The sequence below is a fragment of the Spermophilus citellus genome (assembly GCF_964194105.1).
Source record: "Spermophilus citellus genome assembly, chromosome: 12".
NCBI lineage: Eukaryota > Metazoa > Chordata > Mammalia > Rodentia > Sciuridae > Spermophilus > Spermophilus citellus.
The window spans coordinates 28,330,756-28,474,934 of NC_138198.1; positions in this window are offsets into that span (position 1 = coordinate 28,330,756).

Genomic DNA, 144,179 nt, shown 5'->3' on the forward strand with positions numbered 1-144,179 from the left:
ACAGTTTTAATTTTTAGGTTTCACTCTGTTTTCTCCTATAGGGATACATGTATTTGGAACTCTAAATCAAACACGGTTTGTGCTAGCTCTTTGAAACTTGACACAATAAAGTAGTTCCATGTTCTATCTCTATGGTTTGTTTCCTATTGATGTAGCCCTAAGCAGAGACTGGCGCAAATCACTTTCATGGAAAGGGGTTGCCCAGCATCCAAAAAACTTCGAGTTTCCTGAAATCTCAGCACACATTTTTTCACCCAATCTTGATGACACTTTCAGGTAATGATCAGTACGCCAATTCCACTTGGATCACCAAATTTCGTTCTTCTATGTTAAACTGTTCGTTGGCAGTAAGAATTTTAATTTTATGTTTCACTCTGTTTTCTCCTATATGGATACATGTAGTTGGAACTCAAAATCAAACACGGTTTGTGCTAGCTCTTTGAAACTTGACACAACAAAGTACTTCCAAGTTCTATCTCTATGGTTTGTTTCCTATTGATGAGGCCTAAACAGAGACTGGCGCAAATCACTTTAATGGAATGGGGTTCCAAGCTTCCAAAAAACTACGAGTTTCCTAAAATTTCAGCACACATTTTTTCACCCAATCTTGATGACACTTTCAGGTAATGATCAGTACCCCAATCCCATTTGGTTCACCAAATTTCATTCTTCTAGATTAAACCGTTCGTTGGCAGTAACACTTTTAATTTTTAGGTTTCACTCTGTTTTGTCCTCTATGGATACTGTAGTTGGAACTCTAAATCAATCACGGTTTGTGCTAGATCTTTGAAACTTGACAAAATAAAGTAGTTCCAAGTTCTATCTCTATGGTTTGTTTCCTATTGATGTAGCCCTAAGCAGAGACTGGTGCAAATCACGTTCATGGAAAAGGTGTGCCTAGCTTCCAAAAAACTACGAGTTTCCTGAAATCTCAGCACACAATTTTTCACCCAATCTTGATGACACTTTCAGGTAATGATCAGTACCCCAATCCCACTTGGCTCACCAAATTTCGTTCTTCTTGGTTAAACCGTTCATTTTCAGTAACAATTTTAATTTTTAGGTTTCACTCTCTTTTCTCCTATAGGGATACATGTAGTTGGAACTCTAAATCAAACATGGTTTGTGCTAGCTCTTTGAAACTTGACACAATAAAGTAGTTCCTAGTTGTATCTCTAAGGTTTGTTTCCTGTTGATGAGGCCTAAGCAGAGACTGGCGCAAATCACTTTAATTGAAAGGGGTTGCCCAGCTTCCAAAAAACTATGAGTTTCCTGAAATCTCAGCACACATTTTTTCACCCAATCTTGATGACACTTTCAGGTAATGATCAGTACCCCAATCCCACTTGGCTCACCAAATTTCGTTCTTCTAGGTTAAACCGTTCGTTGGCAGTACAGTTTTAATTTTTAGGTTTCACTCTGTTTTCTCCTGTATGGATACATGTAGTTGGAACTCTAAATCAAACATGGTTTGTGCTAGCTCTTTGAAACTTGACACAATAAAGAAGTTCCAAGTTCAAACTCTATGGTTTGTTTCCTATTGATGTAGCCCCAAGCAGAGACTGGCACAAATCACTTTCATGGAAAGGGGTTGTCAAGCTTCCAAAAAACTACGAGTTTCCTGAAATCTCAGCACACATTTTTTCACCCAATCTTGATGACACTTTCAGGTAATGATCAGTACCCCAGTCCAACTTGGCTCACCAAATTTCGTTCTTCTTGGTTAAACCGTTCGTTGGCAGTAACAGTTTTAAATTTTAGGTTTCACTCTGTTTTCTCCTATAGGGATACATGTATTTGGAACTCTAAATCAAACACGCTTTGTGCTAGCTTTTTGAAACTTGACACAATAAAGTAGTTCCATGTTCTATCTCTATGGTTTGTTTCCTATTGATGTAGCCCTAAGCAGAGACTGGCGCAAATCACTTTCATGGAAAGGGGTTGCCCAGCATCCAAAAAACTACGAGTTTCCTGAAATGTCAGCACACATTTTTTCACCCAATCTTGATGACACTTTCAGGTAATGATCAGTACGCCAATTCCACTTGGATCACCAAATTTCGTTCTTCTATGTTAAACTGTTCGTTGGCAGTAACTATTTTAATTTTATGTTTCACTCTGTTTTCTCCTATATGGATACATGTAGTTGGAACTCTAAATCAAACACGGTTTGTGCTAGCTCATTGAAACTTGACACAAAAGTACTTCCAAGTTCTATCTCTATGTTTTTTTTCCTATTGATGAGGCCTAAACAGAGACTGGCGCAAATCACTTTCATGGAATGGGGTTCCAAGCTTCCAAAAAACTACGAGTTTCCTGAAATTTCAGCACACATTTTTTCACCCAATCTTGATGACACTTTCAGGTAATGATCAGTACCCCAATCCCACTTGGCTCACCAAATTCGTTCTTCTTGGTTAAACCGTTCATTGGTAGTAACAGTTTTAATTTTTAGGTTTCACTCTCTTTTCTCCTATAGGGATACATGTAGTTGGAACTCTAAATCAAACACGGTTTGTGCTAGCTCTTTGAAACTTGACACAATAAAGTAGTTCCAAGTTGTATCTCTAAGGTTTGTTTCCTATTGATGAGGCCTAAGCAGAGACTGGCGCAAATCACTTTAATTGAAAGGGGTTGCCAAGCTTCCAAAAAACTATGAGTTTCCTGATATCTCAGCACACATTTTTTCACCCAATCTTGATGACACTTTCAGGTAATGATCAGTACGCCAATCCCACTTGGCTCACCAAATTTCATTCTTCTAGGTTAAACCGTTCATTGGCACTAACAGTTTTAATTTTTAGTTTTCACTCTGTTTTCTCCTGTATGGATACATGTAGTTGGAACTCTAAATCAAACATGGTTTGTGCTAGCTCTTTGAAACTTGACACAATAAAGTAGTTCCAAGTTCAATCTCTATGGTTTGTTTCCTATTGAAGTAGCCCCACGTAGAGACTGGCACAAATCACTTTAATGGAAAGGGGTTGTCAAGCTTCCAAAAAACTACTAGTTTCCTGAAATCTCAGCACACATTTTTTCAACCAATCTTGATGACACTTTCAGGTAATGATCAGTACCCCAGTCCAACTTGGCTCACCAAATTTCATTCTTCTTGGTTAAACCGTTCGTTGGCAGTAACAGTTTTAAATTTAGGTTTCACTCTGTTTTCTCCTATAGGGATACATGTATTTGGAACTCTAATTCAAACACGGTTTGTTCTAGATCTTTGAAACTTGACACAATAAAGTAGTTCCAAGTTCTATCTCTATGGTTTGTTTCCTATTGATGTAGCCCTAAGCAGAGACTGGCGCAAATCACTTTCATGGAAAGGAGTTGCCCAGCATTCAAAAACTACGAGTTTCCTGAAATCTCAGCACACATTTTGTCACCCAATCTTGATGACACTCTCAGGTAATGATCAGTAACCCAATTCCACTTGGATCACCAAATTTCGTTCTTCTAGGTTAAACTGTTTGTTTGCAGTAACAATTTTAATTTTATGTTTCACTCTGTTTTCTCCTATAGGGATACATGTAGTTGGAACTCTAAATCAAACACGGTTTGTGCTAGCTCTTTGAAACTTGACACAATAAAGTAGTTCCAAGTTGTATCTCTAAGGTTTGTTTCCTATTGATGAGGCCTAAACAGAGACTGGCGCAAATCACTTTCATGGAATGGGGTTCCAAGATTCCAAAAAACTACGAGTTTCCTGAAATTTCAGCACACATTTTTTCACCCAATCTTGATGACACTTTCAGGTAATGATCAGTACCCCAATCCCATTTAGCTCACCAAATTTCGTTTTTCTAGATTAAACCATTCGTTGGGAGTAACACTTTTAATTTTTAGGTTTCACTCTGTTTTCTCCTATAGGAATACATTAGTTGGAACTCTAAATCAATCACGGTTTGTGCTAGCTCTTTGAAACTTGACACAATAAAGTAGTTCCAAGTTCTGTCTCTATGGTTTGTTTCCTATTGATGTAGCCCTAAGCAGAGACTGGTGCAAATCACTTTCATGGAAAAGGTTTGCCTAGCTTCCAAAAAACTACGAGTTTCCTGAAATCTCAGCACACAATTTTTCACCCAATCTTGATGACACTTTCAGGTAATGATCAGTACCCCAATCCCACTTGGCTCACCAAATTTGGTTCTTCTTGTTTAAACCGTACATTGGCAATAACAGTTTTAATTTTTAGGTTTCACTCTCTTTTCTCCTATAGGGATACATGTAGTTGGAACTCTAAATCAAACACGGTTTGTGCTAGCTCTTTGAAACTTGACACAATAAAGTAGTTCCAAGTTGTATCTCTAAGGTTTGTTTCCTATTGATGAGGCCTAAGCAGAGACTGGCGCAAATCACTTTAATTGAAAGGGGTTGCCAAGCTTCCAAAAAACTATGAGTTTCCTGAAATCTCAGCACACATTTTTTCACCCAATCTTGATGACACTTTCAGGTAATGATCAGTACCCCAATCCCACTTGGCTCACCAAATTTCCTTCTTCTAGGTTAAACCGTTCGTTGGCAGTAACAGTTTTAATTTTTAGGTTTCACTCTGTTTTCTCCTGTATGGATACATGTAGTTGGAACTCTAAATCAAACATGGTTTGTGCTAGCTCTTTGAAACTTGACACAATAAAGTAGTTCCAAGTTCTATCTCTATGGTTTGTTTCCTATTGATGAGGCCTAAGCAGAGACTGGCGCAAATCACTTTCATGGAATAGGGTTCCAAGCTTCCAAAAAACTACGAGTTTCCTGAAATCTCAGCACACATTTTGTCACCCAATCTTGATGACACTGTCAGGTAATGATCAGTACCCCAATTCCACGTGGATCACCAAATTTCGTTCTTCTAGGTTAAACTGTTCGTTGGCAGTAACAATTTTAATTTTATGTTTCACTCTGTTTTCTCCTATATGGATACATGTAGTTGGAACTCTAAATCAAACATGGTTTGTGCTAGCTCTTTGAAACTTGAGACAATAAAGTAGTTCCAAGTTCTATCTCTATGGTTTGTTTCCTATTGATGAGGCCTAAACAGAGACTGGCGCAAATCACTTTCATGGAATGGGGTTCCAAGCTTCCAAAAAACTACGAGTTTCCTGAAATTTCAGCACACATTTTTTCACCCAATCTTGATGACACTTTCAGGTAATGATCAGTACCCCAATCCCATTTGGCTCACCAAATTCGTCTTCTAGAATAAACCGTTCGTTGGCAGTAACAGTTTTAATTTTTAGGTTTCACTCTCTTTTCTCCTATAGGGATACATGTAGTTGGAACTCTAAATCAAACACGGATTGTGCTAGCTCTTTGAAACTTGACACAATAAAGTAGTTCCAAGTTGTATCTTAAGGTTTGTTTCCTATTGATGAGGCCTAAGCAGAGACTGGCGCAAATCACTTTAATTGAAAGGGGTTGCCAAGCTTCCAAAAAACTATGAGTTTCCTGAAATCTCAGCACACATTTTTTCACCCAATCTTGATGACACTTTCAGGTAATGATCAGTACCCCAATCCCACTTGGCTCACCAAATTTCGTTCTTCAAGGTTAAACCGTTTGTTGGCAGTAACAGTTTTAATTTTTAGGTTTCACTCTATTTTCTCCTGTATGGATACATGTAGTTGGAACACTAAATCAAACATTGTTTGTGCTAGCTCTTTGAAACTTGACACAATAAAGTAGTTCCAAGTTCAATCTCTATGGTTTGTTTCCTATTGATGTAGCCCCAAGCAGAGACTGGCACAAATCACTTTCATGGAAAGGGGTTGTCAAGCTTCCAAAAAACTACGAGTTTCCTGAAATCTCAGCACACATTTTTTCACCCAATCTTGATGACACTTTCAGGTAATGATCAGTACCCCAGTCCAACTTGGCTCACCAAATTTCGTTCTTCTTGGTTAAACCGTTCGTTGGCAATAACAGTTTTAATTTTTAGGTTTCACTCTGTTTTCTCCTATAGGGGTACATGTAGTTGGAACTCTAAAACAAACACGGTTTGTGCTAGCTCTTTGAAACTTAACACAATAAAGTAGTTCCAAGTTCTATCTCTATGGTTTGTTTCCTATTGATGAGGCCTAAACAGAGACTGGCGCAAATCACTTTAATGGAATGGGGTTCCAAGCTTCCAAAAAACTACGAGTTTCCTGCAATTTCAGCACACATTTTTTCACCCAATCTTGATGACACTTTCAGGTAATGATCAGTACCCCAATCCCATTTGGCTCACCAAATTTCGTTCTTCTAGATTAAACCGTTCGTTGGCAGTAACAGTTTTAATTTTTAGGTTTCACTCTGTTTTCTCCTATATGGATACATGTATTTGGAACTCTAAATCAATCATGGTTTGTGCTAGCTCTTTGAAACTTGACACAATAAAGTAGTTCCAACTTCTATCTTTATGGTTTGTTTCCTATTGATGTAGCCCTAAGCAGAGACTGGTGCAAATCACTTTCATGGAAAAGGTTAGCCTAGCTTCCAAAGAACTACGAGTTTCCTGAAATCTCAGCACACAATTTTTCACCCAATCTTGATGACACTTTCAGGTAATGATCAGTACCCCAATCCCACTTGGCTCACCAAATTTCGTTCTTCTTGGTTAAACTGTTCATTGGCAGTAACAGTTTGAATTTTTAGGTTTCACTCTCTTTTCTCCTATAGGGATACATGTAGTAGGAACTCTAAATCAAACACGGTTTGTGCTAGCTCTTTGAAACTTGACACAATAAAGTAGTTCCAAGTTCTATCTCTATGGTTTGTTTCCTATTGATGTAGCCCTAAGCAGAGACTGGTGCAAATCACTTTCATGGAAAGGGTTTGCCTAGCTTCAAAAAAACTACGAGTTTCCTGAAATCTCAGCACACCTTTTTTCACCCAATCTTGATGACACTTTCAGGTAATGATCAATACCCCAATCCCACTTGGCTCACCAAATTTCGTTCTTCTTGGTTAAACCGTTCGTTGGCAGTAACAGTTTGAATTTTTAGGTTTCACTCTGTTTTCTCCTATAGGGATACATGTAGTTGGAACTCTAAATCAAACACGGTTTGTGCTAGCTCTTTGAAACTTAACACAATAAAGTAGTTCCAAGTTCTATCTCTATGGTTTGTTTCCTATTGATGACGCCTAAGCAGAGACTGGCGCAAATCACTTTCATGGAATGGGGTTCCAAGCTTCCAAAAAACTACGAGTTTCCTGAAATTTCAGCACACATTTTTTCACCCAATCTTGATCACACTTTCAGGTAATGATCAGTACCCCAATCCCACTTGGCTCACCAAATTTCTTTCTTCTAGGTAAAACCGTTCGTTGGCAGTAACAGTTTTAATTTTAAGGTTTCACTCTGTTTTCTCCTATATGGATATATGTAGTTGGAACTCTAAATCAAACACGGTTTGTGCTAGCTCTTTGAACCTTGACACAATAAAGTAGTTCCAAGTTCTATCTCTATGGATTTTTCCTATTGATGTAGCCCTAAGAAGAGACTGGCGCAAATCACTTTCATGGAAAGGGGTTGCCTAGCTTCCAAAAAACTACGATTTTCCTGAAATCTCAGCACACATTTTTTCACCCAATCTTGATGACAGTTTCAGGTAATGAGAGTACCCCAGTCCCACTTGGCTCACCAAATTTCGTTCTTCTAGGTTAAACCGTTCGTTGGCAGTAACAGTTTAAATTTTTAGGTTTCACTCTGTTTTCTCCTACAGGGATACATGTAGTTGGAACTCTAAATCAAACACGGTTTGTGCTAGCTCTTTGAAACTTGACACAATAAAGTAGTTCCAAATTGTATCTCTAAGGTTTGTTTCCTATTGATGAGGCCTAAGCAGAGACTGGCGCAAATCACTTTCATGGAAAGGGGTTGTCAAGCTTCCAAAAAAGTATGAGTTTCCTTGAATCTCAGCACATATTTTTTCACCCAATCTTGATGACACTTTCAGGTAATGATCAGTACGCCAATCCCACTTGGCTCACCAAATTTCGTTCTTCTAGGTTAAACTGTTCGTTGGCAGTAACATTTTTAATTTTTAGGTTTCACTCTATTTTCTCCTACAGCTATACATGTAGTTGGAACTCTAAATCAAAAACGGTTTGTGCTAGCTCTTTGAAACTTGACACAATAAAGTAGTTCCAAGTTCTATCTCTATGGTTTGTTTCCTATTGATGAGGCCTAAGCAGAGACTGGCGCAAATCACTTTCATGGAATGGGGTTCCAAGTTACCAAAAAACTACGAGTTTCCTGAAATCTCAGCACACATTTTTTCACCCAATCTTGATGACACTTTCAGGTAATGATCAGTACCCCAATCCCACTTGGCTCACCAAATTTCGTTCTTCGAGTTTAAACCGTTCGTTGGCAGTAACAGTTTTAATTTTTAGGTTTCACTCTGTTTTCTCATATATGGATACATGTAGTTGGAACTCTAAATCAATCACGGTTTGTGCTAGCTCTTTGAAACTTGACACAATAAAGTAGTTCCATGTTCTATCTCTATGGATTGTTTCCTATTGATGAGGCCTAAGCAGAGAATGGCACAAATCACTTTCATGAAAAAGCATTGCCAATCTTCCAAAAAACTACGAGTTTCCTGAAAGCTCAGCACACTTTTTTTCACCCAATCTTGATGACACTTTCAGGTAATGATCAGTACGCCAATCCCACTTGGCTCACCAAATTTCGTTCTTCTAGGTTAAACCCTTAGTTGGCAGTAACAGTTTTAATTTTTAGGTTTCACTCTGTTTTCTCCTATCGGGATACATGTAGTTGGAACTCTAAATCAAACACGGTTTGTGCTAGCTCTTTGAAACTTGACACAATAAAGTAGTTCCGAATTCTATCTCTATGGTTTGTTTCCTATTGATGTAGCCCTAAGCAGAGACTGGCGCAAATCACTTTCATGGAAAGGGGTTGGCAAGCTTCCAAAAAACTATGGGTTTCCTGAAATCTCAGCACACATTTTTTCACCCAATCTTGATGACACTTTCAGGTAATGATCAGTACACCAATCCCACTTGGCTCACCAAATTTCGTTCTTCTAGGTTAAACCGCTCGTTGGCAGTAACAGTTTATATTTTTAGGTTTCACTCTGTTTTCTCCTATAGGGATACATGTAGTTGGAACTCTAAATCAAACACGGTTTGTGCTAGCTCTTTGAAACTTAACACAATATAATAGTTCCAAGTTCTATCTCTATGGTTTGTTTCCTATTGATGAGGCCTAAGCAGAGACTGGCGCAAATCACTTTCATGGAAAGGGGTTGCCAATCTTCCAAAAAACTACGAGTTTCCTGAAATATCAGCACACATTTTTTCACACAATCGTGATGACACTTTCAGGTAATGATCAGTACCCCAATCCCTCTTGGTTCACAAAATTCGTTCTTCTAGGTTAAAATGTTCGTTGGCAGTAACAGTTTTAATTTTTAGGTTTCACGCTGTTTTCTCCTATGTGGATACATGTAGTTGGAACTCTAAATCGAACACGGCGTGTGCTAGCTCTTTGAAACATGACACAATAAAGTAGTTCCAAGTTCTATCTCTATGGTTTTTTTCCTATTGATGTAGCCCTAAGCAGAGACTGATACAAGTCACTTTCATGGAAAGGGGTTGCCCTGAATCCAAAAAACTACGAGTTTCCTGAAATCTCAGCACACACTTTTTCACCCAATCTTGATGACACTTTCAGGTAATGATCAGTACCCCAATCCCACTTGGCTCACCAAATTTCGTTCTTCTAGGTTAAACCATTCCTTGGCAGTAACAGTTTAAAATTTTAGGTTTCACTCTCTTTTATCCTATAGGGATACATGTATTTGGAACTCTAAATCTAACACGGTTTGTGCTAGCTCTTTGAAACTTGACACAATAAAGTAGTTCCAAGTTCTATCTCTATGGTTTCTTGCCTATTGATGAGGCCTAAGCAGAGACTGGCACAAATCACTTTCATGGAAAGGGGTTGCCCAGCTTCCAAAAAACTACGAGTTTCCTGAAATCTCAGCACACATTTTTTCACCCAATCTTGATGACACTTTCAGGTAATGATCAGTACCCCAATCCCACTTGGCTCTCCAAATTTCTTTCTTCTTGGTTAAACCGTTCGTTGGCAGTAACAGTTTTAATTTGTAGGTTTCACTCTGTTTTCTCCTATAGGGATACATGTATTTGGAACTAAATCAAACACGGTTTGTGCTAGCTCTTTAAAACTTGACACATTAAAGTCGTTTCAAGTTCTATCTCTATGGTTTGTTTCCTATTGATGAGGCCTAAACAGAGACTTGCCAAATCACTTTCAAGTAATGGGGTTCCAAGCGTCCCAAAAACTACGAGTTTCCTGAAATCTCAGCACACATTTTTTCACCCAATCTTGATGACACTTTCAGGTAATGATCAGTACCCCAATTCCTCTTGGCTCACCAAATTTCATTCTTCTAGGTTAAACCGTTCGTTGGCAGTAACAGTTTTAATTTTTAGGTTTCACTCTCTTTTCTCCTATAGGGATACATGTATTTGGAACTCTAAATCAAACACGGTTTGTGCTAGCTCTTTGAAACTTGACACAATAAAGTAGTTTCAGGATCTCTCCCTATGGTTTGTTTCCTGTTGATGTAGCCCTAAGCAGAGACTGGCACAAATCACTTTCATGGAAAGGGGTGGCCAAGCTTCCAAAAAACTACGAGTTTCCTGAAATCTCAGCACACATTTTTTCACCCAATCTTGATGACACTTTCTTGTAATGATCAGTACCCAATCCCACTTGACTCACCAAATTTCGTTCTTCTGGGTTAAACCGTTCGTTTCCACGAACAGATTTAATTTTTAGGTTTCACTCTGGTTTCTCCTATATGGATACATGTACTTGGAACTCTAAATCAAACCCGGTTCGTGCAAGCTCTTTGAATCTTGACACAATAAATTAGTTCCAAGATGTATCTCTATGCTTTGTTTCTTATTGAAGTAGCCCTAAGCAGAGACTGGAGCAAATCACTTTCATGGAAAGGGATTGCCAAGCTTCCAAAAACTACGAGTTTCCTGAAATCTCAGCACACAATTTTTTTTTTCCCAAACTTGATGACACTTTCATGTAATGATCAGTACCCCAATCCCACTTGGCTCACCAAATTTCGTTCTTCTACGTTAAACCGTTCATTGGCAGTAATAGTTCTAATTTTTAGGTTTTACACTGTTTTCTCCCAAATGGATACATTTATTTGGAACTCTATATCAAACACGGTTTGTGCTAGCTCTTTGAAACTTGACACAATAAAGTAGTTCCAAGTTCTATCTCTATGGTTTGTTTCCTATTGATGTAGCCCTAAGCAGAGACTGGCGCAAATCACTTTCATGGAAAAGGTTTGCCTAGCTTCCAAAAAACTACGAGTTTCCTGAAATCTCAGCACACATTTTTTCACCCAATCTTGATGACACTTTCAGGTAATGATCAGTACCCCAATCCCACTTGGCTCACCAAATTTCGTTCTTCTAGGTTAAACCGTTCGTTGGCAGTAACTGTTTTAATTTTTAGGTTTCACTCTGTTTTCTCCTACAGGAATACATGTAGTTGGAACTCTAAATCAATCACGGTTTGTGATAGCTCTTTGAAACTTGACACAATAAAGTAGTTCCAACTTCTATCTCTATGGTTTGTTTCCTATTGATGAGGCCTAAGCAGAGACTGGCGCAAATCCCTTAATGGAATGGGGTTGCCAAGCTTCCAAAAAACTATGAGTTTCCTGAAATCTCAGCACACATTTTTTCAGCCAATCTTGATGACACTTTCAGGTAATCATCAGTACCATATTCCCACTTGGTTCACCAAATTTCGTTCTTCTTTGTTAAACCGTGCGTTGGCAGTAACAGTTTTAATTTTACTTTTCACTCTGTTTTCTCCTATATGGATACATGTATTTGGAACTCTAAATCAAACACGGTTTGTGCTAGTAGCTCTTTGAAACTTTACCCAACAAAGTAGTTCAAAGTTCTATTTCTATGGTTTGTTTCCTCTTGATGAGGCCTAAGCAGAGACTGGCGCAAATCACTTTCATGGAAAGGTGTTGCCAAGCTTCCAAAAAACTACGAGGATCCTGAAATATCAGCATACATATTTTCACCCAATCTTGATGACACTTTCAGGTAATGGTCAGTACAATAATCCCACTTGGCTCAACAAATTTCGTTCTTCTGGTTAAACCGTTCGTTGGCAGTAACAGTTTTAATTTTTAGGTTTCACTCTGTTTTCTCCTATATGGATACATGTAGTTGGAACTCTAAATCAAACACGGTTTGTGCTAGGTCTTTGAAACTTGACACAATAAAGTAGTTCCAAGTTCTATCTCTATGGTTTGTTTCCTATTGTTGTAGCCCTAAGCAGAGACTGGCGCAAATCACTTTCATGGAAAGGGGTTGCCAATCTTCCAAAAATCTACGAGTTTCCTGAAACCTCAGCACATAATTTTTCACCCAATCTTGAAGACACTTTCAGGTAATGATCAGTACCCCAATCCCAGTTGCCTCACCAAATTTCGTTCTTCCAGGTTAAACCGTTCGTTGGCAGTAACAGTTTTAATTTTTAGGTTTCACTCTGTTTTCTCCTATAGGGATACATGTAGTTGGAACTCTAAATCAAACACGGTTTGTGCTAGCTCTTTGAAACTTGACACAATAAAGTAGTTCCAAGATCTATCTCTATGGTTTGTTTCCTATTTATGTCGCCCTAAGCAGATACTGGCACAAATAACTTTCATGGAAAGGGGTTGCCAAGCTTCCAAAATACTACGAGTTTCCTGAATTATCAGCACACATTTTTTCACCCAAGCTTGATGACACTTTCAGGTAATGATCAGTACCCCAGTCTTACTTGGCTCACCAAATTACATTCTTCTTTTAAACCGTTCGATGGCAGTAACTGTTTTAATTTTTATGTTTCACTCTGTTTTCTCCTATAGGGATACATGTAGTTGGAAATCTAAATCAAACACGGTTTGTGCTAGCTCTTTGAAACTTGACACAATAAAGTAGTTCCAAGTTCTATCTCTGTGGTTTGTTTCCTATTGATGTAGAGCTATGCACAGACTGGCGCACATCACTTTAATGGAAAGGGGTTGCCAAGCTTCCAAAAAACTACGAGTTTCCTGAAATTGCAGCACACATTTTTCAAAAAATCGTGATGACACTTTCTGGTATTTATCAGTACCCCAATCCCACTTGGCTCACCAAATTTCGTTCTTCTAGGTTAAACCGTTCGTTGGCAGTAACAGTTTAATTTTTAGGTTTCACTCTGTTTTCTCCTATATGGATACATGTAGTTTCAACTCTAAATCAAACACGGTTTGTGCTAGCTCTTTGAACCTTGACACAATAAACTAGTTCCAAGTTCTATCTCTATGGTTTGCTTCCTATTGATGTAGCCCTAAGCAGAGACTGGTGCAAATCACTTTCATGGAAAGGGGTTGCCAACCTTCCACTTGGCTTACCAAATTTCGTTCATCTAGGTTAAACCGTTCGTTTGCAATAACAGTTTTAATTTTTAGGTTTCACTCTGTTTTTTCCTATCTGAATTCATGTATTTGGAACTCTAAATCAAACAAGGTTTGTGCTACCTCTTTGAATCTTGACACAATAAAGTAGTTCCAAGTTCTATCTCTATGGTTTGTTTCCTATTGATGTAGCCCTGAGCAGAGACTGGAGCAAATCACTTTCATGGAAAGAGGTTGGCAAGCTTCGAAAAAACTACGAGTTTCCTGAAATCTCAGCACACATTTTTTCACCCAATCTTGATGACACTTTCATGTAATGATCAGTACCCCAATCCCACTTGGCTTACAAAATTTCGTTCTTCTAGTTTAAACTGTTCGTTTGCAGTAACACTTTTAATTTTTAGGTTTCACTCTGTTTTCTCCTATATGGATACATGTAGTTGGAACTCTAAATCAAAAACGGTTTGTGCTAGCTCTTTGAAACTTGACCAACTAAAGTAGTTCCATGTTCTATCTCTATGGTTTGTTTCCTATTGATGTAGCCCTAAGCAGTGACTGGAGCAAATCAATTTCATGGAAAGGGGTTGCCAAGCTGCAAAAAACTACGAGTTTCCTGAAATCTCAGCACACATTTTTTCACCCAATCTTGATGACACTTTTAGGTAATCATCAGTACGCCAATCCCACTTGGCTCACCAAATTTCATTCTTCTAGGTTAAACCGTTCGTTAGCAGTAGCTGTTTTAATTTTTAGCGTTCACTCTGTTTTCTCCTATAGGGATATATGTAGTTGAACTCTAAATCAAACACGGTTTGTGCTAGCTCTTTTAAACTTGACACAATAAAGTAGTTCCAAGTTCTATCTCTATGGTTTGTTTCCTATTGATGTAGCCCTAAGCAGAGACTGGCGTGAATCAGTTTCATGGAAAAGAGGTGACAAGCTTCCGAAAAACTACGAGTTTCGTGACATCTCAGCACACATTTTTTCACCCAATATTGATGACACTTTCACGTAATGATCAATACCCCATTCCCAGTTGGCTGAACAAATTTCATTCTTCTACGACAAAACGTTCCTTGGGAGTAACAGTTTTAATTTTTAGGTTTCTCTCTGTTTTCTCCTATATGGATACATGTAGTTGGAACTCTAAATGAAACACGGTTTGTGCTAGCTCTTTGAAACATGACATAATAAAGTAGTTCCAAGTTCTATCTCTATGGTTTGTTTCCTACTGATGTAGCCCTAAGCAGAGACTGGCACAAATCACTTTCATTGTAAGGGGTTGCCAAGCTTCCAAAAAACTACGAGTTTCCTGAAATCTCAGCACACATTTTTTCACCCAATCTTGATGACACATTCAGGTAATGATCAGTACCCCAATCCCACATGACTCACCAAATTTTGCTTCAAAAAAACTACGAGTTTCCTGAAATCTCAGCACATATTTTTTCACACAATCTTGATGACACTTTCAGATAATGATCAGTACCCCAATCCCACTTGACTCACCAAATTTTGTTCTTCTAGTTTAAACAGTTAGTTGGCAGTAACAGTTTTAATTTTTAGGTTTCACTCTGTTTTCTCCTATATGGATACATGTAGTTGGAACTCTAAATGAAACGGGGTTTGTGCTAGCTCTTTGAAACTTGACACAATAAAGTAGTTCCAAGTTCTATCTCTATGGTTTGTTTCCTATTGATGTAGCCCTAAGCAGAGACTGGTGCAAATCACTTTCATGGAAAGGGGTTTCCAAGCTTCCAAAAAACTACGTGATTCCTGAAATCTCAGCACACATTCTTTCACCCAGTCTTGATGACACTTTCAGGTAATGATCAGTACCCCAATCAAACTTGGCTCACCAAATTTAGTTCTTCTAGGTTAAACCGTTCGTTTGCAGTTACAGTTTTAATTTTTAGGATTCGCTTTGTTTTCTCCTATATGGATACATGTAGTTGGAACTCTAAATCAAAGACGGTTTGTGCTAGCTCTTTGAAACTTGACACAATAAAGTAGTTCCAAGTTCTATCTGTATGGTTTGTTTCCTATTGATGTAGCCCTAAGCAGAGACTGACGTAAATCTCTTTCATGGAAAGGAGTTGCAAAGCTTCCAAAAAACTACGAGTTTCCTGAAATCTCAGCACACATTTTTTCACCCAATCTTGATGACACTTTCATGTAATGATCAGTACTTCATTCCCACTTGGCTCACCATATTTCATCCTTCTATGTTAATCCGTTCGTTGGCAGTAACAGTTTTAATTTTTAGGTTTCACTCTGTTTTCTCCTATATGGATACATGTAGTTGGAACTCTAAATCAAACACGGTTTGTGCTAGCTCTTTGAAACTTGACACAATAAAGTAGTTCCAAATTCTATCTCCATGGTTTGTTTCCTATTGATATAGCCCTAAGCAGAGACTGGCACAAATCACTTTCATGGAAAGGGGTTGCCAAGCTTCCAAAAAACTACGAGATTTCTGAAATCTCAGCACACATTCTTTAAACAATCTTGATGACACTTTCAGGGAATGATCAGTACCCCAATCCCACTTGGCTCACCAAATTTCGTTCTTCTATGTTAAACCGTTCTTTGGCGGTAACACTTTTAATTTTTAGGTTTCACTCTGTTTTCTCCTATAAGGATACATGTAGTTGGAACTCTAAATCAAACATAGTTTGTGCTAGCTCTTTGAAACTCGACACAATAAGGTACTTTCAAGTTCTATCTCTATGGTTTTTTCCTACTGATGTATCCCTAAGCAGAGGCTGGCGCAAATCACTTTCATGGAAAGGGGTTGCCAAGCTTCCAAAAAACTACAAGATTTCTGAAATCTCAGCACACTTTTTTTCACCCAATCTTGATGCCACTTTCAGGTAATGATCAGGACCTCAATCCCACTTGGCTCACCAAATTTCGTTCTTCTATGTTAAACCGTTCATTTGCAGTAAAAGTTTAAATTTTAAGTTTTGCTCTGTTTTTTCCTATATGGATACATGTAGTTGGAACTCTAAATCAAACACGGTTTGTGCTAGCTCTTTGAAACTTGACACAATAAAGTAGTTCCAAGTTCTGTCTCTATGGTTTGTTTCCTTTTGATGTAGCCCTAAGCAGAGACTGGCGCACATCACATTCATGGAAAGGGGTTGCCAAGCTTCCAAAAAACTACGAGATTCCTGAAATCTCAGCACACATTTTTTCACCCAATCTTGATGACACATTCAGGTAATGATCAGGACCCCAATCCCACTTGGCTCACCAAATTTCGTTCTTCTATGTTAAACCGTTCGTTGGCAGTAACAGTTTTAATTTTTAGGTTTCACTCTGTTTTCTCCTATAAGGATACATGTAGTTGGAACTCTAAATCAAACATGGTTTGTGCTAGCTCTTTGAAACTCGACACAATAAGGTACATTCAAGTTCTATCTCTCTGGTTTGTTTCCTATTGATGTAGCCCTAAGCAGAGACTGGTGTAAATCACTTTCATGAAAAGGGGTTGCCAAGCTTCCAAAAAACTAGAGTTTCCTGAAATCTCAGCACACATTCTTTCACCCAATCTTGATGACAATTTCAGGTAATGATCAGTACCCCAATCTCACTTGGCTCACCACATTTTGTTCTTGTAGGTTAAACGGTTCATTCGCAGTAACTGTTTTAATTTTTAGGTTTCACTCTGTTTTCTCCTATAAGGATACATGTAGTTGGAATTCTAAATCAAACACGGTTTGTGCTAGCTCTTTGAAACATGAGACAATGAAGTACTTCCAAGGTCTCTATCATTTGTTTCCTATTGATGTAGCCCTAAGCATAGACAGGCACAAATCACTTACATGGAAAGGTGTTGCCAAGCTTCCAAAAAACTACGAGTTTACTGAAATCTCAGCACACAATTTTTCACCCAATCTTGATGACACTTTCAGGTAATGATCAGTACCCCAATCCCACTTGGCTCACCAAATTTCGTTCTTCTAGGTTAAACCGTTCATTGGCAGTAAGAGTTTTAATTTTTAGTTTTCGCTCTGTTTTCACCTCTTTGGATACATGTATTTGGAACTCTATATCAAACACGATTTGTGCTAGCTATTTGAAAATTGAAACAATAAAGTAGTTCCAAGTTCTATCTCTATGGTTTGTTTCCTATTGAGGTAGCCCTAAGCAGAGACTGGCGCAAATCACTTACATGGAAATGGGTTGCCAAGCTTCTAAAAAACTACGAGTTTCCTGAAATCTCTGCACACATTTTTTCACCCAATCTTGATGACACTTTCAGGTAGTCTCAGTACCCCAATCCCACTTGGCTCACCAAAATATCCTTCTTCTAGTGTTAAACCGTTCGTTGGCAGTAACAGTTTTAATTTTTAGGTTTCACTCTGTTTTCTCCTATATGGATACATGCAGTTGGAACTCTAAATCAAACATGGTTTGTGCTAGCTCTTTGAAACTTGACACAATATAGTAATTCCAAGTTCTATCTCTACGGTTTGTTTCCTATTGATATAGCCCTAAGAAGAGACTGGCACAAATCACTTTCATGCAAAGGGGTTGCCAAGCTTCCAAAAAACAACGAGCCCTTTGCAATCTCAGCACACATTTTTTCACCCAATCTTAATGACACATTCAGGTAATGATCAGTACCCCAATCCCACTTGGCTCACAAATTTCCTTCTTCTAGGTTAAACCGTTCATTGGCAGTAACATTTTTAATTTTTAGGTTTCACTCTGTTTTCTCCTATAAGGATACATGTAGTTGGAACTCTAAATCAAACACGGTTTGTGCTAGCTCTTTGAAACTTGACACAATAAGGTAATTCCAAGTTCTATCACTATGGTTTGTTTCCTATTGATGTAGCCCTCAGCAGAGACTGGCGCAAATCACTATCATGGAAAGGGGTTGCCAAGCTTCCATAGAAATACGAGATTCCTGAAATCTCAGCACACATTTTTTCACCCAATCTTGATTACACTTTCAGATAATGATCAGTACCCTAATCCCACTTGGCTCACCAAATTTCGTTCTTCTAGGTTAAACCGTTCGTTTGCAGTTACAGTTTAAATTTTTAGGTTTCACTCTGTTTTCTCCAATATGGATACATGTAGTTGGAACTCTAAATCAAACACGGTTTGTACTAGCTCTTTGAAACTTGACACAATAAAGTAGTTCCAAGTTCTATCTCTATGGTTTGTTTCCTATTGATGTAGCCCTAATCAGAGACTGGCACAAATCACTCTCATGGAAAGGAGTTCTGAAGCTTCTAAAAAACTACGAGTTTCCTGAAATATCAGCACACATTTTTTCACCCAATATTGATGCCACTTTAATGTAATGATCAGTACCCCATTCCCACTTGGCTCACCAAATTTCGTCCTTCTACGTTAAACCGTTGGTTTGCAGTAACAGTTTAAATTTTTAGGTTTCACTCTGTTTTCTCCTATATGGATACATGTAGTTGGAACTCTAAACCAAACACGGTTTGTGCTAGCTCTTTGAAACTTGACACAATAAGGTAGTTCCATGTTCTATCTCTATGGTTTGTTTCCTATATATGTAGCCCTAAGCAGAGACTGGCACAAATCACTTTCATGGAAAGGGCTTGCCAAGCTTCCAAAAAACTATGAGTTTCCTGAAATCTCAGCACACATTTTTTAACCCTATCTTGATGACACTTTCAGGTAATGATCAGTACCCCAATCCCACTTGGCTCACCAAAATATCCTTTTTCTAGGTTAAACCATTCGTTGGCAGTAACAGTTTTAATTTTTAGGTTTCACTCTCTTTTCTCCTATATGGATACATGTAGTTGGAACTCTAAATCAAACATGGTTTGTGCTAGCTCTTTGAAACTGGACACAATAAAGTAGTTCCAAGTTCTATCTCTATGGTTTGTTTCCTATTGATGTAGCCCTAAGCAGAGACTGGCACAAATCACTTTCATGGAAAGGGGTTGCCAAGCTTCCAAAAAACTGCGAGTTTCCTGAAATCTCAGCACAAATTCTTTCACCCAATCTTGATGACACTTTCAGGTAATGATCAGTACCCCAATCCCACTTGGCTCACCAAATTTCGTTCCTCTAGGTTAAAACGTTCGTTGGCAGTAACAGTTTTAATTTTTAGATTTCACTCTGGTTTCTCCTATATGGATACATGTAGTTGGAACTCTAAATCGAACACGGTTTGTGCTAGATCTTTGAAACTTGACACAACAAAGTAGTTCCAAGTTCTATCTCTATGGATTGTTTCCTATTGATGTAGCCCTAAGCAGAGACTGGCGCAAATCACTTTAATGGAAAGGGGTTACCAAGCTTCCAAAAAAATACGAGTTTCCTGTAATCTCAGCACACATTTTTTCACCCAATCTTGATGACACTTTCATGTAATGAATAGAACCGCAATTCCACTTGGCTCACCAAATTCCATTCTTCTAGGTTAAACCGTTCGTTGGCAGTAACACTTTTAATTTTTAGGTTTCACTCTCTTTAATCCTATATGGATACATGTAGTTGTAACTCTAAATCAAACATGTTTTGTGCTAGCTCTTTGAAACTTGACACAATGAAGTAGTTCCAAGTTCTATCTCTATGGTTTGTTTCCTATTGATGTAGCCCTAAGCAGAGACTGGCGCAAATCACTTTCATGGAAAGGGATGCCAAGCTTCCAAAAACTACGAGTCTCCTGAAATCTCTGCATACATTTTATCACCCAATCTTGATGACACTTTCAGGTAATGATCAGTACCCCAATCCCACTTGGCTCACCAAATTTCGTTCTTCTAGGTTAAACTGTTCCTTAGCATTAACAGTTTAAATTTTTAGGTTTCACTCTGTTTTTTTCTATATGGATACATGTAGTTGGAACTCTAAATCAAACACAGTTTGTGCTAGCTCTTTGAAACTTGACACAATAAGGTAGTTCCAAGTTCTATCTCTATGGTTTGTTTCCTATTGATGTAGCCCTAAGCAGAGCCTGGCGCAAATCACTTTCATAGAAAAGGGTTGCCAAGCTTCCAAAAACTATGTGTTTCCTGAAATCTCAGCACACATTTTTTCACCCAATCTTGATGCCACTTTCAGGTAATGATCAGTACCCCAATCCCACTTGGCTCACCAAATTTCGTTCTTCTAGTTTAAACCGTTCGTTGGCAGTAACAGTTTTACTTTTTAGGTTTCACTCTGTTTTCTCCTATACGGATACATGTAGTTGGAACTCTAAATCAAACACGGTTTGTGCAAGCTCTTTGAAACTTGACACAATGAAGTAGTTCCAAGTTCTATCTCTATGGTTTGTTTCCTATTGATATAGCCCTAAGCAGAGACTGGCACAAATCACTTTCATGGAAAGGGGTTGCCAATCTTCCAAAAAACTACGAGTTTCCTGAAATCTCAGCACATATTCTTTCACCCAATCTTGATGACACTTTCAGGTAATGATCAGTACCCTAATCCCACTTGGCTCACCAAATTTCGTTCTTCTAGGTTAAACCGTTCGTTTGCAGTTACAGTTTAAATTTTTAGGTTTCACTCTGTTTTCTCCAATATGGATACATGTAGTTGGAACTCTAAATCAAACACGGTTTGTACTAGCTCTTTGAAACTTGACACAATAAAGTAGTTCCAAGTTCTATCTCTATGGTTTGTTTCCTATTGATGTAGCCCTAATCAGAGACTGGCACAAATCACTCTCATGGAAAGGAGTTCTGAAGCTTCTAAAAAACTACGAGTTTCCTGAAATATCAGCACACATTTTTTCACCCAATATTGATGCCACTTTAATGTAATGATCAGTACCCCATTCCCACTTGGCTCACCAAATTTCGTCCTTCTACGTTAAACCGTTGGTTTGCAGTAACAGTTTAAATTTTTAGGTTTCACTCTGGTTTCTCCTATATGGATACATGTAGTTGGAACTCTAAACCAAACACGGTTTGTGCTAGCTCTTTGAAACTTGACACAATAAGGTAGTTCCATGTTCTATCTATGGTTTGTTTCCTATTGATGTAGCCCTAAGCAGAGACTGGCACAAATCACTTTCATGGAAAGGGCTTGCCAAGCTTCCAAAAAACTATGAGTTTCCTGAAATCTCAGCACACATTTCTTAACCCTATCTTGATGACACTTTCAGGTAATGATCAGTACCCCAATCCCACTTGGCTCACCAAAATATCCTTTTTCTAGGTTAAACCATTCGTTGGCAGTAACAGTTTTAATTTTTAGGTTTCACTCTCTTTTCTCCTATATGGATACATGTAGTTGGAACTCTAAATCAAACACGCTTTGTGCTAGCTCTTTGAAACTGGACACAATAAAGTAGTTCCAAGTTCTATCTCTATGGTTTGTTTCCTATTGATGTAGCCCTAAGCAGAGACTGGCACAAATCACTTTCATGGAAAGGGGTTGCCAAGCTTCCAAAAAACTGCGAGTTTCCTGAAATCTCAGCACAAATTCTTTCACCCAATCTTGATGACACTTTCAGGTAATGATCAGTACCCCAATCCCACTTGGCTCACCAAATTTTGTTCCTCTAGGTTAAAACGTTCGTTGGCAGTAACAGTTTTAATTTTTAGATTTCACTCTGGTTTCTCCTATATGGATACATGTAGTTGGAACTCTAAATCGAACACGGTTTGTGCTAGCTCTTTGAAACTTGACACAATAAAGTAGTTCCAAGTTCTATCTCTATGGATTGTTTCCTATTGATGTAGCCCTAAGCAGAGACTGGCGCAAATCACTTTCATGGAAAGGGGTTGCCAAGCTTCCAAAAAAATACGAGTTTCCTGTAATCTCAGCACACATTTTTCACCCAATCTTGATGACACTTTCATGTAATGAATAGAACCGCAATTCCACTTGGCTCACCAAATTCCATTCTTCTAGGTTAAACCGTTCGTTGGCAGTAACAGTTTTAATTTTTAGGTTTCACTCTCTTTAATCCTATATGGATACATGTAGTTGTAACTCTAAATCAAACATGTTTTGTGCTAGCTCTTTGAAACTTGACACAATGAAGTAGTTCAAAGTTCTATCTCTATGGTTTGTTTCCTATTGATGTAGCCCTAAGCAGAGACTGGCGCAAATCACTTTCATGGAAAGGGATGCCAAGCTTCCAAAAACTACGAGTCTCCTGAAATCTCTGCATACATTTTATCACCCAATCTTGATGACACTTTCAGGTAATGATCAGTACCCCAATCCCACTTGGCTCACCAAATTTCGTTCTTCTAGGTTAAACCGTTCGTTAGCATTAACAGTTTAAATTTTTAGGTTTCACTCTGTTTTTTTCTATATGGATACATGTAGTTGGAACTCTAAATCAAACACGGTTTGTGCTAGCTCTTTGAAACTTGACACAATAAGGTAGTTCCAAGTTCTATCTCTATGGTTTGTTTCCTATTGATGTAGCCCTAAGCAGAGCCTGGCGCAAATCACTTTCATAGAAAAGGGTTGCCAAGCTTCCAAAAAACTGCGAGTTTCCTGAAATCTCAGCACAAATTCTTTCACCCAATCTTGATGACACTTTCAGGTAATGATCAGTACCCCAATCCCACTTGGCTCACCAAATTTTGTTCCTCTAGGTTAAAACGTTCGTTGGCAGTAACAGTTTTAATTTTTAGATTTCACTCTGGTTTCTCCTATATGGATACATGTAGTTGGAACTCTAAATCAAACACGGTTTGTGCTAGCTCATTGAAACTTGACACAATAAGGTAGTTCCAAGTTCTCTCTCTATGGTTTGTTTCCTATTGATGTAGCCCTAAGCAGAGACTGGCGCAAATCACTTTCATGGAAAGGGATTGCCAAGGTTCCAAAAACTACAAAATTCCTGAAATCTCAGCACACATTCTTTCACCCAATCTTGATGACACTTTCAGGTAATGATCAGAACCCCAATCCCACTTGGCTCACCAAATTTCGTTCTTCTAGTTTAAACCGTTCGTTGGCAGTAACAGTTTTACTTTTTAGGTTTCACTCTGTTTTCTCCTATATGGATACATGTAGTTGGAACTCTAAATCAAACACGGTTTGTGCAAGCTCTTTGAAACGTGACACAATGAAGTAGTTCCAAGTTCTATCTCTATGGTTTGTTTCCAATTGATGTAGCCCAAAGCAGAGACTGGCACAAATCACTTTCATGGAAAGGGGTTGCCAATCTTCCAAAAAACTACGAGTTTCCTGAAATCTCAGCACATATTCTTTCACCCAATCTTGATGACACTTTCAGGTAATGATCAGTACCCCTATCCCACTTGGCTCACCAAATTTCGTTCTTCTAAGTTAAACCATTCGTTGGCAGTAACAGTTTTAAGTTTTAGGTTTCACTCTGTTTTCTCCTATATGGATACATGTAGTTGGAACTCTAAATCTAACACGGTTTGTGCTAGCTCATTGAAACTTGACACAATAAAGTAGTTCCAAGTTCTCTCTCTATGGTTTGTTTCCTATTGATGTAGCCATAAGCAGAGACTGGCGCAAATCACTTTCATGGAAAGGGATTGCCAAGGTTCCAAAAACTACGAAATTCCTGAAATCTCAGCACACATTCTTTCACCCAATCTTGATGATACTTTCAGGTAATGATCAGTACCCCAATCCCACTTGGCTCACCAAATTTCGTTCTTCTAGGTTAAACCGTTCGTTGGCCGTAACAGTTTTAATTTTTAGGTTTCACTCTGTTTTCTCCTATATGGATACATGTAGTTGGAACTCTAAATCGAACATGGTTTGTGCTAGCTCTTTGAAACTTCACACAACAAAGTAGTTCCAAGTTCTATCTCTATGGATTGTTTCCTATTGATGTAGCCCTAAGCAAGACTGGCGCAAATCACTTTCATGGAAAGGGGTTGCCAAGCTTCCAAAAAACTACGAGTTTCGTGAAATCTCAGCACACATTTTTTCACTCAATCTTGATGACACTTTCATGTAATGATCAGTACCAAAATCCCACTTGGCTCACCAAATTCCATTCTTCTAGGTTAAAACGTTCATTGGCAGTAACAGTTTTAATTTTTAGGTTTCAATCTCTATAATCCTATATGGATACATGTAGTTGGAACTCTAAATCAAACACGGTTTGTGCTAGCTCTTTGAAACTTGACACAATGAAGTATTTCCAAGTTCTATCTCTATGGTTCGTTTCCTATTGATGTAGCCCAAAGCAGAGACTGGTGGGAATCACTTTCACGGAAAGGGGTTGCCAAGCTTCCAAAAAACTACGAGTTTCCTGAAATCTCAGCACACATTTTTTCACCCAAACTTGATGACACATTCAGGTAATGATCAGTACCCCATTCCCACTTGGCTCACCAAATTTCGTTCTTCTAGGTTAAACCGTTCGTTTGCAGTAACAGTTTTAATTTTTAGGTTTCACTCTGTTTTCTCCTATATGGATACATGTAGTTGGAACTCTAAATCAAACACGGTTTGTGCTAGCTCTTTGAAACTTGACACAATAAAGTAGTTACAAGTTCTATCTCTATGGTTTCTTTCCTATTGATGTAGCCCTAAGCAGAGACTGGCGCAAATCACTTTCATGGAAAGGGGTTGCCAAGGTTCCAAAAACTACGAAATTCCTGAAATCTCAGCACACATTATTTCACCCAATCTTGATGACACTTTCAGGTAATGATCAGTACCCCATTCCCACTTGGCTCACCAAATTTTGTTCTTCTAGGTTAAACCGTTCGTTAGCATTAACAGTTTAAATTTTTAGGTTTCACTCTGTTTTTTCATATATGGATACATGTAGTTGGAACTCTAAATCAAACACGGTTTGTGCTAGCTCTTTGAAACTGGACACAATGAAGCAGTACCAAGTTCTATCTCTATGGTTTGTTTCCTATTGATGTAGCCCTAAGCAGAGAGTCTCACAAATCACTTTCATGGAAAGCGGTTCCAACCTTCCAAAAAACTACGAGTTTCCTGAAATCTCAGCACACATTCTTTCACCCAATCTTGATGACACTTTCAGGTAATGATCAGTACCCCAATCCCACTTGGCTCACCAAATTTCGTTCTTCTAAGTTAAACCATTCGTTGGCTGTAACTGTTTTACTTTTTAGGTTTCACTCTGTTTTCTCCTATATGGATACATGTAATTGGAACTCTAAATCAAACATGGTTTGTGCTAGCTCTTTGAAACTTGACACAATAAAGTAGTTCCAAGTTCTCTCTCTATGGTTTGTTTCCTATTGATGTAGCCCTAAGCAGAGACTGGCGCAAATCACTTTCATGGAAAGGGATTGCCAAGGTCAAAAACTACGAAATTCCTGAAATCTCAGCACACATTATTTCATCCAATATTGATGACACTTTCAGGTAATGATCAGTACCCCAATCCCACTTGGCTCACCAAATTTCGTTCTTCTAGGTTAAACCTTTCGTTAGCATTAACAGTTTAAATTTTTAGGTTTCACTCTGTTTTTTCCTATATGGATACATGTAGTTGGAACTCTAAATCAAACACGGTTTGTGCTAGCTCTTTGAAACATGACAAAATAAAGTAGTTCCAAGTTGTATCTCTAAGGTTTGTTTCCTATTGATGAGGCCTATGCACAGACTGGCGCAAATCACTTTAATTGAAAGGGGTTGCCAAGCTTCCAAAAAACTATGAGTTTCCTTAAATCTTAGCACACATTTTTTCACCCAATCTTGATGACACTTTCAGGTAATAATCAGTACCCCAATCCCACTTGGCTCACCAAATTTCGTTCTTCTAAGTTACACCGTTCGTTGGCAGTAACAGTTTAAATTTTTAGGTTTCACTCTGTTTTCTCCTATATGGATACGTGTAGTTGGAACTCTAAATCAAACACGGTTTGTGCTAGCTCTTTGAAACTTGACACAATAAAGTAGTTCCAAGTTCCATCTCTATGGTTTGTTTCCTATTGATGTAGCCCTAAGCAGAGACTGGCACAAATCACTTTCATGGAAAGGGGTTGCCAAGCTTCCAAAAAACTACGAGTTTCATGAAATCTCAGCACATATTCTTTCACCCAATCTTGATGACACTTTCAGGTAATGATCAGTACCCCAAACCCACTTGGCTCACCAAATTTCGTTCTTGTAGGTTAAACCGTTCGTTGGCAGTGACAGTTTTAATTTTTAGGTTTCACTCTGTTTTCTCCTAAATGGATACATGTAATTGGAACTCTAAATCAAACACGGTTTGTGCTAGCTCTTTGAACATTGACACAATAAAATAGTTCCAAGTTCTATCTCTATGGTTTTTTTCCTATTGATATAGCCCTAAGCAGAGACTGGCGCACATCACTTTCATGGAAAGGGGTTTCCAAGCCTCCAAAATGTACGAGTTTCCTGAAATCTCAGCGAACTTTTTTTCACCCAATCTTGATGACACTGTCAAGTAACGACCAGTACCCCAATTCAACTTGGCTCACCCTATTTCGTTCTTCTATGTTCAACCGTTCGTTGGCAGTAACAGTTTTAGTTTTTAGGTTTCACTCTGTTTTCTCCTATATGGATACATGTAGTTGGAACTCTAAATCAAACACGGTTTGTGCTAGCTCTTTGAAACTTGACACAATAAAGTAGTTCCAAGTTCAATCTCTATGGTTTGTTTCCTATTGATGTAGCCCTAAGCAAAGACTGGCACAAATCACTTTTATGGAAAGGGGTTGCCAAGCTTCCAAAAAACTACGAGTTTCCTGAAATCTCAGCACATATTCTTTCACCCAATCTTGATGACACTTTCAGGTAATGATCAGTACCTCTATCCCACTTGGCTCACCAAATTTCGTTCTTCTAGTTAAACCATTCGTTGGCAGTAACAGTTTTAATTTTTAGGTTTCACTCTGTTTTCTCCTATATGGATACATGTAGTTGGAACTCTAAATCAAACACGGATTGTGCTAGCTCTTTGAAACTTGACACAATAAGGTAGTTCCAAGTTCTATCTCTATGGTTGTTTTTTATTGATGTAGCCCTAAGCAGAGACTGGGACAAATAACTTTCATGGAAAGTGGTTGCCAAGCTTCCAAAAATCTGTGATTTTCCTGAAATCTAGGCACACATTTTTCACCCAATCTTGATGACACTTTCAGGTAATGATCAATACCCCAATTCCGCTTGGCTCACCAAATTCCGTTCTTCTAGGTTAAATCGTTCGTTGGCAGTAACAGATTAAATTTTTAGGTTTCACTCTGGTTTCTCCTATATGGATACATATAGTTGGAACTCTAAATCGAACAAGGTTTGTGCTAGGTCTTTGAAACTTGACACAACAATGTAGTTCCAAGTTATATCTCTATGGATTGTTTCCTATTGATGTAGCTCTAAGCAGAGACATTCGCAAATCACTTTCATGGAAAGGGGTTGCTAAGGTTCCAAAAAACTACGAGTTTCCTGAAATTCCTGCATACTTTTTATCACCCAATCTTGATGACACTTTCAGGTAAAGATCAGTACCCCAAACCCACTTGGCTCACCAAATTTCGTTCTTCTAGGTTAAACCGTTCGTTGGCAGTGACAGTTTTAATTTTTAGGTTTCACTCTGTTTTCTCCTAAATGGATACATGTAGTTGGAACTCTAAATCAAACACGGTTTGTGCTAGCTCTTTGAACATTGACACAATAAAATAGTTCCAAGTTCTATCTCTATGGTTTTTTTCCTATTGATGTAGCCCTAAGCAGAGACTGGCGCACATCACTTTCATGGAAAGGGGTTTCCAAGCCTCCAAAATGTACGAGTTTCCTGAAATCTCAGCGAACTTTTTTTCACCCAATCTTGATGACACTGTCAAGTAATGACCAGTACCCCAATTCAACTTGGCTCACCATATTTCGTTCTTCTATGTTCAACCGTTCGTTGGCAGTAACAGTTTTAATTTTTAGGTTTCACTCTGTTTTCTCCTATATGGATACATGTAGTTGGAACTCTAAATCAAACACGGATTGTGCTAGCTCTTTGAAACTTGACACAATAAGGTAGTTCCAAGTTCTATCTCTATGGTTGTTTTTTATTGATGTAGCCCTAAGCAGAGACTGGGACAAATCACTTTCATGGAAAGTGGTTGCCAAGCTTCCAAAAAACTGCGATTTTCCTGAAATCTAGGCACACATTTTTTCACCCAATCTTGATGACACTTTCAGGTAATGATCAGTACCCCAATCCCACTTGGCTCACCAAATTTCGTTCTTCTAGGTTAAACCGTTCTTTGGCAGTAACAGTTTTAATTTTTAGGTATCACTCTGTTTTCTTCTCTAGGGATACATATAGTTGGAACTCTAAATCAAAAACGGTTTGTGCTAGCTCTTTGAAACTTGACATATTAATGTAGTTCCAAGTTCTCTCTCTATGGTTTGTTTCCTATTGATGAGGCCTAAGCAGAGACTGGCGCAAATCACTTTCATGGAAAGAAGTTGCCAAGATTCCAAAAAGCTACGAGTTTCCTGAAATCTCAGCACACATTTTTTCACCCAAACTTGATGACACTTTCAGGTAATGATCAGTACCCCAATCCCACTTCTCTCAAAAAATTTCATTCTTCCTGGTTAAACCGTTCGTTGGCAGTAACACTTTGAATTTTTAAGTATCACTCTGTTTTCTTCTATAGGGATACATATAATTGGAACTCTAAATCAAACACGGTTTGTGCTAGCTCTTTGAAACTTGACACATTAATGTAGTTCCAAGATCTTTCTCTATGGTTCATTTCCTATTGGTGAGGCCTAAGCAGAGACTGGAGCAAATCACTTTCATGGAAAGAAGTTGCCAAACTTCCAAAAAACTACGAGTTTCCTGAAATCTCAGCACACATTTTTTCACCCAAACTTGATGACACTTTCAGGTAATGATCAGTACCCCAATCCATTTGGATCACAAAATTTCATTCTTCTAAGTTAAACTGTTTGTTGGCAGTAACAGTTTTAATTTTTAGTTTTCACTGTATTTTCTCCTCTATGGATACATGTATTTGGAACTCTAAATCAAACACGGTTTGTGCTAGCTCTTTGAAACTTGACACAATAATGTAGTTCCATGTTCTATCCCTATGGTTTGTTTCCTATTGATGTAGCCCTAAGCAGAGACTCGCGCACATCACTTTCATGTAAAGGGGTAGCCAAGCTTCCCAAAACTGCAAAATTCCTGAAATCTCAGCACACATTCTTTCACCCAATCTTGATGACACTTTCAGGTAATGATCAGTACCCCAATCCCACTTGGCTTACCAAGTTTCGTTCTTCTAGGTTAAACCGTTCGTTAGCAGTAACAGTTTAAATTTTAAGGTTACACTCTGTTTTTTCCTATATGGATACATGTAGTTGGAACTCTAAATCAAACACGGTTTCTGCTAGCTCTTTGAAACTTGACACAATTAGGTACTTCCAAGTTCTATCTCTATGGTTTGTTTCCTATTGATGTAGCCCTAAGCAGAGACTGGCACAAATCACTTTCATGGAAAGGGGTTGCCAAGCTTTCAAAAAACTATGAGTTTCCTGAAATCTCAGCACATATTCTTTCAACCAATCTTGATGACACTTTCAGATAATGATCAGTACCCCAGTCCCACTTGGCTCACCAAGTTTCGTTCTTCTAATTTAAATCATTCGTTGGCAGTAACAGTTTTAATGTTTAGGTTTCACTCTCTTTTCTCCTATATGGATACATGTAGTTGGACTCTAAATCAAACACAGTTTGTGCTAGCTCTTTGAAACCTGACACAATAAACTAGTTCCAAGTTCTTTCTCAATCGATTTTTTTCTATTGATGTAGCCCTAAGCAGAGACTGGTGCAAATCACTTTCATGGTAAGGGGTTGCCAAGCTTCCAAAAAACCACAAGTTTCCTGAAATCTCAGCACACAATCCTTCACCCAAACTTGATTACACTTTTGGGTAATGACCAGTACCCCAATCCCACTTGGCTCACCAAATTTCGTTCTTTTAGTTTAAATCGTTCGTTGGCAGTAACAGTTTTAATTTTAAGGTTTCACTCTGTTTTCTCCTATATGGATTCATGTAGTTGGAACTCTAAATCAAACACGGTTTGTGCTTCCTCTTTGAAACTTGACACAATAAAGTAGTTCCAAGTTCTATCTCTATGGTGTGTTTCCTATTGATGTAGCCCTAAGCAGAGACTGGCCTAAATCACTTTCATATAAAGGGGTTCCCAAGCTTCCAAAAAACTACGAGTTTCCTGAAATTCCAATACACATTTCTTCACAGAATTTTGATGACACTTTCAGGTAATGATCAGTACTCCATTCCCACTTGGCTCACCAAATTTCGTTCTTCTAGGTTAAACCGTTCCTTGGCAGTAACAGTTTAAATTTTTAGGTTTCACTCTGTTTTCTCCTATATGGATACATGTAGTTGGAACTCTAAATCAAACACGGTTTGTGCTAGCTCTTTGAAACTTGACACAATAAAGTAGTTCCAAGTTCTATCTCTATGGTTTGTTTCCTATTGGGTAGCCCTATGCAGAGACTGGTGCAAATCACTTTCATGGATAGGGGTTGCCACGCTTCCAAAAAACTACGAGTTTCCTGAATACTCAGCACACATTTTTCACCCAATCATGATGACTCTTTCAGGTAATGATCAGTACCCCAATACCACTTGGCTCACCAAATTTCGTTCTTCTAGGTTAAACCGTTCCTTGGCAGTAACAGTTTTAATTTTTAGGTTTCACTCTGTTTTCTCCTATTTGGATACATGTAGTTGGAACTCTAAATCAAACACGGTTTGTGCTACCTCTTTGAAAGTTGACACAATAAAGTAGTTCCAAGTTCTATCTCTATGGTTTATTTCATATTGATATAGCCCTAAGCAGAGTCTGGCGCAAATCACTTTCATGGAAAAAAGTTGCCAAGCTTCCAAAAAACAACTTGTTTCCCGAAATCTCAGCACACATTTTTCACCCAATCCTGATGACACTTTCAGGTAATGATCAGTACCCCAATCCCACTTGGCTCACCAAATTTCGTTCTTCTAGGTCAAACCGTTCGTTGGCAGTAACACTTTTAATTTTTAGGTTTCACTCTGTTTTCTCCTATATGGATACATGTAGTTGGAACTCTAAATCAAAAACCGTTTGTGCTAGCTCTTTGAAACTTGACACAATAAAGTAGTTCCAAGTTCTATCTCTATGGTTTGTTTCCTATTGATATAGCCCTAAGCAGAGACTGGCACAAATCACTTTCAAGGAAAGGGGTTGCCAAGCTTCCAAAAATCTACGAGTTTCCTGAAATCTCAGCACACATTTTTCACCCAATCGTGATGACACTTTCAGGTAATGATCAGTACCCCAATCCCACTTGGCTCACCAAATTTCATTCTTCTAGGTTAAACCGTTCGTTGGCAGTAAAAGTTTTAATTTTTAGCTTTCACTCTGTTTTCTCCTATATGGATACATGTAGTTGGAACTCTAAATCAAACACGGTTTGTGCTAGCTCTTTGAAAGTTGACACAATAAAGTAGTTCCAAGTTCTACCTCTATGGTTTGTTTCCTATTGATGTAGCCCTAAGCAGAGACTGGCGCAAATCACTTTCATGGAAAGGGGTTGCCAAGCTTCCTAAAAACTACGAGTTTCCTGAAATCTCAGCACACATTTTTCACCCAAACTTGATGACACTTTCAGGTAATGATCAGTACCCCAATCCCAGTTGGCTCACCAAATTTCTTTCTTCTAGGTTAAACCGTTCGTTGGCAGTAACAGTTTTAATTTTTTGGTATCACTCTGTTTTCTCCTATATGGATACATGTAGTTGGAACTCTAAATCCAACACGGTTTGTGCTAGGTCTTTGAAACCTGACACAATAAACTAGTTCCAAGTTCTTTCTCAATCGATTTTTTTCTATTGATGTAGCCCTAAGCAGAGACTGGTGCCAATCACCTTAATGGTAAGGGGTTGCCAAGCTTCCAAAAAACTATGAGTTTCCTGAAATCTCAGCACAAATTCTTTCACCCAATTTGATGACACTTTCAGGTAATGATCAGTACCCCAATCCCTCTTGGCTCACCAAATTTCGTTCTTCTAGATTAAACCGTTCGTTGGCAGTAACAGTTTTAAATTTGAGGTTTCACTCTGGTTTCTCCTATATGGATACATGTATTTGGAACTCTAAATCAAACACGGTTTGTGCTAGCTCTTTGAAACTTGACACAATAAGTTAGTTCCAAGTTCTATCTCTATGGTTTGTTTCCTATTGATGTATCCCTAAGCAGAGACTGGCACAAATCACTTTCATGGAAAGGGGTTGCCAAGCTTCCAAAAAACAATGAGTTTCCTGAAATCTCAGCACAAATTCTTTCACCCATTCTTGATGACACTTTCAGGTAATGATCTGTACCACAATCCCACTTGGCTAACCAAATTACATTCTTCTAGTTTAAACCGTTCGTTTGCAGTAACAGTTTTAATTTTTTTTTCACTCTGTTTTCTCCTATATGGATACATGTATTTGGAACTCTAAATCAAACACGGTTTGTGCTTGCTCTTTGAAACTTGACACAATAAAGTAGTTCCAAGATCTCTCTATATGGTTTGTTTCCTATTGATGTAGCCCTAAGCAGAGACTGGCGCAAATCACTTACATGGAAAGGGGTTGCCAATCTTCCAAAAACTTCGAGATTCCTGAAATCTCAGCACACATTCTTTCACCCAATCTTGATGACACTTTCAGGTAATCATCACTACCCCAGTCCCACTTGGCTCACCAAATTTCGTTCTTCTAGATTAAACCTTTCATTGGCAGTAACACTTTTAATTTTTGGGTTTCACTCTGTTTTCTCCTATATGAATACATGTAGTTGGAACTCTAAATCAAACACTGTTTGTGCTAGCTCTTTGAAACTTGACACAATAAAGTAGTTCCAAGTTGTATCTCTATGGTTTGTTTCCTATTGATGTAGCCCTAAGCAGAGACTGGCGCAAATCACTTGCATGGAAAGGGGTTGCCAGGCATCCAAAAAACTACGAGTTTCCTGAAATCCCAGCACTCATTTTTTCACCCAATCTTGATGACACTTTCAGGTAATGATCAGTACCCCAATCCCACTTGGCTCACAAAATTTCATTCTTCTAGGTTAAACCGTTCGTTTGCAGTAAGAGTTTTAATGTTTAGGTTTCATTCTGTTTTCTACTATATGAATACATGTAGTTGGAACTCTAAATCAAACACGGTTTCTGCTAGCTCTTCGAAACTTGACACAATGAAGTAGTTCCAAGTTCTATCTCTATGGTTTGTTTCCTATTGATTAGACCTAAGCAGAGACTTTCGCAAATCACTTACATGGAAAGGGGGTTGCCAAGCTTCCCAAAAACTACGAGTTTCGTGAAATCTCAGCACATATTTTTTCACCCAATCTTGATGACACTTTCAGGTAATGATCAGTACCCCAATCCCACTTGGCTCAACAAATTTTATTCTTCTAGGTAAAACCGATCGTTGGCAGTAACAGTTTTAATTTTTAGGTTTCACTCTCTTTTCTCCAATATGGATACATGTAGTTGGAATTCTAAATCAAACACGATTTGTGCTAGCTCTTTGAAACTTGACACAATAAAGAAGTTCCAAGTTCTATCTCTATGGTTTGTTTCCTATTGATGTAGCCCTAAGCAGAGACTGGTGCACATCACTTTCATGAAAGGGGTTGCCAAGCTTCCAAAAACTACGAAATTCCTGAAATCTCAGCACACATTTTTTCACCCAATCTTGATGACACTTTCAGGTAATGATCAGTACCCCAATCCCACTTGGCTCAGCAAATTTCGTTATTCTAGGTTAAACCGTTGGTTGGCAGTAACAGTTTTAATTTTTAGGTTTCACTCTGGTTTCTCCTATATGGATAAATGTAGTTGGAACTCTAATTAAAACACGGTTTGTGCTAGCTCTTTGAAACTTGACACAACAAACTAGTTCCAAGTTCTATCTCTATGGATTGTTTCCTATCGATGTAGCCCAAAGCAGAGACTGGCACAAATTACTTTAATGGAAACGGGTTGCCAAGCTTCCAAAAAACTATGAATATCCTGAAATCTCAGCACACATTTTTTCACCCAAACTTGATGACAATTTCAGGTAATGATCAGTACCCCAATCCCACTTGGCTCACCAAATTTCGTTCTTCTAGGTTAAACCGTTCATTGGCAGTAACACTTTTAATTTTTGGGTTTCACTCTGTTTTCTCCTATATGAATACATGTAGTTGGAACTCTAAATCAAACACGGATTGTGCTAGCTCTTTGAAACTTGACACAATAAAGTAGTTCCAAGTTCTATCTCTATGGTTTGTTTCCTATTTATTAGACCTAAGCAGAGACTGGGGCAAATCACTTACTTGGAAAGGGGGTTGCCAATCTTCCCAAAAACTACGAGTTTCGTGAAATCTCAGCACATATTTTTTCACCCAAAATGATGACACTTTCAGGTAATGACAGGACCCCAATCCCACTTGGCTCACCAAATTTCGTTCTTCTAGGTAAAACCAGTCGTTGGTAGTAACAGTTTTAATTTTTAGGTTTCACTCAGTTTTCTCCTATATGGATACATGTAGTTGGAACTCTAAATCAAACACGGATTGTGCTAGCTCTTTGAAACTTGGCACAATAAAGTAGTTCCAAGTTCTATCTCTATGGTTTGTTTCCTATTGATGTAGCCCTAAGGAGACACTGGCGCAAATCTCTTTCATGGAAAGGGGTTGCCAAGCTTCCAAAAAACTACGAGTTTCCTGAAATCTCAGCACACATTTTTTCACCCAAACTTGATGACACTTTCAGGTAATGATCAGTACCCCAATCCCACTTGGCTCACCAAATTTTGTTCTTCTAGGTTAAACAGTTCGTTGGCAGTAACAGTTTTATTTTTTAGGTTTCACTCTGTTTACTCCTAAATGGATACATGTAGTTGGAACTATAAATCAAACACCGTTTGTGCTAGCTCTTCGAAACTTGACACAATGAAGTAGTTCCAATTTCTATCTCTATGGTTTGTTTCCTATTGATTAGGCCTAAGCAAAGACTGGCGCAAATCACTTTCATGGAAAGGGGTTGCCAAGCTTCCAAAAAACTACGAGTTTCGTGAAATCTCAGCACATATTTTTTCACCCAATCTTGATGACACTTTCAGGTAATGATCAGTACCCAAATCCCACTTGGCTAACCAAATTTCGTTCTTCTAAGTTAAACAGTTCGTTGGCAATAACAGTTTTAATTTTTAGGTTTCACTCTGTTTTCTCCTATATGGATACATGTAGTTGGAACTCTAAATCAAACACGGTTTGTGCTAGCTCTTTGAAACTTGACACAATGAAGTAGTTCCAAGTTCTATCTCTATGGTTTGTTTCCTATTGATGTATCCCTAAGCAGACACTGGCGCAAATCTCTTTCATGGAAAGGGGTTGCCAAGCTTCCAAAATACTACGAGTTTCCTGAAATCTCAGCACAAATTCTTTCACCCAATTTGATGTCACTTTCAGGTAATGATCAGTACCCCAATCCCTCTTGGCTCACCAAATTTCGTTCTTCTAGGTTAAACCGTTCATTGGCAGTAACACTTTTAATTTTTGGGTTTCACTCTGTTTTCTCCTATATGGATACATGTATTTGGAACTCTAAATCAAACACAGTTTGTGCTAGCTCTTTGAAACTTGACACAGTAAGGTAGTTCCAAGTTCTATCTCTATGTAGCCCTAAGCAGAGACTGGCGCAAATCACTTTCATGGAAAGGGCATTCCAAGCTTCCAAAAAACTACGAGTTTCCTGAAATCTCAGCACACATTGTTTCACCCAAACTTGATGACACTTTCAGGTAATGATCAGTACCCCAATCCCTCTTGGCTCACCAAATTTCGTTCTTCTAGGTTAAACCGTTCATTGGCAGTAACAGTTTTCATTTTTAGGTTTCACTCTGGTTTCTCCTATATGGATACATGTAGTTGGAACTTTAAATCAAACACGGTTTGTGCTAGCTCTTTGAAACTTGACACAATAAAGTAGTTCCAAGTTCTATCACTATGGTTTGTTTCCTATTGATGTAGCCCTAAGCAGATACCGGCGGAAATCACTTTCATTGAAAGGGGTTGCCAAGCTTCCAAAAAACTACGAGTTTCCTGAAATCTCAGCACATATTTTTTCACCCAATCTTGATGACACTTTCAGGTAATGATCAGTACCACAATCCCACTTGGCTCTCCAAATTTTGTTCTTCTAGATTAAACCGTTCATTGGCAGTGATAGTTTTAATTTTTAGGTTTCGCTCTGTTTTTTCCTATATGGATACATGTAGTTGGAACTTTAAATCAAACACGGTTTGTGCTAGCTCTTTGAAACTTGAAACAATAAAGCAGTTCCAAGTTCTATCTCTATGGTTTGTTTCCTATTAATGTAGCCCTACGAGGAGACTGGCGTAAATCACTTTCATGGAAAGGAGTTGCAAAGCTTCAAGAAAATACGAGTTTCCTGAAATATCCGCACACATTTTTTCACCCAATCTTGATGACACTTTCAGGTAATGATCAGTACACCATTCCAACTCGGCTCACCAAATTTCTATCTTCTACGTTAAACCCTTCGTTGGCAGTAACATTTTTAATTTTTAGGTTTCACTCTGTTTTCTCCTATATGGATACATGTAGTTGGAACTCTAAATCAAACACGGTTTGTGCTAGCTCTTTGAAACTTGACACAATAAAGTAGTTCCAAGTTCTATCTCTATTGTTTGTTTCCTATTGATTTAGCCCTAAGCAGAGACTGGCACAAATCACTTTCATGGAAAGGGGTTGCCAAGCTTCCAAAAAACGACAAGATTCCTGAAATCTCAGCACACATTTTTTCACCCAATCTTGAAGACACTTTCAGGTAATGATCAGTACCTCAATCCCACTTGGCTCACTACATTTCGTTCTTCTAGGATAAACTGTTCGTTGGCAGTAACAGTTTTAATTTTTAGGTTTCACTCTGTTTTCAATTATATGGATACATGTAGTTGGAACTCTAAATCAAACACGGTTTGTGCTAGCTCTTTGAAACTTGACACAATAAGGTAGTTCCAAGTTCTATCTCTATGTTTGTTTCCTATTGTTGTAGCACTAAGCAGAGACTGGCGCAAATCACTTTCATGGAAAGGGGTTGCCAAGCTTCTAAAAAACTTCGAGTTTCCTGAAGTCTCAGCACACATTCTTTCACCCAATCTTGATGACACTTTCAGGTAATGATCAGTACCCCAATCCTACTTGGCTCACCAAATTCCGTTCTTCTAGATTAAACCGTTCGTTTGCAGTAACAGTTTAAATTCTTAGGTTTCGCTCTGTTTTCTCCTATATGGATACATGTAGTTGGAATTCTAAAACAAACACGGTTTGTGCTAGCTCTTTGAAACTTGACACAATAATGTAGTTCCAAGATCTGTCTCTATGGTTTGTTTCCTATTAATGTAGCCATATGCAGAGACTGGCCTAAATATCTTTCATGGAAAGGGGTTGCTAAGCTTCCAAAAAACTACGAGTTTTCTGAAATCTCAGCACACATTTTTTCACCCAATCTTGATGACACTTTCAGGTAATGATCAGTACCCCAATCCCACTTGGCTCACCAAATTTCGTTCTTCTAGATTAAGCCGTTCGTTTGCAGTAACAGTTTTAATTTTTAGGTTTCACTCTCGTTTCTCCTATATGGATACATATAGTTGGAACTCTAAATCAAACACGGTTTGTGCTAGCTCTTTGAAACTTGACACAATCAGGTAGTTCCAAGTTCTATCTCTATTGTTTTTCCTATTGATGTAGCCCTAAGCAGAGACTGTCCCAAATCACTTACATGGAAAGGGGTTGCCAAGCTTCCAAAAACTACGAGATTCCTGAAATTTCAGCACACATTCTTTAACCCAATCTTGATGACACTTTCAGGTAATGATCAGTACCCCAATCCCACTTGGCTAACAAAATTTCGTTCTCTAGGTTAAACCGTTCATTGGCAGTAACACTTTTAATTTTTGGGTTTCACTCTGTTTTCGCCTATATGGATACATGTATTTGGAACTCTAAACCAACCACGGTTTGTGCTAGCACTTTGCAACTTGACACAATAAGGTAGTTCCAAGTTCTATCTCTATGTAGCCCTAAGCAGATACTGGCGCAAATCACTTTCATGGAAAGGGCTTTCCAAGCTTCCAAAAAACTACGAGATTCCTGAAATCTCAGCACACATTTTTTCACCCAATCTTGATGACACTTTCAGGTAATGATCAGTACCCCAATCCCACTTGGCTCACCAAATTTTTTACTTCCAGGTTAAACCGTTCGTTAGCAGTAACTGTTTTAATTTTTAGGTTTCACTATGTTTTCTCCTATAGGGATACATGTAGTTGGAACACTAAATCAAACAGGGTTTGTGCTAGCTCTTTGAAACTTGACACAATAAAGAAGTTCCAAGTTCTAGCTCTATGGTTTTTCCTATTGATGTAGTCCTAAGCAGAGAATGGCGCAAATCACTTTCATTGAAAGGGGTTACCAAGCTTCAAAATAATTACGAGTTTCCTGAAATCTAAGCACATATTTTTTCAACCAATCTTGATGACACCTTCAGGTAATGATCAGTACCCCAATCCCACTTCGCTCACCAAATTTGTTCTTCTATGTTAAACCGTTCTTTGGCAGTAACAGTTTTAATTTTTAGTTTTCACTCTGTTTTCTCCTTTATGGATACATGTAGTTGGAACTCTAAATAAAACATGGTTTGTGCTAGCTCTTTGAAACTTGACACAATAAAGTAGTTCCAAGTTCTATCTCTGTGGTTTGTTTTCTATTGATGTAGCCCTAAGCAGAGACTGGCGCAAATCACTTTCATGGAAAGGGTTTGCCAAGCTTCCAAAAAACTACGAGTTTCCTGAAATCTCAGCACACATTTTTTTCACCCAATCTTGATGACACTTTCATGCAAAGATCAGTACCCGAATCCCACTTAGCTCACCAAATTTCGTTCTTCTAGCTTAAACCGTTCGTTGGCATTAACAGTTTTAATTTTTAGGTTTCATTCTGTTTTCTCCTATATGGATACATGTTTTTGGAACTCTAAATCAAACACGGTTTGTGCTAGCTCATTGAAACTTGACACAATGAAGTAGCTCCAAGTTCTATCTCTATGGTATGTTTCCTATTGATGTAGCCATTAACAGAGACTGGTGAAAATCACTTTCATGGAAAGGGGTTGCCAAGCTTCCAAAAAACTACGAGTTTCCTGAAATCTCAGCACACATTTTTTCTCCCAAACTTGATGACATTTTCAGGTAATGATCAGTACCCCTATCCCTTTGGCTCACCAAATTTCGTTCTTCTAGGTTAAATCGTTCGTTGGCAGTAACAGTTTTCATTTTTACCTTTCACTCTGGTTTGTCCTATATGGACACATGTTGTTGGAACTCTAAATCAAACACGGTTTGTGCTAGCTCTTTGAAACTTGACACAATAAGATAGTTCCAAGTTCTATCTCTATGGTTTGTTTCCTATTGATATAGCCCTAAACAGAGACTGGCACAAATCACTTTCATTGAAAGGGGTTGCCAAGCTTTCAAAAAAATACGAGTTTCCAGAAATCTCAGCACACATTCTTTCACCCAATCTTGATGACACTTTCAGGTAATGATCAGTACCCCAATCCCACTTGGCTCACAAAATTTCGTTCTCTAGGTTAAACCGTTCATTGGCAGTAACACTTTTAATTTTTTGGTTTCACTCTGTTTTCTCCTATATGGATACATGTAGTTGGAACACTAAATCAAACACGGTTTGTGCTAGCTCTTTGAAACTTGACACAATAAGTTAGTTCCAAGTTCTATCTCTATGGTTTTTTTCCTATTGATGTAGCCCTAAGCAGATACCGGCGGAAATCACTTTCATTGAAAGGGGTTGCCAAGCTTCCAAAAAACTACGAGTTTCCTGAAATCTCAGCACATATTTTTTCACCCAATCTTGATGACACTTTCAGGTAATGATCAGTACCACAATCCCACTTGGCTCTCCAAATTTCGTTCTTCTAGATTAAACCGTTCATTGGCAGTGATAGTTTTAATTTTTAGGTTTCGCTCTGTTTTTTCCTATATGGATACATGTAGTTGGAACTTTAAATCAAACACGGTTTGTGCTAGCTCTTTGAAACTTGAAACAATAAAGCAGTTCCAAGTTCTATCTCTATGGTTTGTTTCCTATTAATGTAGCCCTACGAGGAGACTGGCGTAAATCACTTTCATGGAAAGGAGTTGCAAAGCTTCAAGAAAATACGAGTTTCCTGAAATATCCGCACACATTTTTTCACCCAATCTTGATGACACTTTCAGGTAATGATCAGTACCCAAATCCCACTTGGCTAACCAAATTTCGTTCTTCTAAGTTAAACAGTTCGTTGGCAGTAACAGTTTTAATTTTTAGGTTTCACTCTGTTTTCTCCTAAATGGATACATGTAGTTGGAACTCTAAATCAAACATGGTTTGTGCTAGATCTTTGAAGCTTGACACAATGAAGTAGTTCCAAGTTCTATCTCTATGGTTTGTTTCCAATTGCTGTAGCCCTAAGCAGAGACTGGCGCAAATCACTTTCATTGAAAGGGGTTGCCAAGCTTCCAAAATACTACGAGTTTCCTGAAATCTCAGCACAAATTCTTTCACCCAATATTGATGACACTTTCAGGTAATGATCAGTACCCCAATCCCACTTGGCTCAACAAATTTCGTTCTTCTAGGTTAAACCGTTCGTTGGCAGTAACAGTTTGAAATTTTAGGTTTCACTCTCTTTTCTCCTATATGGATACAGGTAGTTGGAACACTAAAGCGAACACGGTTTGTGCTAGCTCTTTGAATCTTGACACAACAAAGTAGTTCCAAGTTCTACATCTATGGTTTGTTTCCTATTCATGTAGCCCTAAGCAGAGACTGGCGCAAATCACTTTCATGGAAAGGGGTTGCCAAGCTTCCAAAATACTACGAGTTTCCAGAAATCTCAGCACAAATTCTTTCACCCAATCTTGATGACACTCAGGTAATGATCAGTACCCCAATCCCTATTGGCTCACCAAATTTCGTTCTTCTAGGTTAAACCGTTCGTTGGCAGTAACAGTTATAATTTTTAGGTTTCACTCTGGTTTCTCCTATATGGATACATGTAGTTGGAACTCTAAATCAAACACGGTTTGTGCTAGCTCTTTGAAACTTGACACAATAAGATAGTTCCAAGTTCTATCTCTATGGTTTGTTTCCTATTGATGTAGCCCTAAGCAGAGTTTGGCAGAAATCACTTTCATTGAAAGGGGTTGCCAAGCTTCCAAAAAACTACAAGTTTCCTGAAATCTCATCACACATTCTTTCACCCAATCTTGATGACACTTTCAGGTAATGATCAGTACCCCAATCCCACTTGGCTCAGCAAATTTCGTTATTCTAGGTTAAACCGTTGGTTGGCAGTAACAGTTTTAATTTTTAGGTTTCACTCTGGTTTCTCCTATATGGATACATGTAGTTGGAACTCTAATTAAAACACGGTTTGTGCTAGCTCTTTGAAACTTGACACAACAAACTAGTTCCAAGTTCTATCTCTATGGATTGTTTCCTATTGATGTAGCCCAAAGCAGAGACTGGCACAAATTACTTTAATAGAAACGGGTTGCCAAGCTTCCAAAAAACTATGAATATCCTGAAATCTCAGCACACATTTTTTCACCCAAACTTGATGACAATTTCAGGTAATGATCAGTACCCCAATCCCACTTGGCTCACCAAATTTCGTTCTTCTAGGTTAAACCGTTCATTGGCAGTAACACTTTTAATTTTTGGGTTTCACTCTGTTTTCTCCTATATGAATACATGTAGTTGGAACTCTAAATCAAACACGGATTGTGCTAGCTCTTTGAAACTTGACACAATAAAGTAGTTCCAAGTTCTATCTCTAAGGTTTGTTTCCTATTGATTAGACCTAAGCAGAGACTGGGGCAAATCACTTACTTGGAAAGGGGGTTGCCAAGCTTCCCAAAAACTACGAGTTTCGTGAAATCTCAGCACATATTTTTTCACCCAATCTTGATGACACTTTCAGGTAATGATCAGTACCCCAATCCCACTTGGCTCACCAAATTTCGTTCTTCTAGGTAAAACCAGTCGTTGGTAGTAACAGTTTTAATTTTTAGGTTTCACTCAGTTTTCTCCTATATGGATACATGTAGTTGGAACTCTAAATCAAACACGGATTGTGCTAGCTCTTTGAAACTTGGCACAATAAAGTAGTTCCAAGTTCTATCTCTATGGTTTGTTTCCTATTGATGTAGCCCTAAGGAGACACTGGCGCAAATCTCTTTCATGGAAAGGGGTTGCCAAGCTTCCAAAAAACTACGAGTTTCCTGAAATCTCAGCACACATTTTTTCACCCAAACTTGATGACACTTTCAGGTAATGATCAGTACCCCAATCCCACTTGGCTCACCAAATTTCGTTCTTCTAGGTTAAACAGTTCGTTGACAGTAACAGTTTTATTTTTTAGGTTTCACTCTGTTTACTCCTAAATGGATACATGTAGTTGGAACTCTAAATCAAACACCGTTTGTGCTAGCTCTTCGAAACTTGACAAAATGAAGTAGTTCCAATTTCTATCTCTATGGTTTGTTTCCTATTGATTAGGCCTAAGCAAAGACTGGCGCAAATCACTTTCATGGAAAGGGTTTGCCAAGCTTCCAAAAAACTACGAGTTTCGTGAAATCTCAGCACATATTTTTTCACCCAATCTTGATGACACTTTCAGGTAATGATCAGTACCCAAATCCCACTTGGCTAACCAAATTTCGTTCTTCTAAGTTAAACAGTTCGTTGGCAGTAACAGTTTTAATTTTTAGGTTTCACTCTGTTTTCTCCTATATGGATACATGTAGTGGGAACTCTAAATCAAACACGGTTTGTGCTAGCTCTTTGAAACTTGACACAATGAAGTAGTTCCAAGTTCTATCTCTATGGTTTGTTTCCTATTGATGTATCCCTAAGCAGACACTGGCGCAAATCTCTTTCATGGAAAGGGGTTGCCAAGCTTCCAAAATACTACGATTTTGCTGAAATCTCAGCACAAATTCTTTCACCCAATTTGATGTCACTTTCAGGTAATGATCAGTACCCCAATCCCTCTTGGCTCACCAAATTTCGTTCTTCTAGGTTAAACCGTTCGTTGGCAGTATCAGTTTTAATTTTTAGGTTTCACTCTGTTTTCTCCTATATGGATACATGTAGTAGGAACTCTAAATCAAACACGGTTTGTGCTACCTCTTGGAAAGTTGACACAATAAAGTAGTTCCAAATTCTATCTCTGTGGTTTGTTGTCTATTGGTGTATCCGTAAGCAGAGACTGGTGCAAATCACTTTCATGGAAAGGGATTGCCAAGCTTCCAAAAAACTACGAGTTTCCTGAAATCTCAGCACACATTTTTTAACCCAATCTTGATGACACTTTCAGGTAATGATCAGTACCCCAATCCCACTTGGCTAACCAAATTTTGTTCTTTAGGTTAAACTGTTCGTTGGCAGTAACAGTTTTAATTTTTAGGTTTCACTCTGTTATCTCCTATAGGGATACATGTAGTTGGAACACTAAATCAAACACGGTTTGTGCTAGCTCTTTCAAACGTGACAATATAAAGTAGTTCCAAGTTCTATCTCTATGGTTTGTTTCATATTGATGTAGTCCGAATCAGCGACTGGCGCAAATCACTTTCATGGAAAGGGGTTGCCAAGCTTCCAAAAAACTACGAGTTTCCTGTAATCTCAGCACACATTTTCTCACCCAATCTTGATGACACTTTCATGTAATGATCAGTACCGCAATCCCACTTGGCTCATCAAATTCCGTTCTTCTAGGTTAAACCTTTCGTTGGCAGTAACAGTTTCCTTTTTAAGTTTTGCTCTCTTTTCTCCTATATGTATACATGTATTTGGAACTCTAAATCAAACACGGTTTATGCTAGCTCTTTGAAACTTGACACAATAAAGTAGTTCCAAGTTCTATCTCTATGGTTTGTTTCCTATTGATGTAGCCCTAAGCAGAGACTGGCCCAAATCACTTTCATGGAAAGGGGTTGCCAAGCTTCCAAAAAACTCGAGTTTCCTGAAATCTCAGCACACATTTTTTCACCCAATTTGATGACACATTCAGGTAATGATCAGTACCCCAATCCCACTTGGCTCACCAAATTTCATTCTTCTAGGTTAAAACGTTCGTTGGCTGTAACTGTTTTAATTTTTAGATTTCACTCTGTTTTGTCCTATAGGGATACATGTAGTTGCAACTCTCAATCAAACACGCTTTGTGGTAGCTCTTTGAAACTTGACAGAATAAAGTAGTTCCAAGTTCTATCTCTATGGTTTGTTTCCTATTGATGTAGCCCTAAGCAGAGACTGGCGCAAATCACTTTCATGGAAAGGGGTTGCCAAGCTTCCAAAAAACTACTAGATTATTGAAATCTCAGCACATACTCTTTCACCCAATCTTGATGACACTTTCAGGTAATGATCAATACCCCAATCCCACTTGGCTCACCAAATTTCGTTCTTCTAGTTTCACCCGTTTGTTGGCATTAACAGTTTTAATTTTAGGTTTCACTCTGTTTTCTCCTATGTGGATACATGTAGTTGGATCTCTAAATCAAACACGGTTTGTGCTAGCTCCGAAACACGACACAATAAGGTAGTTCCAATTTCTATCTCTATGCTTTGTTTCCTATTGATGTAGCCCTAAGCAGAGACTGGCGCAAATCACTTTCATGGATAGGGGTTGCCAATCTTCCAAAAAACTATGAGTTTCCTGAAATCTCAGCACACATTTTTTCAACCCATCTTAATGACACTTTCAGGTAATGATCAGTACCTCAATTTCACTTTGCTCACCAAATTTCGTTCTTCTAGGTTAAACCGTTCGTTAGCAGTAACAATTTTAATTTTGGGTTTTCACTCCGTTTTCTCCTATATGGATACATGTAGTTGGAACTCTAAATCAAACAGGGTTTGTGCTAGCTCTTTGAAACTTGACACAATGAATTAGTTCCAAGTTCGATCTCTATGGTTTGTTTCCTATTGATGTAGCCCTAGGCAGAAACTGGCACAAATAAATTTCATGGAAAGGGGTTGCCAAGCTTCCAAAAAACTACGAGTTTCCTGAAATCTCAGCACACATTTTTTCACCCAATCTTGATGACACTTTCATGTAATGATCAGTACCCTAATCCCACTTGGCTAACCAAATTTTGTTCTTCTAGGTTAAACTGTTCGTTTTCAGTTACAGTTTTAATTTTTAGGTTTCACTCTGTTATCACCTATAGTTATAAATGTAGATGGAACTCCAACTCAAACACGGTTTGTGCTAGCTCTTTGAAACTTGACACAATAAAATAGTTCCTATTTCTATCTCTATGGTTTGTTTCCTATTGATGAGGCCTAAGCAGAGACTGGTGCAAATCACTTTCATAAAAAAGGTTGCCAAGCTTCCAAAAAACTACGAGTTTCCTGAAATCTCAGCACACATTTTTTCACACAATCTTGAAGACACATTCATGTAATGATCAGTACCCCAATCCCACTTGGCTCACCAAATTTCGTTCTTCTAGCTTAAACAGTTTGTTGGCAGTAACAGTTTTAATTTTTAGGTTTCACTCTCTTTTCTCCTATATGGACACATGTAGTTGGAACTCTAAATCAAACACAGTTTGTGCTACCTCTTTGAAACTTGACACAATGAATTAGTTCCAAGTTCTATCTCTATGGTTTGTTTCCTATTGATGTAGCCCTAAGCAGAGACTGGCACAAATTACTTTCATGGAAAGGGGTTGCCAAGCTTCCAAAAAACTACGAGTTTCCTGAAATCTCAGCACACATTTTTTCAGCCAATCTTGATGACACTTTCAGGTAATGATCAGTACCCCAATCCCACTTGGCTCACCATATTTTGTTCTTCTAGGTTAAACCGTTCGTTGGCAGTAACAGTTTTAAATTTTAGGTTTCACTCTGTTTTCTCCTATATGGATACATGTAGTTGAAACTCTAAATCAAACACGGTTTGTGCTAGCTCTTTGAAATTTGACACAACAATGTAGTTCCAAGTTCTATCTCTATGGTTTGTTTCCTATTGATGTAGCCCTATGCAGAGACTGGCGCATATCACTTTCATGTAAAGGGGTTGCCAACCTTCCAAAAAGTATGAGTTTCCTGAAATCTCAGCACACTATTTTTTCTCCCAATCTTGATGACACTTTCAGGTAATGATCAGTACCCCAATCCCTCTAGGCTCACCAAATTTCGTTCTTCTAGGTTAAATCGTTCGTTCGCAATAACAGTTTTAATTTTTAGGTTTCACTCTCTTTCTCCTATATGGATACATGTAGTTGGACTCTAAATCAAACACGGTTTGTGCAAGCTCTTTGAAACCTGACACAATAAACTAGTTCCAAGTTTTTTCTCAATCGATTTTTTTCTATTGATGTAGCCTTAAGCAGAGGCTGGCCAAATCCCTTTCATGGTAAGGGGTTGCCAAGCTTCCAAAAAATGATGAGTTTCCTTCAATCTGAGCACATATTTTTTCACCCAATCTTGATGATACTTTCAGGTAATGATCAGTACCGCAATCCCAATTGTCCCACCAAATTACATTCTTCTAGTTTAAACCGTTCGTTTGCAGTAACAGTTTTAATTTTTGGTTTCACTCTGTTTTCTCCTATATGGATACATTAGTTGGAACTCTAAATCAAACACGGTTTGTGCGAGTTTTTTAAAAATTGATACAATAAAGTAGTTCCAAGTTCTATCTCTACGGTATGTTTCCAATTGATGTAGTCCTAAGCAGCGACTGGCGTATTTCACTTTCATGGAAAGTGTTTGCCAAGCTTCCAAAAAACTACGAGTTTCCTGAAATTTCAGCACACATTTTTTCACCTAATCTTGATGACGTTTTCAGGTAATGATCAGTACCCCAATCCCACTGGGCTAACCAAATTTCGTTCTTCTAGGTTAAACCGTTAATTGGCAGTAACAGTTTTAATTTTTAGGTTTCACTCTGTTTTCTCCTATATGGATACATGTAGTTGAAACTCTAAATCAAACACCATTTGTGCTAGCTCTTTGAAACTTGACACAATAAAGTAGTTCCAAGTTCTATCTCAATGGTTTGTTTCCTATTGATGTAGCCCTAAAAAGAGGCTGGCGCAAATCACTTAAATGAAAACGGGTTGCCAAGCTTCCAAAAAACTACGAGTTTCCTGAAATCTCAGTACACATTTTTCACCCAATCGTGATGACAATTTCTGGTAATGATCAGTTCCCCAATCCCACTTGGCTCACCAAATTTCGTTCTTCTAGGTTTAAGCGTTCATTGGAGGTAACAGTAGTAATATTTAGGTTTCACTCTGTTTTCTCCTATATGGATACATGTAGTTGGAACTCTAAATCAAACACAGTTTGTGCTAGCTCTTTGAAACCTGACACAATAAACTAGTACCAGGTTCTTTCTCAATCGATTTTTTTCTATTGATGTAGCCCTAAGCAGAGACTGGTACAAATCACTTTCATGGTAAGGGGTTGCCAAGCTTCCAAAAAACTACAAGTTTCCTGAAATCTCAGCACACATTCTTTCACCCAAACTTGATTACACTTTTGGGTAATGACCAGTACCCCAATCCCACTTGGCTCACCAAATTTCGTTCTTTTAGGTTAAATCGTTCGTTGGCAGTAACAGTTTTAATTTTAAGGTTTCACTCTGTTTTCTCCTATATGGATTCATGTAGTTGGAACTCTAAATCAAACACGGTTTGTGCTTCCTCTTTGAAACTTGACACAATAAAGTAGTTCCAAGTTCTATCTCTATGGTTTCTTTCCTATTGATGTAGCCCTAAGCAGAGACTGGCCTAAATCACTTTCATATAAAGGGGTTGCCAAGCTTCCAAAAAACTACGAGTTTCCTGAAATTTCAATACACATTTCTTCACAGAATCTTGATGACACTTTCAGGTAATGATCAGTACCCCATTCCCACTTGGCTCACCAAATTTCGTTCTTCTAGGTTAAACAGTTCGTTGGCAGTAACAGTTTTAATTTTTAGGTTTCATTCTGTTTTCTCCTATATGGATACATGTAGTTGGAACTCTAAATCAAACACGGTTTGTGCTAGCTCTTTGAAACTTGACACAATAAAGTAGTTCCAAGTTCAATCTCTATGGTTTGTTTCCTATTGATGTAGCCCTAAGCAGAGACTGGCGCAAATCACTTTCATGGAAAGGGGTTGCCAAGCTTCCTAAAAACTACGAGTTTCCTGAAATCTCAGCACACATTTTTCACCCAGTCGTGATGACACTTTCAGGTAATGATCAGTACCCCAATCCCAGTTGGCTCACCAAATTTCTTTCTTCTAGGTTAAACCGTGCGTTGGCAGTAACAGTTTTAATTTTTTGGTTTCACTCTGTTTTCTCCTATATGGATACATGTAGTTGGAACTCTAAATCAAACAAGGTTTGTGCTAGCTCTTTGAAACTTGACAAAATAAAGTAGTTCCAAGTTCTATCTCTATGGTTTGTTTCCTATTGATGTAGCCCTAAGCAGAGACTGGCGCAAATCACTTTCATGGAAAGGAGTTGCCAAGCTTCCAAAAAACTACGAGTTTCCTGAAATCTCAGCACACATTTTTCACCCAATCGTGATGACACTTTCAGGTAATGATCATTACCCCAATTCCACTTGGCTCACCAAATTTTGTTCTTCTAGGTCAAACCATTCGTTGGCAGTAACAGTTTTAATTTTGGGGTTTCACTCTCTTTTCTCCTATATAGATACATGTAGTTGGACTCTAAATCAAACACAGTTTGTGCTAGCTCTTTGAAACCTGACACAATAAACTAGTTCCAAGTTCTTTCTCAATTGATTTTTTTCTATTGATGTAGCCCTAAGCAGAGACTGGTGCAAATCACTTTCATGGTAAGGGGTTGCCAAGCTTCCAAAAAACTACGAGTTTCCTGAAATCTCAGCACACATTCTTCCACCCAAATTTGATTACACTGTCGGTAATGACCAGTACCCCAATCCCACTTGGCTCACCAAATTTCGTTCTTTTAGGTTAAATCGTTCGTTGGCAGTAACAGTTTTAATTTTAAGGTTTCACTCTGTTTTCTCCTAAATGGATACATGTATTTGGAACTCTAAATCAAACACGGTTTGTGCTAGATCTTTCAAGCTTGACACAATGAAGTAGATCCAAGTTCTATCTCTATGGTTTGTTTCCTATTGATGTTGCCCTAAGCAGAGACTGGCGCAAATCACTTTCATGGAAAGGGGTTGCCAAGATTCCAAAAAACTACGAGTTTCCTGAAATCACAGCACACATTTTTTCAACCAATCTTGATGACACTTTCAGGTAATGATCAGTACCCCAATCCCATTTGGATCACCAAATTTCGTTCTTCTAGGTTAAACCGTTCGTTTGTAGTAACAGTATTAATTTTTAGGTTTCACTCTGTTTTCTCCTATATGGATACATGTAGTTGGAACTCTAAATCAAACACGGTTTGTGCTAGCTCTTTGAAACTTGACACAATAAAGTAGTTCCAAGCTCTATATCTATTGTTTGTTTCCTATTGATGTAGCCCGAAGCAGAGACTGGCGCAAATCACTTTCATGGAAAGGTGTTGCCAAGCTTCCAAAAAACTACGAGTTTCCTGTTTCCTCAAATCTCAGCACACATTTTTCCACCCAATCTTGATGACACTTTCAGGTAATGATCAGTACACCAATACCACTTGGCTCACCAAATTTCGTTCTTCTACATTAAACCGTTCGTTTGCCGTAACAGTTTAAATTTTTAGGTTTCACTCTGTTTTCTCCTATATGGATACATGTAGTTGGAACTCTAAATCAAACACGGTTTGTGCTAGCTCTTTGAAACTTGAAACTATGAAGTAGTTCCAAGTTCTATCTCTATGGTTTGTTTCCTATTGATGTAGCCCTAAGCAGAGACTGGCATAAATCAGTGTCATGGAAAGGGGTTGCCAAGCTTCCGAAAATCTACGAGTTTCCTGAAATCTCAGCACACATTTATTTTCCCAAACTTGATGACACTTTCAGGTAATGATCAGTACCCCATTCCCACTTGGCTCACCAAATTTCGTTCTTTTAGGTTAAACCGTTCGTTTGCAGTAACAGTTTTAATTTTTACGTTTCCCTCTGTGTTCTCCTATATGGATACATGTAGTTGGAACACTAAATCAAACACGGTTTGTGCTAGCTCTTTAAAACTTGACACAATAAAGTAGTTCCGAGTTATATCACTATGGTTTGTTTCCTATTGTTGTAGCCCTAAGCAGAGACTGGCGCAAATTACTTTCATGGAAAGGGGTTGCCAAGCTTGCAAAAAAATACAAATTTCCTGAAATCTCAGCACACATTTTTTCACCCAATCTTGATGACACTTTCAGGTAATGATTAGTACCCCAATCCCACTTGGCTCACCGAATTTCGTTCTTCTAGGTTAAAACATTCGTTGGCAGTAACAGTTTTAATTTTTAGGTTTCACTCTGTTTTCTCCTATATGTTTACATGTAGTTGGAACTCTAAATCAAACACGGTTTGTGCTAGATCTTTTAACCTTGACACAATGAAGTAGTTTCAAGTTCTATCTCTATAGTTTGTTTCCAATTGATGTAGACCTAAGCAGAGACTGGCGCAAATCACTTTCATGGAAAGGGGTTGCCAAGCTTCCAAAAAACTACCAGTTTCCTGAAATCTCAGCACACATTTTTTCACCCAATCTTGATGACACTTTCAGGTAATGATCAGTACCCCAATCCCACTTGGCTCACCAAATTTTGTTCTTCTAGATTAAACCGTTCGTTTACAGTAACAGTTTTAATTTTTAGGTTTCACTGTCTTTTCTCCAATATGGATACATGTAGTTGGAACTAAAAATCGCACACGGTTTGTGCTAGCTCTTTGAAACTTGACACAATAAAGTAGTTACAAGTTCTATCTCTATGGTTTGTTTCCTATTGATGTAGCCCTAAGCAGAGACTGGTGTAAATCACTTTCATGGAAGGGGTTTGCCAAGCTTCCAAAAATCTACTAGATTCCTGGAATCTCAGCACACATTTTTTCACCCAATCTTGATGACACTTTCAGGTAATGATCAGTACCCCAATACCACTTGTCTCACCAAATTTCGTTCTTCTACATTAAACCGTTCGTTTGCAATAACTGTTTTAATTTTTAGGTTTCCCTCTGTTTTCTCCTATTTGGATACATGTATTTGGAAGTCTAAATCAAACACGGTTTGTGCTACCTCTTTGAAACTTGACACAATAAAGTAGTTCCAAGTTCTATCTCTATGGTTTGTTTCCTATTGATTTAGCCCTAAGCAGAGACTGGCGCAAATCACTTTCATGGAGAGGGGTTGCCAAGTTCCAAAAACTATGATATTCCTGAAATCTCAGCACACATTCTTTCACCCAATCTTGATGACACTTTCAGGTAATGATCAGTACCCCAATCCCACTTGGCTCACCAAATTTTGTTCTTCTAGATTAAACCGTTCGTTTGCAGTAACAGTATTAATTTTTAGGTTTCACTCTGTTTTCTCCTATATGGATACATGTAGTTGGAACTCTAAATCAAACACCGTTTGTGCTAGCTCTTTGAAACTTGACACAATGAAGTAGTTCCAAGTTCTATCTCTATGGTTTGTTGCCTATTGATGTAGCCCTAAGCAGAGACTGGCGCAAATCACTTTCATGGAAAGGGGTTGGCAAGCTTCCAAAAAACTACGAGTTTCCTGAAATCTCAGCACACATTTTTTTCACCCAATATTGATGACACACTCAGGTAATGATCAGTACCCCAATCCCACTTGGCTCACCAAATTTCGTTCTTCTACGTTGAACCGTTCATTTGCAGTAACAGTTTTAATTTTTCAGTTTCCCTCCGTTTTCTCCATTATGGATACATGTAGTTGGAACTCTAAATCAAACACGGTTTGTGCTAGCTCTTTGAAACTTGAAACAATGAAGTAGTTCCAAGTTCTATCTCTATGGTTTGTTTCCTATTGATGTAGCCCTAAGCAGAGAGTGGCGCAAATCGCTTCCATGGAAAGGGGTTGCCAAGCTTCAAAAAACTACGAGTTTCCTGAAATATCAGCACACATTCTTTCACCCAATCTTGATGACACTTTCAGGTAATGATCAGTACCCCAATCCCACTTGGCTCACCAAATTTTGTTCTTCTAGATTAAACCGTTCATTTGCAGTAAGATTTTTAATTTTTAGGTTTCGCTCTGTTTTATCCTATATGGATACATGTAGTTGGAACTCAAGATCACACACGGTTTGTGCTAGCTCTTTGAAACTTGACACAATAAAGTAGTTACAAGGTCTATCTCTATGGTTTGTTTCCTATTGATGAGGCCTAAGCAGAGACTGGCGCAAATCACTTTCATGGAAAGGGGTTGCCAATCTTCCAAAAAACTACGAGTTTCCTGAAATCTCAGCACACATTTTTTCACCCAATCGTGATGACACTTTCAGGTAATGATCAGTACCCCAATCCCACTTGGTTCACAAAATTCGTTCTTCTAGGTTAAAACGTTCGTTGGCAGTAACAGTTTTAATTTTTAGGTTTCATGCTCTTTTCTCCTATGTGCATACATGTAGTTGAAACTCTAAATCAAACACAGTGTGTGCTAGCTCTTTGAAACTTGACACAATAAAGTAATTCCAAGTTCTATCTCTATGGTTTTTTTCCTATTGATGTAGCCCTAAGCAGAGACTGACACAAATCACTTTCATGGAAAGGGGTTGCCCTGAATCCAAAAAACTACGAGTTTCCTGAAATCTCAGCACACACTTTTTCACCCAATCTTGATGACACTTTCAGGTAATGATCAATACCCCAATCCCACTTGGCTCACCAAATTTCGTTCTTCTAGGTTAAACCGTTCCTTGGCAGTAACAGTTTAAATTTTTAGGTTTCACTCTCTTTTATCCTATAGGGATACATGTATTTGGAACTCTAAATCACACACGGTTTGTGCTAGCTCTATGAAACTTGACACAATAAAGTAGTTCCAAGTTCTATCTCTATGGTTTGTTTCCTATTGATGAGGCCTAAGCAGAGACTGGCGCAAATCACTTTCATGGAAAGGGGTTGCCCAGCTTCCAAAAAACTACGAGTTTCCTGAAATCTCAGCACACATTTTTTCACCCAATCTTGATGACACTTTCAGGTAATGATCAGTACCCCAATCCCACTTGGCTCTCCAAATTTCATTCTTCTTGGTTAAACCGTTCGTTGGCAGTAACAGTTTTAATTTGTAGGTTTCACTCTGTTTTCTCCTATACGGTTACATGTAGTTGGAACTCTAAATCAAACACGGTTTGTGCTAGATCTTTGAAACTTGACACATTAAAGTAGTTCCAAGTTCTATCTCTATGGTTTGTTTCCTATTGATGAGGCCTAAGCAGAGACTAGCCAAATCACTTTCAAGTAATGGGGTTCCAAGCGTCCCAAAACTACGAGTTTCCTGAAATCTCAGCACACATTTTTTCACCCAATCTTGATGACACTTTCAGGTAATGATCAGTACCCCAATTCCACTTGGCTCACCAAATTTCATTCTTCTAGGTTAAACCGTTCGTTGGCAGTAACAGTTTTAATTTTTAGGTTTCACTCTCTTTTCTCCTATAGGGATACATGTATTTGGAACTCTAAATCAAACACGGTTTGTGCTAGCTCTTTGAAACTTGACACAATAGAGTAGTTCCAATTTCTATCTCTATGGTTTGCTTCCTATTGATGTAGCCCTAAGCAGAGACTGGTGCAAATCACTTTCATGGAAAGGGTTTGCCTTGCTTCCAAAAAACTACGAGTTTCCTGTAATCTCAGCACACATTTTTTCACCCAATCTTGATGACACTTTAAAGGTAATGATCAGTACCCCAATTCCACTTGGCTCACCAAATTTTGTTCTTCTTGGTTAAACCGTTCGTTGGCAGTAACAGTTTTAATTTTTAGGTTTCATTCTGTTTTCTCCTATATGGATACATGTAGTTGGAACTCTAAATCACACACGGTTTGTGCAAGCTCTTTGAAACTTGACACAATAAAGTAGTTCCAAGTTCTATCTCTATGGTTTGTTTCCTATTGATGAGGCCTAAGCAGAGACTGGTGCAAATCACTTTCATGGAAAGTGGTTCCCAGCTTCCAAAAAACTACATGTTTCCTGAAATCTCAGCACACATTTTTTCACCCAATCTTGATGACACTTTCAGGTAATGATCAGTACCCCAATCCCACTTGGCTCACCAAATTTCGTTCTTCTAGGTTAAACCGTTTGTTGGCAGTAACAGTTTAAATTTTTAGCTTTCACTTTGTTTTCTCCTATAGGGATACATGTAGTTGGAACTCTAAATCAAACACGGTTTGTGCTAGCTCTTTGAAACTTGACACAATAAAGTAGTTCCAAGTTCTATCTCTATGGTTTGTTTCCTATTGATGAGGCCTAAGCAGAGACTGGTGCAAATCACTTTCATGGAAAGTGTTTGCCTAGATTCCAAAAAACTACGAGTTTCCTGAAATCTCAGCACACATTTTTTCACCCAAACTTGATGACACTTTCAGGTAATGATCAGTACCCCAATCTCACTTGGCTCACCACATTTTCTTCTTGTAGGTTAAACCGTTCATTGCCAGTAACTGTTTTAAATTTTAGGTATCACTCTGTTTTCACCTATATGGATACATGTAGTTGGAACTCTAAATCAAACACGGTGTGTGCTAGCTCTTGGAAACTTGACACAATAAAGTAGTTCCAAGTTCTATCTCTATGGTTTTTTTCCTATTGATGTAGCCCTAAGCAGAGACTGACACAAATCACTTTCATGGAAAGGGGTTGCCCTGAATCCAAAAAACTACGAGTTTCCTGAAATCTCAGCACACACTTTTTCACCCAATCTTGATGACACTTTCAGGTAATGATCAGTACCCCAATCCCACTTGGTTCACAAAATTCGTTCTTCTAGGTTAAAACGTTCGTTGGCAGTAACAGTTTTAATTTTTAGGTTTCACTTTGTTTTCTCCTATGTGGATACATGTAGTTGGAACTCTAAATCAAACACAGTGTGTGCTAGCTCTTTGAAACTTGACACAATAAAGTAGTTCCAAGTTCTATCTCTATGGTTTCTTTCCTATTGATGTAGCCCTAAGCAGAGACTGACACAAAACACTTTCATGGAAAGGGGTTGCCCTGAATCCAAAAAACTACGAGTTTCCTGAAATCTCAGCACACACTTTTTCACCCAATCTTGATGACACTTTCAGGTAATGATCAGTACCCCAATCCCACTTGGCTCACCAAATTTCGTTCTTCTAGGTTAAACCGTTCCTTGGCAGTAACAGGTTAAATTTTTGGTTTCACTCTCTTTTATCCTATAGGGATACATGTATTTGGAACTCTAAATCACACACGGTTTGTGCTAGCTCTTTGAAACTTGACACAATAAAGTAGTTCCAAGTTCTATCTCTATGGTTTGTTGCCTATTGATGAGGCCTAAGCAGAGACTGGCGCAAATCACTTTCATCGAAAGGGGTTGCCCAGCTTCCAAAAAACTACGAGTTTCCTGAAATCTCAGCACACATTTTTTCACCCAATCTTGATGACACTTTCAGGTAATGATCAGTACCCCAATCCCACTTGGCTCTCCAAATTTCATTCTTCTTGGTTAAACCGTTCGTTGGCAGTAACAGTTTTAATTTGTAGGTTTCACTCTGTTTTCTCCTATACGGTTACATGTAGTTGGAACTCTAAATCAAACACGGTTTGTGCTAGATCTTTGAAACTTGACACATTAAAGTAGTTCCAAGTTCTATCTCTATGGTTTGTTTCCTATTGATGAGGCCTAAGCAGAGACTGGCCAAATCACTTTCATGGAAAGGGGTTGCCCTGAATCCAAAAAACTACGAGTTTCCTGAAATCTCAGCACACACTTTTTCACCCAAACTTGATGACACTTTCAGGTAATGATCAGTACCCCAATCCCACTTGGCTCACCAAATTTCGTTCTTCTAGGTTAAACCATTCCTTGGCAGTAACAGGTTAAATTTTTGGTTTCACTCTCTTTTATCCAATAGGGATACATGTATTTCGAACTGTAAATCACACACGGTTTGTGCTAGCTCTTTGAAACTTGACACAATAAAGTAGTTCCAAGTTCTATCTCTATGGTTTGTTTCCTATTGATGAGGCCTAAGCAGAGACTGGCCAAATCACTTTCAAGTAATGGGGTTCCAAGCGTCCCAAAAACTACGAGTTTCCTGAAATCTCAGCACACATTTTTTCACCCAATCTTGATGACACTTTCAGGTAATGATCAGTACCCCAATTTCACTTGGCTCACCAAATTTCATTCTTCTAGGTTAAACCGTTCGTTGGCAGTAACAGTTTAAATTTTTAGGTTTCACTCTGTTTCCTCCTATATGGATACACGTAGTTGGAACTCTAAATCACACACGGTTTGTGCTAGCTCTTTGAAACTTGACACAATAAAGTAGTTCCAAGTTCTATCTCTATGGTTTGTTTCCTATTTATGAGGCCTAAGCAGAGACTGGCCAAATCACTTTCAAGTAATGGGGTTCCAAGCGTCCCAAAAACTACGAGATTCCTGAAACTCAGCACACATTTTTTCACCCAATCTGGATGACACTTTCAGGTAATGATCAGTACCCCAATCCCACTTGGCTCACCAAATTTCGTTCTTCTAGGTTAAACCTTTCATTGGCAGTAACAGTTTTAATTTTTAGGTTTCACTCTCTTTTCTCCTATAGGGATACATGTATTTGGAACTCTAAATCAAACACGGTTTGTGCTAGCTCTTTGAAACTTGACACAATAGAGAAGTTCCAATTTCTATCTCTATGGTTTGCTTCCTATTGATGTAGCCCTAAGCAGAGACTGGTGCAAATCACTTTCATGGAAAGGGTTTGCCTTGCTTCCAAAAAACTACGAGTTTCCTGAAATCTCAGCACACATTTTTTCACCCAATCTTGACACTTCCAGGTAATGATCAGTACCCCAATTCCACTTGGCTCACCAAATTTCGTTCTTCTTGTTTAAAAAGATCGTTGGCAGTAACAGTTTTCATTTTTAGGTTTCACTTTGTTTTCTCCTATAGGGATACATGTAGTTGGAACTCTAAATCAAACACGGTTTGTGCTAGCTCTGTGAAACTTGACACAATAAAGTAGTTCCAAGTTCTATCTCTATGGTTTGTTTCCTATTGATGAGGCCTAAGCAGAGACTGGTGCAAATCACTTTCATGGAAAGGGTTTGCCTAGATTCCAAAAAACTACGAGTTTCCTGAAATCTCAGCACACATTTTTTCACCCAAACTTGATGACACTTTCAGGTAATGATCAGTACCCCAATCTCACTTGGCTCACCACATTTTCTTCTTGTAGGTTAAACCGTTCATTGCCAGTAACTGTTTTAAATTTTAGGTATCACTCTGTTTTCACCTATATGGATACATGTAGTTGGAACTCTAAATCAAACACGGTGTGTGCTAGCTCTTTGAAACTTGACACAATAAAGTAGTTCCAAGTTCTATCTCTATGGTTTTTTTCCTATTGATGTAGCCCTAAGCAGAGACTGGTGCGAATCACTTTCATGGAAAGGGGTTGCCCTCAATCCAAAAAACTACGTGTTTCCTGAAATCTCAGCACACACTTTTCATCCAAACTTGATGACACTTTCAGGTAATGATCAGTACCCCAATCCCACTTGGCTCACCAAATTTCGTTCTTCTAGGTTAAACCGTTCCTTGGCAGTAACAGTTTAAATTTTTAGGTTTCACTCTCTTTTATCCTATAGGGATACATGTATTTGGAACTCTAAATCAAACACGGTTTGTGCTAGCTCTTTGAAACTTGACACAATAAAGTAGTTCCAAGTTCTAACTCTATGGTTTGTTGCCTATTGATGAGGCCTAAGCAGAGACTGGCGCAAATCACTTTCATGGAAAGGGTTGCCCAGCTTCCAAAAAACTACGAGTTTCCTGAAATCAGAGCACACATTTTTTCACCCAATCTTGATGACACTTTCAGGTAAAGATCAGTACCCCAATCCCACTTGGCTCACCCAATTTTGTTATTCTTGGTTAAACCGTTCGTTGGCAGTAACAGTTTTAATTTTTAGGTTTCACTCTGTTTTCTCCTATAGGGATACATGTAGTTGGAACTCTAAATCAAACACGGTTTGTGCTAGCTCTTTGAAACTTGACACAATAGAGTAGTTCCAATTTCTATCTCTATGGTTTGCTTCCTATTGATGTAGCCCTAAGCAGAGACTGGTGCAAATCACTTTCATGGAAAGGGTTTGCCTTGCTTCCAAAAAACTGCGAGTTTCCTGAAATCTCAGCACACATTTTTTCACCCAATCTTGATGACACTTCTAGGTAATGATCAGTACCCCAATTCCACTCGGCTCACCAAATTTCGTTCTTCTTGGTTAAACCGTTCGTTGGCAGTAACAGTTTTAATTTTTAGGTTTCACTCTGTTTTCTCCTATAGGGATACATGTAGTTGGAACTCTAAATCAAACACGGTTTGTGCAAGCTCTTTGAAACTTGACACAATAAAGTAGTTCCAAGTTCTATCTCTATGGTTTGTTTCCTATTGATGAGTCCTAAGCAGAGACTGGTGCAAATCACTTTCATTGAAAGTGGTTGCCCAGCTTCCAAAAAACTACAAGTTTCCTGAAATCTCAGCACACATTTTTTCACCCAATCTTGATGACACTTTCAGGTAATGATCAGTACCCCAATCCCACTTGGCTCAACAAATTTCGTTCTTCTAGGTTAAACCGTTTGTTGGCAGTAACAGTTTAAATTTTTAGGTTTCACTTTGTTTTCTCCTATAGGGATACATGTAGTTGGAACTCTAAATCAAACACGGTTTGTGCTAGCTCTGTGAAACTTGACACAATAAAGTAGTTCCAAGTTCTATCTCTATGGTTTGTTTCCTATTGATGAGGCCTAAGCAGAGACTGGTGCAAATCACTTTCATGGAAAGGGTTTGCCTAGATTCCAAAAAACTACGAGTTTCCTGAAATCTCAGCACACATTTTTTCACCCAAACTTGATGACACTTTCAGGTAATGATCAGTACCCCAATCTCACTTGGCTCACCACATTTTCTTCTTGTAGGTTAAACCGTTCATTGCCAGTAACTGTTTTAAATTTTAGGTATCACTCTGTTTTCACCTATATGGATACATGTAGTTGGAACTCTAAATCAAACACGGTGTGTGCTAGCTCTTTGAAACTTGACACAATAAAATAGTTCCAAGTTCTATCTCTATGTTTTTTTTCCTATTGATGTAGCCCTAAGCAGAGACTGACAGAAATCACTTTCATGGAAAGGGGTTGCCCTGAATCCAAAAAACTACGAGTTTCCTGAAATCTCAGCACACACTTTTTCACCCAATCTTGATGACACTTTCAGGTAATGATCAGTACCCCAATCCCACTTGGCTCACCAAATTTCGTTCTTCTAGGTTAAACCGTTTGTTGGCAGTAACAGTTTAAATTTTTAGGTTTCACTTTGTTTTCTCCTATAGGGATACATGTAGTTGGAACTCTAAATCAAACACGGTTTGTGCTAGCTCTTTGAAACTTGACACAATAAAGTAGTTCCAAGTTCTATCTCTATGGTTTGTTTCCTATTGATGAGGCCTAAGCAGAGACTGGTGCAAATCACTTTAATGGAAAGGGTTTGCCTAGATTCCAAAAAACTACGAGTTTCCTGAAATCTCAGCACACATTTTTTCACCCAAACTTGATGACACTTTCAGGTAATGATCAGTACCCCAATCTCACGTGGCTCACCACATTTTGTTCTTGTAGGTTAAACCGTTCATTGCCAGTAACTGTTTTAATTTTTAGGTTTCACTCTGTTTTCTCCTATATGGATACATGTAGTTGGAACTCTAAATCAAACAGGGTTTGTGCTAGATCTTTGAAACTTGACACAATATAGTAGTTCCACGTTCTCTCTCTATGGTTTGTTTCCTATTGATGAGACCTAAGCAGAGACTGGCACAAATCACTTTCATGGAAAGGCGTTGCCAATCTTCCAAAAAACTACGAGTTTCCTAAAATCTCAGCACACATTTTTTCACCCAATCTTGATGACACTTTCAGGTAATGATCAGTTCCCCAATCCCAATTGGCTCACCAAATTTCGTTCTTCTAGGTTAAACCGTTTGTTGGCAGTAACAGTTTTAATTTTTAGGTTTCACTCTGTTTTCTCCTATATGGATACATGTATTTGGAACTCTAAAACAAACACAGTTTGTGCTAGCTCTTTGAAAATTGACACAATAACGTAGTTCCAACTTCTATGTCTATGGTTTTTTTCCTATTGATGTAGCCCTAAGCAGAGACTGACACAAATCACTTTCATGGAAAGGGGTTTCCCAGAATCCAAAAAACTACGTGTTTCCTGAAATCTCAGCACACATTTTTTCACCCAATCTTGATGACACTTTCAGGTAATGGTCAGTTCCCCAATTCCACTTGGCTCACCAAATTTCGTTCTTCTAGGTTAAACCATTTGATGGCAGTAACAGTTTTAATTTTTAGGTTTCACTCTCTTTTCTCCTATAGGGATACATGTATTTGGAACTCTAAATCAAACACGGTTTGTGCTAGCTCTTTGAAACTTCACACAATAAAGTAGTTCCAAGTTCTATCTCTATGGTTTGTTTCCTATTGATGAGGCCTAAGCAGAGACTGGCACAAATCACTTTCATGTAAAAAGGTTGCCCATCTTCCAAAAAACTACGAGTTTCCTGAAATCTCAGCACACATTTTTTTCACCCAGTCTTGATGACACTTTCAGGTAATGATCAGTACCCCAGTCCCACTTGGCTCAACAAATTTCGATCTTCTAGTTTAAACCGTTCGTTGGCAGTAACAGTTTTAATTTTTAGGTTTCACTCTGTTTTCTCATATATAGATACATGTTGTTGGAACTCTAAATCAACCACGGTTTGTGCTAGCTCTTTGAAACTTGACACAATAAAGTAGTTCCAAGTTCCATCTCTATGGTTTGTTTCCTATTGATGAGGCCTAAGCAGAGACTGTCGCAAATCACTGTCATGGAATGGGGTTCCAAGCTTCCAAAAAACTATGAGTTTCCTGAAATTTCAGCACACATTTTTTCACCCAATCTTGATGACACTTTCAGGTAATGATCAGTACCCCAATCCCACTTGGCTCACCAAATTTCGTTCTTCTAGGTTAAACCGTTCGTTGGCAGTAACAGTTTTAATTTTTAGGTTTCACTCTCTTTTCTCCTATAGGGATACATGTATATGGAACTCTAAATCAAACACGGTTTGTGCTAGCTCTTTGAAACTTGACACAATAGAGTAGTTCCAATTTCTGTTTCTATGGTTTGTTTCCTATTGATGTAGCCCTAAGCAGAGACTGGTCCAAATCACTTTCATATAAAGTGGTTGCCCAGCTTCCAAAAAACTACGAGTTTCCTGAAATCTCAGCACACATTTCTTCACCCAATCTTGATGACACTTTCAGGTAATGATCAGTACCCCAATCCCACTTGGCTCACCAAATTTCGTTCTTCTAGGTTAAACCGTTTGTTGGCAGTAACAGTTTAAATTTTTAGGTTTCACTCTGTTATCTCCGATAGGGATACATGTAGTTGGAACTCTAAATCAAACACGGTTTGTGCGAGCTCTTTGAAACTTGACACAATAAAGAAGTTCCAAGTTCTATCTCTATGGTTTGTTTCCTATTGATGTAGCCCTAAGCAGAGACTGGTGCAAATCACTTTCATGGAAAGGGTTTTCCTAGCTTCCAAAAAACTACGAGTTTCCTGAAATCTCAGCACACATTTTTTCACCCAACCTAGATGACACTTTCAGGTAATGATCAGTACCCCAATCCCACTTGGCTCACCACATTTTGTTCTTGTAGGTTAAACCGTTCATTGCCAGTAACTGTTTTAATTTTCAGGTTTCACTCTGTTTTCTCCTATATGGATACATGTAGTTGGAACTCTAAATCACACACGGTTTGTGCTAGCTCTTTGAAACTTGACACAATAAAGAGGTTCCAAGTTCTCTCTCTATGGTTTGTTTCCTATTGATGAGGCCTAAGCAGAGACTGGTGCAAATCACTTTCATGGAAAGGGATTGCCAAGCTTCCAAAAAACTATGAGTTTCCTGAAATCTCAGCACACATTTTTTCACCCAATCTTGATGACACTTTCAGGTAATGATTAGTACCCCAGTCCCACTTGGCTCACCAAATTTTGTTCTTCTAGGTTAAACCGTTTGTTGGCAGTAACAGTTTAAATTTTTAGGTTTCACTCTGTTTTCTCCTATAGGGATATATGTAGTTGGAACTCTAAATCAAACACGGTTTGTGCTAGCTCTTTGAAACTTGACACAATAAAGTAGTTCCAAGTTCTATCTCTACGGTTTGTTTCCTATTGATGTAGCCCTAAGCAGAGACTGGTTCAAATCACTTTCATGGAAAGGGTTTGCCTAGCTTCCAAAAAACTGCGAGTTTCCTGAAATCTCAGCACACATTTTTTCACCCAACATTGATGACACTTTCAGGTAATGATCAGTACCCCAATCTCACTTGGCTCACCACATTTTGTTCTTGTAGGTTAAACCGTTCGTTGCCAGTAACTGTTTTAATTTTTAGGTTTCACTCTGTTTTCTCTTATATGGATACATGTAGTTGGAACTCTAAATCAAACACGGTTTGTGCTAGCTCTTTGAAACTTGACACAATAAAGTAGTACCAAGTTCTATCTCTATGGTTTGTTTCCTATTGATGTATCCCTAAGCAGAGACTGACACAAATCACTTTCATGGAAAGTGGTTGCCCAGCATCCAAAGAACTACGAGTTTCCTGAAATCTCACCACACATTTTTTCACCCAACTATGATGATACATTCAGGTATTGATCAGTACCCCAATCCCACTTGGCTCACCAAATTTCGTTCTTCTTGTTTAAACCATTCGTTGGCAGTAACAGATTTAATTTTTAGGTTTCACTCTGTTTTCTCCTATAGGGATACATGTAGTTGGAATTCTAAATCAAACACGGTTTGTGCTAGCTCTTTGAAACTTGACACAATAAAGTAGTTCCAAGTTCTATCTCTATGGTTTGTTTCCTATTGATGAGGCCTAAGCAGAGACTGGAGCAAATCACTTTCATTGAAATGGGTTGCCAATCTTCCAAAAAACTACGAGTTTCCTGAAATCTCAGCACACATTTTTTCACCCAATCTTGATCACACTTTCAGGTAATGATCAGTACCCCAATCCAACTTGGCTCACCACATTTTGTTATTGTAGGTTAAACCGTTCGTTGGCAGTAACAGTTTTAATTTTTAGGTTTCACTCTGTTTTCTCCTATAGGGATACATGTAGTTGGAACTCTAAATCAAACACGGTTTGTCTAGCTCTTTGAAACTTGACACAATAAAGTAGTTCCAAGTTCTATCTCTATGGTTTGTTTCCTATTGATGTAGCCCTAAGCAGAGACTGACACAAATCACTTTCATGGAAAGTGGTTGCCCAGCATCCAAAGAACTACGAGTGTCCTGAAATCTCAGCACACATTTTTCACCCAACTATGATGACACATTCAGGTATTGATCAGGACCCCAGTCCCACTTGGCTCACCAAATTTCGTTCTTCTTGGTTAAACAATTCGTTGGCAGTAACAGATTTAATTTTTAGTTTTCACTCTGTTTTCTCCTATAGGGATACATGTAGTTGGAACTCTAAATCAAACACGGTTTGTGCTAGCTCATTGAAACTTGACACAATAAAGTAGTACCAAGTTCTATCTCTATGGCTTGTTTCCTATTGATGTAGCCCTAAGCAGAGACTGGTGTAAATCACTTTCATGGAAAGGGTTTGCCCAGCATCCAAAAAAACTACGAGTTTCCTGAAATCTCAGCACACATTTATTCACCCAACCTTGATGACACTTTCAGGTAATGATCAGTACCCCAATCCCACTTGGCTCACCAAATTTCGTTCTTCTAGGTTAAACCGTTTGTTGGCAGTAACAGTTTTAAATTTTAGGTTTCACTCTGTTTTCTCCTACAGAGATACATGTAGTTGGAACTCTAAATCAAACACGGTTTGTGCTAGCTATTTGAAACTTGACACAATAAAGTAGTTCCAAGTTCTATCTCTATGGTTTGTTTCCTATTGATGAGGCATAAGCAGAGACTGGTGCAAATCACTTTCATGGAAAGCGTTTGCCTAGATTCCAAAAAACTACGAGTTTCCTGAAATCTCAGCACACATTTTTTCACCCAATCTTGATGGCACTTTCAGGTAATGAATAGTACCCCAATCCCACTTGGCTCACCAAATTTCGTTCTTCTTGGTTAAACCGTTCCTTGCCAGTAACAGTTTTAATTTTTAGGTTTCACTCTGTTTTCTCCTATATGGATACATGTATTTGGAACTCTAAATCAAACACGGTTTGTGCTAGCTCTTTGAAACTTGACGCAATAAAGTAGTTCCAAGTTCTATCTCTATGGTTTGTTTCCTATTGATGAGGCCTAAGCAGAGACTGGCACAAATCACTTTCATGGAAAGGGGTTGCCCAGAATCCAAAAAACTACGCGTTTCCTGAAATCTCAGCACACAGTTTTTCACCATCTCTTGATGACACTTTCAGGTAATGATCAGTACCCCAATCCCACTTGGCTCACCAAATTTCGTTCTTCTAGGTTAAACCGTTCGTTGGCAGTAACAGTTTTAAATTTTAGGTTTCACTCTGTTTTCTCCTAGAGAGATACATGTAGTTGGAACTCTAAATCAAACACGGTTTGTGCTAGCTCTTTCAAACTTGACACAATGAAGTAGTTCCAAGTTCTATCTCTATGGTTTGTTTCCTATTGATGAGGCCTAAGCATAGACTGTTGCAAATCACTTTCATGGAAAGCATTTGCCTAGATTCCAAAAAACTACGAGTTTCCTGATATCTCAGCACACATTTTTTCACCCAATCTTGATGACACTTTCAGGTAATGATTAGTAACCCAATCCCACTTGGCTCACCAAATTTCGTTCTTCTTGGTTAAACCGTTCGTTGGCAGTAACAGTTTTAATTTTTAGGTTTCACTCTGTTTTCTCCTATATGGATACATGTAGTTGGAACTCTAAATCAAACACGGTTTGTGCTAGCTCTTTGAAACTTGACGCAATAAAGTAGTTCCAAGTTCTATCTCTATGGTTTGTTTCCTATTGATGAGGCCTAAGCAGAGACTGGCGCAAATCACTTTCATGGAAAGGGGTTGCCCAGAATCAAAAAAACTACGCGTTTCCTGAAATCTCAGCACACAGTTTTTCACCCAATCTTGATGACACTTTCAGGTAATGATCAGTACCCAAATCCCACTTGGATCACCAAATTTCGTTCTTCTAGGTTAAACCGTTCGTTGGCAGTAACAGTTTTAAATTTTAGGTTTCACTCTGTTTTCTCCTACAGAGATACTTGTAGTTGGAACTCCAAATCAAACACGGTTTGTGCTAGCTCTTTGAAACTTGACACAATAAAGTAGTTCCAAGTTCCATCTCTATGGTTTGTTTCCTATTGATGAGGCCTAAGCAGAGACTGGCGCAAATCACTTTCATGGAATGGGGTTCCAAACTTCCAAAAAACTATGAGTTTCCTGAAATCTCAGCACACATTTTTTAACCCAATCTTGATGACACTTTCATGTAATGATCAGTACCCGAATCCCACTTGGCTCACCAAATTTCGTTCTTCTAGATTAAACCGTTCGTTGGCAGTAACAGTTTTAATTTTAGGTTTCACTCTCTTTTCTCTAATAGGGATACATGTATTTGGAACTCTAAATAAAACACGGTTTGTGCTAGCGCTTTGAAACTTGACACAATAGAGTAGTTCCAATTTCTATCTCTAAGGTTTTTTTCCTATTGATGTAGCCCTAAGCAGAGACTGGTGCAAATCACTTTCATGGAAAGGGTTTGCCTTGCTTCCAAAAAACTACGAGTTTCCTGAAATCTCAGCACACATTTTTTCACCCAATCTTGATGACACTTTCAGGTAATGATCAGTACCCCAATCCCACTTGGCTCACCAAATTTTGTTCTTCTAGGTTAAACCGTTTGTTGGCAGTAACAGTTTTAATTTTTAAGTTTAACTCTGTTTTCTCCTCTAGGGATACATTTAGTTGGAACTCTAAATCAAACACGGTTTGTGCTAGCTCTTTGAAACTTGACACAATAAAGTAGTTCCAAGTTCTATCTCTATGGTTTGTTTCCTATTGATGTAGCCCTAAGCAGAGACTGGTGCGAATCACTTTCATGGAAAGGGTTTGCCTAGCTTCCAAAAAACTACGAGTTTCCTGATATATCAGCACACATTTTTTCACCCAAACTTGATGACACTTTCAGGTAATGATCAGTACCCCAGTCCCACTTGGCTCAACAAATTTCATTCTTCTAGGTTAAAACGTTCGTTGGCAGTAACAATTTTAATTTTTAGGGTTCACTCTGTTTTCTCCTATATGGATACATGTAGTTGGAACTCTAAAACAAACACAGTTTGTGCTAGCTCTTTGAAACTTGACACAATAAAGTAGTTCCAAGTTCTGTCTCTATGGTTTTTTTCCTATTGATGTAGCCCTAAGCAGAGACTGGTGCAAATCACTTTCATGGAAAGGGTTTGCCTTGCTTCCAAAAAACTACGAGTTTCCTGAAATCTCAGCACACATTTTTTCACCCAATCTTGATGACACTTTCAGGTAATGATCAGTACCCTAATCCCACTTGGCTCACCAAATTTCGTTCTTCTAGGTTAAACCGTTTGTTGGCAGTAACAGTTTTAATTTTTAGGTTTAACTCTGTTTTCTCCTCTAGGGATACATGTAGTTGGAACTCTAAATCAAACACGGTTTGTGCTAGCTCTTTGAAACTTGACACAATAAAGAAGTTCCAAGTTCTATCTCTATGGTTTGTTTCCTATTGATGAGGCCTAAGCAGAGACTGGTGCAAATCACTTTCATGGAAATGGTTTGCCTAGCTTCCAAAAAACTACGAGTTTCCTGATATATCAGCACACATTTTTTCACCCAACCTTGAGGACACTTTCAGGTAATGATCAGTACCCCAGTCCCACTTGACTCAACAAATTTCATTCTTCTAGGTTAAACTGTTCGTTGGCAGTAACAATTTTAATTTTTAGGGTTCACTCTGTTTTCTTCTATATGGATACATGTAGTTGGAACTCTAAATCAAACATGGTTTGTGCTAGGTCTTTGAAACTTGACACAATAAAGTAGTTCCAAGTTCTATCTCTATGTTTTTTTTTTTTTCTATTGATGTAGCCCTAAGCAGAGACTGACAAAATCACTTTCATGGAAAGTGGTTGCCCAGAATCCAAAAAACTACGAGTTTCCTGAAATCTCAGCACACATTTTTTCACCCAACCTTGATGACACTTTCAGGTAATGATCAGTACCCCAATCCCACTTGGCTCACCAAATTTCGTTCTTCTAGGTTAAACCGTTTGTTGGCAGTAACAGTTTTAAATTTTAGGTTTCACTCTGTTTTCTCCTACAGAGATACATGTAGTTGGAACTCTAAATCAAACACGGTTTGTGCTAGCTCTTTGAAACTTGACACAATAAAGTAGTTCCAAGTTCTATCTCTATGGTTTGTTTCCTATTGATGAGGCCTAAGCAGAGACTGGTGCAAATCACTTTCATGGAAAGCGTTTGCCTAGATTCCAAAAAACTACGAGTTTCCTGAAATCTCAGCACACATTTTTTCACCCAATCTTGATGACACTTTCAGGTAATGATTAGTAACCCAATCCCACTTGGCTCACCAAATTTCGTTCTTCTTGGTAAAACCGTTCGTTGGAAGTAACAGTTTTAATTTTTAGGTTTCACTCTGTTTTCTCCTATATGGATACATGTAGTTGGAACTCTAAATCAAACACGGTTTGTGCTAGCTCTTTGAAACTTGACGCAATAAAGTAGTTCCAAGTTCTATCTCTATGGTTTGTTTCCTATTGATGAGGCCTAAGCAGAGACTGGCGCAAATCACTTTCATGGAAAGGGGTTGCCCAGAATCAAAAAAACTACGCGTTTCCTGAAATCTCAGCACACAGTTTTTCACCCAATCTTGATGACACTTTCAGGTAATGATCAGTACCCAAATCCCACTTGGATCACCAAATTTCGTTCTTCTAGGTTAAACCGTTCGTTGGCAGTAACAGTTTTAAATTTTAGGTTTCACTCTGTTTTCTCCTACAGAGATACTTGTAGTTGGAACTCCAAATCAAACACGGTTTGTGCTAGCTCTTTGAAACTTGACACAATAAAGTAGTTCCAAGTTCCATCTCTATGGTTTGTTTCCTATTGATGAGGCCTAAGAAGAGACTGGCGCAAATCACTTTCATGGAATGGGGTTCCAAACTTCCAAAAAACTATGAGTTTCCTGAAATCTCAGCACACATTTTTTAACCCAATCTTGATGACACTTTCATGTAATGATCAGTACCCGAATCCCACTTGGCTCACCAAATTTCGTTCTTCTAGATTAAACCGTTCGTTGGCAGTAACAGTTTTAATTTTAGGTTTCACTCTCTTTTCTCTGATAGGGATACATGTATTTGGAACTCTAAATAAAACACGGTTTGTGCTAGCGCTTTGAAACTTGACACAATAGAGTAGTTCCAATTTCTATCTCTAAGGTTTTTTTCCTATTGATGTAGCCCTAAGCAGAGACTGGTGCAAATCACTTTCATGGAAAGGGTTTGCCTTGCTTCCAAAAAACTACGAGTTTCCTGAAATCTCAGCACACATTTTTTCATCCAATCTTGATGACACTTTCAGGTAATGATCAGTACCCCAATCCCACTTGGCTCACCAAATTTTGTTCTTCTAGGTTAAACCGTTTGTTGGCAGTAACAGTTTTAATTTTTAGGTTTAACTCTGTTTTCTCCTCTAGGGATACATTTAGTTGGAACTCTAAATCAAACACGGTTTGTGCTAGCTCTTTGAAACTTGACACAATAAAGTAGTTCCAAATTCTATCTCTATGGTTTGTTTCCTATTAATGTAGCCCTAAGCAGAGACTGGTGTGAATCACTTTCATGGAAAGGGTTTGCCTAGCTTCCAAAAAACTACGAGTTTCCTGATATATCAGCACACATTTTTTCACCCAAACTTGATGACACTTTCAGGTAATGATCAGTACCCCAGTCCCACTTGGCTCAACAAATTTCGTTCTTCTAGGTTAAAACGTTCGTTGGCAGTAACAATTTTAATTTTTAGGGTTCACTCTGTTTTCTCCTATATGGATACATGTAGTTGGAACTCTAAATCAAACATGGTTTGTGCTAGCTCTTTGAAACTTGACACAATAGAGAAGTTCCAATTTCTATCTCTATGGTTTGTTTCCTATTGATGTAGCCCTAAGCAGAGACTGACACAAATCCCTTTCATGGAAAGTGGTTGCCCAGCTTCCAAAAAACTACGAGTTTCCTGAAATGTCAGCACACAATTTTTCACCCAATCTTGATGACACTTTCAGGTAATGATCAGTACCCCAATCCCACTTGGCTCACCAAATTTCGTTCTTCTAGGTTAAACCGTTCGTTGGCAGTAACAGTTTAAATTTTTAGGTTTCACTCTGTTTTCTCTTGTATGGATACATGTAGTTGGAACTCTAAAACAAACACAGTTTGTGCTAGCTCTTTGAAACTTGACACAATAAAGTAGTTCCAAGTTCTGTCTCTATGGTTTTTTTCCTATTGATGTAGCCCTAAGCAGAGACTGACACAAATCACTTTCATGGAAAGGGGTTGCCCAGAATCCAAAAATCTACGTGTTTCCTGAAATCTCAGCACACATTTTTTCACCCAATCTTGATGACACTTTCAGGTAATGATCAGTACCCCAATCCCACTTGGCTCACCAAATTTCGTTCTTCTAGGTTAAACCGTTCATTGGCAGTAACAGTTTTAATTTTAGGTTTCACTCTCTTTTCTCCTATAGGGATACATGTATTTGGAACTCTAAATAAAACACGGTTTGTGCTAGATCTTTGAAACTTGACACAATAGAGTAGTTCCAATTTCTATCTCTAAGGTTTTTTTTTTTTTCCTATTGATGTAGCCCTAAGCAGAGACTGGTGCAAATCACTTTCAGGGAAAGGGTTTGCCTTGCTTCCAAAAAACTACGAGTTTCCTGAAATCTCAGCACACATATTTTCACCCAATCTTGATGACACTTTCAGGTAATGATCAGTACCCCAATCCCACTTGGCTCACCAAATTTCGTTCTTCTAGGTTAAACCGTTTGTTGGCAGTAACAGTTTTAATTTTTAGGTTTAACTCTGTTTTCTCCTCTAGGGATACATGTAGTTGGAACTCTAAATCAAACACGGTTTGTGCTAGCTCTTTGAAACTTGACACAATAAAGAAGTTCCAAGTTCTATCTCTATGGTTTGTTTCCTATTGATGAGGCCTAAGCAGAGACTGGTGCAAATCACTTTCATGGAAATGGTTTGCCTAGCTTCCAAAAAACTACGAGTTTCCTGATATATCAGCACACATTTTTTCACCCAAACTTGAGGACACTTTCAGGTAATGATAAGTACCCCAGTCCCACTTGGCTCAACAAATTTCATTCTTCTAGGTTAAACTGTTCGTTGGCAGTAACAATTTTAATTTTTAGGGTTCACTCTGTTTTCTTCTATATGGATACATGTAGTTGGAACTCTAAATCAAACATGGTTTGTGCTAGCTCTTTGAAACTTGACACAATAAAGTAGTTCCAAGTTCTATCTCTATGTTTTTTTTTTCTATTGATGTAGCCCTAAGCAGAGACTGACAAAATCACTTTCATGGAAAGGGGTTGCCCAGCATCCAAAAAACTACGAGTTTCCTGAAATCTCAGCACACATTTTTTCACCCAACCTTGATGACACTTTCAGGTAATGATCCGTACCCCAATCCCACTTGGCTCACCAAATTTCGTTCTTCTAGGTTAAACCGTTTGTTGGCAGTAACATTTTTAAATTTTCGGTTTCACTCTGTTTTCTCCTACAGAGATACATGTAGTTGGAACTCTAAATCAAACACGGTTTGTGCTAGCTCTTTGAAACTTGACACAATAAAGTAGTTCCAAGTTCTATCTCTATGGTTTGTTTCCTATTGATGAGGCCTAAGCAGAGACTGGTGCAAATCACTTTCATGGAAAGCGTTTGCCTAGATTCCAAAAAACTACGAGTTTCCTGAAATCTCAGCACACATTTTTTCACCCAATCTTGATGGCACTTTCAGGTAATGAATAGTACCCCAATCTCACTTGGCTTACCACATTTTGTTCTTGTAGGTTAAACCGTTCGTTGGCAGTAACAGTTTTAATTTTTAGGTTTCACTCTGTTTTCTCCTATATGGATACATGTAGTTGGAACTCTAAATCAAACACGGTTTGTGCTAGCTCTTTGAAACTTGACGCAATAAAGTAGTTCCAAGTTCTATCTCTATGGTTTGTTTCCTATTGATGAGGCCTAAGCAGAGACTGGCACAAATCACTTTCATGGAAAGGGGTTGCCCAGAATCCAAAAAACTACGCATTTCCTGAAATCTCAGCACACAGTTTTTCACCTCTCTTGATGACACTTTCAGGTAAAGATCAGTACCCCAATCCCACTTGGCTCACCAAATTTCGTTCTTCTAGGTTAAACCGTTCGTTGGCAGTAACAGTTTTCAATTTTAGGTTTCACTCTGTTTTCTCCTACAGAGATACATGTAGTTGGAACTCTAAATCAAACACGGTTTGTGCTAGCTCTTTGAAACTTGACACAATAAAGTAGTTCCAAGTTCTATCTCTATGGTTTGTTTCCTATTGATGAGGCATAAGCACAGACTGGTGCAAATCACGTTCATGGAAAGGGTTTGCCTAGCTTCCAAAAAACTACGAGTTTCCTGATATATCAGCACACATTTTTTCAACCAACCTTGATGACACTTTCAGGTAATGATCAGTACCCCATTCCCACTTGGCTTAACAAATTTCGTTCTTCTAGGTTAAACTGTTCCTTGGCAGTAACAATTTTAATTTTTAGGGTTCACTCTGTTTTCTCCTATATGGATCCATGTATTTGGAACTCTAAATCAAACATGGTTTGTGCTAGCTCTTTGAAACTTGACACAATAAAGTAGTTCCAATTTCTATCTCTATGGTTTTTTTCCTATTGATGTAGCCCTAAGCAGAGACTGACACAAATCACTTCATGGAAAGGGGTTGCCCCGCATCCAAAAAACTACGAGTTTCCTGAAATCTCAGCACACATTTTTTCACCCAACCTTGATGACACTTTCAGGTAATGATCAGTACCCCAATCCCACTTGGCTCACCAAATTTCGTTCTTCTAGGTTAAACCGTTCGATGGCAGTAACAGTTTAAAATTTGAGGTTTCACTCTGTTTTCTCCTACAGAGATACATGTAGTTGGAACTCTAAATCAAACACGGTTTGTGCTAGCTCTTTGAAACTTGACACAATAAAGTAGTTCCAAGTTCTATCTCTATGGTTTGTTTCCTATTGATGAGGCATAAGCAGAGACTGGTGCAAATCACTTTCATGGAAAGGGTTTGCCTAGCTTCCAAAAAACTACGAGTTTCCTCATATATCAGCACACATTTTTTCAACCAACCTTGATGACACTTTCAGGTAATGATCAGTACCCCATTCCCACTTGGCTTAACAAATTTCGTTCTTCTAGGTTAAACTGTTCGTTGGCAGTAACAATTTTAATTTTTAGGGTTCACTCTGTTTTCTCCTATATGGATCCATGTAGTTGGAACTCTAAATCAAACATGGTTTGTGCTAGCTCTTTGAAACTTGACACAATAAAGTAGTTCCAATTTCTATCTCTATGTTTTTTTTCCTATTGATGTAGCCCTAAGCAGAGACTGACACAAATCACTTCATGGAAAGGGTTTGCCCCGCATCCAAAAAACTACGAGTTTCCTGAAATCTCAGCACACATTTTTTCACCCAACCTTGATGACACTTTCAGGTAATGATCAGTACCCCAATCCCACTTGGCTCACCAAATTTCGTTCTTCTAGGTTAAACCGTTCGATGGCAGTAACAGTTTAAAATTTGAGGTTTCACTCTGTTTTCTCCTACAGAGATACATGTAGTTGGAACTCTAAATCAAACACGGTTTGTGCTACCTCTTTGAAACTTGACACAATAAAGTAGTTCCAAGTTCTATCTCTATGGTTTGTTTCCTATTGATGAGGCCTAAGCAGAGACTGGTGCAAATCACTTTCATGGAAAGCGTTTGCCTAGATTCCAAAAAACTACGAGTTTCCTGAAATCTCAGCACACATTTTTTCACCCAATCTTGATGACACTTTCAGGTAATGATTAGTAACCCAATCCCACTTGGCTCACCAAATTTCGTTCTTCTTGGTTAAACCGTTCGTTGGCAGTAACAGTTTTAATTTTTAGGTTTCACTCTGTTTTCTCCTATATGGATACATGTAGTTGGAACTCTAAATCAAACACGGTTTGTGCTAGCTCTTTGAAACTTGACGCAATAAAGTAGTTCCAAGTTCTATCTCTATGGTTTGTTTCCTATTGATGAGGCCTAAGCAGAGACTGGCGCAAATCACTTTAATGGAAAGGGGTTGCCCAGAATCAAAAAAACTACGCGTTTCCTGAAATCTCAGCACACAGTTTTTCACCCAATCTTGATGACACTTTCAGGTAATGATCAGTACCCAAATCCCACTTGGATCACCAAATTTCGTTCTTCTAGGTTAAACCGTTCGTTGGCAGTAACAGTTTTAATTTTTAGGTTTCACTCTGTTTTCTCCTATATGGATACATGTAGTTGGAACTCCAAATCAAACACGGTTTGTGCTAGCTCTTTGAAACTTGACACATTAAAGTAGTTCCAAGTTCCATCTCTATGGTTTGTTTCCTATTGATGAGGCCTAAGCAGAGACTGGCGCAAATGACTTTCATGGAATGGGGTTCCAAGCTTCCAAAAAACTATGAGTTTCCTGAAATCTCAGCACACATATTTTCACCCAATCTTGATGACACTTTCAGGTAATGATCAGTACCCCAATCCCACTTGGCTCACCAAATTTCGTTCTTCTAGGTTAAACCGTTCGTTGGCAGTAACAGTTTTAATTTTAGGTTTCACTCTCTTTTCTCCTATAGGGATACATGTATTTGGAACTCTAAATAAAACACGGTTTGTGCTAGCGCTTTGAAACTTGACACAATAGAGTAGTTCCAATTTCTATCTCTAAGGTTTTTTTTTCCTATTGATGTAGCCCTAAGCAGAGACTGGTGCAAATCACTTTCATGGAAAGGGTTTGCCTTGCTTCCAAAAAACTACGAGTTTCCTGAAATCTCAGCACACATTTTTTCACCCAAACTTGATGACACTTTCAGGTAATGATCAGTACCCTAATCCCACTTGGCTCACCAAATTTCGTTCTTCTAGGTTAAACCGTTTGTTGGCAGTAACAGTTTTAATTTTTAGGTTTAACTATGTTTTCTCCTCTAGGGATACATGTAGTTGGAACTCTAAATCAAACACGGTTTGTGCTAGCTCTTTGAAACTTGACACAATAAAGAAGTTCCAAGTTCTATCTCTATGGTTTGTTTCCTATTGATGAGGCCTAAGCAGAGACTGGTGCAAATCACTTTCATGGAAATGGTTTGCCTAGCTTCCAAAAAACTACGAGTTTCCTGATATATCAGCACACATTTTTCACCCAAACTTGAGGACACTTTCAGGTAATGATCAGTACCCCAGTCCCACTTGGCTCAACAAATTTCATTCTTCTAGGTTAAACTGTTCGTTGGCAGTAACAATTTTAATTTTTAGGGTTCACTCTGTTTTCTTCTATATGGATACATGTAGTTGGAACTCTAAATCAAACATGGTTTGTGCTAGCTCTTTGAACCTTGACACAATAAAGTAGTTCCAAGTTCTATCTCTATGTTTTTTTTTTTTTTCTATTGATGTAGCCCTAAGCAGAGACTGACAAAATCACTTTCATTGAAAGCGGTTGCCCAGAATCCAAAAAACTACGAGTTTCCTGAAATCTCAGCACACATTTTTTCACCCAACCTTGATGACACTTTCAGGTAATGATCAGTACCCCAATCCCACTTGGCTCACCAAATTTCGTTCTTCTAGGTTAAACCGTTTGTTGGCAGTAACAGTTTTAAATTTTAGGTTTCACTCTGTTTTCTCCTACAGAGATACATGTAGTTGGAACTCTAAATCAAACACGGTTTGTGCTAGCTCTTTGAAACTTGACACAATAAAGTAGTTCCAAGGTCCATCTCTATGGTTTGTTTCCTATTGATGAGGCCTAAGCAGAGACTGGCGCAAATCACTTTCATGGAATGGGGTTGCAAGCTTCCAAAAAAGTATGAGTTTCCTGAAATCTCAGCACACATATTTTCACCCAATCTTGATGACACTTTCAGGTAATGATCAGTACCCCAATCCCACTTGGCTCACCAAATTTCGTTCTTCTAGGTTAAACCGTTCGTTGGCAGTAACAGTTTTAATTTTAGGTTTCACTCTCTTTTCTCCTATAGGGATACATGTATTTGGAACTCTAAATAAAACACGGTTTGTGCTAGCGCTTTGAAACTTGACACAATAGAGTAGTTCCAATTTCTATATCTAAGGTTTTTTTTTTTCCTATTGATGTAGCCCTAAGCAGAGACTGGTGCAAATCACTTTCATGGAAAGGGTTTGCCTTGCTTCCAAAAAACTACGAGTTTCCTGAAATCTCAGCACACATTTTTTCACCCAATCTTGATGACACTTTCAGGTAATGATTAGTAACCCAATCCCACTTGGCTCACCAAATTTCGTTCTTCTTGGTTAAACCGTTCGTTGGCAGTAACAGTTTTAATTTTTAGGTTTCACTCTGTTTTCTCCTATATGGATACATGTAGTTGGAACTCTAAATCAAACACGGTTTGTGCTAGCTCTTTGAAACTTGACGCAATAAAGTAGTTCCAAGTTCTATCTCTATGGTTTGTTTCCTATTGATGAGGCCTAAGCAGAGACTGGCGCAAATCACTTTAATGGAAAGGGGTTGCCCAGAATCAAAAAAACTACGCGTTTCCTGAAATCTCAGCACACAGTTTTTCACCCAATCTTGATGACACTTTCAGGTAATGATCAGTACCCAAATCCCACTTGGATCACCAAATTTCGTTCTTCTAGGTTAAACCGTTCGTTGGCAGTAACAGTTTTAATTTTTAGGTTTCACTCTGTTTTCTCCTATATGGATACATGTAGTTGGAACTCCAAATCAAACACGGTTTGTGCTAGCTCTTTGAAACTTGACACAATAAAGTAGTTCCAAGTTCCATCTCTATGGTTTGTTTCCTATGGATGAGGCCTAAGCAGAGACTGGCGCAAATGACTTTCATGGAATGGGGTTCCAAGCTTCCAAAAAACTATGAGTTTCCTGAAATCTCAGCACACATATTTTCACCCAATCTTGATGACACTTTCAGGTAATGATCAGTACCCCAATCCCACTTGGCTCACCAAATTTCGTTCTTCTAGGTTAAACCGTTCGTTGGCAGTAACAGTTTTAATTTTAGGTTTCACTCTCTTTTCTCCTATAGGGATACATGTATTTGGAACTCTAAATAAAACACGGTTTGTGCTAGCGCTTTGAAACTTGACACAATAGAGTAGTTCCAATTTCTATCTCTAAGGTTTTTTTTTCCTATTGATGTAGCCCTAAGCAGAGACTGGTGCAAATCACTTTCATGGAAAGGGTTTGCCTTGCTTCCAAAAAACTACGAGTTTCCTGAAATCTCAGCACACATTTTTTCACCCAAACTTGATGACACTTTCAGGTAATGATCAGTACCCTAATCCCACTTGGCTCACCAAATTTCGTTCTTCTAGGTTAAACCGTTTGTTGGCAGTAACAGTTTTAATTTTTAGGTTTAACTATGTTTTCTCCTCTAGGGATACATGTAGTTGGAACTCTAAATCAAACACGGTTTGTGCTAGCTCTTTGAAACTTGACACAATAAAGAAGTTCCAAGTTCTATCTCTATGGTTTGTTTCCTATTGATGAGGCCTAAGCAGAGACTGGTGCAAATCACTTTCATGGAAATGGTTTGCCTAGCTTCCAAAAAACTACGAGTTTCCTGATATATCAGCACACATTTTTCACCCAAACTTGAGGACACTTTCAGGTAATGATCAGTACCCCAGTCCCACTTGGCTCAACAAATTTCATTCTTCTAGGTTAAACTGTTCGTTGGCAGTAACAATTTTAATTTTTAGGGTTCACTCTGTTTTCTTCTATATGGATACATGTAGTTGGAACTCTAAATCAAACATGGTTTGTGCTAGCTCTTTGAAACTTGACACAATAAAGTAGTTCCAAGTTCTATCTCTATGTTTTTTTTTTTTCTATTGATGTAGCCCTAAGCAGAGACTGACAAAATCACTTTCATGGAAAGTGGTTGCCCAGAATCCAAAAAACTACGAGTTTCCTGAAATCTCAGCACACATTTTTTCACCCAACCTTGATGACACTTTCAGGTAATGATCAGTACCCCAATCCCACTTGGCTCACCAAATTTCGTTCTTCTAGGTTAAACCGTTTGTTGGCAGTAACAGTTTTAAATTTTAGGTTTCACTCTGTTTTCTCCTACAGAGATACATGTAGTTGGAACTCTAAATCAAACACGGTTTGTGCTAGCTCTTTGAAACTTGACACAATAAAGTAGTTCCAAGGTCCATCTCTATGGTTTGTTTCCTATTGATGAGGCCTAAGCAGAGACTGGCGCAAATCACTTTCATGGAATGGGGTTGCAAGCTTCCAAAAAAGTATGAGTTTCCTGAAATCTCAGCACACATATTTTCACCCAATCTTGATGACACTTTCAGGTAATGATCAGTACCCCAATCCCACTTGGCTCACCAAATTTCGTTCTTCTAGGTTAAACCGTTCGTTGGCAGTAACAGTTTTAATTTTAGGTTTCACTCTCTTTTCTCCTATAGGGATACATGTATTTTGAACTCTAAATAAAACACGGTTTGTGCTAGCGCTTTGAAACTTGACACAATAGAGTAGTTCCAATTTCTATATCTAAGGTTTTTTTTTTCCTATTGATGTAGCCCTAAGCAGAGACTGGTGCAAATCACTTTCATGGAAAGGGTTTGCCTTGCTTCCAAAAAACTACGAGTTTCCTGAAATCTCAGCACACATTTTTTCACCCAATCTTGATGACACTTTCAGGTAATGATCAGTACCCTAATCCCACTTGGCTCACCAAATTTCGTTCTTCTAGGTTAAACCGTTTGTTGGCAGTAACAGTTTTAATTTTTAGGTTTAACTCTGTTTTCTCCTCTAGGGATATATGTAGTTGGAACTCTAAATCAAACACGGTTTGTGCTAGCTCTTTGAAACTTGACACAATAAAGAAGTTCCAAGTTCTATCTCTATGGTTTGTTTCCTATTGATGAGGCCTAAGCAGAGACTGGTGCAAATCACTTTCATGGAAATGGTTTGCCTAGCTTCCAAAAAACTACGAGTTTCCTGATATATCAGCACACATTTTTTCACCCAACCTTGAGGACACTTTCAGGTATTGATCAGTACCCCAGTCCCACTTGGCTCAACAAATTTCATTCTTCTAGGTTAAACTGTTCGTTGGCAGTAACAATTTTAATTTTTAGGGTTCACTCTGTTTTCTTCTATATGGATACATGTAGTTGGAACTCTAAATCAAACATGGTTTGTGCTAGCTCTTTGAAACTTGACACAATAAAGTAGTTCCAAGTTCTATCTCTATGTTTTTTTTTTCTATTGATGTAGCCCTAAGCAGAGACTGACAAAATCACTTTCATGGAAAGGGGTTGCCCAGCATCCAAAAAACTACGAGTTTCCTGAAATCTCAGCACACATTTTTTCACCCAACCTTGATGACACTTTCAGGTAATGATCCGTACCCCAATCCCACTTGGCTCACCAAATTTCGTTCTTCTAGGTTAAACCGTTTGTTGGCAGTAACATTTTTAAATTTTCGGTTTCACTCTGTTTTCTCCTACAGAGATACATGTAGTTGGAACTCTAAATCAAACACGGTTTGTGCTAGCTCTTTGAAACTTGACACAATAAAGTAGTTCCAAGTTCTATCTCTATGGTTTGTTTCCTATTGATGAGGCCTAAGCAGAGACTGGTGCAAATCACTTTCATGGAAAGCGTTTGCCTAGATTCCAAAAAACTACGAGTTTCCTGAAATCTCAGCACACATTTTTTCACCCAATCTTGATGGCACTTTCAGGTAATGAATAGTACCCCAATCTCACTTGGCTTACCACATTTTGTTCTTGTAGGTTAAACCGTTCGTTGGCAGTAACAGTTTTAATTTTTAGGTTTCACTCTGTTTTCTCCTATATGGATACATGTAGTTGGAACTCTAAATCAAACACGGTTTGTGCTAGCTCTTTGAAACTTGACGCAATAAAGTAGTTCCAAGTTCTATCTCTATGGTTTGTTTCCTATTGATGAGGCCTAAGCAGAGACTGGCACAAATCACTTTCATGGAAAGGGGTTGCCCAGAATCCAAAAAACTATGCGTTTCCTGAAATCTCAGCACACAGTTTTTCACCATCTCTTGATGACACTTTCAGGTAATGATCAGTACCCCAATCCCACTTGGCTCACCAAATTTCGTTCTTCTAGGTTAAACCGTTCGTTGGCAGTAACAGTTTTCAATTTTAGGTTTCACTCTGTTTTCTCCTACAGAGATACATGTAGTTGGAACTCTAAATCAAACACGGTTTGTGCTAGCTCTTTGAAACTTGACACAATAAAGTAGTTCCAAGTTCTATCTCTATGGTTTGTTTCCTATTGATGAGGCATAAGCAGAGACTGGTGCAAATCACTTTCATGCAAAGGGTTTGCCTAGCTTCCAAAAAACTACGAGTTTCCTGATATATCAGCACACATTTTTTCAACCAACCTTGATGACACTTTCAGGTAATGATCAGTACCCCATTCCCACTTGGCTTAACAAATTTCGTTCTTCTAGGTTAAACTGTTCGTTGGCAGTAACAATTTTAATTTTTAGGGTTCACTCTGTTTTCTCCTATATGGATCCATGTAATTTGAACTCTAAATCAAACATGGTTTGTGCTAGCTCTTTGAAACTTGACACAATAAAGTAGTTCCAATTTCTATCTCTATGGTTTTTTTCCTATTGATGTAGCCCTAAGCAGAGACTGACACAAATCACTTCATGGAAAGGGGTTACCCCGCATCCAAAAAACTACGAGTTTCCTGAAATCTCAGCACACATTTTTTCACCCAACCTTGATGACACTTTCAGGTAATGATCAGTACCCCAATCCCACTTGGCTCACCAAATTTCGTTCTTCTAGGTTAAACCGTTCGATGGCAGTAACAGTTTAAAATTTGAGGTTTCACTCTGTTTTCTCCTACAGAGATACATGTAGTTGGAACTCTAAATCAAACACGGTTTGTGCTAGCTCTTTGAAACTTGACACAATAAAGTAGTTCCAAGTTCTATCTCTATGGTTTGTTTCCTATTGATGAGGCATAAGCACAGACTGGTGCAAATCACTTTCATGGAAAGGGTTTGCCTAGCTTCCAAAAAACTACGAGTTTCCTGATATATCAGCACACATTTTTTCAACCAACCTTGATGACACTTTCAGGTAATGATCAGTACCCCATTCCCACTTGGCTTAACAAATTTCGTTCTTCTAGGTTAAACTGTTCGTTGGCAGTAACAATTTTAATTTTTAGGGTTCACTCTGTTTTCTCCTATATGGATCCATGTAGTTGGAACTCTAAATCAAACATGGTTTGTACTAGCGCTTTGAAACTTGACACAATAAAGTAGTTCCAATTTCTATCTCTATGGTTTTTTTCCTATTGATGTAGCACTAAGCAGAGACTGACACAAATCACTTTCATGGAAAGGGGTTGCCCCGCATCCAAAAAACTACGAGTTTCCTGAAATCTCAGCACACACTTTTTCACCCAACCTTGATGACACTTTCAGGTAATGATCAGTACCCCAATCCCACTTGGCTCACCAAATTTCGTTCTTCTAGGTTAAACCGTTCATTGGCAGTAACAGTTTAAAATTTGAGGTTTCACTCTGTTTTCTCCTACAGAGATACATGTAGTTGGAACTCTAAATCAAACACGGTTTGTGCTACCTCTTTGAAACTTGACACAATAAAGTAGTTCCAAGTTCTATCTCTATGGTTTGTTTCCTATTGATGAGGCCTAAGCAGAGACTGGTGCAAATCACTTTCATGGAAAGCGTTTGCCTAGATTCCAAAAAACTACGAGTTTCCTGAAATCTCAGCACACATTTTTTCACCCAATCTTGATGACACTTTCAGGTTATGATTAGTAACCCAATCCCACTTGGCTCACCAAATTTCGTTCTTCTTGGTTAAACCGTTCGTTGGCAGTAACAGTTTTAATTTTTAGGTTTCACTCTGTTTTCTCCTATATGGATACATGTAGTTGGAACTCTAAATCAAACACGGTTTATGCTAGCTCTTTGAAACTTGACGCAATAAAGTAGTTCCAAGTTCTATCTCTATGGTTTGTTTCCTATTGATGAGGCCTAAGCAGAGACTGGCGCAAATCACTTTCATGGAAAGGGGTTGCCCAGAATCAAAAAAACTACGCGTTTCCTGAAATCTCAGCACACAGTTTTTCACCCAATCTTGATGACACTTTCAGGTAATGATCAATACCCAAATCCCACTTGGATCACCAAATTTCGTTCTTCTAGGTTAAACCGTTCGTTGGCAGTAACAGTTTTAAATTTTAGGTTTCACTCTGTTTTCTCCTACAGAGATACTTGTAGTTGGAACTCCAAATCAAACACGGTTTGTGCTAGCTCTTTGAAACTTGACACAATAAAGTAGTTCCAAGTTCCATCTCTATGGTTTGTTTCCTATTGATGAGGCCTAAGCAGAGACTGGTGCAAATCACTTTCATGGAAAGCGTTTGCCTAGATTCCAAAAAACTACGAGTTTCCTGAAATCTCAGCACACATTTTTTCACCCAATCTTGATGACACTTTCAGGTAATGATTAGTAACCCAATCCCACTTGGCTCACCAAATTTCGTTCTTCTTGGTTAAACCGTTCGTTGGCAGTAACAGTTTTAATTTTTAGGTTTCACTCTGTTTTCTCCTATATGGATACATGTAGTTGGAACTCTAAATCAAACACGGTTTGTGCTAGCTCTTTGAAACTTGACGCAATAAAGTAGTTCCAAGTTCTATCTCTATGGTTTGTTTCCTATTGATGAGGCCTAAGCAGAGACTGGCGCAAATCACTTTCATGGAAAGGGGTTGCCCAGAATCAAAAAAACTATGCGTTTCCTGAAATCTCAGCACACAGTTTTTCACCCAATCTTGATGACACTTTCAGGTAATGATCAGTACCCAAATCCCACTTGGATCACCAAATTTCGTTCTTCTAGGTTAAACCGTTCGTTGGCAGTAACAGTTTTAAATTTTAGGTTTCACTCTGTTTTCTCCTACAGAGATACTTGTTGTTGGAACTCCAAATCAAACACGGTTTGTGCTAGCTCTTTGAAACTTGACACAATAAAGTAGTTCCAAGTTCCATCTCTATGGTTTGTTTCCTATGGATGAGGCCTAAGCAGAGACTGGCGCAAATCACTTTCATGGAATGGGGTTCCAAGCTTCCAAAAAACTATGAGTTTCCTGAAATCTCAGCACACATATTTTCACCCAATCTTGATGACACTTTCAGGTAATGATCAGTACCCCAATCCCACTTGGCTCACCAAATTTCGTTCTTCTAGGTTAAACCGTTCGTTGGCAGTAACAGTTTTAATTTTAGGTTTCACTCTCTTTTCTCCTATAGGGATACATGTATTTGGAACTCTAAATCAAACACGGTTTGTGCTAGCGCTTTGAAACTTGAAACAATATAGTAGTTCCAAGTTCTATCTCTATGGTTTTTTTCCTATTGATGTAGCCCTAAGCAGAGACTGACACAAATCACTTTCATGGAAAAGGGTTGCCCAGCATCCAAAAAACTACGAGTTTCCTGAAATCTCAGCACAAATTTTTTCACCCAACCTTGATGACACTTTCAGGTAACGATCAGTACCCCAATCCCACTTGGCTCACCAAATTACGTTCTTCTAGGTTAAACCGTTCGTTGGCAGTAACAGTTTTAATTTTTAGATTTCACTCTGTTTTCTTCTATATGGATACATGTAGTTGGAAACCTAAATCAAACACGGTTTGTGATAGCTCGTTGAAACTTGACAATATAAAGTAGTTCCATGTTCTATCTCCATGTTTTGTTTCCTATTTATGCAGTCCTAAGTAGAGACTGAGGCAAATCACTTTCATGTAAAGGGGTTGCCAAGCTTCCTAAAAACTACGAGTTTCCTGAAATCACAGCACATATTTTTTCACCCAATCTTGATGACAATTTCAGGTAAAGATCAGTACCCCAATCCTACTGGCTCACCAAATTTCGTTCTTCTAGGTTCAACCGTTCATTGGCAGTAACTGTTTTAATTTTTAGGTTTCATCTGTTTTCTCCTATAGGGATACATGTAGTTGGAACTCTAAATGAAATATGGTTCGTGTTAACTCTTTGAAACTTGACACAATAAAGTAGTTCCAAGGTCTATCTCTATGGTTTGTTTCCTATTGATGTAGCCCTAAGCAGAGACTGGCGTAAATCACTATCATGGAAAGGGTTTGCCAAGCTTCGAAAAAACTACGAGTTTCCTGAAATCTAGCACATATTTTTTCACCCAATCCTGATGACACATTCAGGTAATGATCAGTACCCCAATCCCACTTGGCTCACAAAATTTCGTTCTTATATGTTAAACCGTTCGTTGGCAGTAATAGTTTTAATTTTTAGGTTTCACTCTGTTTTCTCCTATATGGATACATGTAGTTGGAACTCTCAATCAAACACGGTTTGTGCTAGCTCTTTGAAACTTGTCACAACAAAGAAGTTCCATGTTCTATATCTACGGTTTGTTTCCTATTGATGTAGCCCTAAGGAGAGACTGGCGGGAATCACTTAGATGGAAAGTGGTTGCCAAGCTTCTAAAAAACTACGAGTTTCCTGAAATCTCAGCACACATTTTTTCACCCAATCTTTATGACTCATTCAGGTAATCATCAGTACACCAATCCCACTTGGCTCACCAAATTTCGTTCTTCTAGATTAAACCTTTCTTTTGCAGTAACAGTTTGAATTTTTAGGTTTCACTCTGTTTTCTCCAGTAGGGATACATGTAGTTGGAACTCTAAATCAAACACGGTTTGTGGTAGCTCTAGGAAACTTGACACAAGAAAGTAATTCCAAGTTCTATCTCTATGGTTTCTTTCCTATTGATGTCGCCCTAAGCAGAGACTGGCGCAAATCACTTTCATTGAAAGGGGTTGCCAAGCTTCCAAAAAACTACGAGTTTCCTGAAATCTCAGCACACATTATTTCACCCAAACTTGATGATACTTTCAGGTAAGGATCAGTCCCCCAATCCCACTTGGCTCACCAAATTTAGTTTTTCTAGGTTAAACCGTTTGTTGGCAGTAACAGTTTTAATTTTTTGGTTTCACTCTGTTTTCTCCTATATGGATACATGTAGTTGGAAATCTAAATCAAACACGGTTTGTGCTAGCTCTTTGAAACTTGACACAATAAAGTAGTTCCAAGGTCTATCTCTATGGTTTGTTTCCTATTGATATATCCCTGCGCAGAGACTGGAGCAAATCACTTTCATGGAAAGGGGTTGCCAAGCTTCCAAAAAACTATGAGTTTCCTGAAATCTCACCACACATTTTTTCACCCAATCTTGATGACACTTTCAGGTAATGATCACTACCCCAATCCCACTTGGCTCACCAAATTTCGTTCTTCTAGGTTAAACCGTTCGTTGGCAGTAACAGTTTTAATTTTTAGGTTTCACTCTGTTTTCTCTTATAGGGATACATGTAGTTGGAACTCTAAATCAAACACGGTTTGTGCTAGCTCTTTGAAACTTGACACAATAAAGTAGTTCCATGTTCTAACTCTACGGTTTCTTTCCTACTGATGTAGCCCTAAGCAGAGACTGGTGCAAATCACTTTAATTGAAAGGGGTTGCCAAGCTTCCAAAAAACGAGTTTCCTGAAATCTCAGCACATATTTTTTCACCCAATCTTGATGACACTTTCAGGTAATGATCAGTACCGCAATCCCACTTGGCTCACTAAATTTCATTCTTCTAGGTTAAACCGTTCGTTGGCAGTAACAGTTTTAATTTTTAGGTTTCACTCTGTTTTCTCCTTTATGGATACATGTATTTGGAACTCTAAGTGAAACACGGTTTGTGCTAGCTCTTTGAAACTTGACACAATAAAGTTGTTTCAAGATTTATATCTATGGTTTGTTTCCTATTGATGTATCCCTAAGCAGAGAAAGGCACAATTCACTTTCATGGAACGGGTTTGCCAATCTTCCAAAAAAATACGAGTTTCCTGAAATGTCACAACACATTTTTTCACCCAAACTTGATGACACTTTCAGTTAAAGATCAGTACCCGAATCCCACTTGGCTCACCAAATCTCATTCTTCTAGGTTAAACCGTTCGTTGGCAGTAAGTGTTTAATTTTTAGGTGTCGCTCTGGTTTCTCCTATAGGGATTCATGTATTTGGAACTCTAAATCAAACACGGTTTGTGCTAGCTCTTTGAAACTTGACAAAATAAAGTAGTTCCAAGTTCTGTCTCTATGGTTTGTTTCCTATTGATGTAGCCCTAAGCAGAGACTGGCGCAAATCACTGTCATGGAAAGGGTTTGCCTAGCTTCCAAAAAACGACGTGTTTCCTGAAATGTCAGCACATATTTTTTCACCCAATCTTGATGACACTTTCAGGTCATGATCAGTAACCCAATCCCACTTGGCTCAAAAAAATTCGTGCTTCTAAGGTAAACCGTTCGTTGGCAGTAACAGTTTAAATTTTTATGTTTCACTCTCTTTTCTCCTATATGGATACATGAAGTTGGAACTCTAAATGAAACACGGTTTGTGCTAGCTCTTTGAAACTTGACACTATAAAGCAGTTCAAGATCTGTCTCTATGGTTTGTTTCCTATTGATGTAGCCCTAAGCAGAGACTGGCGCAAATCTCTTTCATGGAAAGGGTTTGCCTAGCTTCCAAAAAACTACGAGTTTTCTGAAATGTCAGCACATATTTTTTCACCCAATCTTGATGACACTTTCAGGTAATGATCAGTACCCCAATCCTACTTGGCTCACCAAATTTTGTTCTTCTAGGTTAAACCGTTTGTTGGCAGTAACAGTTTTAATTTTCATGTTTCACTCTCTTTTCTCCTATATGGATACATGTAGTTGGAACTCTAAATCAAACACGGTTTATGCTTTCACTTTGAAACTTGACACTATAAAGTAGTTCCAAGATCTATCTCTGTGGTTTGTTTCCTATTGATGTAGCCATAAGCAGAGACTGGCGCAAATCACTTTCATGGAAAGTGGTTGCCAAGCTTCCAAAGAACTACAAGTTTCCTGAAATCTCAGCACATATTTTTTCACCCAAACTTGATGACACTTTCAGGTAATGATCAGTAACCCAATCCTACTTGGCTCACCAAATTTCGTTCTTCTAGGTTAAACCCTTCGTTGTCAGTAACAGTTTTAATTTTTAGGTGTCACTCTGGTTTCTCGTATAGGGATTCATGTAGTTGGAACTCTAAATCAAACACGGTTTTTGCTAGCTCTTTGAAACTTTACCAAATAAAGTAATTCAATGTTCTATTTCTATGGTTCTCTTCCTATTGATGTAGCCCTAAGCAGAGACTGGCGCAAATCACTTTCATGGAAAGGGGTTGCCAAGCTTCCAAAACTACGAGTTTCCTGAAATCTCAGTACATATTTTTTCACCCAATCTTGATGACACCTTCAGGTAATGATCAGTACCACAATCCCACTTGGCTCACCAAATTTCATTCTTCTAGGTTAAACCGTTCGTAGGCAGTAACTGTTTTAATTTTTAGGTTTCACTCTGTTTTCTCCTATATGGATACATGTAGTTGGAACTCTAAATCAAACACAGTTTGTGCTAGCTCTTTGAAACTTGACACAATAAAGTAGTTCCAAGTTCTATCTCTATGGTTTGTTTCCTATTGATGTACCCCTAAGAAGAGAAAGGAGCAAATCACTTTCAGGGAACGGGGTTGCCAAGCTTCCAAAAAACTACGAGTTTCCTCAAATGTCACAGCACATTTTTTTACCCAATCTTGATGACACATTCAGGTAATGATCAGTACCCAAATCCCACTTGGATCACCAAATTTCGTTCTTCTAGGTTAAACCGTTCGTTGGCAGTAACTGTTTTAATTTTTAGGTTTCACTCTGTTTTCTCCTATATGGATACATGTAGTTGGAACTCTAAATCAAACACGGTTTGTGCTAGCTCTTTGAAACTTGACACAAGAAAGTAGTTCCAAGTTCTATCACTGTGGATTGTTTCCTATTGATGTAGCCCTAAGCAGAGACTGGGGCAAAACACTTTCATGGAAAGAAGTTCCCAAGCTTCCAAAAACAACGAGTTTCCTGAAATCTCAGCACACATTTTTTCACCCAATCTGGATGACACCTTCGGGTAATGATCAGTACCCGAATCCCACTTGGCGCACCAAATTTCATTCTTCTAGGTTAAACCGTTCGTTGGCAGTAACAGTTTTAATTTTTAGGTTTCACTCTGTTTTCTCCTATATGGATACATGTAGTTGTAACTCTAAATCAAACAAGGTTTGTGATAGCTCTTTGAAACTTGACACAATAAATTAGTTCCAAGTTCTATCTCTAAGGATTTTTCCTATTGATGTAGCCCTAAGCAGAGACTGGCGCAAATCACTTTCATGAAAAGGGGTTGCCCAGCTTCCAAAATACTACGAGTTTCCTGAAATCTCAGCACAACTTTTTTCACCCAATCTTGATCACGCTTTCAGGTAATGATCAGTACCCCAATCCCACTTGGCTCAGCAAATTTCGTTCTTCTAGGTTAAACCGTTCGTTGGCAGTAACAGTTTAAATTTTAAGTTTCACTCTGTTTTCCCCTATATGGATACATGTAGTTGGAACTCTAAATTAAACACGGTTTGTGCTAGCTCTTTGAAACTTGACACAATATAGTAGTTCCAAGTTCTATCGCTATGGTTTGTTTCCTATTGATGAGGCCTAAGCAGAAAATGTCACAAATCACTTTAATGGAATGGGGTTTCCCAGCTTCCAAAAAACTACGAGTTTCCTGAAATCTCAGCACACATTTTTTCACACAATCTTGATGACACTTTCAGGTAATGATCAGTACCCCAATCCCACTTGGCTCACCAAATTTCGTTCTTCTAGGTTAAACCGTTCATTGGCAGTAACAGTTTTAATATTTAGGTTTCACTCTGTTTTCTCCTATATGGATACATGTAGTTGGAACTCTAAATCAAACACGGTTTGTGCTAACTCTTTGAAAATTGACACAATAAAGTAGTTCCAACTTCTATCTCTATAGATTGTTTCCAATTGATGAGGACTAAGCAGAGACTGGCGCAAATCACTTTCATGGAAAGGGGTTGCCAAGCTTCCAAAAAACTATGGGTTTAGTGAAATCTCACCACACATTTTTTCACCCAGTCTTGATGACACTTTCAGGTAAAGATCAGTAACCCAATCCCAATTGGCTCACCAAATGTCGTTCTTCTAGGTTAAACCGTTCGTTGGCAGTAACAGTTTTAAATTTTAGGTTTCACTCTGTTTTCTCCTACAGAGATACTTGTAGTTGGAACTCCAAATCAAACACGGTTTGTGCTAGCTCTTTGAAACTTGACACAATAAAGTAGTTCCAAGTTCTATCTCTATGGTTTGTTTCCTATTGATGTAGCCCTAAGCAGAGACTGACACAAGTCACTTTCATGTAAAACGGTTGCCCAGCATCCAAAAAAGTACGAGTTTCCTGAAATCTCAGCACACATTTTTTCACCCAGTCTTGATGACACTTTCAGGTAATCATCAATACCCCAATCCCACTTGGCTCACCAAATTTCGTTCTTCTAGGTTAAACCGTTCCTTGGCAGTAACAGTTTAAATTTTTAGGTTTCACTCTCTTTTCTCCTACAGGGATACATGTATTTGGAACTCTAAATCAAACACGGTTTGTGCTAGCTCTTTGAAACTTGACACAATAAAGTAGTTCCAAGTTCTATCTCTATGGTTTGTTTCCTATTGATGTAGCCCTAAGCAGAGACTGGCGCAAATCACTTTCATAGAAAGGGGTTGCCAAGCTTCCAAAAAAATATGAGTTTCCTGAAATCTCAGCACATATTTTTTCACCCAATCTTGATGAAAATTTCAGACAAATATCAGTACCACAATCCCACTTGGCTCACCAAATTTCGTTCTGCTAGGTTAAACCTTTGTTGGCAGTAACAGTTTTAATTTTTAGGTTTCACTCTGTTTTCTCCTTTATGTATACATGTAGTTGGAACTCTAAATCAAACACGGTTTGTGCTAGCTCTTTGAAACTTGACAGAATAAAGTAGTTTCAAGTTCTATGTATATGGTTTGTTTCCTATTGATGTTGCCATAAGCAGAGACTGGCATAAATCACTTTCATGGAAAGGGGTTTCCAAGCTTCCAAAAACAACGAGTTTCCTGAAATCTCAGCAAACATTTTTTCACCCAATCTTGATGACACTTTCAGGTACTGATAAGTACCCCAATCCCACTTGGCTCACCAAATTTCGTTCTTCTAGGTTAAACCGTTCTTTGGCAGTAACAGTTTTAATTTTTAGCTTTCACTCTGTTTTCTCCAATATGGATACATGTAGTTGGAACTCTAAATCAAACACGGTTTGTGCTAGCTCTTTGAAACTTGACACAATAAAGTAGTTCCAAGTTCTATCTCTATGGTTTGTTTCCTATTGATGTAGCCCTAAGCAGAGACTGGCACAAATCACTTTCATGGAAAGGGGTTGCCAAGCTTCCAAAAACTACGATTTTCCGGAAATCCCAGCACACATTTTGTCACCCAATCTTGATGACACTTTCAGGTAATGATCAGTACCCCAATCCAACTTGGCTCACCAAATTTTGTTCTTCAAGGTTAAACCGTTCGTTGGCAGTAACAGTTTTAATTTTTATGTTTCACTCTGTTTTCTCCTATATGGATACATGTAGTTGGAACTCTAAATCAAACACGTTTTGTGCTAGCTCTTTGAAACTTGAAACAACGAAGTAGTTCCAAGTTCTATCTCTGTAGTTTGTTTCATTTTGATGTAGCCCTAAGCAGAGACTGGCGTAAATCACTTACATGGAAAGGTGTTGCCAAGCTTCCAAAAAACTACGAGTTTCTTGAAATCTCAGCACACATTTTTTCACCCAGTAATGATGACACTTTCAGGTAAAGATCAGTACCCCAATCCCACTTGGCTCACCATATTTCGTTCTTCTAGGTTAAACCGTTCGTTGGCAGTAACTGTTTTAATTTTTAGGTTAAACTCTGTTTTCTCCTATATGGATACATGTATTTGGAACTCTAAATCAAACACGGTTTGTGCTAGCTTTTTGAAACTTGACCAACTAAAGTAGTTCCATGTTCTATCTCTATGGTTTGTTTCCTATTGATGTATACCTAAGCAGAGACTGGCGCAAATCACTTTCATGGAAAGGTGTTGCCAAGCTTCCAAAAAACTATGCGTTTCCTGAAATCTCAGCATACATTTTTTCACCCAAACTTGATGACACTTTCAGGTAATGATCAGTACCCCAATCCCACTTGGCTCACCAAATTTCGATCTTCTAGGTTAAACCGTTCTTTGGCAGTAATAGTTTTCATTTTCAGGTTTCACTCTGTTTTCTCCTCTATGGATACATTTAGTTGGAACTCTAAATCAAACACGTTTTGTGTTAGCTCTTTGAAACTTGACACAATAAAGTAGTTACAAGTTCTATCTCTATGGTTTTTTTCCTATTGATGTAGCCTTAAGCATAGACTGGCGCATATCACTTTCATGGAAAGGGGTTGCGTAGCTTCCAAAAACTACGAGTTTCCTGAAATTCCAGCACACATTTTGTCACCCAATCTTGATGACACTTTCAGGTAATGATCAGTACCCGAATCCCTCTTGGCTCAACAAATTTCATTCTTCTAGGTTAAACCGTTCGCTGGCAGTAACACTTTTAATTTTTAGGTTTCACTCTGTTTTCTCCTCTAGGGATACATGTAGTTGGAACTCTAAATCAAACACGATTTGTGCTAGCTCTTTGAAACTTGACACAATAAAGTAGTTCCAAGTTCTATCTCTATGGTTTGTTTCCTATTGATGTAGCCCTAAGCACAGACTGGTGCAAATCACTTTCATGGAAAGGGGTTGCCGAGCTTCCAAAAAACTACGAGTTTCCTGCAATCTCAGCACACATTTTTTCAGCCAAACAAAATGACACTTTCAGGTAATGATCAGTACCCCAATCCCACTTGGCACACCAAATTTTGGTCTTCTATGTTAAACCTATCTTTTGCAGTAAAAGTTTGAATTTTTAGGTTTCACTATGTTTTCTTCTATATGGATACATGTAGTTGGACGTCTAAATCGAACACGGGTTGTGCTAGCTCTTTGAAATGACACAATATAGTAGTTCCAAGTTCTGTCTCTATGGTTTCTTTCCTATTGATGTAGCCCTAAGCAGAGACTGGCCCAAATGACTTTCAATGAAAGGGGTTGTCAAGCTTGCAATAACTACGAGTTTCCTGAAAACTCAGCATACATTTTTTCAGCCAAACGTAATGACACTTTCAGGTAATGATCAGTTCCCCAATCCCACTTGGCTCCCCAAATTTCGTTCTTCTAGGTTAAACGGATCGTTGGCAATAACATTTTTAATTTTTAGGTTTCAATCTGTTTTCTCTTTATGGATACATGGAGTTAGAACTCTAAATCAAACACGGTTTGTGCTAGCTCTTTGAAACTTGACACAATAAAGTAGCTCCAAGGTCTATCTCTATGGTTTGTTTCCTATTGATGTAGCCCTAAGCAGAGACTGGCGCAAATCACTGTCATGGAAAGGGTTTGCCAAGCTTCGAAAAAACTACGAGTTTCCTGAAATCTCAGCACATATTTTTTCACCCAATCCTGATGACACATTCAGGTAATGATCAGTACCCCAATCCTACTTGGCTCACAAAATTTCGTTCTTATATGTTAAACCGTTCGTTGGCAGTAATAGTTTAAATTTTTAGGTTTCACTCTGTTTTCTCCTATATGGATACATGTAGTTGGAACTCTCAATCAAACACGGTTTGTGCTAGCTCTTTGAAACTTGTCACAATAAAGAAGTTCCATGTTCTATATCTACGGTTTGTTTCTTATTGATGTAGCCCTAAGGAGAGACTGGCGGGAATCACTTAGATGGAAAGTGGTTGCCAAGCTTCTAAAAAACTACGAGTTTCCTGAAATCTCAGCACACATTTTTTCACCCAATCTTTATGACTCATTCAGGTAATGATGAGTACACCAATCCCACTTGGCTCACCAAATTTCGTTCTTCTAGATTAAACCTTTCTTTTGCAGTAACAGTTTGAATTTTTAGGTTTCACTCTGTTTTCTCCAGTAGGGATACATGTAGTTGGAACTCTAAATCAAACACGGTTTGTGGTAGCTCTGTGAAACTTGACACAATAAAGTAGTTCCAAGGTCTATCTCTATGGTTTGTTTCCTATTGATGAGGCCTAAGCAGAGACTGGCGCAAATCACTTTCATGGAATGGGGTTAAAATCTTCCAAAAAACTACGAGTTTCCTGAAATCTCAGCACACATTTTTTCACGAAATCTTGATGACACTTTCAGATAATGATCAGTACCCCTATCCCACTTGGCTCACCAAATTTCATCTTCTATGTTAAAACGTTCGTAGGCAGTAATAGTTTTAATTTTTAGGTTTCACTCTGTTTTCTCCTATAGGGTACATGTAGTTGGAACTCTAAATCAAACACGGTTTGTGGTAGCTCTTTGAAACTTGACACAATAAAGTAGTTCCAAGTTCTATCTCTATGGTTTGTTTCCTATTGATGAGGCCAAAGCAGAGACTGTCGCAAATCACATTAATGGTATGGGGTTCCAAGCTTCCAAAAACTACGAGTTTCCTGAAATCTCAGCACACATTTTTTCACCCAAACTTGATGACACTTTCAGGTAATGATCAGTACCCCAATTCCACTTGGCTCACCAAATTTCGTACGTCTAGGTAAAACCATTCGTTGGCAGTAACAGTTTTAATTTTTAGGTTTCTCTCTGTTTTCTCCTCTATGGATACATGTAGTTGGAACTCTAAATCAAACACGGTTTGTGCTAGCTCTTTGAAACTTGAAACAATAAAGGAGTTTTAAGTTCTATCTCTATGGTTTGTTTCCTATTAATGTAGCCCTAAGCAGAGAGTGGCGCAAATCACTTTGATGGAAAGGGTTTGCCCAGCATCCAAAAAACTACGAGTTTCCTGAAATCTCAGCACACATTTTTATCAACCAATCTTGATGACACTTTCAGGTAATGATCAGTCCCCCAATCCCACTTGGCTCACCAAATTTAGTTTTTCTATGTTAAACTGTTTGTTGGCAGTAACAGTTTTAATTTTTTGGTTTCACTCTGTTTTCTCCTATATGGATACATGTAGTTGGAACTCTAAATCAAACACGGTTTGTGCTAGCACTTTGAAACTTGACACAATAAAGTAGTTCCAAGGTCTATCTCTATGGTTTGTTTCCTATTGATGAGGCGTAAGCAGAGACTGGCGCAAATCACTTTTATTGAAAGGGGTTGCCCAGCTTCCAAAAAAATATGAGTTACCTGAAATCTCAGCACACATTTTTTCACCCAATCTTGATGACACTTTCAGGTAATGATCAATACCCCAATCCCACTTGGCTCACCAAATTTCGTTCTTCATGGTTAAACCGTTCGTTGGTAGTAACAGTTTTAATTTTTAGGTTTCACTCTGTTTTCTCCTATAGGGATACATGTAGTTGGAACTGTAAATCAAACAGGGTTTGTGCTAGCTCTTTGAAACTTGACACATTAAAGTAGTTCCAAGTTCTATCTCTATGGTTTGTTTCCTATTGATGAGGCCTAAGCAGAGACTGGCGCAAATCACTTTCATTGAATGGGGTTCCAAGCTTCCCAAAAACTATGAGTTAACTGAAATCTCAGCACACATTTTTTCATCCAATCTTGATGACACTTTCAGGTAATGATCAGTACCCCAATCCCACTTGGCTCACAAAATTTCGTTCTTATATGTTAAACCGTTCGTTGGCAGTAATAGTTTTAATTTTTAGGTTTCACTCTGTTTTCTCCTATATGGATACATGTAGTTGGAACTCTCAATCAAACACGGTTTCTGCTAGCTCTTTGAAACTTGTCACAATAAAGAAGTTCCATGTTCTATATCTACGGTTTGTTTCTTATTGATGTAGCCCTAAGGAGAGACTGGCGGGAATCACTTAGATGGAAAGTGGTTGCCAAGCTTCTAAAAAACTACGAGTTTCCTGAAATCTCAGCACACATTTTTTCACCCAATCTTTATGACTCATTCAGGTAATGATGAGTACACCAATCCCACTTGGCTCACCAAATTTCGTTCTTCTAGATTAAACATTTCTTTTGCAGTAACAGTTTGAATTTTTAGGTTTCACTCTGTTTTCTCCAGTAGGGATACATGTAGTTGGAACTCTAAATCAAACACGGTTTGTGGTAGCTCTGTGAAACTTGACACAATAAAGTAGTTCCAAGGTCTATCTCTATGGTTTGTTTCCTATTGATGAGGCCTAAGCAGAGACTGGCGCAAATCACTTTCATGGAATGGGGTTAAAAGCTTCCAAAAAACTACGAGTTTCCTGAAATCTCAGCACACATTTTTTCACGAAATCTTGATGACACTTTCAGGTAATGATCAGTACCCCTATCCCACTTGGCTCACCAAATTTCATCTTCTATGTTAAAACGTTCGTAGGCAGTAATAGTTTTAATTTTTAGGTTTCACTCTGTTTTCTCCTATAGGGTCCATGTAGTTGGAACTCTAAATCAAACACGGTTTGTGGTAGCTCTTTGAAACTTGACACAATAAAGTAGTTCCAAGTTCTATCTCTATGGTTTGTTTCCTATTGATGAGGCCAAAGCAGAGACTGTCGCAAATCACATTAATGGTATGGGGTTCCAAGCTTCCAAAAACTACGAGTTTCCTGAAATCTCAGCACACATTTTTTCACCCAAACTTGATGACACTTTCAGGTAATGATCAGTACCCCAATTCCACTTGGCTCACCAAATTTCGTACTTCTAGGTAAAACCATTCGTTGGCAGTAACAGTTTTAATTTTTAGGTTTCTCTCTGTTTTCTCCTCTATGGATACATGTAGTTGGAACTCTAAATCAAACACGGTTTGTGCTAGCTCTTTGAAACTTGAAACAATAAAGGAGTTTTAAGTTCTATCTCTATGGTTTGTTTCCTATTAATGTAGCCCTAAGCAGAGAGTGGCGCAAATCACTTTGATGGAAAGGGTTTGCCCAGCATCCAAAAAACTACGAGTTTCCTGAAATCTCAGCACACATTTTTATCAACCAATCTTGATGACACTTTCAGGTAATGATCAGTCCCCCAATCCCACTTGGCTCACCAAATTTAGTTTTTCTAGGTTAAACCGTTTGTTGGCAGTAACAGTTTTAATTTTTTGGTTTCACTCTGTTTTCTCCTATATGGATACATGTAGTTGGAACTCTAAATCAAACACGGTTTGTGCTAGCACTTTGAAACTTGACACAATAAAGTAGTTCCAAGGTCTATCTCTATGGTTTGTTTCCTATTGATGAGGCGTAAGCAGAGACTGGCGCAAATCACTTTTATTGAAAGGGGTTGCCCAGCTTCCAAAAAAATATGAGTTACCTGAAATCTCAGCACACATTTTTTCACCCAATCTTGATGACACTTTCAGGTAATGATCAGTACCCCAATCCCACTTGGCTCACCAAATTTCGTTCTTCATGGTTAAACCGTTCGTTGGTAGTAACAGTTTTAATTTTTAGGTTTCACTCTGTTTTCTCCTATAGGGATACATGTAGTTGGAACTGTAAATCAAACAGGGTTTGTGCTAGCTCTTTGAAACTTGACACATTAAAGTAGTTCCAAGTTCTATCTCTATGGTTTGTTTCCTATTGATGAGGCCTAAGCAGAGACTGGCGCAAATCACTTTCATTGAATGGGGTTCCAACCTTCCCAAAAACTATGAGTTAACTGAAATCTCAGCACACATTTTTTCATCCAATCTTGATGACACTTTCAGGTAATGATCAGTACCCCAATCCCACTTGGCTCACAAAATTTCGTTCTTATATGTTAAACCGTTCGTTGGCTGTAACAGTTTTAATTTTTAGGTTTCACTCTGTTTTCTCCTATAGGGATACATGTAGTTGGAACTGTAAATCAAACACGGTTTGTGCTAGCTCTTTGAAACTTGACACAATAAAGTAGTTACAAGTTCTATCTCTATGGTTTGTTTCCTATTTATGTAGCCTTAAGCATAGACTGGCACATATCACTTTCATGGAAAGGGGTTGCCAAGCTTCCAGAAACTACGAGTTTCCTGAAATTCCAGCACACATTTTGTCACCCAATCTTGATGACACTTTCAGGTAATGATCAGTACCCGAATCCCACTTGGCTCAACAAATTTCATTCTTCTTGGTTAAACCGTTCGTTGGCAGTAACAGTTTTAATTTTTAGGTTTCACTCTCTTTTCTCCTATAGGGATACATGTATTTGGAACTCTAAATCAAACACGGTTTGTGCTAGCTCTTTGAAACTTGACACAATAAAGTAGTTCCAAGTTCTATCTCTATGGTTTGTTTCCTATTGATGTAGCCCTAAGCAGAGACTGGTGCAAATCACTTTCATGGAAAGGGTTTGCCTAGCTTCCCAAAAACTATGAGTTTCCTGAAATCTCAGCACACATTTTTTCAGCCAATCTTGATGACACATTCAGGTAATGATCAGTACCTCAATCCCACTTGGCTTACCAAATTTCGTTCTTCTAGGTTAAACCGTTCGTTGGCAGTAACAGTTTTAATTTTTAGGTTTCACTCTGTTTTCTCCTATAGGGATACATGTATTTGGAACTCTAAATCAAACACGGTTTGTGCTAGCACTTTGAAACTTGATAAAATAAAGTAGTTCCAAATTCTATCTCTATGGTTTGTTTTCTATTGATGTAGCCCTAAGCAGAGACTGTTGCAAATCACATTCATGCAAAGGGTTTGCCTAGCTTCCAAAAAACTACGAGTTTCCTGAAATCTCAGCACACATTTTTTCACCCAAACTTGATGACAATTTCAGGTAATGATCAGTACCCCAATCCAACTTGGCTCACCACATTTTGTTCTTGTTTGTTAAACCGTTCGTTGGCAGTAACTGTTTAAATTTTTAGATTTCACTCTGTTTTCTCCTATATGGATATATGTAGTTGGAACTCTAAATCAAACACGGTTTGTGCTAGCTCTTTGAAACTTGACACTATAAAGTAGTTCCAAGTTCTATCTCTATGGTTTGTTTCCTATTGATGAGGCCTAAGCAGAGACTGGCGCAAATCACTTTCATGTTAAGGGGTTGCCAAGTATCCAAAAAACTACGAGTTTCCTGAAATCTCAGCACACATTTTTTCACCCAGTATTGATGACACTTTCAGGTAAAGATCAGTACCCCAATCCCACTTGGCTCACCATATTTTGTTCTTCTAGGTTAAACCGTTCGTTGGCAGTAACTGTTTTAATTTTTAGGTTAAACTCTGTTTTCTCCTATATGGATACATGTATTTGGAACTCTAAATCAAACACGGTTTGTGCTAGCTTTTTGAAACTGGACCAACTAAAGTAGTTCCATGTTCTATCTCTATGGTTTGTTTCCTATTGATGTATACCTAAGCAGAGACTGGCGCAAATCACTTTCATGGAAAGGTGTTGCCAAGCTTCCAAAAAACTACGAGTTTCCTGAAATCTCAGCATACATTTTTTCACCCAAACTTGATGACACTTTCAGGAAATGATCAGTACCCCAATCCCACTTGGCTCACCAAATTTCGATCTTCTAGGTTAAACCGTTCGTTGGCAGTAATAGTTTTCATTTTCAGGTTTCACTCTGTTTTCTCCTATATGGATACATTTAGTTGGAACTCTAAATCAAACACGTTTTGTGTTAGCTCTTTGAAACATGACACAATAAAGTAGTTACAAGTTATATCTCTATGGTTTGTTTCCTATTGATGTAGCCTTAAGCATAGACTGGCGCATATCACTTTCATGGAAAGGGGTTGCGTAGCTTCCAAAAACTACGAGTTTCCTGAAATTCCAGCACACATTTTGTCACCCAATCTTGATGACACTTTCAGGTAATGATCAGTACCCGAATCCCTCTTGGCTCAACAAATTTCATTCTTCTAGGTTAAACCGTTTGCTGGCAGTAACACTTTTAATTTTTAGGTTTCACTCTGTTTTCTCCTCTAGGGATACATGTAGTTGGAACTCTAAATCAAACACGGTTTGTGCTAGCTCTTTGAAACTTGACACAATAAAGTAGTTCCAAGTTCTATCTCTATGGTTTGTTTCCTATTGATGTAGCCCTAAGCACAGACTGGTGCAAATCACTTTCATGGAAAGGGGTTGCCGAGCTTCCAAAAAACTACGAGTTTCCTGCAATCTCAGCACACATTTTTTCAGCCAAACAAAATGACACTTTCAGGTAATGATCAGTACCCCAATCCCACTTGGCACACCAAATTTTGGTCTTCTATGTTAAACCTATCTTTTGCAGTAAAAGTTTGAATTTTTAGGTTTCACTATGTTTTCTTCTATATGGATACATGTAGTTGGACGTCTAAATCGAACACGGGTTGTGCTAGCTCTTTGAAATGACACAATATATTAGTTCCAAGTTCTGTCTCTATGGTTTCTTTCCTATTGATGTAGCCCTAAGCAAAGACTGGCCCAAATGACTTTCAATGAAAGGGGTTGTCAAGCTTGCAAAAACTACGAGTTTCCTGAAAACTCAGCATACATTTTTTCAGCCAAACGTAATGACACTTTCAGGTAATGATCAGAACCCCAATCCCACTTGGCTCACCAAATTTCGTTCTTCTAGCTTAAACCGTTCGTCGGGAGTAACAGTTTGAATTTTTAGGTTTCACTCTGTTTTCTCCTATATGGATACATGTACTTGGAACTGTATATCAAACTCGGTTTGTGCTTGTTCTTTGAAACTTGACACAATAATGTAGTTCCAATTTCTATCTCTATCGTTTCTTTCCTATTGATGTAGCCCTGATCAGAGACTGGCGCAAATCACTTTCATGGAAAGGGTTTGCCAAGCTTTTAAAAAACTACGAGATTCCTGAAATCGCAGCACACAATTTTTTCACCCAATCTTGATGACACTTTCAGGTACTAATCAGTACCCCAGTCCCACTTGGCTCACCAAATTTCGTTCTTTTAGGTTAAACCGTTCGTTGGCAGTAACAGTTTTAATTTTTAGATTTCACTCTGTTTTCTCCTATATGGATGCATGTAGTTGGAACTCTAAATCAAACACGGTTTGTGCTAGCTCTTTGAAACTTGACACAATAAAGTAGTTCCAAGTTCTATCTCTATGGTTTGTTTCCTATTGATGTAGTCCTAAAAAGAGATTTGGGCAAACCACTTTCATGGAAAGGGGTTGCCTAGCTTCCAAAAAACTACGAGTTTCCTGAAATCTCAGCACACATTTTTTCACCCAATCTTGATGACACTTTCAGGTAATAATCAGTACCCCAATCCCACTTGGCTCACCAAATTTCGTTCTTCTAGGTTAAACCGTTCGATGGCAGTAACCGTTTTAATTTTAGGTTTCACTTAGTTTTTTCCTATATGGATACATGTATTTGGAACTCTAAATCAAACACGGTTTGTGCTAGCTCTTTGAAACTTGACACAATAAAGTAGTTCCATGTTCTATCTCTATGGTTTGTTTCCTATTGATGAGGCTTATGCAGAGACTGGCACAAATAACTTTCATGGAAAGGGGTTGCCAAGCTTCCAAAAAACGACAAGTTTCCTGAAATCTCAGCACACATTTTTTCACCCAATCTTGATGACACTTTCAGGTAATGATCAGTTCCCCAATCCCACTTGGCTCCCCAAATTTCGTTCTTCTAGGTTAAACGGATCGTTGGCAGTAACATTTTTAATTTTTAGGTTTCAATCTGTTTTCTCGTTATGGATACATGGAGTTAGAACTCTAAATCAAACACGGTTTGTGCTAGCTCTTTGAAACTTGACACAATAAAGTAGTTCCAAGTTCTATCTCTATGGTTTGTTTCCTATTGATGAGGCCTAAGCAGAGACTGGTGCAAATCACTTTCATGGAATGGGGTTCCAAGCTTCCAAAAAACTACGAGTTTCCTGAAATCTCAGCACACATTTTTTCACCCAATCTTGATGACACTTTCAGGTAATAATCAATACCCCAAACCCACTTGGGTAACCAAATTTCGTTCTTCTAGGTTAAACGGTTCGTTGGCAGTAACAGTTTAAATTTTTAGGTTTCACTCTCTTTTCTCCTATATGGATACATGTAGTTGGAAATCTAAATCAAACATGGTTTGTGGTAGCTCTTTGAATCTTGACACAACAAAGTAGTTCCAAGTTCTATCTCTATGGTTTCTTTCCTATTGATGTAGCCCTAAGCAGAGACTGGAGCAAATCACTTTCATGGAAAGGGGTTGCCAAGCTTCCAAAACACTACGAGTTTCCTGAAGTCTCAGCACACATTTTTTCACCCAATCTTGATGACACTTTCAGGTAAGGATCAGTACCCGAATCCCACTTGGCTCACCAAATTTCGTTCTTCTAGGTTAAACCGTTCGTTGGCAGTAACAGTTTTAATTTTTTAGGTTTCACTCTGTTTTCTCCTATACGGATACATGTAGTTGGAACTCTAAATAAAACACGATTTGTGCTAGCTCTTTGAAACTTGACACAATAAAGTAGTTCCAAGTTCTATCTCTATGGTTTGTTTCCTTCTCATGAGGACTAAGCAGAGACTAGCACAAATCACTTTCATGGAAAGGGGTTGCCAAGCTTCCAAAACACTACGAGTTTTCTGAAATCTCAGCACACATTTTTTCAACCAATCTTGATGACACTTTCAGGTAAGGATCAGTACCCCAATCCCACTTGGCTCACCAAATTTCGTTCTTCTAGGTTAAACCGTTCGTTGGCAGTAACAGTTTTCATTTTTTGGTTTCACTCTGTTTTCTCCTATATGGATACATGTAGTTGGAACACTAAATCAAACACGGTTTGTGCTAGCTCTTTGAAACTTGACACAATAAAGTAGTTCCATGTTCTATCTCTATGGTTTGTTTCCTATTGATGTAGCCCTAAGCAGAGACTGGCGCAAATCACTTAAATGGAAAGGTGTTGCCAAGCTTCCAAAAAACTACGAGTTTCCTGAAATCTCAGCACACATTATTTCACCCAAACTTGATGACACTTTCAGGTAATGATCAGTACCCCAATCCCACTTGGCTCACCAAATTTCGTTCTTCTAGGTAAAACCATTCGTTGGCAGTAACAGTTTTAATTTTTAGGTTTCTCTCTGTTTTCTCCTCTATGGATACATGTAGTTGGAACTCTAAATCAAACACGGTTTGTGCTAGCTCTTTGAAACTTGAAACAATAAAGGAGTTTTAAGTTCTATCTCTATGGTTTGTTTCCTATTAATGTAGCCCTAAGCAGAGAGTGGCGCAAAACACTTTAATGGAAAGGGTTTGCCCAGCATCCAAAAAACTACGAGTTTCCTGAAATCTCAGCACACATTTTTTTCAACCAATCTTGATGACACTTTCAGGTAATGATCAGTCCCCCAATCCCACTTGGCTCACCAAATTTAGTTTTTCTAGGTTAAACCGTTTGTTGGCAGTAACAGTTTTAATTTTTTGGTTTCACTCTGTTTTCTCCTATATGGATACATGTAGTTGGAACTCTAAATCAAACACGGTTTGTGCTAGCTCTTTGAAACTTGACACAATAAAGTAGTTCCAAGGTCTATCTCTATGGTTTGTTTCCTATTGATGAGGCGTAAGCAGAGACTGGCGCAAATCACTTTTATTGAAAGGGGTTGCCCAGCTTCCAAAAAAATATGAGTTACCTGAAATCTCAGCACACATTTTTTCACCCAATCTTGATGACACTTTCAGGTAATGATCAGTACCCCAATCCCACTTGGCTCACCAAATTTCGTTCTTCATGGTTAAACCGTTCGTTGGTAGTAACAGTTTTAATTTTTAGGTTTCACTCTGTTTTCTCCTATAGGGATACATGTAGTTGGAACTGTAAATCAAACACGGTTCGTGCTAGCTCTTTGAAACTTGACACATTAAAGTAGTTCCAAGTTCTATCTCTATGGTTTGTTTCCTATTGTTGAGGCCTAAGCAGAGACTGGCGCAAATCACTTTCATTGAATGGGGTTCCAAGCTTCCCAAAAACTATGAGTTAACTGAAATCTCAGCACACATTTTTTTATCCAATCTTGATGACACTTTCAGGTAATGATCAGTACCCCAATCCCACTTGGCTCACCAAATTTCGTTCTTCTAGGTTAAACCGTTCGTTGGCAGTAACAGTTTTAATTTTTAGGTTTCACTCTGTTTTCTCCTATAGGGATACATGTAGTTGGAACTTTAAATCAAACACGGTTTGTGCTAGCTCTTTGAAACTTGACACAATAAAGTAGTTACAAGTTCTATCTCTATGGTTTGTTTCCTATTTATGTAGCCTTAAGCATAGACTGGCACATATCACTTTCATGGAAAGGGGTTGCCAAGCTTCCAGAAACTACGAGTTTCCTGAAATTCCAGCACACATTTTGTCACCCAATCTTGATGACACTTTCAGGTAATGATCAGTACCCGAATCCCACTTGGCTCAACAAATTTCATTCTTCTTGGTTAAACCGTTCGGTGGCAGTAACAGTTTTAATTTTTAGGTTTCACTCTCTTTTCTCCTATAGGGATACATGTATTTGGAACTCTAAATCAAACACGGTTTGTGCTAGCTATTTGAAACTTGACACAATAAAGTAGTTCCAAGTTCTATCTCTATGGTTTGTTTCCTATTGATGTAGCCCTAAGCAGAGACTGGTGCAAATCACTTTCATGGAAAGGGTTTGCCTAGCTTCCCAAAAACTATGAGTTTCCTGAAATCTCAGCACACATTTTTTCAGCCAATCTTGATGACACATTCAGGTAATGATCAGTACCTCAATCCCACTTGGCTCACCAAATTTCGTTCTTCTAGGTTAAACCGTTCGTTGGCAGTAACAGTTTTAATTTTTAGGTTTCACTCTGTTTTCTCCTATAGGGATACATGTATTTGGAACTCTAAATCAAACACGGTTTGTGCTAGCTCTTTGAAACTTGATACAATAAAGTAGTTCCAAATTCTATCTCTATGGTTTGTTTTCTATTGATGTAGCCCTAAGCAGAGACTGTTGCAAATCACTTTCATGCAAAGGGTTTGCCTAGCTTCCAAAAAACTACGAGTTTCCTGAAATCTCAACACACATTTTTTCACCCAAACTTGATGACAATTTCAGGTAATGATCAGTACCCCAATCCCACTTGGCTCACCAAACTTCGTTTTTCTAGGTTAAACCGTTCGTTGGCAGTAACAGTTTAAAATTTTATGTTTCACTCTGTTTTCTCCTATATGGATACATGTATTTGGAACTCTAAATCAGACATGGTTTGTGCTAACTCTTTGAAACTTGACACAATAAAGTAGTTCCAAGTTCTATCTCTAAGGTTTGTTTCCTATTGATGAGGCCTAAGCAGAGACTGGCGCAAATCACTTTCATGGAAAGGAATTGCCAAGTTTCCAAAAACCTACGAGTTTCCTGAAATCTCAGCACACATTTTTTCACCCAATCTTGATGACACTTTCAGGTAATGATCAGTACCCCAATCCCACTTGGCTCACCAAATTTCGTTCTTATACGTTAAACCGTTCGTTGGCAGTAACAGTTTAAATATTTACGTTTCACTCTGTTTTCTCCTACAGGGATACATGTAGTTGGAACTCTATATCAAACACGGTTTGTGCTAGCTCTTTGAAAGTTGACACAATAAAGTAGTTCCAAGTTGTATCTCTAAGGTTTGTTTCCTATTGATGAGGCCTAAGCAGAGACTGGTGCAAATCACTTTCATGGAAAGGGGTTGCCAAGCTTACAAAAAACTATGAGTTTCCTTAAGTCTCAGAACATATTTTTTCACCCAATCTTGATGACACTTTCAGGTAATGATCAGTAAACAATCCAATTTGGCTCACCAAATTTCGTTCTTCTAGGTTAAACCGTTCATTGGCAGTAACAGTTTTAATTTTTAGGTTTCACTCAGTTTTCTCCTATAGGGATACATGTAGTTCGAACTCTAAATCAAACACGGTTTGTGCTAGCTCTTTGAATCTTGACACAATAAAGAAATTCCAATTTCTATCTCTATGGTTTGTTTCCTATTGATGGGGCCTAAGCAGAGACTGGGGCAAATCACTTTCATGAAAAGGGGTTGCTAATCTTCCAAAAAAATACGAGTTTCCTGAAATCTCAGCACACATGTTTCACCCAATCTTGATGACACTTTCAGGTAATGATCAGTACCCCAATCCCACTTGGCTCACCAAATTTCGTTCTTCTAGGTTAAACCGTTCGTTGGCAGTAACTGTTTTAATTTTTAGGTTTCACTCTGTTTTCTCCTATACGGATAAATGTAGTTTGAACTCTAAATCAAACACGGTTTGTGCTAGCTCTTTGAAACTTGACACAATAAAGTAGTTCCAAGTTCTATTTCTATGGTTTGTTTCCGATTGATATAGCCCTTAGCAGAGACAGGTGCAAATCACTTTCAATGAAATGGTTTGCCTAGATTCCAAAAAACTACGAGTTTCCTGAAATCTCAGCACACATTTTTTCACCCAATCTTAATGACACTTTCAGGTAATGATCAGTACCACAATCCCACTTGGCCCACCAAATTTCGTTCTTCTAGGTTAAACCGTTCCTTGGCAGTAACAGTTTTAATTTTTAGGTTTCACTCTGTTTTCTCCTACAGGGATACATGTAGTTGGAACTCTAAATCAAACACGGTTTGTGCTAGCTCTTTGAAACTTGACACAATAAAGTAATTACAATTTCTATCTCTATGGTTTGTTTCCTATTGATGGGGCCTAAGCAGAGACTTGCGCAAATCACTTTCAAGGAATGGGGTTCCAAGCTTCCAAAAAACTACGAGTTTTCCTAAATCTCAGCACACATTTTTTCACCCAATCTTGATGACACTTTCAGGTAATGATCAGTACCCCAATCCCACTTGGCTCACTGAATTTCGTTCTTCTAGGTTAAACCGTTCGTTGGCAGTAACATTTTTAATTTTTAGGTTTCACTCTGTTTTCTCTATAGGGATACATGTAGTTGGAACTCTAAATCAAACACGGTTTGTGCTAGGTCTTTGAAACTTGACACAATAAAGTAGTTCCAAGTTCTATTTCTATGGTTTTTTTCCTACTGGTGAGGCCTAAACAGAGACTGGCGCAAATCACTTTCATGGAAAGGGGTTGCCAAGCTTCCAAAAAACTATGGGTTTCCTGAAATCTCAGCACACATTTTTTCACCCAATCTTGATGACACTTTCAGGTAATGATCAGTACCCCAATCCCACTTGGCTAACCAAATTTCGTTCTTCTAGGTTAAACTGTTCGTTGGCAGTAACAATTTTAATTTTTAGGTTTCACTCTGTTTTCTCCTATAGGGATACATGTATTTGGAACTCTAAATCAAACACGGTTTGTGCTAGCTCTTTGAAACTTGACACAATAAAGTAGTTCCAAGTTCTATCATTATGGTTTGTTTCCTATTGATGAGGCCTAAGTAGAAACTGGCGCAAATCACTTTCATGGAAAGGCGTTGCCAAGCTTCCAAAAAACTACCAGTTTCCTGAAATCTCAGCACACATTTTTTCACCCAATCTTGATGATACTTTCACGTAATGATCCGTACCCCAATCCCACTTGGCTCACCAAATTTAGTTCTTCTAGGTTAAACCGTTCGTTGGCAGTAACAGTTTTAATTTTTAGGTTTCACTCTGTTTTCTCCTACAGGGATACATGTAGTTGGAACTCTAAATCAAACATGGTTTGTGCTAGCTCTTTGAAACTTGACACAATAAAGTAGTTCCAACTTCTATCTGTATGGTTTGTTTTCTGTTGATGAGGCCTAAGCAGAGACTGGCGAAAATCACTTTCATGGAAAGGGGTTGCCAAGCTTACAAAAAACTATGAGTTTCCTTAAGTCTCAGAACACATTTTTTCACCCAATCTTGATGACACTTTCAGGTAGTGATCAGTAAACAATCCAACTTGGCTCACCAAATTTCGTTCTTCTAGGTTAAACCTTTCGTTGGCAGTAACTGTTTTAATTTTTAGGTTTCAATCTGTTTTCTCCTATAGGGATACATGTAGTTGGAACTCTAAATCAAACACGGTTTGTGCTAGCTCTTTGAAACTTGACACAATAAAGTAGTTCCAAGTTCTATCTCTATGGTTTTTTTCCGATTGATGTAGCCCTAAGCAGAGAGTGGTTTTAAATCACTTTCATGGAAAGGGTTTGCCTAGTTTCCAAAAAACTACGAGTTTCCTGAAACCTCAGCACACATTTTTTCAGCCAATCTTGATGACACTTTCAGGTAAAGATCACTACCCCAGTCCCACTTGGCTCACCAAATTTCATTCTTCTAGGTTAAACCGTTCGTTGGCAGTAACAGTTTTAATTTTTAGGTTTCACTCAGTTTTCTCCTATAGGGATACATGTAGTTGGAACTCTAAATCAAACACGGTTTGTGCTAGCTCTTTGAATCTTGACACAATAAAGAAATGCCAATTTCTATCTCTATGGTTTGTTTCCTATTGATGGGGCCTAAGCAGAGACTGGCGCAAATCACTTTCATGAAAAGGGGTTGCTAATCTTCCAAAAAAATACGAGTTTCCTGAAATCTCAGCACACATGTTTCACCCAATCTTGATGACACTTTCAGGTAATGATCAGTACCCCAATAAAACTTGGCTCACCAAATTTCGTTCTTCTAGGTTAAACCGTTTGTTGGCAGTAACAGTTTTAATTTTTAGGTTTAACTCAGTTTTCTCCTATAGGGATACATATAGTTGGAACTCTAAATCAAACACGGTTTGTGCTAGCTCTTTGAAACTTGACACAATAAAGTAGTTCCAACTTCTATCTCTATGGTTTGTTGACTATTGATGTAGCCCTAAGCAGAGACTGACACAAGTCACTTTCATGCAAAAAGGCTGCCCAGCATCCAAAAAACTACGAGTTTCCTAAATCTCAGCACACATTTTTTCACCCAATCTTGATGACACTTTCAGGTAATGATCAGTACCGCAATCCCACTTGGCTCACCAAATTTCATTCTTCTAGGGTAAAACGTTCGTTGGCAGTAACTGTTTTAATTTTTAGGTTTCACTCTGTTTTCTCCTATACGGATACATGTAGTTGAAACTCTAAATCAAACACGGTTTGTGCTAGCTCTTTGAAACTTGACACAATAAAGTAGTTCCAAGTTCTATTTCTATGATTTGTTTCCGATTGATGTAGCCCTAAGCAGAGACAGGTGCAAATCACTTTCATGGAAATTGTTTGCCTAGATTCCAAAAAACTACGAGTTTCCTGAAATCTCAGCACACATTTTTTCACCCAATCTTAATGACACTTTCAGGTAATGATCAGTACCACAATCCCACTTGGCCCACCAAATTTCGTTCTTCTAGGTTAAACCGTTCGTTGGCAGTAACAGTTTTAATTTTTAGGTTTCACTCTGTTTTCTCCTACAGGGATACATGTAGTTGGAACTCTAAATCAAACACGGTTTGTGCTAGCTCTTTGAAACTTGACACAATAAAGTAGTTCCAAGTTCTATTTCTATGGTTTTTTTCCTATTGATGAGGCCTAAGCAGAGACTGGCGCAAATCACTTTGATGGAAAGGGGTTGCCAAGCTTCCAAAAAACTATGGGTTTCCTGAAATCTCAGCACACATTTTTTCACCCAATCTTGATGACACTTTCAGGTAATGATCAGTACCCCAATCCCACTTGGCTCACCAAATTTCGTTCTTCTAGGTTAAACTGTTCGTTGGCAGTAACAGTTTTAATTTTTAGGTTTCACTCTGTTTTCTCCTATAGGGATACATGTATTTGGAACTCTAAATCAAACACGGTTTGTGCTAGCTCTTTGAAACTTGACACAATATAGTAGTTCCAAGTTCTATCGTTATGGTTTGTTTCCTATTGATGAGGCCTAAGTAGAAACTGGCGCAAATCACTTTCATGGAAAGGGGTTGCCAAGCTTCTAAAAAACTACCAGTTTCCTGAAATCTCAGCACACATTTTTTCACCCAATCTTGATGACACTTTCACGTAATGATTCGTACCCCAATCCCACATGGCTCACCAAATTTCGTTCTTCTAGGTTAAACCGTTCGTTGGCAGTAACAGTTTTAATTTTTAGGTTTCACTCTGTTTTCTCCTACAGGGATACATGTAGTTGGAACTCTAAATCAAACATGGTTTGTGCTAGCTCTTTGAAACTTGACACAATAAAGTAGTTCCAACTTCTATCTGTATGGTTTGTTTTCTGTTGATGAGGCTAAGCAGAGACTGGCGAAAATCACTTTCTTGGAATGGGGTTCCAAGCTTCCAAAGAACTACGAGTTTCCTGAAATCTCAGCAAACATTCTTTCACCCAATCTGGATGACACTTTCAGGTAATGATCAGTACCCCAATCCCACTTGGCTCACCAAATTTCGTTCTTCTAGGTTAAACCGTTCGTTGGCAGTAACAGTTTTAATTTTTAGGTTTCACTCCGTTTTCTCCTATATGGATACATGTAGTTGGAACTCTAAATCAAACACGGTTTGTGCTAGCTCTTTGAAACTTCACACAATAAAGTAGTTCCAACTTCTCTCACTATGGGTTGTTTCCTACTGATGTAGCCCTAAGCAGAGACTGACACAAGTCACTTTCATGGAAAGGTGTTGCCCAGCATCCAAAAAACTATGAGTTTTCTGAAATCTCAGCACACATTTTTTCACCCAATCTTGATGACACTTTCAGGTAATGATCAGTACCCCAATCCCACTTGGCTCACTAAATTTCGTTCTTCTAAGTTAAACCGTTCATTGGCAGTAACAGTTTAAATTTTTAGGTTTCACTCTATTATCTCCTATAGGGATACATGTAGTTGGAACTCTAAATCAAACACGGTTTGTGCTAGCTCTTTGAAACTTGACACAATAAAGTAGTTACAAGTTCTATCTCTATGGTTTGTTTCCTATTGATGAGGCCTAAGCAGAGACTGGCGAAAATCACTTTCATGGAAAAGGTTGCCAAGCTTCCAAAAACTACGAGTTTCCTGAAATCTCAGCACACATTTTTTCACCCAATCTTGATGACACTTTCAGGTAATCATCAGTACCCCAATCCCACTTGGCTCACCAAATTTCGTTCTTCTAGGTTAAACCGTTCATTGGCAGTAACAGTTTTAATTTTTAGGTTTCACTCTGTTTTCTCCTACAGGGATACATGTAGTTGGAACTCTAAATCAAACACGGTTGGTGCTAGCTCTTTGATACTTGACACAATATAGTAGTTCCAAGTTCTATCATTATGGTTTTTTTTCTATTGATGAGGCCTAAGCAGAGACTGGCGCAAATCACTTTCATGGAATGGGGTTCCAAGCTTCCAAAGAACTACGAGTTTCCTGAAATCTCAACACACATTTTTTCACCCAATCTTGATGACACTTTTAGGTAATGATCAGTACCCCGATCTCACTTGGCTCACCAAATTTCGTTCTTCTAGGGTAAACCCTTCGTTGGCAGTAACAGTTTAAATTTTTAGGTTTCACTCTGTTCTCTAGTATAGGGATACATGTAGTTGGAACTCTAAATCAAACACGGTTTCTGCTAGCTCCTTGAAACTTGACACAATAAAGTATTTACAAGTTCTATCTCTATGGATTTTTCCTATTGATGTAGCCCTAAGCAGAGACTGCCGCAAATCACTTTCATGAAAAGGGGTTGCCCAGCTTCCAAAAAACTATGAGTTTCCTGAAATCTCAGCACACATTTTTTTACCCAATCTTGATCACGCTTTCAGGTAATGATCAGTACCCCAATCCCACTTGGCTCACCAAATTTCGTTCTTCTAGGTTAAACCGTTCGTGGGCAGTAACAGTTTTAATTTTTAGGCTTCACTCTGTTTTCTCCTATAGGGATACATGTAGTTGGAACTCTAAATCAAACACGGTTTGTGCTAGCTCTTTGAAACTTGACACAATAAAGTAGTTCCATGTTCTAACTCTACACTTTGTTTCCTACTGATGTAGCCTTAAGCAGAGACTGGTGCAAATCACTTTCATTGAAAGGGGTTGCCAAGCTTCCAAAAAACGAGCTTCCTGAAATCTCAGCACATATTTTTTCACCCAATCTTGATGACACTTTCAGGTAATGATCAGTACCGCAATCCCACTTGGCACACTAAATTTCTTTCTTCTAGGTTAAACAGTTCGTTGGCAGTAACAATTTTAATTTTTAGGTTTCATTCTGTTTTCTCTTTTATGGATACATGTAGTTGGAACTCTAAATCAAACACGGTTTGTGGTAGCTCTAGGAAACTTGACAAAAGAAAGTAATTCCAAGTTCTATCTCTATGGTTTGTTTCCTATTGATGTAGCCCTAAGCAGAGACTGGCGCAAATCACTTTCCTGGAAAGTGGTTGCCAAGCTTCCAAAAAACTATGAGTTTCCTGAAATCTCAGCACATATTTTTTCACCCAATCTTGATGACACATTCAGGTAATGATCAGTACCCCAATCCCACTTGGCTCACCAAATTTTGTTCTTCTAGGTTAAACCGTTCGTTGGCAGTAACATTTTAATTTTTAGGTTTCACTCTGTTTTCTCCTCTATGGATACATGTAGTTGGAACTCTAAATCAAACACGGTTTGTGCTAGCTCTTTGAAAATTGACACAATAAAGTAGTTCCAAGTTCTATCTCTATGGTTTGTTTCCTATTGATGTAGCCCTAAGCAGAGACTGGCGCAAATCACTTTCATGGAAAGGGGTTGCCAAGCTTCCAAAAAACTACGAGTTTCCTGGAATCTCAGCACACATTTTTTCACCCAATATTGATGACACTTTCAGGTAATGATCAGTCCCCCAATCCCACTTGGCTCACCAAATTTAGTTTTTCTAGGTTAAACCGTTTGTTGGCAGTAACAGTTTTAATTTTTTGATTTCACTCTGTTTTCTCCTATATGGATACATGTAGTTGGAACTCTAAATCAAACACGGTTTGTGCTAGCTCTTTGAAACTTGACACAATAAAGTAGTTCCAAGGTCTATCTCTATGGTTTGTTTCCTATTGATATATCCCTAAGCAAAGACTGGCGCAAATCACTTTCATGGAAAGGGTTTGCCAAGCTTCGAAAAAACTACGAGTTTCCTGAAATCTCAGCACACATTTTTTCACCCAATCTTGATGACACTTTTAGGTAATGATCAGTACCCCAATCTCACTTGGCTCACCAAATTTCGTTCTTCTAGGTTAAACCCTTCGTTGGCAGTAACAGTTTTAATTTTTAGGTTTCACTCTGTTCTCTAGTATAGGGATACATGTAGTTGGAACTCTAAATCAAACACGGTTTCTGCTAGCTCCTTGAAACTTGACACAATAAAGTATTTACAAGTTCTATCTCTATGGATTTTTCCTATTGATGTAGCCCTAAGCAGAGACTGGCGCAAATCACTTTCATGAAAAGGGGTTGCCCAGCTTCCAAAAAACTATGAGTTTCCTGAAATCTCAGCACACATTTTTTTACCCAATCTTGATCACGCTTTCAGGTAATGATCAGTACCCCAATCCCACTTGGCTCACCAAATTTCGTTCTTCTAGGTTAAACCGTTCGTGGGCAGTAACAGTTTTAATTTTTAGGTTTCACTCTCTTTTCTCCTATAGGGATACATGTAGTTGGAACTCTAAATCAAACACGGTTTGTGCTAGCTCTTTGAAACTTGACACAATAAAGTAGTTCCATGTTCTAACTCTACACTTTCTTTCCTACTGATGTAGCCTTAAGCAGAGACTGGTGCAAATCACTTTCATTGAAAGGGGTTGCCAAGCTTCCAAAAAACGAGCTTCCTGAAATCTCAGCACATATTTTTTCACCCAATCTTGATGACACTTTCAGGTAATGATCAGTACCGCAATCCCACTTGGCACACTAAATTTCTTTCTTCTAGGTTAAACAGTTCGTTGGCAGTAACAATTTTAATTTTTAGGTTTCATTCTGTTTTCTCTTTTATGGATACATGTAGTTGGAACTCTAAATCAAACACGGTTTGTGGTAGCTCTAGGAAACTTGACAAAAGAAAGTAATTCCAAGTTCTATCTCTATGGTTTGTTTCCTATTGATGTAGCCCTAAGCAGAGACTGGCGCAAATCACTTTCCTGGAAAGTGGTTGCCAAGCTTCCAAAAAACTATGAGTTTCCTGAAATCTCAGCACATATTTTTTCACCCAATCTTGATGACACATTCAGGTAATGATCAGTACCCCAATCCCACTTGGTTCACCAAATTTTGTTCTTCTAGGTTAAACCGTTCGTTGGCAGTAACATTTTAATTTTTAGGTTTCACTCTGTTTTCTCCTCTATGGATACATGTAGTTGGAACTCTAAATCAAACACGGTTTGTGCTAGCTCTTTGAAAATTGACACAATAATGTAGTTCCAAGTTCTATCTCTATGGTTTGTTTCCTATTGATGTAGCCCTAAGCAGAGACTGGCGCAAATCACTTTCATGGAAAGGGGTTGCCAAGCTTCCAAAAAACTACGAGTTTCCTGGAATCTCAGCACACATTTTTTCACCCAATATTGATGACACTTTCAGGTAATGATCAGTCCCCCAATCCCACTTGGCTCACCAAATTTAGTTTTTCTAGGTTAAACCGTTTGTTGGCAGTAACAGTTTTAATTTTTTGATTTCACTCTGTTTTCTCCTATATGGATACATGTAGTTGGAACTCTAAATCAAACACGGTTTGTGCTAGCTCTTTGAAACTTGACACAATAAAGTAGTTCCAAGGTCTATCTCTATGGTTTGTTTCCTATTGATATATCCCTAAGCAGAGACTGGCGCAAATCACTTTCATGGAAAGCCTTTGCCAAGCTTCGAAAAAACTACGAGTTTCCTGAAATCTCAGCACACATTTTTTCACCCAATCTTTACGACACATTCAGGTAATGATCAGTACCCCAATACCACTTGGCTCACCAAATTTCGTTCTTCTAGGTTAAACCGTTCGTTGGCAGTAACAGTTTTAATTTTTAGTTTCACTCTGTTTTCTCTTATAGGGATACATGCAGTTGGATCTCTAAATCAAACACGGTTTGTGCTAGCTCTTTGAAACTTGTCACAATAAAGTAGTTCCATGTTCTAAATCTACGGTTTGTTTTTTATTGATGTAGACTTAAGGAGAGACTGGCGGGAATCACTTAGATGGAAAGTGGTTGCCAAGCTTCCAAAAAACTACGAGTTTCCTGAAATCTCAACACACATTTTTTCACCAATCTTGATGACACTTTCAGGTAATGATCAGTATACCAATCCCACTTGGCTCACCAAATTTCGTTCTTCTTGATTAAACCTTTCTTTTGCAGTAACAGTTTGAATTTTTAGGTTTAACTCTGTTTTCTTCTATATGGATACATGTAGTTGGAAACCTAAATCAAACACGGTTTGTGATAGCTCTTTGAAATTTGACACAATAAAGTAATTCGAAGTTCTGTCTCTATGGTTTCTTTCCTATTGATGTAGCCCTAAGCAGAGACTGTCGCAAATCCCTTTCATAAAAAGTGGTTGCTAAACTTCTAAAAAACTACGAGTTTCCTGAAATCTCAGCACACATTTTTTCACCCAAACTTGAATACACTTTCAGGTAATGATCAGTACCCCAATGCTACTTGGCTCTCCAAATTTAGTTCTTCTAGCTTAAACCGTTCATTGGCAGTAACAGTTTTAATTTTTATGTTTCACTCTGTTTTCTCCTATAGGGATACATGTATTTGGAACTCTAAATGAAACACGGTTTCTGCTAGCTCTTTGAAACTTTACACAATAAAGTAGTTCCAAATTCTATCTCTATGGTTTTTTTCCTATTGATATAGCACTAAGCAGAGAAAGGCGCAAATCACTTTCATGGATCGGGGTTGCCAAGCTTCCAAAAAACTTCCAGTTTCCTGAAATGTCACAACACATTTTTTCACCCAATGTTGATCACACTTTCAGGTAAAGATCAGTACCCCAATCCCACTTGGCTCACCAAATTTCATTCTTCTAGGTTACACCCTTCGTTGACAGTAACAGTTTTAATTTTTAGGTGTCACTCTGGTTTCTCCTATATGGATACGTGTAGTTGGAACTCTAAATCAAAAAAGGTTTGTGCTAGCTCTTTGAAACATGACACAATAAATTAGTTCCAAGTTCTATCTGAATGGTTTGTTTCCTATTGATGAGGCCTAAGCAGAGACTGGCGCAAATCAATTTCATGGAAAGGTGTTGCCAAGCTTCCAAAAAACTATGAGTTTCCTGAAATCTCAGCACACATTTTTTCACCCAATCTTGATGACACTTTCAGGTAATGATCAGTACCCCAATCCCACTTGGCTCACCAAATTTCGATCTTCTAGGTTAAACCGTTCGTTGGCAGTAATAGTTTTAATTTTCAGGTTTCACTCTGTTTTCTCCTATATGGATACATGTAGTTGGAACTCTAAATCAAACATGGTCTGTGATAGCTCTTTGAAACTTGACACAATAAAGTAGTTACAAGTTCTATCTCTATGGTTTATTTCCTATTGATGTAGCCTTAAGCATAGACTGGCGCATATCACTTTCATGGAAAGGGGTTGCCAAGCTTCCAAAAACTACGAGTTTCCTGAAATTCCAGCACACATTTTGTCACCCAATCTTGATGACACTTTCAGATAATGATCAGTACCCCAATCCCACTTGGCTCACCAAATTTCGTTCTTCTAGGTTAAACCGTTTGTTGGCAGTAACAGCTTTAATTTTTAGGTTTCACTCTCTTTTCTCCTATATGGATACATGTAGTTGAAACTCTAAATCAAACAAGGTTTGTGCTAGCTCTTTGAAACGTGACACAATAATGTAGTTCCAAGTTCTATCTCTATGGTTTGTTTCCTTTTCATGAGGACTAAGCAGAGACTGGCGCAAATCACTTTCTGGGAAAGGTGTTCCCAAGCTTCCAAAAAACTACGGGATTCCTCAAATCTCAGCACACATTTTTTTTACCCAGTCTTGATGACACTTTCAGGTAAAGATCAGTACCCCAATCCCACTTGGCTCACCAAATTTCGTTCTTCTAGGTCAAACTGTTCATTGGCAGTAACTGTTTTAATTTTTAGGTTTCACTCTGTTTTCTCCTATATGTATACATGTAGTTGGAACTCTAAATCAAACACGGTTTGTGCTAGCTCTTTGAAATTTGACCAACTAAAGTAGTTCCAAGTTCTAGCTCTATGGTTTTTTTCCTATTTATGTAGCCCTAAGCAGAGACTGGCGCAAATCACTTTCATGGAAAGGGGTTGCCAAGCTTCCAAAAACTACGAGTTTCCTGAAATCTCAGCACACATTTTTTCACCCAATCTTGATGACACTTTCAGGTAATGATCAGTTTCCCAATCCCACTTGGCTCCCCAAATTTCGTTCTTCTAGGTTAAACGGATCGGTGGCAGTAACATTTTTAATTTTTAGGTTTCACTCTGTTTTCTCTTTATGGATATTGGAGTTAGAACTCTAAATCAAACACGGTTTGTGCGAGCTCTTTGAAACTTGACACAATAAAGTATTTCCAAGTTCTATCTCTATGGTTTGTTTCCTATTGATGTAGCCCTAAGCAGAGATTGGCGCAAATCACTTTCATGGAAAGGGGTTGCCAAATTTCCAAAAAACTATGAGTTTCCCGAAATCTCAGCACACATTTTTTCACCCAATCTTGATGATGACACTTTCAGGTAATAATCAATACCCCAAACCCACTTGGGTAACCAAATTTCGTTCTTCTAGGTTAAACCGTTCGTTGGCAGTAACAGTTTAAATTTTTAGGTTTCACTCTGTTTTCTCCTATATGGATACATGTAGTTGGAACTCTAAATCAAACACGGTTTGTGCTAGCTCTTTGAAACTTGACACAATAAAGTTGTTCCAAGTTCTATCTCTATGGTTTATTTCCTATTGATGTAGCCCTAAGCAGAAACTGGCGCAAATCACTTTCATGGAAAGGGGTTGCCAAGCTTCCAAAAAACTACGAGTTTCCTGAAATCTCAGCACACATTTTTTCACCCAATCTTGATGACACATTCAGGTAAGGATCAGTACCCCAATCCCACTTGGCTCACCAAATTTCGTTCTTCTAGGTTAAACTGTTCATTCGCAGTAACAGTTTTAATTTTTAGGTTTCACTCTGTTTTCTCCTATAGGGATACATGTAGTTGGAACTCTAAATCAAACACGATTTGTGCTAGCTCTTTGAAACTTGAAACAATAAAGTAGTTCCAAGTTGTATCTCAAAGGTTTGTTTCCTATTGATGAGGCTTAAGCAGAGACTGGCGCAAATCACTTTCATGGAAAGGGGTTGCGAAGCTTACAATAAACTATGAGTTTCTTTAAATCTCAGCACACATTTTTTCACCCAATCTTGATGACACTTTCAGGTAATGATCAGTAAACAATCCAACTTGGCTCACCAAATTTTGTTCTTTTAGGGTAAACTGTTCGTTGGCAATAACAGTTTTAATTTTTAGGTTTCACTCTGTTTTCTCCTACAGGGATACATGTAGTTGGAACTCTAAATCAAACACGGTTTGTGCTAGCTCTTTGAAACTTGACACAAAAAAAGTAGTTCCAAGTGCTATCTCTATGGTTTGTTTCCTATTGATGAGGCTTAAGCAGAGACTGTCGCAAATCACTTTCATGGAATGGGGTTTCAAGCTTCCAAAAAACTACGAGTTTCCTGAAATTTCAGCACACATTTTTTCACCCTATCTTGATGACACTTTCAGGTAATGATCAGTACCCCGATCCCACTTGGCTCACCAAATTTCGTTCTTCTAGGTTAAACTGTTCGTTGGCAGTAACAGTTTAAATTTTTAGGTTTCACTCTGTTTTCTGCTTCAGTTATACATGTATTTGGAAGTCTATATCAAACACGGTTTGTGCTAGCTCTTTGAAAGTTGACACAATAAAGTAGTTCCATGTTGTCTCTCTAAGGTTTGTTTCCTATTGATGAGGCCTAAGCAGAGACTGGCGCAAATCACTTTCATGGAAAGGGGTTGCCAAGCTTACAAAAAACTATGAGTTTCCTTAAATCTCAGCACACATTTTTTCACCCAATCTTGATGACACTTTCAGGTAATGATCAGTAAACAATCCAACTTGGCTCACCAAATTTCGTTCTTCTAGGTTAAACCTTTCGTTGGCAGTAACTGTTTTAATTTTTAGGTTTCACTCTGTTTTCTCCTATATGGATACATGTAGTTGGAACTCTAAATCTAACACGAATTTGTGCTAGCTCTTTGAAACTTGACACAATAAAGTAGTTCCAAGTTCTATCTCTATGGTTTGTTTCCTATTGATTAGGCCTAAGCAGAGACTGTCCCAAATCAGTTTCATCGAAAGGGGTTGCCAATCTTCCAAAATCTACGAGTTTCCTGAATACTCAGCACACATTTTTTCACCCAATCTTGATGACACTTTCAGGTAATGATCAGTACCCCAATCCCACTTGGCTCACCAAATTTCGTTCTTCTAGGTTAAACCGTTCGTTGGCAGTAACAGTTTTAATTTGTAGGTTTCTCTCTGTTTTCTCCTGTATGGATATATGTTGTTGGAACTCTAAATCAAACATGGTTTGGTCTAGGTCTTTGAAACTTGACACAACAAAGTAGTTCGAAGTTCCATCTCTATGGTTTGTTTCCTATTGATGTAGCCCTAAGCAGAGACTGACAAAAATCACTTTCATAGAAAGGCGTTGCCCGGAATCCAAAAAACTACGAGTTTCCTGAAATCTCAGCACACATTTTTACACCCAAACATGATGACACTTTCAGGTAATGATCAGTACCCCAATCCCACTTGGCTCACCAAATTTCGTTCTCCTAGGTTAAACCGTTCGTTGGCAGTAACAGTTTTAATTTTTAGGTTTCACTCTGTTTTCTCCTATATGCATTCATGTAGTTGGAAATCTAAATCAAACACGGTTTGTGCTAGCTCTTTGAAACTTGAGACAATAAACAAGTTCCAAGTTCTATCTCTATGGTTTGTTTCCTATTGATGTAGCCCTAAGCAGAGACTGACACAAATCACTTTCATTGAAAGGGGTTGCCCAGCATCCAAAAAACTACGAGTTTCCAGAAATCTCAGCACACATTTTTTCAGCCAATCTTGATGACACTTTCAGGTAATGATCAGTACCCCAGTCCCACTTGGCTCACCAAATTTCGTTCTTCTAGGTGAAACCGTTCGTTGGCAGTAACAGTTTTAATTTTTAGGTTTCACACAGTTTTCTCCTATAGGGATAGATGTAGTTGGAACTCTAAATCAAACACGGTTTGCGCTAGCTCTTTGAAACTTGACACATTAAAGTAGTTCCAAGTTCTATCTCTATGGTTTGTTTCCTATTGATGAGGCCTAAGCAGAGACTGGCGCAAATCACTTTCTTGGAATGGGGTTCCAAGCTTCCAAAAAACTACGAGATTCCTGAAATCTCAGCACACATTTTTTCACCCAATCTTGATGACACTTTCAGGTAATGATCAGTACCCCAATCCCACATGGCTCACCAAATTTCGTTCTTCTAGGTTAAACCCTTCGTTGGCAGTAACAGTTTTAATTTTTAGGTTTCACTCTATTTTCTCCTATAGGGATACATGTAGTGGGAACTCTAAATCTAACACAGTTTTTGCTAGCTCTTTGAAACTTGACACAATAAAGTAGTTCCAAGTTCTATCTCTATGGTTTGTTTCCTATTGATGAGGCCTAAGCAGAGACTGGTGCAAATCACTTTCATGGAATGGGGTTCCAAGCTTCCAAAAAACTACGAGTTTCCTGAAATCTCAGCACACATTTTTTCACCCAATCTTGATGACACTTTCACGTAATGATCAGTACCCCAATCCCACTTTGCTCAGCACATTTTGTTTTTGTAGTTTAAACCTTTCGTTGGCAGTAACTGTGTTAATTTTTAGGTTTCACTCTGTTTTCTCCTATATGGATACATGTAGTTGGAACTCTAAATGAAACACGGTTTGTGCTAGCTCTTTGAAACTTGACACAATAAAGTAGTTCGAAGTTCTATCTCTATGGTTTGTTTCCTATTGATGAGGCCTAAGCAGAGACTGGCGAAAATCACTTTCATGGAAAAGGTTGCCAAGCTTCCAAAAAACTAAGAGTTTCCTGAAATCTCAGCACACATTTTTTCACCCAATCTTGATGACACTTTCAGGTAATGATCAGTACCCAAATCCCACTTGGATCACCAAATTTCGTTCTTCTAGCTTAAACCGTTCGTTGGCAGTAACTGTTTTAATTTTTAGGTTTCACTCTGTTTTCTCCTATAGGGATACATGTAGTTGGAACTCTAAATCAAACACAGTTTGTGCTAGCTCTTTGAAACTTGACACAATAAAGTATTTCCAAGTTCTATCATTATGGTTTGTTTCCTATTGATGTAGCCCTAAGCAGAGACTGGTGCAAATCACTTTCATGGAAAGGGTTTGCCTAGCTTCCAAAAAACTAAGAGTTTCCTGAAATCTCAGCACACATTTTTTCACCCAATCTTTACGACACATTCAGGTAATGATCAGTACCCCAATACCACTTGGCTCACCAAATTTCGTTCTTCTAGGTTAAACCGTTCGTTGGCAGTAACAGTTTTAATTTTTAGGTTTCACTCTGTTTTCTCTTATAGGGATACATGTAGTTGGATCTCTAAATCAAACACGGTTTGTGCTAGCTCTTTGAAACTTGTCACAATAAAGTAGTTCCATGTTCTAAATCTACGGTTTGTTTTTTATTGATGTAGCCTTAAGGAGAGACTGGCGGGAATCACTTAGATGGAAAGTGGTTGCCAAGCTTCCAAAAAACTACGAGTTTCCTGAAATCTCAACACACATTTTTTCACCAATCTTGATGACACTTTCAGGTAATGATCAGTATACCAATCCCACTTGGCTCACCAAATTTCGTTCTTCTTGATTAAACCTTTCTTTTGCAGTAACAGTTTGAATTTTTAGGTTTAACTCTGTTTTCTTCTATATGGATACATGTAGTTGGAAACCTAAATCAAACACGGTTTGTGATAGCTCTTTGAAATTTGACACAATAAAGTAATTCGAAGTTCTGTCTCTATGGTTTCTTTCCTATTGATGTAGCCCTAAGCAGAGACTGTCGCAAATCCCTTTCATAAAAAGGGGTTGCTAAACTTCTAAAAAACTACGAGTTTCCTGAAATCTCAGCACACATTTTTTCACCCAAACTTGAATACACTTTCAGGTAATGATCAGTACCCCAATGCTACTTGGCTCTCCAAATTTAGTTCTTCTAGCTTAAACCGTTCATTGGCAGTAACAGTTTTAATTTTTATGTTTCACTCTGTTTTCTCCTATAGGGATACATGTATTTGGAACTCTAAATGAAACACGGTTTCTGCTAGCTCTTTGAAACTTTACACAATAAAGTAGTTCCAAATTCTATCTCTATGGTTTTTTTCCTATTGATATAGCACTAAGCAGAGAAAGGCGCAAATCACTTTCATGGATCGGGGTTGCCAAGCTTCCAAAAAACTACCAGTTTCCTGAAATGTCACAACACATTTTTTCACCCAATGTTGATCACACTTTCAGGTAAAGATCAGTACCCCAATCCCACTTGGCTCACCAAATTTCGTTCTTCTAGGTTACACCCTTCGTTGGCAGTAACAGTTTTAATTTTTAGGTGTCACTCTGGTTTCTCCTATATGGATACGTGTAGTTGGAACTCTAAATCAAAAATGGTTTGTGCTAGCTCTTTGAAACATGACACAATAAATTAGTTCCAAGTTCTATCTGAATGGTTTGTTTCCTATTGATGAGGCCTAAGCAGAGACTGGCGCAAATCAATTTCATGGAAAGGTGTTGCCAAGCTTCCAAAAAACTATGAGTTTCCTGAAATCTCAGCACACATTTTTTCACCCAATCTTGATGACACTTTCAGGTAATGATCAGTACCCCAATCCCACTTGGCTCACCAAATTTCGATCTTCTAGGTTAAACCGTTCGTTGGCAGTAATAGTTTTAATTTTCAGGTTTCACTCTGTTTTCTCCTATATGGATACATGTAGTTGGAACTCTAAATCAAACATGGTCTGTGATAGCTCTTTGAAACTTGACACAATAAAGTAGTTACAAGTTCTATCTCTATGGTTTGTTTCCTATTGATGTAGCCTTAAGCATAGACTGGCGCATATCACTTTCATGGAAAGGGGTTGCCAAGCTTCCAAAAACTACGAGTTTCCTGAAATTCCAGCACACATTTTGTCACCCAATCTTGATGACACTTTCAGATAATGATCAGTACCCCAATCCCACTTGGCTCACCAAATTTCGTTCTTCTAGGTTAAACCGTTTGTTGGCAGTAACAGCTTTAATTTTTAGGTTTCACTCTCTTTTCTCCTATATGGATACATGTAGTTGAAACTCTAAATCAAACAAGGTTTGTGCTAGCTCTTTGAAACGTGACACAATAATGTAGTTCCAAGTTCTATCTCTATGGTTTGTTTCCTTTTCATGAGGACTAAGCAGAGACTGGCGCAAATCACTTTCATGGAAAGGTGTTGCCAAGCTTCCAAAAAACTACGGGATTCCTCAAATCTCAGCACACATTTTTTTTACCCAGTCTTGATGACACTTTCAGGTAAAGATCAGTACCCCAATCCCACTTGGCTCACCAAATTTCGTTCTTCTAGGTCAAACTGTTCATTGGCAGTAACTGTTTTAATTTTTAGGTTTCACTCTGTTTTCTCCTATATGTATACATGTAGTTGGAACTCTAAATCAAACACGGTTTGTGCTAGCTCTTTGAAACTTGACCAACTAAAGTAGTTCCAAGTTCTAGCTCTATGGTTCTTTTCCTATTTATGTAGCCCTAAGCAGAGACTGGCGCAAATCACTTTCATGGAAAGGGGTTGCCAAGCTTCCAAAAACTACGAGTTTCCTGAAATCTCAGCACACATTTTTTCACCCAATCTTGATGACACTTTCAGGTAATGATCAGTTCCCCAATCGCACTTGGCTCCCCAAATTTCGTTCTTCTAGGTTAAACGGATCGGTGGCAGTAACATTTTTAATTTTTAGGTTTCACTCTGTTTTCTCTTTATGGATATTGGAGTTAGAACTCTAAATCAAACACGGTTTGTGTGAGCTCTTTGAAACTTGACACAATAAAGTATTTCCAAGTTCTATCTCTATGGTTTGTTTCCTATTGATGAGGCCTAAGCAGAGACCGGCACAAATCACTTTCATGGAATGGGGTTCCAAGCTTCCAAAAAACTACGAGGTTCCTGAAATCTCAGCACACATTATTTCACCCAATCTTGATGACACTTTCAGGTAATGATCAGTACCCCAATTCCACTTGGCTCACCAAATTTCGTTCTTCTAGGTTAAACCGTTCGTTGGCAGTAACAGTTTTAATTTTTAGGTTTCATTCTGTTTTCTCCTATAGGGATACATGTAGTTGGAACTCTAAATCAAACACAGTTTGTGCTAGCTCTTTGAAACTTGACACAATAAAGTAGTTCCAAGTTCTATTTCTATGGTTTGTTTCCTATTTATGTAGCCCTAAGCAGAGACTTAGACAAATCACTTTCATTGAAAGGGGTTGCCCAGCATCCAAAAAACTACGAGTTTCCAGAAATCTCAGCACACATTTTTTCAGGCAATCTTGACGACACTTTCAGGTAATGATCAGTACCCCAGTCCCACTTGGCTCAACACATTTTGTTCTTGTAGTTTAAACCTTTCGTTGGCAGTAACTGTTTTAATTTTTAGTTTTCACTCTGTTTTCTCCTATATGGATACATGTAGTTGGAACTCTAAATCAAACACGGTTTGTGCTAGCTCTTTGAAACTTGACACAATAAAGAGGTTCCAAGTTCTATCTCTATGGTTTGTTTCCTATTGATGAGGGCTAAGCAGAGACTGGTGCAAATCACTTTAATGGAATGGGGTTCCAAGCTTCCAAAAAACTACGAGATTCCTGAAATCCCAGCACACATTTTTTCACCCAATCTTGATGACACTTTCAGGTAATGATCAGTACCCCAATCCCACTTGGCTCACCACATTTTGTTCTTGTAGTTTAAACCTTTCGTTGGCAGTAACTGTGTTAATTTTTAGGTTTCACTCTGTTTTCTCCTATATGGATACATGTAGTTTGAACTCTATATCAAACACAGTTTGTGCTAGCTCTTTGAAACTTGACACAATAAAGTAGTTCCAAGTTGTATCTCTATGGTTTGTTTGTATTGATGAGGCCTAAGCAGAGACTGGTGCAAATCACTTTCATGGAATGGGGTTAAAAGCTTCCAATTAACTATGAGTTTCCTGAAATCTCAGCACACATTTTTTCACCCAATCTTGATGACACTTTCAGGTAATGATCAGTACCCCAATCCCACTTGGCTCACCAAATTTCATTCTTCTGGGTTAAACCGTTCGTTGGCACTAACAGTTTTAATTTTTAGGTCTCACTCAGTTTTCTCCTATAGGGATACATGTAGTTGGAACTCTAAATCAAACACGGTTTGGGCTAGCTCTTTGAAACTTGACACATTAAAGTAGTTCCATGTTCTATCTCTATGGTTTGTTTCCTATTGATGAGGCCTAAGCAGAGACTGGTGAAAATCACTTTCATGGAAAAGGTTGCCAAGCTTCCCAAAAACTACGAGTTTCCTGAAATCTCAGCACACATTTTTTCACCCAATCTTGATGACACTTTCAGGTAATGATCAGTAGCCAAATCCCACTTGGATCACCAAATTTCGTTCTTCTAGCTTAAACCGTTCGTTGGCAGTAACTGTTTTAATTTTTAGGTTTCAATCTGTTTTCTCCTATAGGGATACATGTAGTTGGAACTCTAAATCAAACACAGTTTGTGCTAGCTCTTTGAAACTTGACACAATAAAGTATTTCCATGTTCTATCTCTATGGTTTGTTTCCTATTGATGTATCCCTAAGCAGAGACTGGTGCAAATCACTTTCATGGAAAGGGTTTGCCTAGCTTCCAAAAAACTACGAGTTTCCTGAAATCTCAGCACACATTTTTTCACCCAATCTTGATGACACTTTCAGGTAATGATCAGTATCCCAATCCCACTTGGCTCACCAAATTTCATTCTTCTAGATTAAACCGTTCGTTGGCAGTAACAGTTTTAATTTTTAGGTTTCACTCTGTTTTCTCCTATGGGATACATGTAGTTGGAACTCTAAATCAAACACGGTTTGTGCAAGCTCTTTGAAACTTGACACAATAAAGTAGTTCCAAGTTCTATCTCTATGGTTTGTTTCCTATTGATGAGGCCTAAGCAGAGGCTGGCGCAAATGACTTTCATGGAATGGGGTTGCCAAGCTTCCAAAAACTATGGGTTTCCTGAAATCTCAGCACACATTTTTTCACCCAAACTTGATGACACTTTCAGATAATGATCAGTACCCCAATCCCACTTGGCTCACCAAATTTCGTTCTTCTAGGTTAAACCGTTCGTTGGCAGTAACAGTTTTAATTTTTAGGTTTCATTCAGTTTTCTCCTATAGGGATACATGTTGTTGGAACTCTAAATCAAACACAGTTTGCGCTAGCTCTTTGAAACTTGACACATTAAAGTAGTTCCAAGTTCTATCTCTATGGTTTGATTCCAATTGATGAGGCCTAAGCAGAGACTGGCGAAAATCACTTTCATGGAAAAGTTTGCCTTCCAAAAAACTACGAGTTTCCTGAAATCTCAGCACACATTTTTTCACCCAATCTTGATGACACTTTCAGGTAATGATCAGTACCCAAGACCCACTTGGATCACCAAATTTCGTTCTTCCAGCTTAAACCGTTCGTTGGCAGTAACTGTTTTAATTTTTAGGTTTCACTCTGTTTTCTCCTATATGGATTCATGTAGTTGGAAATCTAAATCAAACACGGTTTGTGCTAGCTCTTTGAAACTTGACACAATAAAGAAGTTCCAAGTTCTATCTCTATGGTTTGTTTCCTATTGATGTAGCCCTAAGCAGAGACTGACACAAATCACTTTCATTGAAAGTGGTTGCGCAGCATCCAAAAAAATACGAGTTTCCAGAAATCTCAGCACACATTTTTTCAGCCTATCTTGATGACACTTTCAGGTAATGATCAGTAACCCAGTCCCACTTGGCTCACCAAATTTCGTTCTTCTAGGTTAAACCGTTCGTTGGTAGTAACAGTTTTAATTTTTAGGTTTCACTCTGTTTTCTCCTATAGGGATACATGTAGTTGGAACTCTAAATCAAACACGGTTTGCGCTAGCTCTTTGAAACTCCACACAATAAAGTACTTCCAAGTTCTATCTCTATGGTTTGTTTCCTATTGATGAGGCCAAAGCAGAGACTGGCACAAATCACTTTCATGGAATGGGCTTCCAAGCTTCCAAAAAACTACGAGTTTCCTGAAATCTCAGCACACATTTTTCACCCAATCTTGATGACACTTTCAGGTAATGATCAGTACCCCAATCCCACTTGGCTCACCAAATTTCGTTCTTCTATGTTACACCGTTCGTTGGCAGTAACAGTTTTAATTTTTAGGTTTCACTCTGTTTTCTCCTATAGGCATACATGTATTTGGATCTCTAAATCAAACACGGTTTGTGTTAGCTCTTTGAAACTGCGCACAATAAAGTAGTTCCAAGTTCTATCTCTATGGTTTTTTTCATATTAATGTAGCCCTAAGCAGAGAATGACACAAGTCACTTTCATGGAAAGGGGTTGCCCAGCATCCAAAAAACTACGAGTTTCCTGAAATCTCAGCACACATTTTTTCACCCAGGCTTGATGACACTTTCAGGTAATGATCAGTATCCCAATCCCACTTGGCTCACCAAATTTGTTCTTCTAGGTTAAACCGTTCGTGGGCAGTAACAGTTTTAATTTTTAGGTTTCACTCTGTTTTCTCCTATATGGATACATGTAGTTGGAACTCTAAATCACACACGGTTTGTGCTAGCTCTTTGAAACTTGACACAATAAAGTAGTTCCAAGTTCTATCCCTATGCTTTGTTTCCTATTGATGAGGCCTAAGCAGAGCCTGACACAAGTCACTTTCATGTAAAAAGGTTGCCCAGCATCCAAAAAACTACGAGTTTCCTGAAATCTCAGCACACATTTTTTCACCCAGGCTTGATGACACTTTCAGGTAATGATCAGTACCCCAATCCCACTTGGCTCACCAAATTTCGTTCTTCTATGTTAAACCGTTCGTTCGCAGTAACAGTTTTAATTTTGAGGTTTCACTCTGTTTTCTCCTATATGGATACATGTAGTTGGAACTCTAAATCAAACACGGTTTGTGCTAGCTCTTTGAAACTTGAGACAATAAAGTAGTTCCAAGTTCCATCTCTATGGTTTGTTTCCTATTGATGAGGCCTAAGCAGAGACTGGCACAAATCACTTTCATGGAATGGGGTTCCAAGCTTCCAAAAAACTACGAGTTTCCTGAAATCTCAGCACACATTTTTTCACCCAATCTTGATGACACTTTCAGGTAATGATCAGTACCCCAATCCCACTTGGCTCACCAAATTTCGTTCTTCTAGGCTGTAACGTTCGTTGGCAGTAAGAGTTTTAATTTTTAGGTTTCACTCTGTTTTCTCCTATAGGGATACATGTAGTTGGAACTCTAAATCAAACACGGTTTGTGCTAGCTCTTTGAAACTTGATACAATAAAGTAGTTCCAAGTTCTCTCTCTATGGTTTGTTTCCTATTGATGAGGCCTAAGAGGAGACTCGAGCAAATCACTTTCATGGAATGGGTTTGCCTAGATTCCAAAAAACTACGAGTTTCTTGAAGTCTCAGCACACATTTTTTCACCCAATATTGATGACACTTTCAGGTAATGATCAGTACCCCAATCCCACTTGGCTCACCAAATTTTGTTCTTCTATTTTAATCCGTTCGTTGGCAGTAACTGTTTTAATTTTTAGGTTTCACTCTGTTTTCTCCTATAGGGATACATGTAGTTTGAACTCTAAATCAAACACGGTTTGTGCTAGCTCTTTGAAACTTGACACAATAAAGTAGTTCCATGTTCTATCTCTATGATTTGTTTCCTATTGATGAGGCCTAAGCAGAGACTGGCCCAAATCACTTTCATGGAAAGTTGTTGCCCAGCTTCCAAAAAACTACGAGTTTCCTGAAATCTCACCACACAATTTTTCACCCAAACTTGATGACACTTTCCGGTAATGATCAGTACCCCAATCCCACTTGGCTCACCAAATTTCGTTCTTCTGAGTTAAACCATTCGTTGCCAGTAACAGTTTTAATTTTTAGGTTTCACTCTGTTTTCTCCTATAGGGATACATGTAGTTGGAACTCTAAATCAAACACGGTTTGTGCTAGCTCTTTGAAACTTGACACATTAAAGTAGATCCAAGTTCTATCTCTATGGTTTGTTTCCTATTGATGAGGCCTAAGCAGAGACTGGCGCAAATCATTTTCATGGAATGGGGTTCCAAGCTTCCCAAAAACTACGAGTTTCCTGAAATCTCAGCACACATTTTTTCACCCAATCTTGATGACACTTTCAGGTAATGATCAGTACCCCAATCCCACTTGGCTCACCAAATTTCGTTATTCTAGGTTCAACCGTTCGTTGGCAGTAACAGTTTTAATTTTTAGCTTTCACTCTCTTTTCTCCTATAGGGATACATGTATTTGGAACTCTAAATCAAACACGGTTTGTGCTAGCTCTTTGAAACTTGACACAATAAAGTAGTTCCAAGTTCTATCTCTATGGTTTGTTTCCTATTGATGTAGCCCTAAGCAGAGACTGGTGCAAATCACTTTCATGGAAAGGGTTTGCCTTGATTCCAAAAAACTACGAGTTTCCTGAAATCTCAGCACACATTTTTTCACCCAGTCTTGATGCCACTTTCAGGTAATGATCAGTACCCCAATCCCACTTGGCTCACCAAATTTCGGTCTTCTTGGTTAAACTGTTCATTGGCAGTAACAGTTTTAATTTTTAGGTTTCACTCTCTTTTCTCCTATAGGGATACATGTAGTTGGAACTCTAAATCAAACACGGTTTGTGCTAGCTCTTTGAAACTTGACACAATATAGTAGTTCCAAGTTCTATCTCTATGGTTTGTTTCCTATTGATGAGGCCTAAGCAGAGACTGGCGCAAATCACTTTCATGGAATGGGGTTCCAAGCTTTCAAAAAACTACGAGTTTCCTGAAATCTCAGCACACATTTTTTCACCCAATCTTGATGACACTTTCAGGTAATGATCAGTACCCCAATCCCACGTGGATCACCAAATTTCGTTCTTCTACGTTAAACCGATCATTGACAGTAACAGTGTTAATTTTTAGGTTTCACTCTGTTTTCTCCTATAGGGATACATGTAGTTGGAACTCTAAATCAAACACGGTTTGTGCTAGCTCTTTGAAACTTGACACAATAAAGTAGTTCCAAGTTCTATCTCTATGGTTTGTTTCCTATTGATGAGGCCTAAGCAGAGACTGGTGCAAATCACTTTCATGGAAAGGGTTTGACTAGATTTCAAAAAACTACGAGTTTCCTGAAATCTCAGCACACATTTTTTCACCCAATCTTGATGACACTTTCAGGTAATGATCAGTACCCCAATCCCACTTGGCTCACCAAATTTCGTTCTTCTAGGTTAAAACGTTCGTTGGCAGTAACAGTTTTAATTTTTAGGTTTCACTCTGTTTTCTCCTATAGGGATACATGTAGTTGGATCTCTAAATCAAACACGGTTTGTGCTAGCTCTTTGAAACTTGACACAATAAAGTAGTTCCAAGTTCTATCTCTATGGTTTGTTTCCTATTGATGTAGCCCTAAGCAGAGACTGGTGCAAATCACTTTCATGGAAAGGGTTTGCCTAGCTTCCCAAAAACTACGAGTTTCCTGAAATCTCAGCACACATTTTTTCAGCCAACCTTGATGACACTTTCAGGTAATGATCAGTACCCCAATCCCACTTGGCTCACCAAATTTCGTTCTTCTAGGTTAAACTGTTCGTTGGCAGTAACAGTTTTAACTTTTAGGTTTCACTCTGTTTTCTCCTATAGGGATACATGTATTTGGAACTGTAAATCAAACACGGTTTGTGCTAGCTCTTTGAAACTTGACACAATAAAGTAGTTCCAAGTTCTATCTCTATGGATTGTTTCCAATTGATGAGGTCTAAGCAGAGACTGGCGCAAATTACTCTCATGGAAAGGGTTTGCCTTGCTTCCAAAAAACTACGAGTTTCCTGAAATCTCAGCACATATTTTTTCCCCCATCTTGATGACACATTCAGGTAATGATCAGTACCCCAATCCCACTTGGCTCACCAAATTTTGTTCTTCTTGTTTCAACCGTTCGTTGGCAGTAACAGTTTTAATTTTTAGGTTTCACTCTGTTTTCTCGTATAGGGATACATGTAGTTGGAACTCTAAATCAAACACTGTTTGTGCTAGCTTTTTGAATCTTGACACAATAAAGCAGTTCCCAGTTCTATCTCTATGGTTTGTTTCCTATTGATGAGGCCTAAGCAGAGACTGTCGCAAATCACTTTCATGGAATGGGGTTCCAAGCTTCCCCAAAACTACGAGTTTCCTGAAATCTCAGCACACATTTTTCACCCAATCTCGATGACACTTTCAGGTAATGATCAGTACCCCAATCCCACTTGGCTCACCAAATTTCGTTCTTCTTGGTTAAACCGTTTGTTGGCAGTAACAGTTTTAATTTTTAGGTTTCACTCTTTTTTCTCCTATATGGATACATTTCGTTGGAACACTAAATCAAACACAGTTTGTGCTACCTCTTTGAAACTTGACACAATAAAGTAGTTCCAAGTTCTATCTCTATGGTTTGTTTCCAATTGATGAGGTCTAAGCAGAGACTGGCGCAAATCACTTTCATGGAAAGGGTTTGCCTTGCTTCCAAAAAACTAGGAGTTTCCTGAAATCTCAGCACATATTTTTTCACCCAATCTTGATGACTCTTTCAGGTAATGATCAGTACCCCAATCCCACTTGGCTCACCAAATTTCGTTATTCTAGGTTCAACCGTTCGTTGGCAGTAACAGTTTTAATTTTTAGCTTTCACTCTCTTTTCTCCTATAGGGATACATGTATTTGGAACTCTAAATCAAACACGGTTTGTGCTAGCTCTTTGAAATTTGACACAATAAAGTAGTTCCAAGTTCTATCTCTATGGTTTGTTTCCTATTGATGTAGCCCTAAGCAGAGACTGGTGCAAATCACTTTCATGGAAAGGGTTTGCTTTGCTTCCAAAAAACTACGAGTTTCGTGAAATCTCAGCACACATTTTTTCACCCAGTCTTGATGCCACTTTCAGGTAATGATCAGTACCCCAATCCCACTTGGCTCACCAAATTTCGGTCTTCTTGGTTAAACTGTTCATTGGCAGTAACAGTTTTAATTTTTAGGTTTCACTCTCTTTTCTCCTATAGGGATACATGTAGTTGGAACTCTAAATCAAACACGGTTTGTGCTAGCTCTTTGAAACTTGACACAATATAGTAGTTCCAAGTTCTATCTCTATGGTTTGTTTCCTATTGATGAGGCCTAAGCAGAGACTGGCACAAATCACTTTCATGGAATGGGGTTCCAAGCTTCCAAAAAACTACGAGTTTCCTGAAATCTCAGCACACATTTTTTCACCCAATCTTGATGACACTTTCAGGTAATGATCAGTACCCCAATCCCACTTTGCTCACCAAATTTCGTTCTTCTTGGTTAAACCGTTCGTTGGCAGTAACAGTTTTAATTTTTAGGTTTCACTCTGTTTTCTCCTATATGGATACATGTAGTTGGAACTCTAAATCAAACACGGTTTGTGCTAGCTCTTTGAAATTTGACACAATAAAGTAGTTCCAAGTTCTTTCTCTAAGTTTTGTTTCCTATTGATGTTGCCCTAAGAAGAGACTGACACAAGTCACTTTCATGTAAAAAGGTTGCCCAGCATCCAAAAATCTACGAGTTTCCTGAATTCTCAGCACACATTTTTTCACCCAGTCTTGATGACACTTTCAGGTAATGATCAGTGCCCCAATCCCACTTGGCTCACCAAATTTCGTTCTTCTAGGTTAAACCGTTCGTTCATAGTAACAGTTTTAATTTTTAGGTTTCACTCTGTTTTCTCCTACATGGATACAAGTAGTTGGAACTCTAAATCAAACACGGTTTGTGCTAGCTCTTTGAAACTTGACACAATAAAGTAGTTCCAAGTTCTATCTCTATGGTTTGTTTCCTATTGATGAGGCCTAAGCAGAGACTGGCGCAAATCACTTTCATTGAAATGTGTTGCCAATCTTCCAAAAAACTACGAGTTTCCTGACATCTCAGCACACATTTTTTCACCCAATCTTGATCACACTTTCAGGTAATGATCAGTACCCCAATCCAACTTGGCTCACCACATTTTGTTATTGTAGGTTAAACCGTTCGTTGGCAGTAACAGTTTTAATTTTTAGGTTTCACTCTGTTTTCTCCTATATGGATACATGTAGTTGGAACTCTAAATCAAACACGGTTTGTCTAGCTCTGTGAAACTTGACACAATAAAGTAGTTCCAAGTTCTATCTCTATGGTTTGTTTCCTATTGATGTAGCCCTAAGCAGAGACTGACACAAATCACTTTCATGGAAAGTGGTTGCCCAGCATCCAAAGAACTACGAGTGTCCTGAAATCTCAACACACATTTTTCACCCAACTATGATGACACATTCAGGTATTGATCAGTACCCCAATCCCACTTGGCTCACCAAATTTCGTTCTTCTTGGTTAAATCGTTCGTTGGCAGTAACAGTTGTAATTTTTAGCTTTCACTCTCTTTTCTCCTATAGGGATACATGTATTTGGAACTCTAAATCAAACACGGTTTGTGCTAGCTCTTTGAAACTTGACACAATAAAGTAGTTCCAAGTTCTATCTCTATGGTTTGTTTCCTATTGATGTAGCCCTAAGCAGAGACTGGTGCAAATCACTTTCATGGAAAGGGTTTGCCTTGCTTCCAAAAAACTACGAGTTTCCTGAAATCTCAGCACACATTTTTTCACCCAGTCTTGATGCCACTTTCAGGTAATGATCAGTACCCCAATCCCACTTGGCTCACCAAATTTCGGTCTTCTTGGTTAAACTTTTCATTGGCAGTAACAGTTTTAATTTTAGGTTTCACTCTCTTTTCTCCTATAGGGATACATGTAGTTGGAACTCTAAATCAAACAGGGTTTGTGCTAGCTCTTTGAAACTTGACACAATGTAGTAGTTCCAAGTTCTATCTCTATGGTTTCTTTCCTATTGATGAGGCCTAAGCAGAGACTGGCGCAAATCACTTTCATGGAATGGGGTTCCAAGCTTCCAAAAAACTACGAGTTTCCTGAAATCTCAGCACACATTTTTTTCACCCAGTCTTGATGCCACTTTCAGGTAATGATCAGTACCCCAATCCCACTTTGCTCACCAAATTTCGTTCTTCTTGGTTAAACCGTTGGTTGGCAGTAACAGTTTTAATTTTTAGGTTTCACTCTGTTTTCTCCTATATGGATACATGTAGTTGGAACTCTAAATCAAACACGGTTTGTGCTAGCACTTTGAAATTTGACACAATAAAGTAGTTCCAAGTTCCATCTCTAAGGTTTGTTTCTTATTGATGTAGCCCTAAGAAGAGACTGACACAAGTCACTTTCATGTAAAAAGGTTGCCCAGCATCCAAAAATCTACGAGTTTCCTGAAATCTCAGCACACATTTTTTCACCCAGTCTTGATGACACTTTCAGGTAATGATCAGTACCCCAATCCCACTTGGCTCACCAAATTTCGTTCTTCTAGGTTAAACCGTTCGTTCGTAGTAACAGTTTTAATTTTTAGGTTTCACTCTGTTTTCTCCTACATGGATACAAGTAGTTGGAACTCTAAATCAAACACGGTTTGTGCTAGCTCTTTGAAACTTGACACAATAAAGTAGTTCCAAGTTCTATCTCTATGGTTTGTTTCCTATTGATGAGGCCTAAGCAGAGACTGGCGCAAATCACTTTCATTGAAATGTGTTGCCAATCTTCCAAAAAACTACGAGTTTCCTGAAATCTCAGCACACATTTTTTCACCCAATCTTGATCACACTTTCAGGTAATGATCAGTACCCCAATCCAACTTGGCTCACCACATTTTGTTATTGTAAGTTAAACCGTTCGTTGGCAGTAACAGTTTTAATTTTTAGGTTTCACTCTGTTTTCTCCTATAGGGATACATGTATTTGGAACTCTAAATCAAACACGGTTTGTGCTAGCTCTTTGAAACTTGACACAATAAAGTAGTTCCAAGTTCTATCTCTATGGTTTGTTTCCTATTGATGTAGCCCTAAGCAGAGACTGACACAAATCACTTTCATGGAAAGTGGTTGCCCAGCATCCAAAGAACTACGAGTGTCCTGAAATCTCAGCACACATTTTTCACCCAACTATGATGACACATTCAGGTATTGATCAGTACCCCAATCCCACTTGGCTCACCAAATTTCGTTCTTCTTGGTTAAACAATTCGTTGGCAGTAACAGATTTAATTTTTAGTTTTCACTCTGTTTTCTCCTATAGGGATACATGTAGTTGGAACTCTAAATCAAACACGGTTTGTGCTAGCTCTTTGAAACTTGACACAATAAAGTAGTTCCAAGTTCTATCTCTATGGTTTGTTTCCTATTGATGTAGCCCTAAGCAGAGACTGGTGCAAATCACTTTCATGGAAAGGGTTTGCCTAGATTCCAAAAAACTACGAGTTTCCTGAAATCTCAGCACACATTTTTTCACCCAATCTTGATGACACTTTCAGGTAATGATCAGTATCCCAATCCAACTTGGCTCACCACATTTTGTTCTTGTAGGTTAAACCGTTCGTTGGCAGTAACTGTTTTAATTATTAGATTTCACTCTGTTTTCTCCTATAGGGATATATGTAGTTGGAACTCTAAATCAAATACGGTTTGTGCTAGCTCTTTGAAACTTGACACAATAAAGTAGTTCCAAGTTCTATCTTTATGGTTTGTTTCCTATTGATGAGGCCTAAGCAGAGACTGGCGCAAATCACTTTAATTGAAAGGGGTTGCCAATCTTCCAAAAAACTACGAGTTTCCTGAAATCTCAGCACACATTTTTTCACCCAATCTTGATGACACTTTCAGGTAATGATCAGTACCCCAATCCCACTTGGCTCACCAAATTTCGTTCTTCTAGGTTAAAACGTTCGTTGGCAGTAACAGTTCTAATTTTTAGGTTTCACTCTGTTTTCTCCTATATGAATACATGTACTTGGAACTAAAATCAAACACAGTTTGTGCTAGCTCTTTGAAACTTGACACAATAAAGTAGTTCCAAGTTCTTTCTCTATGGTTTGTTTCCTATTGATGTAGCCCTAAGCAGAGACTGGTGCAAATCACTTTCATGGAAAGGGTTTGCCTTGCTTCCAAAAAACTACGAGTTTCCTGAAATCTCAGCACACATTTTTTCACCCAATCTTGATGACACTTTCAGGTAAGGATCAGTACCCCAATCCCACTTGGGTCACCAAATTTCGTTCTTGTTGGTTAAACCGTTCGTTGGCAGTAACAGTTTTAATTTTTAGATTTCACTCTGTTTTCTCCTATAGGGATACATGTAGTTGGAACTCTAAATCAAACACGGTTTGTGCTAGCTCTTTGAAACTTGACACAATAAAGTAGTTCCAAGTTCCATCTCTATGGTTTGTTTCCTATTGATGAGGCCTAAGCAGAGACTGGCGCAAATCACTTTCATGGAATGGGGTTCCAAGCTTCCAAAAAACTACGAGTTTCCTGAAATCTCAGCACACATTTTTTCACCCAATCTTGATGACACTTTCAGGTAATGATCAGTACCCCAATCCCACTTTGCTCACCAAATTTCGTTCTTCTTGGTTAAACTGTTCCTTGGCAGTAACAGTTTTAATTTTTAGGTTTCACTCTGTTTTCTCCTATAGGGATACATGTAGTTGGAACTCTAAATCAAACACGGTTTCTGCTCGCTCTTTGAAACTTGACACAATAAAGTAGTTCCAAGTTCTATCTCTATGGTTTGTTTCCTATTGATGTAGCCCTAAGCAGAGACTGACACAAATCACTTTCATGGAAAGTGGTTGCCCAGCATCCAAAGAACTACGAGTGTCCTGAAATCTCAGCACACATTTTTCACCCAACTATGATGACACATTCAGGTATTGATCAGTACCCCAATCCCACTTGGCTCACCAAATTTCGTTCTTCTTGGTTAAACCGTTCGTTGGCAGTAACAGATTTAATTTTTAGTTTTCACTCTGTTTTCTCCTATAGGGATACATGTAGTTGGAACTCTAAATCAAACACGGTTTGTGCTAGCTCTTTGAAACTTGACACAATAAAGTAGTTCCAAGTTCTATCTCTATGGTTTGTTTCATATTGATGTAGCCCTAAGCAGAGACTGGTGCAAATCACTTTCATGGAAAGGGTTTGCCTAGATTCCAAAAAACTACGAGTTTCCTGAAATCTCAGCACACATTTTTTCACCCAATCTTGATGACACTTTCAGGTAATGATCAGTATCCCAATCCAACTTGGCTCACCACATTTTGTTCTTGTAGGTTAAACCGTTCGTTGGCAGTAACTGTTTTAATTATTAGATTTCACTCTGTTTTCCCCTATAGGGATACATGTAGTTTGAACTCTAAATCAAATACGGTTTGTGCTAGTTCTTTGAAACTTGACACAATAAAGTAGTTCCAAGTTCTAACTCTATGGTTTGTTTCCTATTGATGAGGCCTAAGCAGAGACTGGCGCAAATCACTTTAATTGAAAGGGGTTGCCAATCTTCCAAAAAACTACGAGTTTCCTGAAATCTCAGCACACATTTTTTCACCCAATCTTGATGACACTTTCAGGTAAGGATCAGTACCCCAATCCCACTTGGTTCACCAAATTTCGTTCTTGTTGGTTAAACCGTTCGTTGGCAGTAACAGTTTTAATTTTTAGATTTCACTCTGTTTTCTCCTATATGGATACATGTATTTGGAACTCTAAATCACACACGGTTTGTGCTAGCTCTTTGAAACTTGACACAATAAAGTAGTTCCAAGTTCTATCTCTATGGTTTGTTTCCTATTGATGAGGCCTAAGCAGAGACTGGCGCAAATCACTTTCATGGAAATGGGTTGCCAATCTTCCAAAAAAGTACGAGTTTCCTGAAATCCCAGCACACATTTTTTCACCCAATCTTGATGACACTTTCAGGTAATGATCAGTACCCAATCCCACTTGGTTCACCAAATTTCATTCTTCTAGGTTAAACCGTTCGTTGGCAGTAACAGTTTTAATTTTTAGGTTTCACTCTGTTTTCTCCTATAGGGATACATGTAGTTGGAACTCTAAATCAAACACGGTTTGTGCTAGCTCTTTGAAACTTGACACAATAAAGTAGTTCCAAGTTCCATCTCTATGGTTTGTTTCCTATTGATGAGGCCTAAGCAGAGACTGTCGCAAATCACTTTCATGGAATGGGGTTCCAAGCTTCCAAAAAACTACGAGTTTCCTGAAATCACAGCACACATTTTTTCACCCAAACTTGATGACACTTTCAGGTAATGATCAGTACCCCAATCCCACTTGGCTCACCAAATTTTATTCTTGTAGGTTAAACCGTTCGTTGGCAGTAACAGTTTTAATTTTTAGGTTTCACTCTGTTTTCTCCTACAGAGATACATGTAGTTGGAACTCTAAATCAAACACGGTTTGTGCTAGCTCTTTGAAACTTGACACAATAAAGTAGTTCCAAGTTCAATCTCTATGGTTTGTTTACTATTGATGAGGCCTAAGCAGATTGGAGCAAATCACTTTCATGGAAAGGGTTTGCCTAGATTCCAAAAAACTACGAGTTTCCTGAAATCTCAGCACACATTTTTTCACCCAATCTTGATGACACTTTCAGGTAATGATCAATACCCCAATACCACTTGGCTCACCAAATTTCGTTCTTCTTGGTTAAACCGTTCGTTGGCAGTAACAGTTTTAATTTTTAGGTTTCACTCTGTTTTCTCCTATATGGATACATGTAGTTGGACTCTAAATCAAACACGGTTCGTGCTAGGTCTTTGAAACTTGACACAATAAATTAGTTCCAAGTTCTATCTCTATGGTTTGTTTCCTATTGATGAGGCCTAAGCAGAGACTGGCGCAAATCACTTTCATGGAAAGGGGTTGCCCAACTTCCAAAAAACTACGAGTTTCCTGAAATCTCAGCAAACATTTTTTCACCCAATCTTGATGACACTTTCAGGTAATGATCAGTACCCCAATCTCACTTGGCTCATCAAATTTCCTTGTTCTTGTTTAAACCGTTCGTTGGCAGTAACAGTTTTAATTTTTAGGTTTCACTCTGTTTTATACTATAGGGATACATGTAGTTGGAACTCTAAATCAAACACGGTGTGTGCTAGCTCTTTGAAACTTGACACATTAAAGTAGTTCCAAGTTCTATCTCTATGGTTTGTTTCCTATTTATGAGGCCTAAGCAGAGACTGGCGCAAATAACTTTCATGGAATGGTGTTCCAACCTTCCAAAAAACTACGAGTTTCGTGAAATCTCAACACACATTTTTTCACCCAAACTTGATGACACTTTCAGGTAATGATCAGTACCCCAATCCCTCTTGGCTCACCAAATTTCGTTCTTCTAGGTTAAAACGTTCGTTGGCAGTAACAGTTTTAATTTTTAGGTTTCACTCTGTTTTCTCCTATATGGATACATGTAGTTGGAACTCTAAATCAAACACGGTGTGTGCTAGCTCTTTGAAACTTGACACATTAAAGTAGTTCCAAGTTCTATCTCTATGGTTTGTTTCCTATTTATGAGGCCTAAGCAGAGACTGGCGCAAATAACTTTCATGGAATGGTGTTCCAACCTTCCAAAAAACTACGAGTTTCCTGAAATCTCAGCACACATTTTTTCACCCAGTCTTGATGACACTTTCAGGTAATGATCAGTACCCCAATCCCACTTGGCTCACCAAATTTCGTTCTTCTAGGTTAAACCGTTTGTTGGCAGTAACAGTTTAAATTTTTAGGTTTCACTCTGTTTTCTCTTATATGGATACACGTAGTTGGAACTCTAATTGCAACACGGTTTGTGCTAGGTCTTTGAAACTTGACACAATAAATTAGTTCCAAGTTCTATCTCTATGGTTTGTTTCGTATTGATGTGGACTAAGAAGAGACTGGCGCAAATCACTTTCATGGAAAGGGGTTGCCCAACTTCCAAAAAACTACGAGTTTCCTGAAATCTGAGCACACATTTTTTCACCCAATCTTTATGACACTTTCAGGTAATGATCAGTACATCAGTCCCACTTGGCTCACCAAATTTCGTTCTTCTTGGTTAAACAATTCGTTGGCAGTAACAGATTTAATTTTTAGTTTTCACTCTGTTTTCTCCTATAGGGATACATGTAGTTGGAACTCTAAATCAAACACGATTTGTGCTAGCTCTTTGAAACTTGACACATTCAAGTGGTTCCAAGTTCTATCTCTATGGTTTGTTTCCTATTGATGTAGCCCTAAGCAGAGACTGACACAAATCACTTTCATGGAAAGGGGTTGCCCAGCATCCAAAAAACTACGAGTTTCCTGAAATCTCACCACACATTTTTTCACCCAATCTTGATGACAATTTCAGGTAATGATCAGTTCCAAATTTCCACTTGGCTCACCAAATTTCGTTTTTCTAGGTTAAACCGTTCGTTGGCAGTAACTGTTTTAATTTTTAGGTTTCACTCTGTTTTCTCCTATATGCATACATGTAGTTGGAACTCTAAATCAAACATGGTTTGTTCTAGCTCCTTGAAACTTGACACAATAAAGTAGTTCCAAGTTCTATCTCTATGGTTTGTTTCCTATTGATGTAGCCCTAAGCAGAGACTGACAAAAATCACTTTCATGGAAAGGGGTTGCCCAGCATCCAAATAACTACGAGTTTCCTGAAATCTCAGCACACATTTTTTCACCCAACCTTGATGACACTTTCAGGTAATGATCAGTACCCCAATCCCACTTGGCTCACCAAATTTCGTTCTTCTAGGTTAAACCGTTCGTTGGCAGTAACAGTTTTAATTTTTAGGTTTCACTCTGTTTTCTCCTATAGGGATACATGTAGTCGGAACTCTAAATCAAACACGGTTTGTGCTAGCTCTTTGAAACTTGACACAATAAAGTAGTTCCAAGTTCTGTCTCTATGGTGTCTTTCCTATTGATGAGGCCTAAGCAGAGACTGGTGCAAATCACTTTCATGGAAAGGGTTTGCCTAGATTCCAAAAAACTACGAGTTTACTGAAATCTCAGCACATATTTTTTCACCCAAGCTTGATGACACTTTCAGGTAATGATCAGTACCCCAATCCAACTCGGCTCACCACATTGTGTTCTTGTAGGTTAAACAGTTCTTTGGCAGTAACTGTTTTAATTTTTAGGTTTCACTCTGTTTTCTCTTATATGGATACATGTAGTCGGAACTCTAAATCAAACACGGTTTGTGCTAGCTCTTTGAAACTTGACACAATAAAGTAGTTCCAAGTTCTGTCTCTATGGTTTGTTTCCTATTGATGAGGCCTAAGCAGAGACTGGCGCAAATCACTTTCATGGAAAGGGGTTGCCCAACTTCCAAAAAACTACGAGTATCCTGAAATCTCAGCACACATTTTTTCACCCAATCTTGATGACACTTTCAAGTAATGATAAGTACCTCAATCCAATTTGGCTCACCAAATTTGATTCTTCTAGGTTAAACCGTTCGTTGGCAGTAACAATTTTAATTTTTAGGTTTCACTCTGTTTTCTCCTATATGGATACATGTAGTTGGAACTCTAAATCAAACACGGTTTGTGCTAGCTCTTTGAAACTTGACACAATAAAGTAGTTCCAAGTTCTATCTCTATGGTTTGTTTCCTATTGATGTAGCCCTAAGCAGAGACTGACACAAATCACTTTCATGGAAAGGGGTTGCCCAGCATCCATAAAACTATGAGTTTCCTGAAATCTCAGCACACATTTTTTCACCCAATCTTGATGACACTTTCAGGTAATGATCAGTACCCCAATCCCACGTGGCACACCAAATTTCGTTCTTCTAGGTTAAACCGTTCGTTGGCAGTAACAGTTTTAATTTTTAGGTTTCACTCTGTTTTCTCCTATAGGGATACATGTATTTGGAACTCTAAATCAAACACGGTTTGTGCTAGCTCTTTGAAACTCAACACAATAAAGTAGTTTCAAGTTCTATCTCTATGGTTTTTTTCCTATTGATGAGGCCCTAGCAGAGACTGAGGCAAATCCGTTTCATGGAAAGGGGTTGCCCAGCTCCAAAAAACTACGAGTTTCCTGAAATCTCAGCACACATTTTTTCACCCAATCTTGATGACACTTTCATGTAATGATCAGTACCCCAATCCCACTTGGCTCTCCAAATTTCGTTCTTCTTGGTTAAACCGTTCGTTGGCAGTAACAGTTTTAATTTTTAGGTTTCACTCTGTTTTCTCCTATAGGGATACATGTAGTTGGAACTCTAAATCAAACACGGTTTGTGCTAGCTCTTTGAAACTTGACACATTCAAGTGGTTCCAAGTTCTATCTCTATGGTTTGTTTCCTATTGATGTAGCCCTAAGCAGAGACTGACACAAATCACTTTCATGGAAAGGGGTTGCCCAGCATCCAAAAAACTACGAGTTTCCTGAAATCTCACCACACATTTTTTCACCCAATCTTGATGACAATTTCAGGTAATGATCAGTACCCCATTTCCACTTGGCTCACCAAATTTCGTTTTTCTAGGATAAACCGTTCGTTGGCAGTAACTGTTTTAATTTTTAGGTTTCACTCTGTTTTCTCCTATATGGATACATGTAGTTGGAACTCTAAATCAAACACGGTTTGTGCTAGGTCTTTCAAACTTGACACAATAAATTAGTTCCAAATTCTATCTCTATGGTTTGTTTCCTATTGATGAGGCCTAAGCAGAGACTGGCGCAAATCACTTTCATGGAAAGGGGTTGCCCAACTTCCAAAAAACTACGAGTTTCCTGAAATCTCAGCACACATTTTTTCACCCAATCTTGATGACACTTTCAGGTAATGATCAGTACCCCAATCTCACTTGGCTCATCAAATTTCCTTCTTCTTGGTTAAACCGTTCGTTGGCAGTAACAGTTTTAATTTTTAGGTTTCACTCTGTTTTATACTATAGGGATACATGTAGTTGGAACTCTAAATCAAACACGGTGTGTGCTAGCTCTTTGAAACTTGACACATTAAAGTAGTTCCAAGTTCTATCTCTATGGTTTGCTTCCTATTTATGAGGCCTAAGCAGAGACTGGCGCAAATAACTTTCATGGAATGGTGTCCCAACCTTCCAAAAAACTACGAGTTTCGTGAAATCTCAGCACATATTTTTTCACCCAAACTTGATGACACTTTCAGGTAATGATCAGTACCCCAATCCCTCTTGGCTCATCAAATTTCGTTCTTCTAGGTTAAAACGTTCGTTGGCAGTAACAGTTTTAAATTTAGGTTTCACTCTGTTTTCTCCTATATGGATACATGTAGTTGGAACTCTAAATCAAACACGGTGTGTGCTAGCTCTTTGAAACTTGACACAATAAAGTAGTTCCAAGTTCTATCTCTATGGTTTGTTTCCTATTGATATACCCCTAAGCAAAGACAGACACAAGTCACTTTCATGTAAAAAGGTTGCCCATCTTCCTAAAAACTACGAGTTTCCTGAAATCAAGCACACATTTTTTCACCCAGTCTTGATGACACTTTCAGGTAATGATCAGTACCCCAATCCCACTTGGCTCACCAAATTTCGTTCTTCTAGGTTAAACCGTTCGTTGGCAGTAACAGTTTTAATTTTTAGGTTTCACTCTGTTTTCTCCTATAGGGATACATATAGTTGGAACTCTAAATCAAACACGGTTTGTGCTAGCTCTTTGAAACTTGACACAATAAATTAGTTCCAAGTTCTATCTCCATGGTTTGTTTCCTATTGATGAGGCCTAAGCAGAGAGTGGTGCAAATCACTTTCATGGAAAGGGTTTGCCTAGATTCCAAAAAACTACGAGTTTCCTGAAATCTCAGCACACATTTTTTCACCCAGTCTTGATGACACTTTCAGGTAATGATAAGTACCCCAATCCAACTCGGCTCACCACATTGTGTTCTTGTAGGTTAAACCGTTCGTTAGCAGTAACAGTTTTAATTTTTAGGTTTCACTCTGTTTTCTCCTATAGGGATACATGTATTTGGAACTCTAAATCAAACACTGTGTGTGCTAGCTCTTTGAAACTTGACACAATAAAGTAGTTCCAAGTTCTATCTCTATGGTTTGTTTCCTATTGATATAGCCCTAAGCAAAGACTGACACAAGTCACTTTCATGTAAAAAGGTTGCCCATCTTCCTAAAAACTACGAGTTTCCTGAAATCTCAGCACACATTTTTTCACCCAGTCTTGATTACACTTTCAGGTAATGATCAGTACCCCATTCCCACTTGGCTCACCAAATTTCGTTCTTCTAGGTTAAACCGTTCGTTGGCAGTAACAGTTTTAATTTTTAGGTTTCACTCTGTTTTCTCCTATAGGGATACATGTAGTTGGAACTCTAAATCAAACACGGTTTGTGCTAGCTCTTTGAAACTTGACACAATAAAGTAGTTCCAAGATCTATCTCTATGGTTTGTTTCCTATTGATGAGGCCTAAGCAGAGACTGGCGCAAATCACTTTCATGGAAAGGGGTTGCCCAACTCCAAAAAACTACGTGTTTCCTGAAATCTCAGCACACATTTTTTCACCCAATCTTGATGACACTTTCAGGTAATGATCAGTACCCCAATCCCACTTGGCTCACCAAATTTCGTTCTTCTTGGTTAAACCGTTCGTTGGCAGTAACAGTTTTAATTTTTAGGTTTCACTCT